Source organism: Thunnus maccoyii, chromosome 16 (genome assembly GCF_910596095.1).
Source record: "Thunnus maccoyii chromosome 16, fThuMac1.1, whole genome shotgun sequence".
NCBI lineage: Eukaryota > Metazoa > Chordata > Actinopteri > Scombriformes > Scombridae > Thunnus > Thunnus maccoyii.
In genome coordinates, this window is record NC_056548.1 from 28,919,289 (window position 1) to 29,030,637 (window position 111,349).

General features: G+C 38.8%; 4 protein-coding genes and 2 long non-coding RNA genes across 15 annotated transcripts; 3 read left to right on the top strand and 3 right to left on the bottom strand.

Annotated features, from left to right (window-relative positions):
- Positions 1–688: 688 nt before the first annotated feature.
- Positions 689–31,515, top strand: LOC121913922 (glutamyl aminopeptidase). The gene is made up of 20 exons (XM_042436761.1): positions 689–1,499; positions 4,504–4,645; positions 5,633–5,767; positions 5,922–6,042; positions 8,854–9,008; positions 11,182–11,295; positions 11,404–11,538; positions 11,737–11,802; positions 11,999–12,064; positions 12,177–12,337; positions 13,681–13,763; positions 14,053–14,189; positions 16,431–16,486; positions 16,577–16,727; positions 19,522–19,595; positions 19,864–19,962; positions 20,447–20,620; positions 21,603–21,743; positions 27,023–27,104; positions 30,723–31,515. The coding sequence occupies exons 1-20, from the start codon at positions 877–879 to the stop codon at positions 30,867–30,869; spliced, it is 2,862 nt and encodes a 953-aa protein (XP_042292695.1). The 5' UTR covers positions 689–876; the 3' UTR covers positions 30,870–31,515.
- On the bottom strand, positions 12,262–14,486 carry LOC121913923. The gene is made up of 3 exons (XR_006100402.1): positions 14,361–14,486; positions 14,077–14,195; positions 12,262–12,332 (listed from the first exon to the last, which is right to left on the bottom strand). It is a non-coding gene; the product is annotated as an uncharacterized LOC121913923 (long non-coding RNA).
- Positions 31,516–32,358: 843 nt separating the features above from the next.
- rrh (retinal pigment epithelium-derived rhodopsin homolog) lies at positions 32,359–46,711 on the bottom strand. 9 transcript variants are annotated; one of them, XM_042388112.1, is made up of 8 exons: positions 46,664–46,711; positions 45,816–45,930; positions 42,566–42,756; positions 38,771–38,870; positions 38,119–38,272; positions 34,426–34,594; positions 33,468–33,646; positions 32,359–33,342 (listed from the first exon to the last, which is right to left on the bottom strand). In XM_042388112.1, exons 2-8 carry the CDS (start codon positions 45,925–45,927, stop codon positions 33,237–33,239), a joined length of 1,011 nt encoding a protein of 336 aa, XP_042244046.1. In that variant the 5' UTR covers positions 45,928–45,930; positions 46,664–46,711; the 3' UTR covers positions 32,359–33,236. The 9 variants fall into 9 exon arrangements, with proteins under 9 accessions (XP_042244046.1, XP_042244051.1, XP_042244044.1 ...); XM_042388117.1 differs by lacking the exon at positions 46,664–46,711 and adding an exon at positions 43,580–43,675 and having other exon boundaries at positions 32,360–33,342; positions 45,816–45,896; XM_042388110.1 differs by lacking the exon at positions 46,664–46,711 and adding an exon at positions 43,242–43,675 and having other exon boundaries at positions 32,360–33,342; positions 45,816–45,896.
- Positions 46,712–50,024: 3,313 nt separating this feature from the next.
- On the top strand, positions 50,025–53,265 carry LOC121880680 (cytochrome c oxidase subunit 8A, mitochondrial). Its single transcript, XM_042388122.1, has 2 exons — positions 50,025–50,211; positions 52,905–53,265. Exons 1-2 carry the CDS (start codon positions 50,095–50,097, stop codon positions 52,998–53,000), a joined length of 213 nt encoding a protein of 70 aa, XP_042244056.1. The 5' UTR covers positions 50,025–50,094; the 3' UTR covers positions 53,001–53,265.
- LOC121880681 lies at positions 52,951–56,604 on the bottom strand. The gene is made up of 2 exons (XR_006091623.1): positions 56,567–56,604; positions 52,951–53,438 (listed from the first exon to the last, which is right to left on the bottom strand). It is a non-coding gene; the product is annotated as an uncharacterized LOC121880681 (long non-coding RNA).
- Positions 55,924–69,240, top strand: LOC121880679 (glucosamine-6-phosphate isomerase 2). Of its 2 annotated transcripts, none has more exons than XM_042388120.1 (7): positions 55,924–56,030; positions 57,380–57,515; positions 57,604–57,705; positions 59,249–59,431; positions 59,597–59,781; positions 61,357–61,531; positions 67,609–69,240. In XM_042388120.1, the coding sequence occupies exons 2-7, from the start codon at positions 57,392–57,394 to the stop codon at positions 67,665–67,667; spliced, it is 828 nt and encodes a 275-aa protein (XP_042244054.1). In that variant the 5' UTR covers positions 55,924–56,030; positions 57,380–57,391; the 3' UTR covers positions 67,668–69,240. The 2 variants fall into 2 exon arrangements, with proteins under 2 accessions (XP_042244054.1, XP_042244055.1); XM_042388121.1 differs by lacking the exon at positions 55,924–56,030 and adding an exon at positions 56,067–56,120.
- Positions 69,241–111,349: the final 42,109 nt, after the last annotated feature.

The window sequence follows — 111,349 nt, forward strand, 5'->3', positions numbered from 1 at the left end:
GACGGGGGCTAGATGAAAGGTCAGCGGGTCAATGAAGTTTAGGATTCTCCTCTGTGGATGAATATCCACATCAAGTTTCATGGTCATCTTACCAATAGATGTTGAATTATCTTGCTCTGGACTGATGTGTTGGACAAACAACTGATCACCTGAGTAGATGGCCAACATCATCATTCTCCTGCCACTGGAACATGAAGGAAAAAAGGATATTTCTGAATAGTTAATCCTGCCACTGTGGTGCAACACAGTACAGCCATTGTTTTCTTTTTCTTTTCACACAACTCTGTTGCAATCACTGTTATGTTGACCAAAGAGCAAATGCAAGAACAGGCGCAGGCATGTCTAAACAATAGACCCTTTCCTCTGTGTATCCACTGTCAGCAGGACAGATTCCCCAGTTTCCAACTCACTTTGAAATTTAAATGGCTGTGATAGACTCAAACCAAACACACACACACACACACACACACACACACACACACACACACACACACACAAAATGTTGCACTTATCACCATGTTTTACGTACTTTGCAATTTTTGCAACACAGCGTATAAAGTTTAGCTGTTGATTGACAGGCAGATAGTAGATGTTTAACAGGAGGAGGTGTGTTAGCAGCACTGAGGACAGAATAAATCTCTCGCTCAATGTGGGATTCTCTCCACTGTCTGACAGATTCCCTCTCCTCACTTCTCCTCCTCTTTCTTCTCTCCACCCCTCAGCACCACAGAGGCAAGCTTTGGATCAGCTCACACAGCTAATCTAAATACTGCAGGAGCCAAAGCCTGCAGCTCTGACTTCAGGTCAACATTAGAGGCTTTTACCTGGAGACAGTTGTATTTTAGTCCAGAGAAGTGTGGGGGCTTAGAAGTCGCCATGGTTGACAGCATGGACATGGAGAAGCAGCAGAAGCGCTGCTGCATCAGTGGCAAACAAGGAATTATCATCGGTGTGACGGTGTTGGTGTGCTCTTTGGCAGTGGGCCTTGGGGTGGGCCTCTCTTTGCCTGACACCACCACCACACCAGCCCCCACAGCAGAGCCTACACAGCCCCCCTCATCTGGCAGAGGGCCCTGTACGCCTTCCTCTGACTCCAGCGGGGACTGGAGGAATTTCCGTCTGCCCCGCTACGTGAACCCGATCCACTATGACCTGCACCTGGAGCCAGACCTGGTCGACGACACCTACACGGGCACTGTGGAAATCCACGTGGAAGTCAGCAAGCCTACCCGCCATCTGTGGCTCCACATCAGGGAGACATTTGTCAGTGCCATGCCCAGGCTGAGGATGCTGGACAGCCAGGGGGGGCAGAAGGAGGTGTCTGTAAAAAGCTGCTTTGAGTACAACCCTCAGCAGTATGTGGTGGTGGAGGCCACAGAGGAGCTGCCCATCACTGGCCCAGGAGAGGTGTACGTGCTCAGTCTGGACTTCCAGGGGTGGCTGAATGGCTCTGTTGTGGGATTCTACAGGGTCATCTACACTGAGCAGGGGGTCACCAAGTAAGTTGTTTGATTGGATTTGAATCTGTCATAACCAACACATATCACACATGCTTATTCACAAAAGCAAAAGAGCACTTTATTACACTCAACAGTATTTTGACTTACCCAATCCTATATAACAATATCTCTTCATGTTTTTGGAACAGATTAACAGTTTTAAACCCACCTGTAAATGATTTGTATAAACAGTTAATAATTGCCTTATAACACAAGGATTGTCTGTGTGTGTAAAGTAATATATTTATTCTTTTATACATTATAATAATGTTACCAGTGTATATAATTTGAAAATAACTAGAGAAAATAACAGACAAACAGAAAAGAAAAGAAAAATTACTAAAATTACTTTACTATTATTACTATTTCCAGCTATCTCCTGATGCTTTGGGATGATTATATTGGTTGATTAATCATTTATCATCTTCTGGCTGCGTCATGAAATAATAATTATATAATTTCATATACTGTATATTGTCCCCAAATTCAATCAGATTTATGGGTATCTCTGCCAGCATTTGAAATAACATTTTGGGGTTTCAAACTATGCTTGGCTATGCATCACTGTGACTGTCCTATAAAAACCACATATCTCCAAAATGTCAACTTTTCAAAAAATGTATGACAATGCACTTTTACAGATAATCGAATGGGTTTTGATTTCTTCATCAGCCTAAGAATGAATTTCATCTTATAAAGGAGCAAATGATTAGTGCGAGTTATCTGAAAATGTATAAAAATCACTATATTTTGAGATCCATGATTTTCACTCAACAGTGACAATATTGGATCAGCTGGTGGGAACAGCAAATTACCAGTCATTGTTAAGGATTCAGTACACCTCAAATGAAACAGTTTGTATGAAGTGTGTACCCTACCCCATACCTTTCCAAAGCCAGAATTGGACAGTCTGTGTCAGACTGTTTTTGTAACTTTCTGAAACCAACAACAAGCAGGCCTACCTCAGGCAGTAATTGGCCAGGTGTGTGCCAATCAATCAAACTCTTTTTTCATTCTTCACAGAACTACTTCTGTCACTATTCATGTAAACAACGAAGTGCAAGAATGTCTTAGAGGACAGACTGATCTGTTTGTGCCATTGTTCCCATTTTTGCTATTGATCACGTCTCCTTCCTCTCTATGACAGCAGGCTTTTCATCCTGCCTTTAAGTGTGGCCATATGGAACAGGTGTACTGTACACACTTGGTTTGATGAAAATTCAGACAAACTAGCTGCAAACTATTTCACTGGTTTCACTGATCCACTGGTCCCACAGGTTGGGTTCATCAACTGCAAAAGACCAGTCACCCTTAAACTGGCCAGACACCATACAGATTAGGCCTGATATTAATCCTGAACTGGTTGTCAAATTTTAGAAATGGGATGAATTTCAGCCAGATTGGTTGTGGTTTGATGTGCAGTTTGGGGTCACAATGCCTGAATGATCAAAGATCTGGCTGTTAGACTATTTGTTGGATTTCTGAGAAATTTCTCAGAACAGGAGGGTAACAGAGTAAATGAAGTAGAAATAAAAGCATGAATGACCTGTCCAAGAACTTAAAAAACCTCATGCACATTATTGAGTCAGACGTTCCATGGAATGCCCAGTTGTAATTGCATTGCATATTAATCAGATTTCAATTTATGATGATGTCTGCTGTACATCAAATTAATGGAAAACATTAGTGTGGCAGCACTTCAACGAAAAGAATGTTTTTGTGACTGTGTTTACCAAGGGTAGAGTTTTCATTCTCTATCTTCCTTTTGCCTCTCACTTTTCTTATTTCTATGATTGAAATAAAGATAAAACAAAACAAATTTCAGTTATTAAATTTCATAATAAGCAAAAATCAAATGCTAATGTTAACCTGATTAGAGGAGTCATTGGAAGCCATTTGGTAGGGTGCCTTGAAGACAAAAACGTGATTTTTTTTTGCTGTATAAAAAGACAACATAAATAACATAACTTACTCTGTAAGCTTTGTTGTAACAGAAAAAAGTTTCAAGACACCATACAGATAATCATTAAATCTTTGCTCAATTTCTTTGAGTAAATTGGTTGAAATGGTACACTGTCCAGAATTAATATTTTGAGTAACAAACACTCTTACCTCTGCTCTGTAAACACTGTGTGCTCCTTTACGGAGAGCAGCTGTGGTCAGCTTGGATTCATGTCAATGTTACAAAAGCTTCCAATGGTGACACATGTTTAGGTTGCAAGGAAAAAATGATCAAAACATACTTAGATTTTCTCAAACCACTCCAGAGACATAATCCACTTCTGATCTGCTGTGCTGGACTCTATGTATATATTCAAACAGTCATTGGCTAAATACATAATCTCATACACACTGAGCATGTGGATAGATATTAGAGATTACTTTGAGATTACAGAATTGTGTGTATTACAAACTGATGTCCAGTTTTGCGTGGGTATAGAAGTTTTTATGTTTTGATATCTTTTTGCTGACATGAAAAAAGTCCCTCTCCACTCAAAAATATGTTCTACTTTGCTTCTTGTACCCTCACTTGGATGTTGTTCTCTTCTCTGTACAGAATGATGTATGTGCAGACTTTGTTTTCACATTCATCGGCTGAAGGAGGAAAGTTTCTCTGTGTTCACCTTAAATCTCAGTTAAATACAAGCATGATTGTGACATCACAATTAGTTAGGAGCCAATCATGATGCAGTATGCAATTAACAAGCGTAATGTGGAAACTTGAAGGCTCCAGTGCACATACACTGAGAATGGACTTTTCAATGAAGCTGCCCTGGTTGAGTCCACTAAAAGATGCTTTTACTTTCACAAGTAGTTGAGAAGTTTCTCTGGGATCAGGCTCAGTCAGGGGAGCTAACTAATACAAAATAATATAGAGGACAGCTTTTGTTCTAAATTAAAGATGGCAAACAATTTTCTTTTGTACTTACAGAGTTTTTAAAAAAAATAAAGTTTCTGGTCTCAAACCCTTTCTGCAATAATCTGTCCTTTATTTGATCAACAGAAAGATTGCTGCAACTGATCATGAGCCAACGGATGCCCGCAAGTCATTTCCATGCTTCGATGAACCCAACAAGAAGGCTACTTACAAAATCTCCATCACGCATGATGCTAACTATAATGCTCTGTCCAACATGCCACCTGAGGTAGGACTTAAGTCAGAAATATAAGTTCTTCCACTCCTTTTTCTTCATGTCTCTGTACATTTGTAATGTCAGTAAGCTGATATTTTTTTTGCTGAAGTTGAAACATTTTCAGCTTGTACAGATGCATCATTGCCCAGTGAATGCTGCCCAGGACAAATTGACTTTTGCTAAATCCCTCCCCTGGTCTGTCAGGTTTTGGATTTGTCCGCATGCTCCTTAAGTGGTGTGCACGGAGCATTACCTAAGATAGTGCTAGATTTGCCAAACACATCAGTTAGTCCTCATCCCCAAATCCTTTCTCTTGCAATGGATCATGGATCATCAACTGGTGAGGTTGCTAATTTTTGCCTGAGTAGCTTTAACCACAGTATTTTAGAATTGCACCATATATGCCATCATGTTTAGCCTACATTTAAGACCATTAGACAGACTTCTATTAATCAGCTGGAAATATTAAAAAATCAGTTGGAGACAGAGTTTCCAACCAACCAAGTTTCCTATGAGTTAGTATTAAGCAGATAGCTAGCTACAGCTAATCAAATCTGCTAGTGACAACTGTCAATATTGCCAGTTTTTGTCTGTAAAAATGTCTGAAAAAGATCTATCACAGCTCAATAGCAGTGTTTTTTAGCTCTATTTTCTGCCCTTTTAATTTAATTTTAATTAAGTTCATTCTGGTAGTTTTGACTATTAAGTTTTTCATTCTAGAGAAAATCATACATCATCACTTTGCGAATAAAACTGTTCATAATCCTGTTGGACTCAGTATAGTTGCAGTAGGTGGAAGGAGCATAATTTCTAAAACTTTCCCATGGTTAAAGAAAAAAAACAAAACAAAGAAAGAGTAAGCTGGGCTTGTAGTGAATGCTTTGAATACTAAAAGCAGAGGAATCAATCTTGTGCCTCTGTTTTTGGACCAGGGGATCCACCCATCTCTACAGGCAGAGTGACAGCCACATTAACCCATTAGCCTTTTCCTCTCTCTAGGGAAACCCTCAACAACTGCTTGGCAATAAAGTGAGGACCTCCTTCCAGAAGTCCATTCCAATGAGTACCTATTTGGTATGTTTTGCTGTGCACCAGTTCAGCCATGTGGAAAGAACATCCGCCCGAGGAATTCCTGTGAGTTTACCACTATGTGTCACAATCAGTACCATTAATTTACAGCGAGAATTGTTGAAAAGATTTGAAATGAATATACTATAAGATTTATACTGTCAGACAAACAAACCCATACACACATACTTTTGAGTTTTGTCTTAATTTGTCTTTACAGTTGAGAATCTACGCCCAGCCAACTCAATTAGACACCGCAATCTATGCTGCCAACGTGACCAAGGTCATCTTTGATTACTTTGAGGAATACTTCAACATGTCATACTCCATCTCAAAACTGGGTACGTATAGAAATACTCTGTAGTAATCATCGTCAACCTCTTATCACTCCACATTAAACAGGGAAGTGGCTGACTCCCTCACCAAATCCTGTGATTTACATATTGCTATACTGTCACATACTATGTTAATCATTTCTGATTACACTACATGTAATTGATCTTTTTCTTTGTTCCACCTTTGTGATCATGGTGAGACCTACTTTGTTTAAGGGGTCACACTTTCCAAATAAGAATAACAAGTCTAAATGTCCCTGCTAGGGGCCCATAGAGGTTGCAGTATTATTCTCTTGGGAATATGTTCTCAAGTAAATTTTAATTGTGATCCTGTTCCTGAGAACAGCTGATCAATGGTATTAATAATAATTTAATACGTTCAGTAGATTTAAATAAACAGTAACACTAATACACACATAGTGTTCAGTCTAAACACTGCTACCTTTTCAAAGAGTAAAAGGCCTGTCTACTCTTAAACTGTTCCTGTAGGTCAAGCAACAGGTGTATAATCGCTGCAGGGGACTTGCCCCCTCAGATCAGTAACATTGACCATTATTGCTTTATTTTAATTTGCTGATGTCAATGCAATAAAAGTGAATATATCTGTGACTACTGACACAAGAGTGAGAATACAGGTGACCACTGAAACAAAAATGATTACAGCTGTGACTTCTAATTCAGACTAACTGCCTGATCAAGGTTATAAAAGAACTTGTGAACACAACAACTTTCTCAGTTTTGGCCTGGGTTGTGTCTAATGCAACATGGCTCCACGTGGTGAGGAATTGCCTGAACAGAAAGAAACCAGATTGTGAGACTTCATAAAGATGGGAGAGGGTAGAAGATCATCGACTACTGAACAGAAGCCAAAACACAGTTGCAGCAGTGGTTAGGAGGAACAGGAGTACCCATGCTACCAATAACAGAAGGCACAGTGGCTGTCCTCGGAAAATGACGGCACACACAATTCAGTAAAGGATTATCTGTGGAAACAGTGACTGTTCAGACAGTGTGAAGGACACTGCATGAAGTCAACCTCTACAGACGACATCCAAGAAGAAAACCATTGCTCACCAAATGACACAAAACTTCAAGGTAAAACTTTGCCAAAGACCATGAAAAGAAGCCTGATGAATACTGGCAGCACATTCTTTGGTCAGATGAAACCAAAATAAATTAGTTTGGATCAGATGGGGTCCAGCATGTTTGGCGTGGACCTGGCCAGGACTACCACAGTGACTATATAGTGCCGACAGTGAAACATGGAGGTGGGCAGGGGAGCCGGATTAATTTCAGAAGTGCGGGGGCCAAAAAGTGTGTGTGTGCGTGTGTGTGTGTGAAGGCCTTTTCATACTTTCCGCGTCAGCGGACAGCTGTGGACTTGCATACGGACCACGGACGCGGACACAGTTCCATTCATAGCTTACTTTTCGGGGGTCCGCGGACACAGACACATTCCACATGTGCGCACTAGTAAACAGGGTTACAGCATGATAACTTTTGAGAGTTGTAAGTATTACAAATTGTTGTGCAGCCTTTAAACACAGTAACCTGTTACTCCATGCTGGATCATATTTCATTGTTTCACCAGCACTTTAAACAACACGCCCACACCAACACAGCCTCTTGTATTGTTTTACTCAGGACTGTTTTCAGCAAGGGTGAAATCTTCACTTTTAGCCACTTAGAATAAAAATGTTCCACTCTGTCAAATTAAAATACCAGTTTTGATGAGCAGAAATATGCAGAGCTTGGCTAACACAATTCAGGACTGAAGTAGTGGCAGCCCACATGACCTACAGGACAGACCCAAAGCTTTGGCACTGCACTCACAGCAGCAGGGTTTCTGTGAATTACAGAAAACCTGCTGCGTCTTTTTACCGTAAATGTTGCAATATAGGGCAATTTGAAGGGATACAGTGATTTGCAACTTAAAAAGAATGTAGGAGGAGGGTAAAGTGGGGGGGGGCAATGGCACCTTGGCTCCCCTACTTCCAGCGCAAAAGGTGTAGGGGAAATGACATATATACATGGCAATGTGAATGCACATTTGCAAGCCCAAATACTGAATGAAAAGATGACTCCCAGTCTCAAGAAGCTTGGCAGTAGAGGAATTTTCTAACGTGACAATGATCCAAAACACACTGCAAAAATCACACAAGAGCTTTTAAATAAGAAAAAAGTGAAAACTTTGACTTGACCAGGTATTTCCCCTGACCTGAATCCAATAGAACACATTTAGAGTATTTTAGAAAGGAAAGTTGAGCAACCAAATCCCTCTAGCAAAGAGCAGCTGAAATAATCACCTTTGAAGAATGACAGAACATCTCCACAGATTTGGGCAAGACTGGTATCATCTCTGCCCAGAAGAATCAATCTGTTATCAGAAATAAAGGCGGGTAATCAAGCATACTAAATATTGACAAATAAAAGAATGCGTCTCACTAATGAAGGGTCTGCTGACTTTTGTTGCAGTTCATTCTTAAATATGGACCTTTCATTATAGTTTTATTAGTCAAAGCTGTTTAATTCTTCTTGGGTTTTGTCTAAAAACAAATAAAATTGTATTTAATAGACAGGATTTGTAATTACTTAACATTTTAGTGATATTGACCAGGGGTGTACTCAGTTTTGTTATATACTGTAGAAATTCTCTAGGAACCATTAATATCCATTCCAACTTTCATGGCCACTATTTTGTATGATATAATCTTACAGTCAGTCACTATCTCCCTGTTTGAATGACTAAAGCAGTAATGCAATAAAACATCTGATAAGCAGTTACTCTAATGCACTCTCTGTGTTGTTTTGATCCAGATAAGATAGCCATCCCTGACTTTGGTACTGGTGCAATGGAGAACTGGGGCCTCATCACCTACAGGGAGACCAACCTGCTGTATGATGAGAAGCAGTCATCCTCCTACAACAAGCAGCGAGTGGCCAGTGTTATCGCCCATGAGCTGGTTCACCAGGTACTACACCACCACCAAAAGCCATTTATGCCCATCTATATCGAATAAGCTTTTACAATATACTGTACATCTTTAAGTAATAAATCACAGATTTGTTTTATCTCAGAATATCAGAGACATAAAATTACCTCATTCAGAGGTGAAAAAGATCAGCTCATTTACAGGTCATTAAAATCCAGATAAACTTCTAAAGTTTATGAAGATCTGAAGAAGGGGCAGTAGAATGTCAGAAGCATTGCCAACATAAATTACATTGTCATCACATTACTCTCCGGAATATCAGCTATCTTACTGTGATAAGAGACCTTGAGGCAGTCAATAAAGTTTTATGTCAAAGTTACAGGAATGAGGCATCACATATAGCTGCAAGCTTTTATGAGGCTCTCTTTGCACAAGTACTGAACAATAAACTTTTACAGTGTAGAAGAAATACTGTACACACATACAGTATGCTAAATGGGATTATCAAAGTGGGCTGCTGCTGCGTCAGGGCACGAGACACTCAAAGGTCCCAGAGTAGGCCCCACGTTTGTGGTAATACGATTCATCTTCATTAATCTTCATGAAATAATTTAATTCATCTACAGCAGGGTGTTTAAAAGTGCTAATTTGTTTGATAATACACACAATATGAGATGAAATGACGAGGACTTGCAGTTCTACTTTATTTTGAGGCTCTGTCTTGTAGAGGAGGTCTGAGTCAATATATAGTTTTAATACCTTTATTACCATAAGTTAAACAAAAATCCAGAATTAAAAAAGTATTAATTATGACTGGTAGCCGGGGCAACATGTACAGGCCTGTTGCACTGAGGAGTAGTGGAATCACCTGTACTGTAGTAGATCACATAATGAATTCAACTGAATGTCCATTTCCACAACATACTGTTTTCATTCATTTAAATCATTTCTGTTCTGATGTTTGAATGCCATTAATCAAACTCATCACTCTATTTCAAATTAAAAGCTTTCTCCAGGACACCATGCTTTATTCACTTTATTTGCTTTCTTGTCTTTATCTGGTTAGATGAGGTTGTTCCAGTTTTGAGTTACTAATAATATAAATATTGTTCAATGTTTTTTTTCTAAACTTTTTTTTTACAGTGTTTTTTTTTTAAATAAAAAATCGTAAAATAAAAAGATAATGATCATGTTGTATACTTAGTAAATATGGTGTTTAATACTGTAAGTCTCATGATTAATCAATGGACTGTATGGAAAACAACCTCAGACACAACCAGGAAGAAGGCAAGAGAGCTGAAAATGTGTGGTGATTAAAGCATGGTGCAGAGCTGTGTGACATGATTTGTTGAACTTACATTGAAGCTCACAGTGGTATACACCTCACTGTGTGCGATTTTCAATATCAAACGTAGCATAAAAAAGCCCACCAGGAATGAAAGTGATTATACCTTTTAAACTGTAATGTAAAACATCTGTACAGGAAGGGTTGAGTTTTATTGCCATAGCTTAACAGTGATCCAGAAAATCAGTAAATGATTTATGAATAAAAACAGTATTACTGTCAGAGGAGAGACATTGATGTTGCATTGATGTACTGTGGAAAATGTAAATGCTTGAATGACGCATATTGCTAGTTAGACTTCTCTAAATTAGAAATTCTAATTTGGTTTCTCATTAGAATTTCCACAAAATAATGTACCCACAGCAAACATGAGGTAGTAGTATTCCAGTATAACAGTACTAACTGGCCTCTGGGGCTTTTGTCAAAATAAAAAGAAGGTACCACTCACTTATTGTCCGCAGTGTGCACTGCAGCCAATGACAACATTTTTTAATGTTTAGTGCCAACACTTTGAAAAAATATATTTATATCTGCAATATCTGTGCATGGTTAAGTTTAGGGAAAGACTGTCCATTCAAAACCCCAATCTTCACATCTACACTGTCTGCTTTGCCACACAAAGGGCATGCTGCTTCCTGCATTCACACTAAACGTTGGCACTGGAGGTAAACTGTCCAATATGAATGTTATTGCTAGGAATACAGGGCTGGATGGCAACAGGATAAATGCATAAAGCACAAGCAGAGATGTAAGAATGGGGAGTCAGAAGTGGTCCATATCAAATTTTTGTTTGCCCTTTACAAATCTCTATGTACTCCCTTTCCTTTGTTTGGCTCCTAGAAACTCATGGTAAATGTCTTTTTGCAGTGGTTTGGGAACATTGTGACTATGGATTGGTGGGATGACCTCTGGCTTAATGAGGGCTTTGCCAGTTTCTTTGAGTACATCGGTGTGGAGAAAGCTGAGCCCAACTGGGGCATGGTGAGTTCTCAAAGCTGCACTACACTATTAGTCACAATGACAGAAGACTGGTCACTTTGAGGACTTTAGTACCCTGAAACTTGTATTGTCTCCTCTTGTGGTGTGCAGCGAGACATCATGATAATCAGTGATGTGCTTCCTGTCATGGTGGATGACGCTCTCCTCTCCTCTCACCCAATAATTGTGAATGTGTCGACCCCAGCAGAGATCACCTCTGTGTTTGATGCCATATCATACAACAAGGTATGACCACTGGAAAACCCTTCATTGCATCATTGCAAATGAATACAGTAAAATGTTTGATCCTGTACTTAACCCAAATCTTAAAATTTTGCCTCCATGGAGACAATGACATGTCAATTACATTATCAACATAAAACAGCCAAAAAGTATCAAGCATCATGCAACAGAAAACAATGAATATACTTCAACATTTTCCAGGGAGCGTCCATTCTCAGGATGCTGGAGGACTGGATGGGTAAAGACGTGTTCAGAGACGGCTGTAGAGTAAGTCAGAGTCAATCCTTCTTATCCAAGATAATAAGCTGTCTAAGTGAAGTATGAATCTCAACATGGATCTTATTTACAAGATGTTTTGAAAATTTGGATCTAAAAGTGAATCTTTTTCCTAAATGTTCTATCAATAAAGCTTCAATGTCTCCAGCAGCTGACTGATAAAAGCCTGTCTTTCTTCTTCCAACAGAAATATTTAAAAGACTACCACTTTAAGAATGCCAAAACTGACAACTTCTGGGCATCTCTGGCTAGTGTATGTTTGAGCTTACATCCATTCAAAGCCTGACTGAAAACCACTTTATTAAGATGAACTGTTTTGTGTTTTGTTTTCTGATCTTTACCCATATTCTTCTCTCTCTGCTCAGGTGAGTGGGTTGCCAGTTGCAGAGGTTATGGACACATGGACCAAACAGATGGGTTATCCTCTTCTGAACCTGTCTGTCTCAGAGGGGACTGCCAAACTGAGCCAAAAGCGCTTCCTCCTCGATCCCAAAGCTGATGCCAGCCAGCCTCCTTCAGCTCTTGGGTCAGGGATACAAAGGAGATTAAAAACCCTCTTTCACTGGTTAAATTCTCAGAGCTTTCTGAAGTGGATAAAGATGGCATTGCCATAGTTTGGCTTAATTAAACAATCCAAAAAGTCCAAGGCCTGCCAAATACTGTACTTAGCAGCTTTGGACGTGGTTGCTTATTATTTTGATCTCAAGAATACAACCTTGTTATCAGGGCCCTTATCAAACCTATCTTCTCTGAGTGGGAGCAATGACACATTTATGAAGTGACTTTTTCCTACTTACAGCAAAGTGTAAAAGTAACTTTTAAGAGCAACTCGCAAGTGATCACATGATTAATCACATGAGGGAACAGCCAATCAGAGATATAAACTGACCCTACATCTGTCATATTGTACATTCTTTTAAAAGCTCCTCACAGATTGGTCAGTGGTATGTTATTCTATAAGAACATGTATAACTAGACTTTGTTTAAAAGTTAATTTTATTTGTGTGTAATCGTTAAATCTCCATGAATAATAAACATGCGACATGAACATCAATCTAATATAATTATAATAGATAAATATATAAATAGGGATGAAATAACAACAAGTTATCTTTGGGATGTTCTGCTGTTGGTAAACGAGGTGCATCACAGATATCATATAATAAGGAGAATTTAGTTCCACACTGACAACTGCAGACAATGAAGATGTTTAGAAAGTGGATAATAATCAAATCAATGCTGATTTATTCTTGTTGTCTGTTTGATCAAATCGATAGACATAAGAAAACAATAAAAAGTGGTGTAACATCCTATCAAATGTTCAAATACAAATAATAATAGACTGAAGTAAATTCTTTAACAACTCAATTCTACTGGAAAAATAAAAAACCAAGAATCTCACTTTCAACCTTACAGAGCACAAAACCACAGGGCGGCCTAGAAGCACTAAACTTCCTTTATTACTTCTTATCAAATCGACTACAATATTTATTCAAAGTGACTCCATTCTTAATGATGCTGCAATCAGACAGAGAACAGAGTTTCTGTACTGCAGTCATCCAGGATCTACTCTGAACCAACTCAACACACCTCTGCAGCATTTTACACTCAGAACTAGTTTGATAATAGTTTTTAATCTGATGTTTGTGAGTAAAAGTGAAGGATTTATATTTTTATCTTTCACTGAAGTCCTAAATTTTACTTTTAGAGGTGTGATAAATACAAGCCCAGATATTTTGAAAAAAAAAAAAAATTATATATAAGTGAGAATTTGTTTCTCAACGATGGCCTAAAAAGATTTCATGTTATATTTTCTAGGTTTTGTATGATAGTGCATTAATAACAATAATACATTTGTTTTTGTTACAGCTACAGCTGGACCATCCCAGTCAGATGGCACTCTGTGAAAAGCAACCAGAATATATTGACTATGTTTGACAAGAGCGACAAAGGTAGTATGCTCAACTTCAGAAGTGTGTAATCATCTTCAAAACATTCAAAATAATCAAAAATATTTATTCAAAGATAAAAGAAGAAAAGTAAGAATGAAATTAATATAAATAAGATATTAACAAGTATTTCCTTGTTAGTTTTACATTTTATTTTCATTGTTTTCATCTCATTTGTTTTCCAGTTAATATAGTCAGAAGGTTTAAATTGTATAGGAAAAACTGATTTAAACAAGCTTTCCATTGTCACTCACACACTTACAGAATCATAATGATCTGTGCTGTTTTTCAGAGCTTATTATCAAAAACTACTCACCTTCTGTGGATGGCCTGCTGAAGATCAACCATGATCACATTGGATTCTATAGAGTCAACCATGATGGCCACCAGTGGGATGCTATCAGCCAACAGTTTCAAAACAACCACTCGGTAGGGCTGTGTGATATGATGATATATATCGTGTGATGATAGAAAAACGTCTATTGTTTCATATTATACTCAATATTTTTTGTCATTTGGAGTCTGTCCATCTTTTGCTTGGATTACATTATAGAATTACTCTTCTTGGCTTTTTACTCGTGAAGCTTTTATTGCACTTACTCTCCAACTCTCCACCGCTGTCTGTCTGTCCTCCGCTTTGCTGAGCTCCGTGTGTGGAGCATGGATGTATTATAAGAGCTGGATACTGGACTAAAAAGGCGCCCATTCAGTCCGACTTTACATTGTGATCGCTTTTCTCGGCTCGAGGAAAGTTTTACAAACATAAAACCTTCATGGATTAAAAGTTCATAATAGAAAGAATCATAATTGACGTTTGCAGCTCGAGGCGTCCTGTCAACAGTTTTACAGGCGTCTCTTTAACAATGGTGGTCTATGGGGAAAATTTTTTGGGCCGCAGGGGGATTTTTTGCTGCAATACTGTGAGTGGCCACTGGGAAAAATTGGCTGAGTGGCAGCATCCTATCCAGCTCTTATTATACATCCATGGTGTGGTGGGGCTGAGGCCCTGTCCGCAGTGAAGCACATAGAGAAGGAGAGTAGCGTGACCATAAATGACAGCTAAATGCAGAACAGGCTATGTTTATTTATGTTATTTACCTCATTTATGTGCACTTGTTTCATTTCAGTTTCAGTTTTTCTGTCATTTATGGTCGCGCTACTCTCCTCTGCTTTCTATGGTTCATCGCAAGCTGAGCTGAACCCTCCGTGTGTGGAGCATAGACTGTAAAAAATAATAAAAACGTAGCCACTGAGACATCACTCATTGGTTTGTGGACCCTCATTTTGAAACGAGTTTGCATTATGACCATCGCCACCTTGAATTTTTGGAGCCAGAAGTGACCATATTTGGAAGAGAGGCTGGAGCTGACCCTAAAACTAGCTGCTAGCTTGGTTAGCACAGTGCATTTACAGTATATGGTTAACTGTGTTGATGCTAATGCTAATGCTAATTTTTGCTAGCAAAAAACAAGATTAAAACCATTAAAACAAAATGCACTTACTGGAAAAAACTGAACATCTGACTCCTTAGATGGTCTTTTAGTACAACCAAATGCTAAACAAGACTTTTTTAGTCGACCAAAATGTTATAATTAACTTATGAACTGAAAACACTTAAATAGAGACGGCTACACCCACACCTAAACTCTGTGAATCTGGGGTTACGTCATGGTTATGCTACCTAACCAGCGCCACGGTAGTGACTTGCCTGTAATGGCACCCACCTGTCACTCGAAGCGGCCATACCCTTAATTATGTATAACTTGAAGCCTTAATAAAATTTAATATGTAAATTATATAAAAATTCACCCCACAGTTGTCATGAATGAGGAAATTAACTATAGGGACCACAACTGTTTTTTGTACCAGGCTGTAAACATGTTTATTCATACTGTACAGTTGGGCATTTTAACATGGGGGTTTATGGGGAGTGACTGGCTTTTCAGAGGAGAGACAGTAAAGCAGGTGAAGTACGTGAGTTGACAACAACTACACTCATTATGTTACTGTAAGTGCAATAAAATCTTTGCGAGTAAAACGCCAAGAAATAGTAATTTCATTTTTAATTCGCACCAAAGATGGACAGACAACGGTCAGTGATTTTCAGCTGGGCTGAATACCATCACATGACAGGAGTATTATGAATTTTGAGAATTAAGTTGTAATGCTATGAGACTGAAGTAATTACAAGAAGAAAGTCATAATTTTAGTTTGAAAAAATTGCATAAAATACATTTTGTTGTTGTATGTAATATATTTATTATAATAACTGATATTATATGATATTGTAACTGTTGTATTTGTATTCAATGAATATCCAGTGACCCTAATTCTCTGTCATACCCTCAATACTGGCATACTGCAAGACCTCTTTGTTCCCAAAACATTTTCCTTATATTCCATATATTTTAAATACTTTTGCCTACATTTAACCAATTTTCGATTTAAAACTGCCAGATATACACATTATTTAAAATAAGTCAAAAGGTTTGGATCTTAGTCTTCTATACGATGCTTTGTACCTACAATGCTAATATCTTAGCATTGAAGCATTTGACTGTAGTTCATCATCATGGACTCACTTGCAGTGAGATTTACCAACAGGAAAATCTTCAGAGAACTGACTGTTGTTTTAATCTGCAGTTTGACACAGTTTTCTTGCTTAAACAGGAGTTTGATGCAGCTGATCGCACAAGCTACATTGATGATGTTTTTGCTCTTGCAAGGTAAGATTTCAACCAACACTACACTGTACAAATATTCACGTCAAGAATCATATACACTGACTTTGAATTCTGTTTCATTTCACTGTTCAGGGCAGACATCATAGATTATGGCAATGCCTTCAACCTTACCAAGTATCTAACAAATGAGACTGAGTACATAGTCTGGGACCGTGTGGCCTCTTCTATCGCCTATGTTCGGGACATGCTGTCAAACAATGCTGAACTCTACCCAAAGTTTCAGGTGAGCGAGCTGCTAAGCTTTCTATGTGCTGATGTATCAAATTTCAAACAGAAAAACCCCTTCATACATATGTTTATCTGTCACAAATTAATTAGAATTGTCAACCAACCACCTCAGCAAAATTAATTTAATTAATAATTAATTTTCTTTTCATAATGTTGTATGTACTTTATTGATGAATTACCTCGTCATTAGGGAACCTCCTTTTTGGTTAGGATTTGTTAGTGCCAGGAGGGAGCACTAACCCTTGTTCAATTTAATCAATGAATCAGTCTCATAATCGTGAGTTCTTGTCCCAAACAGTGACCTCTGTTTACTGCAGCTCAAAGAAACAACCAAACACTTTTAGGATAAATGAAGACATTTATTAATAGCTAAACGTCTTGAGGATACATGATAAAGCATAGATAATATAAAATATACAGATAATGGAAAATAATAAATAAAAAGAAAGTAAAATAAATAAATAAATAAAGAAGGCCAAAGAATGATAAAAAATTAATAAAGAAAATTATTCAGCAAGAGTGGCTCGAAGTGCGTGACTCGAGGCTTAACGTGATGTACTGGGGAATGCTAAAGGGAAAGCTAATTCAACTTCTCTAAATAAATTCTTGAATTTTAACGTTATTCGACATCAACCCTTGATCACAAAGCCATGTTATGCCCTACTGTTGAGGTGTGTCGTCGTGGTAGAGGTGTCATCTCGGCAGGTCCAGCGTTGTTTGACACAGCATCACCAGCGGTGTATCAGCTGTGGGCTGTGGTGCATCTTAGTGGATGCAGAGGCGTTGAATGTCGGTAAAGAATCAAGCCGTTTCAGGCTGCTCTGGCAGAGTCTTCAGGCCGGCTTCACTCCTGGGTTGCAGTCTTGCTCTCAGAGAGCAGTTTCAAGCGTTCTTCTTTTTCTTCTTCTTCTTCTTCTTCTTCTTCTTCTTCTTCTTCTCCTTCTCCTTCTCCTCATAAATAAACAAAACAAAACAAAACAAATTAACTAGTTGCAATAAAAGGTTAAACACGGATATATTTGGTTGAAAAACAAATAGAAGAGACGTCTTAAGAGTTTTCTTGAGTTCTTGGAGGCCAGCTCAAAGAGGAATCTCTTTGAGGCTGTTTTTATACGTTAGAATGAACGAGGGAGGAGTTTGGGTGTGTTCTAAACGGTTTCGCGCTGAATTATTGATGAATATTCAATTTCCTTGTAAACACATTCTTTTCATAATGTCCGAGCATTCATGATATTTCTGATTAATAACGGTCCTGTCAGATCGTATCATATTTGTGAAACCATTCAAAAACAGTTAAGCAATTTACATGATTCATGATAAGTCAGTTCTTCTAATAACAAACATTAACCTTCATATTAACACTTCACGATGTTTAAGCATACGACCTTCATTAGGTCAACTTTCTCAAACTATTTACACAACTTAAACCATCTACTGAAATAAAGTTTAATACTTCAGTGAAAGGAAATAAAGTTAGGCAACACTTACTTTTACAATTACTTTCAGAAACATATTTAAATATAAGTTGACATAGCTTACTTCATAATATAAAAGCATTCAACGTGAGTATTGTTTAACAATAAATGACACCCTTAAACTCTAACCTTAAACCCTTAAACTATAACTTTAAACTCAAATCCTTCAAATATTATCTTTACATTCCTATTATTTTAGAAACTTCATTCTTTCAACCAAACTACTTATCTAATTTAACTACTAAAATATGATTGTCTATGAGGTTAATAGATCACAAGTTAAACACTTAAAATACAAATACATGGTTATCAAACATTCATTAACTCTTCACATAAGGGAATTTAACTCTGTACAAGATGCATGCATCAGCGTTGTGTTACAATTGCTACAATGGCATCTACCAAAGAGTATACACCTACAAGATAATACATCGACGTTGTGGTTGTTCAACAGAAACCGTAATACATTGACTTTTATTCAGCTTTAAGCCACATTTTTATGATAAACTTTTTAGATCTTGGTCGTTCTTAACTATACCTTTTAACCAGATTAAGGATTTTAGTCATCAGATGTCTGGATCTTAAGTTATCAGAGAAACAAGCTGAACAAATGTTAGCAGCAGCTTGGCTAGCAGCCCCTCCCGGAAGTCCAGTGCTTGTCGAAAATTGTAGGAAAAACATTGATTTGTTACGTGAAACAGCTTTATTCAGTATTTTTATTGTTTTTTTAATCCATGTGTACGTTTGTTCCGGAGAGGAGGAGACCTCTGCAGATAATTCGGCTCCCTGTAAAAACATCCTGAATGATGAACAAAGGAGTAATCCTACTAGAAGCACAAGTAACATTGCTGGCTTGAATGTTTATGATAAAGTGGATCTATAATTAATGTTTGATATTAAGTGAAATTGAGTGTTCTAGAGGAATCATTACATAATCTGGCTTCAATTCACCACCTCACCATCTGCTTCGCCGATTTCCCCTGTCTCCAATATGTTCGTATGCATAGGTCAGAGTTTTCATACAGGTGTGCACATTCTCTCATCAAGTTTGTTTTTGCCTCCAGGGTTAAGCAAAAAAAAAAAACTGTCTGTGGAATTATTTCCAAAAATGAGAGCAAGCCAGAAAATATTTCCAGCTGCAAATAGAATCATTGGGCTATGTCATAGTTGATCAAAAGCACATCAGTTGTAAATGCATATTGTAGATTGCAGACTGTGTAATTGGACAGTACAAACTTGACAACCTGGGTCAGTAAAGTTTCATACAGTTTCCATGTGTTAATTAAGAACCCTGCTTTTGTTTCTTCTCTCTAGACACTGTTTCGTTACCACGTTAAAGCAATTTCAACTCAACTTGGGTGGAAAGATGAAGGAGAACAGACACAGAGGTACAGCAGGGACAAACACAATATACTGTAATCTAATCATCAGATTTTCATGTTTCAGAAAACACATCAAATCTTTCCTTAGTCTCCTTTTCAACATACAGTCAACATGTGTTCACAACATGTCAGTGAACTTGACAACAGTAACAATATTACTGCTCTTAAACAAAGTCTTCCTCATTCTTTTATGCTAACTTACGTATTAACTTAACACCTGATGCAGAGAAGTGGTCCATGATCCTGTCATGTGACTATTGGATGTGTTTGTCAGGTTACTGAGGGAGACTGTGCTCAGCATTGCCTGTCAGATGGGAGATAAGGAGGCCCTGAATGAAGCCTCTCGCATTTTTGACCAGTGGATCAATGGAAGGTACAGAACATAAAACCCAACTCAAACTAAACATGTTGGTGAATAATTTGAACCAATACAATAACATTATGTAGGTTTATAATGTGTTTAATGAGCTGATATTTGTGCTGTAAAGTGATAACTGTTATATCATAATCAATCAGTCCTTATCACACACTTAATTGCTTATTCAATTTTCATTATATGCAATTACTGTTAAAGCTATCCAAACTCACAAATAACATTTTCATTCTGTAAAGTAAAATTAAAAAAATATACAAGAAAAGCATGAGCAGAAAACAAACAAATTCAACATTAGAACCTTCATGAAGGTGGGTTTTATTGCAGGGCTGTTAGATTAGACTTTATTCATATATTTTTATCATGTAAGAGAGCTTATGTGTTTCACAGTAGATTATGCCAGTGGCTGGAGTAGGTCCAGGAGCTCTGCATGTAATGTAACTGGTAGCGTCACATTAAAATGTCTTGATCTTTTGGTCTCCAGAGACGTAGAGGTGAACCTAAGGCTACTGGTTTATCGATATGGCATGAAGAACTCAGGCACAAAGGCAAAATGGGACATAATGTTCCAGAGGTACAAAGACACTTCTCTGGCTCAAGAAAAGGACAAGTTGCTGTATGGACTGGCATCTGTGGAGAATGTGGAACTTCTGCACAGGTAATCTAAAAATCTTATCTTTACAGAATGGTTGAGTTTATAACCCAACAAATGTTTTATTACATCATTTTGGCTGTGATGAGATCACACATTTGGTTAGACTTGTACCGGGGTTGTAGTAAAGTGAAGCCATGATGTAATTATTTTTCTGGTGTACTGCAGCAATATGTGTCTTTGCTCAGTAACCACACCTCAAACACATATCTGTGTATTATTTGGCTTCACTCGGCTTAATCGCCCAGACTTCCTCTAGGGAGAGATCTACAAATGAATGTCTTCTTAGTTTGGGCTGGGTGTTGGTGTGGTAAAGAGTTGCAGCCATCATCAGGAGTCCTGTTTTTTTTTTTTAATGGAAAGACTGCTCCCATGTTGCTACTTAGAAGACACTTTTGGACTTTTCACTCTTAAAGGAACAGTCTCATATTTTGGGAAATACACTTTCCATCTCAGCCAGAGTCAGAAAAGGTCAAATTCAATTCAATAGAAAGAGATGAAACTGATATCTCATACATAAAGACATACAAATTTAGCATGCAGGTTCATTCTTGATAACCTTGGGCACACATATCTGTGATAAAATATTCACTCACTAGCTTTTTCTGGAGCTTTTGACCATATCACCTCAGCACATGGATCCTATGATATATGGAACTTCTACATCCTGATGATCTTTCCCTAATATACAATCACCTGTAATCATAAGACTAAAGTTCTGTGTTTGAGTCCCACATAAGTCTGTGAGATATGGTTGACAGCTCCACAAAAATGCAGAAAGTAAACCTTGAGTTTATATTATGTTATTACAGTGAGTTTACATTTAAGCAAGAGGAGAGGAGGTAGAGCACCTTGGAATTTAATAGAACCACTGTTTGTTTTTGTCTGGTAAGATGACTGCAATTTTTTAAAATCTTGCCTTGTGAAGTTTAAAAATCATAATGAGGAGTAGAGATGTTGAGGGAATAAACGTTTTTCTGTCCAACAGGCTGCTAGAGGCAACTAAAGATGAGAATGTGGTGAGGAGTCAGGATCTGTTCACTGTGGTGAGATATGTGTCCCTCAACCCACTGGGCCAGAGCATGGCCTGGGACTGGACCACACTCAATTGGGACTACCTGGTCAACAGGTCAGTGCATCAAGGTCTTTGAATTGACAGGGAGACTCAACAGGACTAGAAAAGGCTGACTCAGGCTGAGATATTTACCCAGCAAACATACTGCAAAATATACTTCTTCTTAAGCCTTAATGTCTCCTTAATGGAACCGTGAATCTCCAAATTGCCACCGCATTGACACGTTACAAGAGGTGAACTTAACTATAAAGAATCATGTCGTATGAATGTATTGGTCTTGTTTTTTAATGCATGACTTTCTAAACTTTACTACAGTTTTCTTGAATCTATTTAGTGGCTATAAAGAAACAGCTTAAAAACGCCTCCAGTGGTTCCATTTCAACTGTGATTTAAAATAAAGAGCCAGTTAGTTATAATGTTAAATTGTAGCTTGTCCATCATCAGAAAGCAGGGTGGTCATAGAGTAAAGCTTCTAGTGAGTGAGCAAGCAAAATACCTCCACAAGCCATATGAACTGTAACAAATGTGAAAAACCCAGCTGATTCATGAATGGACAGTTACAAGCAGCAACTCAGAAACTAAGAAGAAATTACCACTGTTGTACTGGTCTCCCTTACCTCAACCTGAACTAGATATCTTCTCAGTGACTAATCATAGAGTAATATTAAAGAAAAGAATGAATATGATTCAATCTCACACGCACTGCCCTGCTACCTGAGGTACTCAATGGATCACCAAATGTGGATTAATCCGCCACTGGAAATAGTCCCCAGTGAATATATTGTTTCCTCCTGTTTGAGTAATGTTTGTTAAAGTGGAAATAGACAACTTTTTTGTTTTAACTTATCATTATGAAGTAAATGTTGATTGTACAGTGTAATGGATATAGAATAATGACACCATTGGCATTTAGATTTGTTCCCTATAAGCTTCGCTTTCACTATGCAATTCTGTCTGCCATTGGTCATGAGCTCCAGAGAAAATGAAGGCTTGATTTACAGCACAAAGGAAGTGCGTCAACCATTGAGCAACTAAAAGAGGAAGAGGATAGCTCTTTTGTTTTCCTAGCTATCCGTAGCTATATATATATAATTTGTTAGGTGTCCAACCTCTTTCTATTGTCTTATTGCTATATGATAAATGTGAAGTATTGCACAGGCAAATCTGATGACACACTACTTATATGCATACACTATGGTGGGGGGGGGGGGCTTTAAAAACTACAGTGACCGGATGTTTTAGACATTTTTTAGAAAATTACAAAATTACAGAGCCTTAAAGCTATATATTTGTGAGCTGTTTTAAAGATGTACCTCTTCAGTGGGAACCAATGGGCATGTCCTGGACCGATTTCTCCACTGAATGCAGAGATTATTATCATTCGCACATCCAGTGCTTGTCAAAGTAGGCTTCATTGACAATTTTAATTTGTTTTGGGAACGCTTTTCCTTTTTACAGATAGACTGTATCCATCCTAAGAAGCTGGGTAGCAGCAGGCTGACTGTTTACTCCATAACCCCCCACCTGTACCTCTTCCATTATGGTGCCACCTCAGAGAGCTGTTTATTGTGAGAACTCTCCCTGCTGGCCCAACCTGTCATTAACCCCTTAAGCTGCTGATCGCCCCATTCAGACTATTATGGCAGACAGGTTTTCCCGTCCACATCACAGTGTCAAAGCTGTAAACAAAAACATGTTCTCTTACATAAAACATAGTGTCCATGCTTCCTCTTCACCTGCCACCCTGTATAATCTGGCTCTTCTAAATGTGAGGTTTCTCTTGGATAAGTCTTTCATTGTACATGATTTTATCTCCCACCTGGTGGATATGATTTTATCCACCCACCTAGATTTCCTATTTTTGACTGAAACATGGCTGAAACCTGGTAAACACAGTCAGCTCTTGGAAGTATGTCCCCCTGAGTATGACTTTTACAGCCCAGTGGCTGTGGGGGAGGCTTAGCTCTCATTTTCAGAAACTGCCATAAATGCACTCCCATTGGTACTAATGATTATTCCAGCTTTGAAATCTTGATGTTTAAAACCGGTGGTTCATGTCCAGTACTGTGTGTAGTTGTGTATCGCCCTAGGCTGGATGCCATTTTCCTCACTGAGTTCTTAGTTTTTATCTTCAGTTGTTGTGAATCATGACAAAATTTTAAACTCTGGTGATTTTAATTTTCATGTTGACCTCTCATCAAATGTTAGAGCCACTGAGTTTCTGGGTATAATGGACCCTTTTAACTTTGTGCAACTTGTTTCCAGCCCAACCCATAGGCGTGGCCACATATTAGATTTAGTTTTCATGCTTGGTCTCACTATTGCCTCTCTGACTGTGGAGGAGATGGGGATCTCAGATCATCTGTGCGTCAGGTTTTCCACCATGTTCCATACTGTTCCCAAACCTCAATTACCTGCTTCTTACTCCCACACGATAAACTCTTCCACTGCCAGCAAATTCTCTGATGCTTATATAGCTTATTCCATATTCTGCAACAGAGCACAGAGAAGTTAATTATCTGGTTAAACTCAACTTGTGTATACATCTTAGACTTTGTTGCCCACTCAAAATCAGAAAACCTAAAACTTAAACTCAACCCTGGCTCAACGATGACACCCACGCTTTTAGGCAATTATGTAGGAAAGCAGAGAGAAAATGGAAAAAAAGACAGACTTCAAGTCTCATATGTCATGATGAGAAGCTGTCTTGTCAATTATCAGCAATCCGTTAAAGCAGCGAGGGCAAAATACTTTGCTGACATTATTTCCAGAAATTCCCACTCTCCTACAGTATTATTTGACACAGTTAATACAGTCCTAAAACCTGCTGCTACTGCCTGCCCTGTGCCAACCCGTCACTTGTGATGAATTTCTAAACTTTTTCACAAGTAAAATTGATAACATCAGATCTGCTATTACACCTCCTGCCTATGAGCCCTCCGTCCTCCCTCCTTGCTCTGCTGTTCTAAATAAGTTTAAGCCTGTGTCCCTTGCTCATATTAAAGACATAGTGTCTAACAGTAAACCGACTACTTGTTCCCTGGACATTATTCCCACATGCCTGTTGAAGGAAGTGTTCAACACCATAGGTCCTACAATTTCACTCATCCTAAACAGTAGTCTAGCTAATGTTTCTGTTCCGTCTTGCTTTAACATGTGGTATACAATACTAACCTTGATGCAACTGTTCTAAATAATTTCTAAGTTGCCATTTTTATTTAAAGTCATGGAAAAATTGTCTATTTTCAGCTCTTATCCTTTTTAGAAAATAACATTATTGAGAAATTTCAGTCAGGCTTCAGGGCACGTCACAGCACGGAGTCAGCTCTACTTAAAGTCTCCAACAATCTACTGCTATCTCTTGACTCTGGTAAATGTGCCATACTCATTCTTCTAGACCTTAGCTCTGCCTTTGATACAGTTAACCATAATATTCTCCTGAACCATCTCAAGCACCAGGTTGGTATCCAGGGTAGCGCCCTCCAGTGGCTTGCTTCTTACCTAACAGATAGATCTTTTTATGTCAAAACTGGAAACCTCTTCTCCTTGTCTGCTCCCATCACCTGTGGAGTACCTCAAGGCTCCATTTTAGGGTCTATATTATGCACCTTATACATGCTCCCTTTAGGCTCTATCTTCAAAAAATACAATACCTCCTACCATTGCTATGCAGATGACACCCAGCTATACCTCCCATTAGAACCTGGTGATAATAATAATAACCCAGTTAGGTCCCTCCATGACTGCTTCCAGCATGTGAGATATTGGATGGCAAAGAACTGTCTTTAATTAAATGATAGTAAGACTGTAGTGGTCTTATTTGGTCCTTCAAATTCCATCAGGGGTATAACCAATCACTTAGGGCACCTGGTCCCAAACCTTTATGCCAATGCCAGAAATCTTGGTGTCATCTTCGATCTAGCATTAAAATTTGACAAACATATTAACACTGTTTTGAAAGGTTGTTTTTCCAGCTTATAAATACCGCCAAACTCAAACCGTTCCTCTCATTCAATGACCTGATGATTGTCACAAATGCCTTAATTTCCTCTCAGCTAGACTAATACAATGCTCTTTATTTGGGTATTAGCCAGTCATCCCTGTCTCAATTACAGCTGGTGCAGAATGCTGCTGGTAGACTACTAACTGGCAACCTGTATTGGCGTCCCTGCATTGGCTACCGGTCAAGTATAGGACTGAGTTCAAGGTTCTATTATTTGTTTTCAAAGCTTTACACAGCCAGGCCCCCAGTACATCTCTGAGCTCCTCTGCCCCCTTTCTCACCCCAGATCTCTCAGATCCTCAGACCAGCTGCTCCTGGCTGTCCCTCAATTGAGGCTAAGGGGTAGGGGCGATTGTGCATTTGCAATAGCCACCCCAAAGATTTGGAACAGTTTACCATTTTCAGTTAAGTGTTCCCCCTGTGTAGATACTTTCAAGGCTAAACTTAAGACTCATGTGTTCTCAGTCCTTTGAGTGTCCTTAAGGTTTTATGTTTCACTTTTTACTCTTCCATTTTTTCCAATTGTTCCTTTATGGTTTTTTGTTTTTTTTGTATGCTCATGGAATAGTATTGTTATGTTTTCTCTACTGCTTTTTTGCTGTCTCCATGTTTTTTTGTATGCTCATGGAATAGTATTGTAATGTTTTCTCTACTGCTTTTTTGCTGTCTCCATGTTTTTTTAATTTTTGTTTTTAATTTGTTATTTTAGTGTACAGCACTTTGGTCAACTGTTTTTTTTTTTTTTTAATGTGCTTAAAACGTGATTGTTCCTCCTTTAGACTTTGACAGCAAGCTAACAAGTGTCATATGAACATTATATGGTGTGTTTAGTGGATAACTACCTTCTGTGCAGAATATGTTGGGTTAAACAGTAACATGTACACTACAGCACCATGTGATACTATGTCGATAGGTTTGAGGTCATTGCTGATAAGGACAAAAGGCAGAACAGCGTGTCTCATAAACATTGTTGTTCAGTAGACATGGATAAAGCCATTTCTTCATACAGTAGAATCGTCCATAAAAAGTTAGATGGTGTTGTTATGAACAAGGAAGCTCTGACCTAATGTTACCTCTCAGTTGCTGCTTTACACAGAGACATTCCAAAGTCCAGAGCATGTTGTAGTGTGAACAGCTGTTCTCACTTTACTGAAAATGAACACACACAAAAAAATATACTGCTTGTATTTTCTCACAGTGCAGAATACGCTGAATTTCAAACAGCGTTCTGATTTATTGGACAGACAATGACGCCTTCAGAAAGATGATAGTGATGCTGTTGTTCTTGCTGTATTTTGCTGATCATGGTAATGCATTTTCTTTTTAACAGATACACCATCAATGATAGGAACCTTGGCCGCCTACTGAGTCGAATCACAACCACCTACAACACAGAGCTCCAGCTGTGGAAGGTTAGGACTGGTCTTTTTTGGAATACAGTTAGACTATTTGAATTAAACTCATTAATTTTTATGAGTGTTTTTGAATCAGTTTGGGGCTGAAAAGTTGGAAGTGGTAACTTTGTCTTCACCATAACTTGCACAGTCGTACCAAACAAAAAATATGAATACTGATCAGCTCAGGCTACATCTGTTACAGTGGATTCCAACACGCAGGAAAATTATTTTAAAATATGGTTAAATATGTTGCTCTCTGCTGTGCTATCACCTGCATCAAAGCTTCAAAGATCTGCCAGAAGGTGTGTGTTTAGCTATATTTTGGTAAAACAATCATTCTAGTAAGTGTACTAATGGACAGTAGAGAATTGAATCTGCCACAGGGGGAGGTTGAGAAGTTTCTATGGACAATTTTCACATTGAGAAACCTTGGCAAATGTGTTTTTAGCACTGGTGAGCTAGGCGGTCACCCATAGAGTGCCATAAGATTGAGGGACAAATGTTTGTGATGTATTTAAGACTCTCAAACTACTTTTAGAAGTCTATCCCACTCATCCCTATGCCAATATTTAATTATTAATCCAGTGGTCGCACTGCAATTTAGACCTGAGGACATTCTAGAGCGGGGGTTCTCAACCTTTTGTAACTTAAGGCTCATTTCTGATTGCTAAAAAAATTCCAAGGACCACCTTCCCAAATAAATGAGAAAAAAACATAACATGACAAAAAAGGAGAAAAAAATAAACTGGGCTGTAAATATGTGTTATGCCACTGTCAGCTGTAATGACCAAAATATATATTCTGTTTACCCTCAGTGAGACACTTGGGCTTGCTTCTGGGAAACAATAACATCAGGTTGTTGTGGGATGAGTGAGAGGCTGACACGCAGAGTAGCATTCCAAGTTGCTTTCAGTTTGTTCCTTGTCTTTGATTTTGTGACAGTCACAATGGAAACCCCTGACTCACATGAATAGGTGGTGGTGAAAAGCAACAGAAATTTGGTTGCCTGTTTTGACAGAGAGGGATACTGACTGGCAGCCAGTATCCAGAATGAAGCAAGAGCAACTTGTGTGAGCTGAAGCTTCAAACTGCTGTCTGCTGATAGTACACCAGTTCATTCGGGTATATTAGGCTGCTTATGTTCAAACATCATTATACTCATGCAAACATCATATTCTGAATATGGATAACAGGAATACTGTGCATGTATGTGTGCAGGCATGGCATCAACTTGAGTCATGTAGGTAATCAGTGCTTGCTCATGGGGGAACTGTTGGGTCTCTGTAAATTAAAGAGTACGGTCTTGACCTGCTCTATGTGAAAAGTGCCTTGAGATGACTTCTGTTGTGATATGGCGCTATATAAATAAAGATTGATTGATTGATTGATTGAATAAAAGATATAATGATATAAGTTGTAGAGACTTTCACCCTGACATTAAAAGGACACTAAGGATGTCTCCAGATTGGGATCAGTTCAGCCACTTAAGATGAATATAGTGTAGGCATCAGCTACACCAGATGTTTGCTCTGTGAAAGTAAACACAGGAACTAGCTGCCTGTAGCAGCATTATGCAACTGCATAGTGAACTACATCCCTGGCAGTTTGCATGCCGGTATGTTTACGTCTGAAGCTGTGGATAGCTCAGCGTCTGTTCCTGTGAGAAAAATATTAACTAACTAGATGAAATAAAATGGTTCATGTGTAATTAGGAGGAAAATTAATTACACCAAATGAATCAGTCTTATATCAAAAAGTCATGAACTCTGAATATAGTGACCTCCATCTCTGTTGTAAAGGAACAGACAAATACAATGACTTGGCGATAAATCAAGCTATTTATTGAACTACTAAGGAATAGGCAGGAATAGGGAAAGTGAATGAATGAATGAATGAATGAATTAATGAATGAATGAATGGGTAAATTAAATGAACAGGTTATTGCCGATGGAATGAATGATTTAATGAATGACTGTCAAAACGAGTCAAAAGCACAATGAGGGACAAATACAGTAACTAACTAAAACCAATTTAATAATGTATTTAGAATTAGCTCTTTGCATCAACTCACAGACAAAAGCATGACAGATGATTTCTTACTATTTCGGTGGGTGATAAAGGGCTGATGATGAGGAGCTTCCTGGAAAGAGCCGAACAAGGTGAAGCAGAATCAGTGTGATCCTCGGGTCGCCAGGGTAACAGCCAGATGAGAAATGCTGCAGTTTCAGTGAAGCGCTCTGGTTCAGGATTTCTTCAGGAGAGTGAATCCAAAGCTGGGGAGGGCTCAGCATCGCTGAAGCCACATAGTAGACTAAACACGCTGTAGGGTTGTGTGCTTTGGTCTTGATGCATTCAGAGGCAGGCTGGAGAGTTGAGGCTGAGCTCTGACTACCAAAAGGGTCCTTGGAAAAGTCTTTTAGTTTAACTACGCAATAAAAATGGGGGATTACAACTTTAATAGATACTCAAATATCAAACAGCATGGCTTGGCTCATGGCTTAGGCATCTTTGCAGTCTTTTGCTTCTTAGTTGAGTCTCTTTCTGGAGCTCTCAGCTCTCAGCCATAGAAAAAAAGGACAATGGCCGAAATGCCAGGCCATCCCAGCTGGCAGGGCCGAGAAGAACACAGAAGAAGCAGCAGTGGTCAGCAAGCCAAAGAAAAAAAAAGAAAAAAGAAAAAAAAACAAAAGAAGAGCACCAGACAAAGAATTATAAGACCTCTCATAGTCTAGGAGGTGTGTTTTGGAAGAAATAGGATCCTTGGCGCTCTTTTATGATAATAATAATAATAATATTCTAATAATAGTTTCTTTGTTAATATCAAATAAATCAAATACAATAATATGTGTAACTTATAATTAACAGTTTCAAAGCAGTTTGAATTTCCATAATATCAAATTAATTAAATTGTTCTGAAACACAATAAAAGTTAACATTGGTTACATAAGTCAAGATACATATATATTTACACATTCCTGTGGCATCAGACCATTTCAGACAGTTATTGTGCATAAAAAGGGAGCAACTCAAAGGAATGTGGCTTCTCCCAAAATTTACGACTTAAGAGATAGTTGGCTAGCAGAAGAAAGGAGGATGGCCCATCCAGGTTGGTACAGTCATTAATTTCCAAAACTGTCAATTTTCTCTCCATGACTGCTAATGAGAAGGCTGGGTTTTTAGTTCTGTCCAATGTTTCCTTGACATCCTAATGCCTTGAGGTCAGAGGTCATTGTGTGTGTGTAAGCTCTTGCATCCATGCAGACAGGCTGTTAAATTAAAATATCATAATGTTTCTGAAAGAATTAAACTTTTCCTTTGTTCCTGTCTTTGTTCTCCTATACTTATGACATGACACAGATAAAAGGTTGACTGAATTAAAATATCATAAAAATATTTAGAAATAAAAAGACCAAACCAGAGACAGACTTGCTAATTGGTGTATATGGCACTGATATGCTCCAGTATTTTAAAGATTTTTACAGTATTTTGAAAACTACTGCTGGTAAGAACATTTCTTGCACCTTCTGATGGCCAGAAGGGGGGCAAATGTTTTAATGTAGTGTTGTTGCAGGTAGAGGTTGACAGTTCATATTCATGCTTCTTGTAACATATTTCTACCCCCTGGTCTTGTAGATGGAAAATTTCTTCAGACTGACTCCAGATGCTGGTGCTGGGGAGATGCCAAGGCAGCAGGCGCTGGAGACTGTGAGGAACAACATTGAATGGATCAAGAGGAATGAGGACGAGATCAAAGGGTGGCTGCACAGCAATGTTGCTTAAGACTGCACTGATGCAGAGCAGGAGCATTCACAACCCCCTGTAGATACTCCCATTCAGTACACAGGGTGAGGTTGAGTTTGTATTCTTTTTAAGGGCCACAGGAGGGGGCTGCTGATCTGAATCAACATTGGAAAAGAGAACAATCAGAACAAATCAAACACAAAACAAATGGTGACAGTGATGGCCTTTTCTTTTGCTCTACTAACTAATTTTCTGTTCATTTCTGCAGTCATGCTCATGACTAGGATATTTATATATTATTCAGCCCCTACTTCTCCATGTACTTTACACATTTTATTATTGTTTCGTCAATATATTTTTGTAAAATTTTAACTTATAAAGGAAATCTGAATTATTTTGTTATCAACAGGTCACGAATGCAAATATTTGTATGATACACTCTTTTGAATTGAATTAAATTGACTTTAAATCTCCGGTGTTTGAATCCTCATGAGCAGCTGTGGACTGTATCATGGTGCAGGTATATTATGCACTTTGGAAGTGACATTTTGTTCAGTGAGGATTTTCCTTCACCTGGGCAGCCGACATGATCATAAAATGAGAGCCCTGTATTTTTTTAATTTGCACACAATGTCTCAACAAAATGCAAATGTTGGATGTTGGAAATGAGAAGTTGAATGAATACATTTTTACTAAAATTACTTTGTGTCATTGCCTTTTCATTTTATTCTTGCCTCACTAGTAGTAAAACCTAAAGTAAGACTCACTGGCCTGTAGTTTCACAGCAGTACAGCTGATAACACTGCAGCATGGTGTGTTTTCCCATTGCTGTGGGTGTTTTATAAATACTCTGCCTACATTCCCACACCATCTGGAGAGCTTCTGGACAGGATACACTGAGGAACACAACCTATACTATACTGATACTCTGGCTGAAGTAAACTCAACAGAAGATATGCTACTACATTATATATTAAAGTCCCCCTTCACTCAGACGTGTGTATTTCTTCTTGTTCCTTCAGTTGGATGTTGTTCTCTTCTCTGTGCAGAATGATGTATGCACAGAGTTTGTTTCACATTCATCTACTGAAAGAGGAAAGTTTATCTGAGCTCAACTTAGATCTCAGTTTAACACATGTACCTATGAACATGATTTGTGACATCAACTAGTTTGGAGCCAATCGTAGTCCATATGCAACTTACACATGTGTGATGTGGAAACTAGAAGCCTCCAGTGCACAAACACTGAGCATGGAGTGAGGTAGGAGACATCTTGTGTCCAGAAGTTCAACTTTTGAAATGAAAAATATTTAGATATTCATAGATTCTGCACTCTTCAAGGGAGAGGAGACACAAATTATTATTTAAAGAGTATTTTTATATATCTTAAAAAAGGAGGGGATCTATATAATAAATGTATAATAACAGAGTACATAAACAGTACTGATGACAATAAACATTTTAAGGTTTAGTAACTTAAAAGTCATCCAATATGAGTATTATAGAAATATTATACGCCTGAAATGATAAAGTGAACTAATGCTTTGGAATTTTTTTCATCATTTTGCTGGACAAAATATGAACATACAGAATCACCGACCAGATACCTGACTATTACAAACCCAACATTTCAGTCTCTATATTGTTAGTTAGATTTGTTTATTGTCCTTTGGGAGATTCCTTTTGTATGTGTGTGTGTGGCAACTGTCAGACAAATAAAACAACAACACAAGACATTACAGGTAAAGACAGACATCCAACAGCAGAGTGCTCTATAGTGTCAGGCAGTGTAAAGCCCCACCAATAATCAAAAATCAAGTACAACAACATTCAAGTGACAACTATCATATCACAATGATTTGTTTAACAGAGCTGTACTGGAAGATTAATCTAACTAGTCTTATAATATTCATGTTGTAGCCTGTAGGTTGTTGCAAAACCCATTGTTAATTAAAACAGATCATGATAGGTAAAACATTTTGAATGCAGGACTTTTATTTGCAATGGAGAAATCCTCCATTGCAAATAAAAGTCAAGTTTACACTGTGGTATTGATACTTTCACTTAAGTAAAAAGGATCTTAGTAGAGTTATTCCTTCTTATCTATTCTTGCCTGGCCTTCCTCAAGATCAGGAGATGACTGTAAAGCAGTTTTTAGCATGTAGACCACACACAAAGTTTTTCATTATCAGTTCGTTATTGACATGACTTGGGCACAAAATATGGCTACAGCAAGTGGAATTTACACAGTAAACACCACAGTGCATTAGTTTATTCAAAAGAAAATAAGCTACAATAGAAAGAAAAACTCTGATAGTGATTCATGTTGTGCCATCATAGCACTTTTCTATACATGCTTTTAATGCAGGATATATTAATACAATCTGATACTGAAGCAGTTTCATCTCACTCGGTCAGAGGTTGTTGAGAGGTTGTCATGGGAACCTGGGTATTGATGGTGATCCGCTGCCTTGTTTGACATCGAATCATCCCTATGATGGCTCTTCTGAACCTGCAGCAAAAGATCGATCAAGTTACTGAACGCACCATCCACTCACTACTTACAGCAGAGTGCAGCACAGCATTAAAGCATTACAATAACAAAACCAGATAGAGAAAAGAGAAAAATAAACTGACTTTTTGTTGGCAATGACATAAATGCAGGGGTTGTAAAAGGTGGAGGACTTGGCAAAGAGTGGAGCGATGATAGCCATGGGGGCAGGGATCGTCTTGGGGTCACCAAATGATGCCCAGAGACACACCATGGAGTATGGAGACCAGGCCACCAGGAACATGATAATCATCACTATGGACATCTGCCGGCCCCAAACAAAGCAATACAGTTTTCACATGATACAGGAACAATTCCTTATCTAATATACAGCTGAATGTGTGCTTTTACTTGTATCAGATTTGAGGAATGACACAGCCTCAGAGCTGAAGTTCAATTAAGCAAATACACATTAAGGTGAAAAATAGGCATGTTCAAACTGTTAGGAACCATGGGGGAAAGGTTCAGTCATCTCTCTCTTTTGGTTGGTTTGGTCAGTTCCTGGTCAAGTCAACCCACATCAGGTTTATTAGACAAGCTCACTGCACTGATGTCCTCTCAGAAGCTCACAGCATCTAGTGGGCACTAGATGCAGCAACATTACATTCCAGGTGCAATAAGACTGTCACATCTCTGCTGTGGTTACAAAGTGCATTGGGAGTGTTTCCCAAGTAGCACATCTTCATGCAACCTGAGCAATCAGCAGCTAGATTTTGCATTATTTTTGTCATTCTTGTATAGGCTTCAAATGTGCCCATTAGTAACTTTACTCACCTCATCAGAAAAGGTCTGGTAATCAAAAAAGGCCATTGGTCTTGCTCAATATCACATACAATGTCTCACTGGGCTTTACAGACCAACAATAAAGCACAAGCTCAAGAGAAAATACTGAAAATGGACTGAGAAATGAAGTCACAGCACTAACTGATTTGTTAATGTTTTCCATAGCCAATCAAGATGTTAGCCAACTTTGTCTAACCACTAAAGCTGCGTGGCAAGCTTACTCAGTGACAGCCTGAAAATGGTTCTGTTTGGCTCTTTCACCTTAGTTACATCCATCTGGTCCGACCAGTCGACGTTGATGCTGTCCAGGCAGTTGCTAGCTTTATATCTCCTCACAGTGGCTGACACATTGTAGTAGCAGTAAAACATGACGGTCAGAGGCAACACAAAGTTCACAGCAATCACTGCCATGGTGTAAGAAATAAAGGAACTGTGAAGGAAAAGCAGAGTTAGTTACAATTAACAATATACTGACCAATGTCTTATGATATGGCTGGCCAACAGGTATTAGTATTAGTACTAGTATTAAGATTTGTATTATATGTGCATTTATGGTATTTTGGCAGTTACCCAGAACAATACTCATTAAACAAAAATCAGTTTTCAATGTTTAAAACAGTGCTATGAATCCTAATTATTCCATACTGTATGCTAACTGGGGAATTCAGTAGCTTTGCTAATTGTGGTAGCAGTAGAAAGTAGTAGTAGTAACAGTATTGGCTGTAGTTGTGATAACATGAGTATTACTTATGGTACTATTCAAGGAAAATATTTCTTTATTTCAGCCTGATATACTTCCCATAAATGGGGCCATTGTGGCTCTATGTTTCATGCTAACTTTGCTCTCTCCGGCTCTGTTATAGAGATTCTGGCGAAACAATGATCATCAGGGCAAGCTGCTGAGACTTCTACATCTTTCCAAATAAACATGATTTTTACATGAATCGCTTCAAAAGTTTGTTTCTGAGTCTGATTGAAAGTAAACACAGGAACTAGCCACCTGTAGCAGCCATTATGGCTAATTGTATCGAGATCTATATCCAGGGCAGTTTGCTGGCTAACGTAACTAGACAACCTGTGCACGGCGTTTGTAAACTTTGTTTACATGTATGAGGTTGACTTTCACCATGGTTAGACTGTAAGGAAACGAAAAAAACAAAGTGCAATGCAATATCCCGTGGACTTTTATGAGAATGATTGTGAGTCATTTCACTTTAAATGGCCAACCGTATTTATTTGAGCTGGAGTAACTTACACAGAGAGGAGAAAAAAGAGGAAAGAGGAAAAACAAAGAATGGAGGCAGAAAGGCAAACGTACAGTAACGGTTACCTCAGAGAAAGTGCTGGTGTTGCAGTCACTGCTGCTGCTACCAGACTCGATAATAGAGGTGTCCACGGATGAGATTAAACCCAGCTGTGTAACTACTACACATGGTTTTAAAGTGTTTATCAACATTGCCGTCCTAGAGGCTGTTCCACCTCCTCCAAATCAACTGGGTGAAAAGAGCAAGGCCGGCTGGCCCACACGTTCAGCTCCACATGGTAAGAAAATGTGATTACAACACGTAACTCTGTGAGGAATTACAGCAAGTCTCTATCATCCAGCGGTATAGCCTATGAAAACTTCACAGTGTATCATGTAAGTTTATCCTTGATACTTGGAAACTTGCAGACATGAACCATTTTACAGAATTTATCTACTAAGTTTCTACTTCTATTGCAGGAACTGACATTGAGCTATCCACAGCCTTATGCATGTAAGCAAACAGCTAGTTTTTGTATTTACTTTCAGTTAGACTCAGAAACAAACGTTTGAAGTGATTCATGTAAAAATTACGTTTATTTGGAAAGATATAGGAGTCTCAGCAGCTTGCCCCAATGATCATTGTTGTGTGCAATAAACATCTTTATGTGAATTGTCACAATCTCTATAAAGGAGCTGGAGAGAGCAATAAAAATAAAGAGAAATAAATTTAGCACAAAAAGTAAGGAAATTTGTGTTTGGTAGATTATTTCATTGTTGTAACAATGCTTCTTGGCAATACATCTTTGGAAAGCCTGTTTATTTCCCTTTTAAATGGTGCCACATTTGTAAGGAGCATGCATTTGTGGGATGAGCAGCAGAACTGTGTATAAAGTATAAAAATTTGCCAAATCTTCTCTGCCAATGCCAAACAGTTTATTTTGCTGTTGCTATTAACTCTTATTTTGAGCTTCTGGTACTCCCAGGTGCTGCCAATTGGCACCTTTGGTGCCTGATTGGCACCTGATTGGCAAGTTGTGGCATTATTTGGAGTGCGCCCAAGTACCATCTCTAAAGTGAAGGCCAAGTTCCATATAACTGGGGATGTCAGAGACAGGCCGCGAAGTGGTGATGATGTTCAGTGATGAGTCCAGATTCTGCCTAAGGCAGTTGGATCGTAGGGTCAAAGTGTGGAGAAGACGCAGAAAACGCTGTGCGGATTGCTGCACCTATAGAGTAACATCTTTTGGTGGAGGCAGTGTGATGGTGTGGGGCTGCATCTCCCTCACTGGAAAAATGACACTTGTCATCATTGGAGGCAATCTTAATGCAGAGAGATATCGAGATGAGATTCTGCAACCAGTGGCAATCCCATATCTCCACAGTCTGGGACCAAACTCTATCCTCCAAGATGAAAACGCTCGCCCCCACAGAGTGGGGTTTATCAGAGACAACCTCCAGAATTTGGGAGTGGAGAGGATGGAATGGCCTGCCAGCAGTCCTGACCTCAACCCCATTGAACACTTTTGGGATCAACTTTGGCATGCTGTTCGTGCCAGAGTGACCAACACAACCACGTTGGCTGACTTGCAACAAATGCTGGTTGAAGAATGGGATGCCATCCCACAGCAGTGTGTGACCAAGTTGGTGACCAGCATGAGGAGGAGGTGCCAGGCTATTGTGGCTGTGTGTGGTTCTTCCACACATGCCTGAGGCTCCTGTTTGTTAAATGAATAAATTGTTAAATTGACAATATGTCTTGTTTCTTCAAACTTCAATCATCCAATCAACCAAACACCAAAGAAGAGTAGGGCAGAATAAGCTGTTTGGCATTGGCAGAGAAGATTTGGCAAATTTTTCATGGGCGCAACCCACATACTCAGCTCTGCTGCTCATCTCACAAATGCATGTTCCTTACAAATGTGGCACCATTTAAAAGGGAAATAAACAGGCTTTCTAACAGTATAAGATTTATTGCCAAGAAGCATTGTTACAACAAAGAAATAATCTACCAAAAACAAATTTCCTTACTTTTTGTGCTAAGTTTACATCAGGTTGAAATAAACCAGAATTTTCCTTTAATAGTAGGTGTATTTCTAAGTAATGTAATCCTTAGCGTTTGACCAAAAGATTTCAACTCAAGGTCTACTTACAAGCTTGTTTCGGAGCTTTTAAGTGTATCACACAGTCTTCCTCAGCAGATGGAGTTTGCTCAGTTGTCATGGAAATATAGATGTTCAAACTTAATATTTTTCTGAGCATTTTTAAGACTTGTCCATCCTTGATGGCTTCAAAGTCGAGCTTGAAGGTTGATCTTAACCTTGGAAACAACAGTCTGCTGATGAAGACGTGAGATACAGTTGAAAGTTCTGGATCAAGCTAGTAAGTGGACTTTGAGTTGAAATTGGTGTGCCAAATGGGTGTTTCTGAAGTCAAGAATGAACTTTTCAAGCTCAACTTTTAAGCCTCAAAAGTGCTCAAAAAGTGGAATACAGCCAGTTTACTAACTTGTGGTTATTGAAAAGGTAATGACTAACAGACATACTTAGACATCAATACACTGCATTAACTATAATCCAATCATGGTAGCAGCAGTATTAAGTAATGACAGCAATCACAGTTTTGTTAGTTATAGTTACTGTCAAGCATGCTAAAACCTGGGACAAAGGGTAATGCAATGGCATATGCAGTCTATCCACAACATAACTCACGCATCATTCTTCCTCCAGTTGATGGTGCATGTAGCTCCAGTGGGGTCAGGGGCATATCCTGCCCAGCCCACTATCGGCATGCAAGACCAAAACACAGCATTAAGCCATGCTGCCAGAATAAGAAGGTTGTATGATCGCACTGTCATCTTCTGTCCTGTAGAGATTAATGACATATGCAGTGCATGCACAATGAAAGTCAAGAAATTGTAAATATCGAGCCAGGTCTGTAGATACTGCTATTACAAATTATTTGATAGAGTTGATCACATGTTCTCATTAGTTTTCCAATTGTTGTAACACTTACATAACATCCAGACAGGCTTGCACTATTTTTTTCTGCTGTGAACACTTTAAAATACACTGCTTAAGAAAATAGATGTATTGGTGTAGTTTCTGCATAAATCAACTAACTCTAATTCTTATAAATTCGCTAACTCTAACCCTTTTTAATGAAAGTGTTGGATGAACATACTGTATTTATAATTTTGCTATTTTTACAGCCAAGTGGGCCTGAAAATAAAGTGTCCTGAAGGTGGTGCTAGAAACATGAAAGTGTTTGATATTACATTGTATCTGTCCATCATAATTTAGGACTTGCCACCAAGGTGATACTAAGAGCAGATAGAATGTCAGAGGAGCAGTAAGTAGATACCTATGTCTGGTCTGCATATGGTGAGGTAGCGGTCAATGGCCACCACGGTCAGCAGGCCGATACTGGCCATGCCAAAGAAGATGTTGAGAGCTGCATAGATCTGGAGAAAAAACCACAAAAATCAAAACACAAGTTAAATTAAAGGACCAGTCCAATGTTTTTGCAGGATCTGGCCTATTGAAGTACATTTACATTACTGCTAATCATTTTCTAAAGCAGTGTTTTGATTTTTAATGTGTCTTAAAAATACCATACTGCACAAGGAATGATCTAAATCTTTGGAGCAGAAGCAGAGATATCCTGACTTACAGCATGCCACTTGTGGCAGATTACTATGTGTTGAAATTTTAAAAACTTGTGAGTTGTATATTAATATATTGAATCATTCAGTAAAATTTCTGGTTACACAATATTTTGGGCTAAAAGTGAACTTATGTCTATTGGAGAAAATACAATTTTACAGGATTGCCCTGCTAAGGTTGTTCAGTATTATATTTAATATTTAGGACTCAAAATTTATAAAAATCCTAAACTTTTTATCAAAATAAACTTGTTAGAAGGTATGGATACATTAAAACACAGCAAAGAATACTGGAGGACTTTGTCCTATGATTGGCCGCGTAAATGCCATTAAGATGGTATCTCTCTATTTTTATATCTCTTTCAAAATTTTCTATAATTTGATATTGATCTTGGCTGACTTTTTTAAGAGGAGCGAGACAATTATTATAGAATTCATTTGGGGATATAAAAAATACAGATTATCAAAAAAACCCCCATCTATTTAGACCCACTCTAGATGGAGGTCTGGGTCTTACAGTATTTGAAGATTACTATTGGGCAGCTAATGACAGGGCATTGGCATACCAGTAATGTTGTTCTCCAGACCTCGAATCACTCAATTCTGCCACCTGTGGCTAAAATTAGAGCTCATGTCATTAATAAAACCATATACCTAACTGTCCTCCTTACTTTTTACAAATCATGAATCTGATAATAAATTGGTAAGTCACAGTTTTGTTGTCAGAAATTCACTGAAGATTCTTACTCAAATTAAACATATTTACAAATTTTCTAGTATTTCAATAAATACACCATTTTGCCACAACCACTCCTTTATTCCAGCATTGCTGGATAACACATTTGCGACATGGTGTGGAAATGGGCTTAAGTCTATAAAAGACTTCTATTTAGACAACAAGTTTTCATCCTTTGGTCAAAATACCTGGGAAATACCTGATAAGAATAGGTCATAGTTTAGCTCCAGGAAATTGTCCCCAAGAAGACTGAGAACATTATACATCATGGATACATGATAATTTCCATGTTTTTTGTGTTGGAGGATATCCTTGAAAAAGAGATGATGCATCACTAGGGGCTTATCCTCAAATAAAAAAAAAATTGAAAATGAATGCTATGTTACATTTTGTTGAGTTCCTGCAGTGGAAAATTGTGGTTCTGAAATGAACTGAAACCATACTACCTGGCCACTGCATACATGGTCAATGTTTAGTAGTAGAGTAGATGGACTTCAATGTACAAAAAGTTGCATAGATAAAATTTGAATAGATAATGACAGACTTTCCCTAGACACTTACAAAGTGTCACCTTCTTAAAATAATAGCCCGAGTCATTTTTTGACAAAAATGTTTTTTTTTGCCTAAATTATCTCCTCATGATGCTGGCCACCTCTGGTAAAATCGCTTACATCCTCAGTTGAACAGATCATGTGATTCTACCCCTGTAGTATAATGGCCTATGTCAAGAGTGTGACCAAATTGTCATATTGCGTAGTTATTTAGTCTTTTTATTCAGTCTTTTTAGTTAGCATTTTAGTCAGCAAAATAGCTAAGCCCATGAAGCTAGCATTTAGCAAAGACTGGAAAGGCTTCAGAATCTGTGGCTGTTACAAGTGATAGGCTTTCTGTTAACTCTTCTCTGCCTTTTAAACAATATTTCATCTACAGTTTTTGTCTCATTTTTTCCACATTACATGATCTAATTAAGAAAGATTTGAATACCGTATTGTAATCTAGCAGCTAGAAATTATGTGTATGACTAAAAAATTACAAAGGATCCTCTTCACTTTTGTGTTTTTATTTAATGAAACTTGAACATAATATTAGTAATCATAACATCATTTGACCGGTATTATAGTATGCTTGTTGTGCAGTGTCTAGAGGCAGCTTGTGCACCCTAGGGTTGTATGCACACCATGATGATTTTTTTGTGTTTTCTGAGAAACCTGAAAAAAATGACTTGGGCCATTATTTTAGGAAGGTGACAAAAGGACACATAATGCACATTTCCAGGTCTATATTTATATTCTGGGGCTCTACTGGAAAACCTTTGCATGATTTACAGTTAAAAAATCCTTATTTATCTTATACTGGCCCTTTATGCAGCCCCTCAGTTCGGCCTTTAAGGGACCCTTCCTGATATACCCACCCTGTTCTGATTGGTTAGCTTTAGGAAGCTGACCCTTGCCAGCGCTGGAGGCTATGTATACAAACTATAGTAGTCAGATTTCACTTCTTTTTCTTGTTCTTTACTCAAAATGTAAACTTCTCAAATACATCCATACATGTTTGACCCCCAAATCAGATCTGAAATATGAGAGTGGACAACATGAACAACACATCAAAAAACCTCACTAACAACCTTAGCAAAAAAGGCTACAGAGTGGTTTGTGAGCATGCGCAAATGATCTGACACCAGTTTGATGGGCAAGTAGAGGTAACTTTGCAAACAGAGCATTCAGAGTAGGTTGAAGCCCTTGCTTCAAAATCACAAAAAGCATAATATGTCCCCTTTAAGATGCCATACTGCGTACAGTGTAACTGAGAAAACAAAGGGGGGAGCATATGTTAAAACGCTTGAGTGTAGCAGATGCTCTGGGTTTCCAAGCTCTGCTTCTTATTCTAGATTAGCATCACATGGCCCAGTATTACTGTGCAATAACAAGAACTGAGGAAAAAACTTATAATCTACCAAAAGAATCTGAACACGCGGCCCGCTGCACTGCAGCAGCTGAATGTGAACGTGAGTCTGCCTGCTCGCAGGTTTAGTCTCATGAGCAGTTCAGGTTAGTCACATTAGTTACACACTTTTGTAGGTTTTAGCAAACATTATGACATGTTGAGCTACAGTAAAAGGCTGAGTTCTAACTTGGTTTTATGAATAATTTACATATATTTACATACATCTGGGAGGAATTATATCAATAAAATTCTTCCTCATAGGTTTACATGACACTGTGGTTCAGTTTCAGGACCAACAAATTCACATTTTACAAAATGATGAAGGTATTTCAGATAATACAGACCTTGTTGGGCAGTGTATGTTCTGTCAACTGGTTTTTAGTATATTTGAAATAATAAGAATAAGGAGTACATTTTCATTCATTTTCATTTCAATATCAGTAATAGAATTGCTAAAAACACCCTGATATTCCATTTTTAACGCCGCTAAAGCAGCTCACGTAGGAGGGGTCCATAGAACGTGCTAATGTTTTACACAATAAACCGGTCTGCAAATGTTAGCTATGCATTGTGCAAAGCAAACTCAAATTCCTGGTGCAAGTTCAGAGGAAAGACATTTTTGCATTTTGCATTCATTTAATTAATTTTGGTGTGGTCCATGTCAAAAAACACACACACACACAAAAAGACCAAACCTACACTGTCGTTCATCTCAGCTTTAAATTTGGTACCATTTACATGAGTTTCCAATGTAGATGTAGGTTGTTTTATCAATGAAATAATGTAAATGGGAAGGTGCTCACATATCACCCACCTGACAACCAGTGTAGCCAAATTTCCAGCTGCCGTGGATGTCCGAGGCAGCGGACATGGGATAGCCAATACCAGCCACTCCGATGTCAGTAAAAGCCAGGTTGATTATAATGAAGTTGGTGGCAGTGCGGAGCTCCTTAAACTTCACAAACATCAGCAGAACCACAATGTTGCTCATTAAACTGATGACACCTGTAAAGATAAAAAGCACAATGTCCAAATGTTGAAGGTAAAATTCAAAATTTCAACACTTAATCATATACTTACTCACACCTGAAGCCACAGTGGACGTGTGGCAAAGTGAATGCAGAAGCTGCAGATTCTCTGATAACTCAAAAAAAATTACTGCATTGGATTGAATGCAAAATTATCTTTTTCTAATAAGCTTCTGGTGATTTTGAGAATAATTGTTGAGGTTGGTAAACAGGAGCATGCTGTACTATTTACAGTACATATTCAAGTCTCAGCTGACAATGTGAAGTTTCCTGGTGCTTCTTTATGTTGAGAGACATAAATTGACAGGTCTATGATACACTGAACCAGACATTAACAGAGATGTGGGTCAACTGTGAGGATCCAGAGGGAATGTGGCCTGAAATATGGAGTAAAACTAATAACTGAAAAGCAGACATTAATTGCATTACATTAATTGTTGAATCGTACGTAATTAGCTACACCTGTGCACTTCCTGCTATGACGAGTCAAAATGTCTGCTGTGAAAAAGGACCAAGAATCTGATTCATCTGGAAAGAATAGACATAGTGTTGTGACAGTAGCAAGACAGTCAAGGTTCAGGTTAGCTGTAAAGCAACATGATGTAAAACAAGTAGTACAGAACAAGATGGACAGATTTTCATCAGGCAAACATGTCGGGCAAATCAACAGTACTGTATAAAGAAGTATCTTTCTCTCTGTGAATTTCTGTGAATGCAGGGGACATGAAAACATTTGGGAACCATTTGACTCAAGGGCAACACATAGCTACTGATGGTGTCTTTGCGTTCAGTGGACAGACTCTTTTATTCCCAGGATGGCGAAGTCATGACCCGCCCTACTCTGCCTCTGACTGGCTAGTACTCGGTGCCTTCGCTGGTTGGGTTGTGCGGTTAGCCTACACCAAAAGAGGAGAAACGCAACTCCAGATTACTTCAAAGTTGTATTCTTCTGTGTTCTTGTATTCTTAGCTGGCTTGCTAACGTTAACCACTGGTAAGGCTACATTCAGGAATTAGATGGTTTAGTTCAGAGTTGGAAGCTGTGGGAGGACAGGACTTCGTTAGCTAACGTTAGCGGTTGATGGTCAATAAATACCCTCAAACTGTCAGCTGCTGCTTGTTGAACCATGATGTCTCCTTTTCTTCAACATGTGTCGAACACAGAATTTGTGGCTTTGGAGGCTTTGAAGTTGTTTAAAGGCAACTTAGATGGAGTTAACAGAGTAACAAAGTAAGCAAAGTAAAAGTAAACAAAGTAAAATAACAAGCCTAATGTAACTAATTACTTTTGCTGTTGAGTAATTAGTACAGTAATGCAATTACTTTTAAAATTAGTAATATGTAATGTGTAAGTAATTACATTTTTCAACTTGCCTGACACTGTTCATTAACTCTTGAGAAAAGCAGCAATTTTATGACATTTGGCGCATCCCAGCCACTGCACCTGTAGTTGTTCTCTCAGTATGGTGGGGTCAGTTTGTGTTAACAGTTACCAGTGTGTTGCCTTTCAGACTCACTCAGATGAACAAACCGAATTGAAACCAGGGTTAAGATCTTTTTTAGTGATAAAAGCTTGATACACAAGATCTATTTATCTTCATAAAATTGACAGATCAGAAATGAAACTAGGCATTCAGAAACTAATTTGAAAGCTATTTGGTATAAGTGGAGAACAGGATCTTTACATTTAACATGCTTTTATATTAGCCAGTCCTGTTAAAATTCCAACATTGGATACAGTGCCAAGATACGGATAAGTTACATAATGCTATCAGAATAGCTTTTCACATGATAATAATAAACTCATTATGCTTTTCTTTTCACCATTAATGGCCATGGGAAGTATAAACTCACCCATTTATTTGATACAGTCACAACTGTAAGTATTTTACTGCATTTTTCCTTACACTCAAAGTATTCAAAACATCATCTAACAACAACATACATAAACATACTGCAAATACAAATACTTTACAGAACTGTAAATTGACACTAAATATCAAAATGTAAACTCAAGGCTTCAAAACGGGCATCCACAAACCAATGAGTGATGTCACGGTGGCTTCTACCATTATTTTTTACAGTCTATGGTCATGGCCTACAAAGTTCTTGCACTCCAGAAGTCGATCAATTTCATCAGGAAAAATTCATACATTTTCAAGATATGAATGGGTGTATACTGTAGAATCTAAGAGACACTAAGCTGGATTTAAAGTGATTTCCAGTCAACTGTCTTAAAGTTTGAACAACCTGCTTTTGTTCAGTGTTTAAACTGTTTTTGATGTTATTTCATATGCAGAGTCCAACAAGGTTGCAACATACAGACCACTGTTCAGTGAATAAAATTTAAGGTGATCATAGTGTGAAGAAGTCATTTAACTATATTTTAGCACTAATGGTAGGTTTTCAGGAAACTTTTTTTGAATATCATGATAATACCATTTACCATAATATTTTTACCTATGATAATCATAGTGTTCACCCAAATTAAAAATATAATAATAATGATAATAATAATAATAATAATAATAGTAGTAGTAATTGATTACCCTGCAGTGGTATCTCTCTATGCTGATAGATTTTGTCATCCTATAACCATCATTAAAGCTGCATTAGGCTAATTGATTTTTGGCCACTAAGCATAACATTGACTTATCACTTCATAAAGTTGATTTGGTGAACTTGCTGGCAAACAGTTACTTATTTATGCATTCTGCAAAGCAACATTTATTTGGAGTTGCGTTTGTGTCCACAGGACACATGTAAGTCTGATATCCACTTTGCTTTTAGCTCTGGTTTGGTCTCCACCAACTCCTGAGGGAAATATCTCTGCTCTTTATGTTCTAAATGCTTCACTCTGTTCACCAGCTAGTCACTAACTTTGTCTGTCTGCTGTTTTGTGCAGAATAGGTAGTGTGCAGTGGATTCATCAGCTGAAAACAGCCCAGTCCAGAAATCACACTGAACCAAGACAACACTCACAATATTGAACAAATCACACTGTAATACATCCATTTCAAATTGTCATCTCTGTTACCTGCAGTGATAAGATATCCAGCCACTATGTTGTGCTCCAGTTGGGTAAAGGCACTTTCTCCCCCATAAGGTGAAACATCATCTGAAACATTGACTCCAGAGTCAATCCCCATCTTCTGAGGTGTTCAAAAAAACAAGAAGAATGACACCTGACTGAAGTAAACAGCCTTCACATTAACAGTGTTGGGGGAAAAAATACACAAATCCTGCAGAATGAAGCAGAATGAAAAATATGTACAAAAGAGATGTAGAGAGTCAGTATTGCAAAATGCTGCTTCTACCTAAAATCTGTAGGATATTGTTGTGGAGAGGAAGGGGAGGTACATGTGCAGGGATGGGGTGAAGAGGATTATTACATACCACTGCTCCCCTGTTACCAGTTAGCAGGAGGCTGTCTGTGTGTAACATGGGCAACAGGGCTACACAAGAGAGGATTACCACTCACGTGGAATTGCTTGCAAGCTGGGCTCTGGCCAATAAGCTTTGACATTACAAAAGTTGAGCCTGAACTAACTCAGACTGAGGACAATTCACTTCACAGAGGGCAAATACTGCAGGTACAATTAAATCTGGATTACCAGCTGGCACCTGCTCCAGAGCCCCAGACCCTCAGGATCCACAAAGGCACCAAGTTCAATGTGTGGCAATTAGTTTGATTAGTCAATTAATAACTGTAATGCAAAGGGCTTTTAGGTGACTCTGCTCCTGTCTTGTAGAGGGGCTTTCTAAGGTTTTAGTAGTAAACGTAGTACTAGTGCTACTACGGCTACTGTACTACTAACTACATATTACTCATCACACTACAGTAAACCAATATTTTTGTCAACAGTTGAGCATATAATGTCAAACCCTCAAAATCTTGAAAAACCAGAAGGAGTTCTCTCTGACACATTATCAAACGTTATGTATTGGAACTTCCCACACACACACACACACACACACACACACACACAATCTTGTCAAGGACTGCCTCCCAGCTACATTTGCAATCGGAAATATTCAACCCCTTCATCTCAAAAGACGTTATAGTGATGTGAAGAGGATAATGAAAATATATGACAAAAAACCTCATTAAACAACAAAAAATACTTATTGATACATATTTGGGTTATTTTGAGGACATAAATTGACTTAACTTTGAGTTCAAATGAAAAATGTAACTCTTTTCACAAATGTGCATATGCACTATTATTAAACCTCCAGTTTCAGTACTTTGTGGAGAGTCCTTTAGCCTTTATGACTTCTAACAAGCATTTTCGGTAAGTGCTGACAAGCTTCCTACACCTCTCTATTGGAATCTTTGCCCATTCTTCACTTGCGAAAGCCTCTAGCTCATTGATGTTTGATGGCTTCTGTGCTGCAACTGCCTTCTTTAAATTCCACCAAAGATTTTGAGAAGGCCAACCAAGCTTTGGTTGACTTGAAGGTGTGCTTGGAATCACTGTCTTGCTGGAGAGTCCAATGATCACCAAGGTTCAATTTCCCACCAGAAGGCATCAAGTTCCTCTTTAAAATGGCCTGGTATTTCTGGGAATACATGATGCCAGGTACACGGTCAAGATTGCCAGTTCCTGCAGCAGAAAAACATCCCCACATCATCAATGACCAACCTCCATGCTTGACCGTGGGGATGGTATTCTTCTGGTCATAAGCCTTACCTTTCTCATGCCAGACATACTGCTGGTCCATGTGTCCAAACAGTCCAAATCAGTCCGCAGAACTTTCTCCCAAAACTCTGTCCAAATTCCTCCTAGCATATTCTAGTCGACTTTTGATGTTCCTCATGGTCAAGAGTGGAGTGCATCTTGGAGTCCAGCCACGAAGTCCTTATTTATTCAGTGTTTGCCTTATAGTTGCCACTGAAGCACTTGTCCCGGCCTTCATCAAGTCATCCTGTAGGCATTTTGCAGTAACACGGGGGTTTTTCTTAGTTGTCCTGATTCAGTTTCTAAGGGCTCGTGATGAAATTTTGGGCTTTCTCCCACAGCCAGGCAGATTTGCAGCTGCGCCATAAGTTTTAAACTTCTTTATAATGCTCCCAGCGGTGTCTCTTGGAATGTTAAATGTTTGGGAAATCTTCTTACGCCCAATGCCCTTCAGGTGCAATAAAAGAATTTCCTCTCTCAGCTTTTGTGGAAGCTCCTCAGTCTTACCCATGATTGCAACTCACCTTGAACACCTTCATGGGTGGGGTTTATATATGCATCACAGATGGAGCAAATTAAGGATCATTATAGAGTTCACAAAGGCTTGATTATGTTTTAACTCCACTTTAGGCCATAAAAACTAGCAGAAGGTTTTAAAAACAGTAATATTATATAGGGGTTGGATAATTGTGACATGGCTATATTAACAAAATATACTGTTACTACTACATCAGGCATTTTCTTTGTTGATTTTACGTATCACTCAACTGATAAAGAAGTCATCCAAATCAAAATCTAGCTCTTTGAAAAAACTTAAATTGGTAAATCAATTAAAATAGTAAATTACAATCTTTGGGGGGGTTGAATATTTCCGATTGCAACTGTATCTCCTCACTCCTTGCTAACTCCTCCTTCAGCGTTGGTTTAGTCCCCCAAACACTCAAACAGGCTACTGTCACCTCCATCCTCAAAAAACCTAGACTCAACCCTAATATCCTGAGCAATTTCCGGTCCATCTCCAATCTCTCCATTCTGTCAAAAATACTGGAATGTGTTGTCACCTTCCAACTCACATTACCCTGACCAACTGCCTCACAGAAGTTAAATCATGGATGCAAGCCAACTTCCTAAACTGTGATAAATCAGATTCGGTCCCAAATCCCTCACCAAAACCACTCACAACTTCTGCCTCACCATTGATAATTCCACTTGGTCTCCCTCCCCACACATCTGCAACCTCGGAGTCGTTTTCGACAGCAACCTCTCCTTTGAACACCACGTCAAACAAATCACCAGAACTGCCTTTTTCCACCTAAAAAACATAGCTTGTCTCCACCCATCACTCTCCTTCTCTGTTGCTGAATATCTGATCCATGCTTTCATAACATCCAGAATTGACTACTGCAACAGCATTCTTTATGGTACATCATCCAAAGTCTGAAATAAACTCCAGTACACCCAGAATTCTGCTGCTCGCCTGCTCACCCTCTCCCATGACCACATCACCCCTGTCCCCTGGAACCTCCAATGGCTCCCTGTCCCACAACGGATTGAATTCAAAGTCCTTCTCCTCACTCACAAAGCCCTCCATAAGCAGGCCCCCTCCTATCTCACCAATCTGCTCCATCACCACACTCCCTCCCGCAGCCTCCGCTCCTCTGATGCCAACGTTCTTTCTCCACCATTCAAGACCAAGCACTGGACCTGGGGTGACAGGGCTTTTTCCATAGTTGCTCCCTCCCTCTGGAACTCTCTCAACCAAATACATCCGAGATCACCAATTTATCAATATTCAAATCACTAATCAAAACTCACCTTTTTAGAACTGCTATTAATGTGTGATTAATATGATTAATATGTGTTATGTTTTTTAGGCCGTATTCAGACCAAATCAGGCGGTGAGGTGAAAACGCCAGTTCTCCCATTCATTTGAATGGGAGTAGTGTGTTTTGTCTGCGGGCGCTTTGGCTGCTGCAGCACTGCACCGGACTGTGGTTGGAAAGTTGAGCCAGAGTCAACGTTTGGAGAAACGCAACCTGACGCCACTGCAGCTGAAGGCTGCGGTGGCCAATCACAGCCAGAGATCAGATAGATCAGAGCAGTAAACTCTGCCATGAGGGAGCACAAAGACGGTACCAAGTGAGGGGAGGACATTTCTCTTCGTTTGATAACGTTAAAAGTAAAATTAGGCTTTGCTGTCTGCTTCTTGACGAGAGAAAGAGAGAGAGAGAGCTGAAAGCAGCAGCAAGAGAGAGAGAGAGTGAGGGAGACTCCAGTTTAGTGTGTAGTTACACAGAACAACAACACATCAATCTTCAGAAATATACACAAGGAATGACTATATACAGGTGAAACTGTTTCTTTGAACTGTAAACAGCAAAGCAAAGAGCAAGTGTGCAAGAAGTGATGAGAAAAAATGACATTACTTTATATACATATAGTAGGTAATTGATATTGTTTATGGAAAAACCTTGCCTCAGGAGGACTTCTGTACGTCACCATCCAGGACAGCAGGTGGCACTGTGAGGCACAGTGAGGAGGTGACCTCGGCACTGAAGCCGCGCTTCCACTTCCTTTTCATACCACAATCGGATCTTCAGACGAGAAGACGTCCCTTCATTACAGCAGACAAACATGTCGGGTCTTCTGAGGACTGTCGCTAGCCGTGCTGCCCCTGTCCTGCGGGGACACACCGTCACTCAGCGGGCTAATGTCTACACTAGACCCGCCAAGGAGAAGATCGGGGCTGTTGTAAGTCTAGTTCGCTGTCATGCTAATGCTAACTGAATGGCTAGCTAGCAGCTAAGCTGTCCTTGGCTGACGAGGTCAAACCGCCGTCTGTAAAGTTACTGTTAAACACTGATAAACGCTGTTATGTACTTATACGAGCTAACTTATGTAATCACGTAACTGTGTTTAAATCACCGTATATCAGAGTAAAGGTTACGTTGCAGCTTTTAAGTGAAATTTTCATATTAGTGTGAAAGCACCCATTCCTTCAACACGGTGGCCCTAAGCTAACTGTACCGAGCTGTATATAACTGAAACTTATCTCTCGTAACGTTACCGCTTTCCCCAGTGTATGTTTAATGATGAACCAAAATGTGTCAAGATGCCATTTTAAAGGACAGTTGCACATATGTGAGTTATACAATGTAGTTATTTAAGATGTGACCCCAGCAATGCTATTTTGCCATAATGTCTGCCTCAGTGCCGCAGGACGTGGTGATAACGTTACCCAATGCAGGAACTGGTGATCCTGTTGTAATAGACGTGAACTGAGTATAATGGGCGATCCTCATTTTGGTATTTGATACTGATAAAAGTGTTAGGGTCTCACATTTCACACTTTTTCCTTTACAGATAGTTGAACACGTCAACAATCAGTAATTGGCCAATCACTGGTGATTAATAAGATACAAAACCCATGTTTTTCTCAGTTTAAGTTTTATTTAAACAATTCCAGCGGGAAATCCTAGCTAATAGATTGTGTGAAACATTAATTAGTGGAGCACAAATCATTGAAATGAACATAATATTAAAACAACCAACCTGTTGCTCGAAACACCTTTCCTTACTCAACAAATGGTGCTGCTAAAGAAAACAAAGCAGACCATACCTATCCCAATTTCTAAATATCAAACATCCCGCAGAACAAGTTCCATCTTGTTTTGCTGGCCTGAATTAGTTGGTGAGCTGGTAGCTTCAGTTATCGCTGCTTGCTGTCCAGTGCTTTAGAAGCTTTTATAGGCCTCAGGTCTTTTTCAACCATAAAGCAAAGCCTCTGAGTTTTTGTCTCTGCATGCACATCATACAGCGTCTTGTAGCTAACACCGACATTACAGTTTATTACTGTGTTATATTCTGGTGTTGGACTACATTTTGCCCTCTTCATCTGCCTCACCAGTTCCCTCTCCCCCACCCCACTGCTTCTTCCTTTGTTGCACCAGTAGCTTTCCTGAGCTGCAAAGGTGAAGTATGCCCTCTTGTGGTATAAAAGTAAACATATGTGAGCTCCGGAGAAATGGTAAACAAAACATACATTGTCAGTTAATACATTTTTATTTGGTGAAATTCTCAACAGCGATTGATTGATTGATCATTAACATTAACAAGTATTTTATATGACAGTACAGAAGATCTTTATACTGAATTTCATAGACAGACAATTTCTAGTGTATTATCTCGTCCAGGTCACTCGATTTAATGACATAATTTCCTACATTAGATAGGGATAGTGGAGAGATGACAGGAAATAAGGGAGACAAAGTGGTGGTCAACACTTGAGTCAGCATTGCTTCAATAATTAATAAATTCATCAGTTTCATATCTTTTGGCTTGGTAGAAGTATCTTAGACCTATGGGTAAAAAAGGCCTCAACCATAACTGGGTAATTTGTGGGAATTACCCAGTTATGGTTGAGGGGAATTGTTAAGATTTTATTGATACCACTGCCATTATGGATTCTGCTTATCGGTCTGATTCTTTATCGATTCCTGATCAATTTTCTGTGTGGGGGGAAAAAAAGTAGGTCTGCGCAGGGTTTCAGTATCAATGCAACTGTTTTATCAGTGACCTTGCATGTTGATGAATATATGAAACATAACTGGTATATAACATATATGTATATACAGTGTCAGCAGTGCTCTCTGGTAGACAAACTATTTAATGAAGACACTATTTCTAAATGACCTCGAACATATCTTTGGTATTTCTGTACTGACATTTGTCACCTATCAGCGGAGCCGCACCGATGCTGATATCGGATATCAGTCTGATACTGACTCAAATCAGTCAATTTATATCTTATGTAGTTGTTACATTTTGTTTTATAAAGTTAGGAAATCAATGTTTAAGTCAAGCCTGATGTTGCCTTACACATTAAGAATGATCCCAGTCTCTTCCACACAGTGAGGCATACAGCTTATTAATTAAACCCAAAGCACCAGGTATCAGGACTAAAAAGTTGGATCGGTGCATCCCTACCTATCAGCTGCATTAATGCCAATATCAATGTATGTACAATAACTAATAAAAGCCCGTTTTTGGGATTGGCTCTAGATGACACACCTGGAAGTTTCAAGGAAGTAGAGAATTTTTTATGTTGTAGTTGATCTGGGTGGGTCAACTTACAATTATTTCAATTTTCCAAACTACAATAAAAAGATTTTGGGTGGGCTGTATAGAAAAAAAAATAATACTAGATGCGTGAGAAGCAGAGGGAGAACCTATTAAGAAATTGTTTCACGAAAAATCCTGATATGAGCGTTTATTTCAAATGTGGAGCAGCAGTGTAAACACAGCCTTTGATACACAGTCTTGAGTGCTGTCACATGTAGGCCTACAGCACACTGTGCTCAGATAAACTGGCTTCATGTAGCAGTGAAGGTGCTGATTGAATCAGCTGACTGAACGCTCCGTCTCTCTCTCTATGTGATATCCAGGAATCGGTCGTTGGATTGGGCATGTTTTCTCTAGCGATCCTGGGACCATCTGGATGGATCCTGTGCCACCTGGAGGACTACAAGAAGAAAGAATAAAAGTGGACATTTTAACAGTCTAATACCTGGTGAATCCAGCTTCCTGTCTCCAGAGATAACCTGGGACCATCATCATCATCGTCATATTCCACACCTGAGAAGAACGTGGAACAAGTTTTACCTTTCACTCTTCTACCTCTGCGACAATTCCACTCCACATCCCAACAACCAACTGTTTCCAACACATTGACTCTTAAGCAATGAAAATTGTATTGTACATCTTCCTTTAGAAGGAGTATGTTACAACATTAAATTTTAAACACAACTATGTTGCTCGTTATGTGTATATTTTGTCTCCTTAAAATAAGGCTTACAGATAATTTTTTGAAGAATGGTTTAAAGTTGACTTTTCTGCTGGATGCTCCTTAAGGTTTCATGGTGCCAGAGAGCACTGTTAAACTGGGTCCTCTGGTTGTCTGGTGTGCTCAGAGTAAACTACTGTTGATAGAAAGGAAACAAAAAGGAGAATAAAGAGCAAATATCTGCTGATAATGCTGCAGGTAAACCACACCCTCTGGATGAGACTGAAGACAGCAGCAGTGGAAGACGATCCTTAAGTAAAAGTAGTAATGACAAAACATGAAGATATTCCATTACAAGTAAAAGTCCTGCATTCAAAACCACAGTACAGAGGATTAACAGCAAAATTGTAGCCAGGCACTTTAAGAACTTTGTGACTTTCCATCACTGCTCATCAGTAAAAGATAGAACATTTATGTTAAGGTACTAAGAGCTATATTTTAGTTACAGTTGTAATTGAGGTTGTAATTTTCAAGTTGAGTCAGGATGAGCTGTACTTTGAGATGATAGAATGAGTCAGAGGTCAGACATAAAGGTACTCGTCTCTTTATTATCTCTAGGTTGGCCATTATGGGCAATCTAGCAAATCAGTGAGCAGAATTGCTTTAATGAAATATTAGGTTCTCCACTCCTGTTGATGTTATTGCGGTACCCTGAAAGTCTGAACAAGACAGTCAACAATTACACCGAAACCTTATCAATTAAGATTTGACTGCATGCAACTGCACACTGAGGTTTTCAGTTAGCCTGAGTGATTAGACCAATGCTGAGGTTGAAGGTGGATGGAGCCATGCAGGGAATTATATGAGGTCAGCCAATGAATAAATAAATGAGTAAAAACACCAGTGTTCTCTAGTGGGTACTGCTTCTCCACCGCATGGTGCAGCTCGACTCCACTCACTTGGAACTGTTCTTTTTTGGTTTTTCATAGGCAAAAGTTGTGGATACTACCTAGTATCTGGTACTTTTTTTTAGTATCACCTCCATCACATTTCCAAGTGAGCTGAGCTGATACTAACAGGTGACGTTACACTGCAGACCAAACTACCATAGCAGCCTCAATTTTTTTTAATTGACTGGACTACTCAAAACACGAAAGGCTCCTGTTTTTTTTTTCTCAACAGTCTTTTGTCTTGCTGCCCTCAGCATCTTCTGAAACATAATTTGTCTCCTTGCTCTGACAAACAGACACATACTGAGAATCAAGAACACCATCCCTTGGATATCCTCCATTGTTCCTGTGTGTGTCGCATTGAAGATGACATCATGGCAGTTTCATGCAGCGTCGCTATGATGATCAGCTACATTGAGGGGGCACTATCCGCAGTGGAAAATGAAATCTAGAAAAGTGTCTGGTAAAAAAAAAAAGCAAGTAGAGTTGAGCCGGTACCATGTGGTGGAAACATGGCTCAAGTTTGCAGAGCCTTAAAAGAACAGGTTCATATTTTTTCAAATCTATCTTAAGACAACAGTCAGGTGTCCATATGAACAGTGAAAGAGGTTTTCCTCGCTGTAATCATTCCTCCTGCTCATACTGGCTATTAAAATATCCCCTTCAAATGTGCTTTCAATGTTAGTGACGGGGGCCAAAATCCACAGTGTGTCCACACAGACTTGAAAAACATGAACATGTCCTTTAATATATTGATACAGTGGCTAGCATCACCCATTGTGGTATCTACGTGTATATCTGTGGATTCAATCATAAATATAGACGTAGATACCATTGAAAAGATTTTTTGCACTTAAAATGTATTTAAACTTAGAAATTCAACCCTCTTAAAGGTATACTATGCAGGATTTTCCTAAAAAAAAACAATGTATACACTCACAAAAGAAATCCCTCTCAATCATAACTTTTGACCCACTAGAAGTGTGTGGTGGTGTATTTATCTGCAGAGACCTTTCCCTCTTTCTGTATTTGCTTATTTTCTTATTTTGCTGTGTTTGGGATGCTTCTGGGCATCAACCTTGGGGCAGTGGGTGTGTAGCCCCCAGCCAATAACAGCGCACAGGGTGTGGGTCCTTCAGTCATATGGAACCATAACAGTCAGGACTTGAAGCATAGGTTACATTGCTGTTTTTTTTTATGTGCTTCAGTGTTTGCCCTGCTTCTCCATCTCTCTGTTGTGTGCAGCGTGCTACTCCTCTGCTGTCTGTGTGTCTGTTTGACTGAAGGCAGGGCTGAGCCACACACATACACACACACATGCAGAGCAGAGAGACCACAGTGCACAGGATAGGCATGCACTTCAGCTGCATTCCCACAAAATCCGGCAATGCTGCAACTTCCCACAGGGTTGTGCAGAAATGTGGGCGTGCCTTTGAATCAAGTTGTGGGGACAGATGGGTTGAAATTGTATGTTCTATGTGGATTATGTGTTCAAATTGTGTTTCATAGATGATTAGGCAACTTGGATAAGTCTGACAAACATACAAAACTTTTGGATCCGGTAGTGTTGGCAGGTGTGGGAAATGGTGACAATGACACTGTCATGAAAAGTGATGAGATTAGTTTTCTCTCTACTTAGTATATATACATAGTCATACTGTTATTATAAATTGTATTAAATGTGTTAATTAAAACTTTCAATTATCATTACTATTATTTTATTTTACTTTGGCCTACACGGACTTCCATACATGGGCATTGTTAATCACCTGACCGGTGGAGGATCATGTGACTGAAGTGTTGCAACATCTCGTCGGACAAATAGCGTACTTTAACAGGTGAAAAACACGTTATTGTCATATTTGTTCGTGTTAACTACCAACTGTTAGTTTCAGATTAGCGGATGGACATTAGTCGACTAGTTAACAGTAAATATACATTTAACTAAACTTGCAATAATCCTCTACTGCTCACGTTGCTTCGCTTGCTAACGTTAGCCACTGCCCACCACACTCAATTGAAAAATCCGACAATTGAGTATGGTCTTATTTACGAACATGGGGCGGCATGCAAGAAGTACTCGTACGAACAGATTCATTCTGAAATGCACGTACGATAATATAATATAATAATAACAATATCTGCGGCATTCATCCATTTTTTTGTACCTAAAGTTTTCTCTGAGGTACGAACGAAATGTACGAGTGATCCAGACCTGTGGTACGAGTGATGAAAAGAGAAAGGGGGAGAAACACTTCGACTTGCAATTATAATGTCCTGACCGGGATTAATTTTGAGTTTAAATATGATACCGGAAGTGACAAAAACATGTATAAGTAAAACAAATTTAATGCAAAATATATATTCAGTTTACCATTTTAGCTCTCTGTCCAGTATCATGTTGTGTTGTAGCTGACAGTGTAACATCACCTACTGTAGGCTGTAATATTCTCTCTTCTAACGTCTCTGTGACTGTCACATGACCGCCTCTCACCACGAGCACTTTGCTTTAGAAAGATTTTTTTATCATCTGACTTCATGTCAAATCATTCCATCTTTATTTCTGTCACAGTGCAGAGCTGCTCGGATGATGTTAGCTTGATTCATATTTTCTAATTATTTCAGGTCTCTTAATTTCACTCCTAAATGTATGTGTTTGTCTTCTGATTTCTGAAAGCAGGACTCGAAGCTGCGCAATGTTTTTATTCCTGGGGATTTATGTGAATGAAACTCACCCACAAACAGAGCGGAACATGGAGCTTTATATGGCAATTAGTAGGGGCTTGGATTATGTTAATAATCATCTCTCATGAACAGGTGGCAGTCATCAGGCTGAAACCAGCGATTTACTACAAGTCAGGCAGTTAAGAGAGTTTGTTGACTCCCATGTAGGATTTTCTTATTTTCCTCTTATTGCTTTGTGCAAGAACAAATATAAGAGAAAAATAAGAAAACATTCATGCATGATGGCCAATGGGTACTGCTATGGACCATAACAGGTGACCTGTTTGTGCAGCAATAGTCACCTAGTCTTTATTGAGATAAACATATGATGAAAAAGTTGTTTGATTTTTTTGAATGGAGTATAGTGCTGTGGTGCTATGCGATGTAATTTCTCACATTTCTATCCAATTAAATCTCTTGCTGTTTTTCAAACTGAAACATCACATTCCTTGTGTTTCTTTAGTAAACCGACAAAATGAGGCTGGTCATTCTGGACGACTATGAGTTGGCCAGTGAGTGGGCAGCAAAATACATCCGCAACAGAATCATCCAGTTCAAGCCCTCTGCTGACAGATACTTCACTCTGGGGCTTCCAACAGGTGAGGTGGCAACGTTAGCGGTCGAACAATTCATGTCACTTTTCCAACTTTGAGTTTAATGTATGTTAAAGTGTCTCATCTCTTTTAGGGAGTACTCCATATGGCTGTTACCAGAAGTTAATTGAATACTACAAAAATGGAGATATTTCATTCAAGTATGTGAAAACCTTCAACATGGATGAATATGTAGGTGAGTTAAAGGCTGATAAATTAACCTCTTGACTTTTCTAAATAGAGTGACCTCTAACAAGGTTATAAAAGAACCTGTGAACACAACAACTTTCTCAATTTTGACCTGGGTTGTGTCTAATGCAACATGGCTTCACATGGTGAGGAATTGCCTGAACAAGTAAGAAACCAGATTGTGAGACTTCATAGAGATGGGAGAGTAGTTGCAGCAGTGGTTAGGAGGTACAGGAGGACCCATGCTACCAAAAACAGAAGGCGCAGAGGCTGTCCTCGAAAAATGACGGCACACACAATTCACTATTTAAGCAACCTTGCATTGAAAAACAGACAGGCAAGTGCGTCTGACTTGGCACAAACCATTGCTCACAAAATGGCACAAAACTGCAAGATTAAACTTTGTCAAAGACCATGAAAAGAAGCCTGATGAATACTGACAGCACATTCTTTGGTCAGATGAAACCAAAATAAATTAGTTTGGATCAGATGGGGTCCAGGATGTTTGGCGTGGACTTGGCCAGGACTACCACAGTGACTGTATAGTGGCGACAGTGAAACATGGAGGTGTTAGTGTGCTGATATGGGGCTGCATGAGTGCAAAAGGTTATAGATGGCACTATGAATGAATGAAAAGATGACTCCCAGTCTCAAATAGCTTGGCAGTAGAGGAATTTTCCAACATGACAATGATCCAAAACACACTGTAAAAATCACAAGAGTTTTTAGTGAAAAAAAAGTGAAAAGCATGACTTGGCCAAGTATGACCCCTGACCTGAATCCAATAGAACACATTTAGGGTATTTTAGAAAGGAAAGTTGAGCAACCAAATCCCTCTAGCAAAGAGCAGCTGAAATAATCACCTTTGAAGAATGACAGAACATCTCCACAGATTTGGGCAAGACTGGTATCATCTCTGCCCAGAAGAATCAATCTGTTATCAGAAATAAAGGCGGGTAATCAAGCATACTAAATATTGACAAATAAAAGAATGCGTCTCACTAATGAAGGGTCTGCTGACTTTGGTTGCAGTTTGTTCTTAAATATGGACCTTTCATTATAGTTTTTAAATTAATTGGCTTAATTCTTCTTGGGTTTTGTCTAAAACAAATAAATTTGTATTTAATAGACAGGATTTGTAATTACTTAACATTTTAGTGATATTGACCAGGGGTGTACTCAGTTTTGTTATACTGTATACTGTACATATCTATGGTGCCTACCATCCATATATACATGCAAAGCAAAATGGCCACAGAAAACATTTTTGAAAATTGTTGCAAAATAAAAGTCTATAAAATAATAAAGAAAGACTGAGCATCACATTTATTCAGAAAGTACTCTTTGTATTGTGGAATCAGCCAGGAATCATTTAAGATGACATTAACAGCAGTGCTGCAGAGGTTCATCCAGTTACAGAGAGTTTACTTCTATCAGTTGTGGACTGTTTTACCTTCAGCCTGAGAATAAGACAGGACAGAATACTGCAGTCCTCTCAGCACTTTGGAGGCTGGATTCATGGCACTGCAGGTAATTATCTTGTTCTGCAGGTCTACCTCGAGCGCACCCAGAGAGCTACCACTCCTACATGTGGAACAATTTCTTCAAGCAGATTGACATTGATCCAGCCAACGCTCACATCCTGGATGGAAATGCAGAGGACCTGGAAGCAGAGTGTCAAGCCTACGAGCAGAAGATCTCAGAGGCTGGAGGGATCCAGTTGTTCGTAGGAGGTCAGGAACAAGCGGTTGATTGTTTGTATTGTTTTGTCTGCCAGATCTCGTCAGTCACACGCAGTCTGCTGCAGATGTCTCAGGGATCGTTTTGTCCCATGTGTGATATAAAGCTTCCTCTTTAGCTCACTCTTTGTCCTGTTCCTACTCATTGTCTGTCTGCAGGTATCGGCCCTGATGGTCACATAGCGTTCAATGAGCCAGGTTCCAGCCTTGTTTCCAGGACTAGAGTGAAGACCCTGGCTAAGGACACCATTGTAGCCAATGCTCGATTCTTTGGCAACGACCTCTCCAAGGTTCCTACCATGGCTCTGACTGTGGGAGTAGGAACTGTCATGGATGCCAAAGAGGTCAGAGGGGGGGACAGTTATTTCATTCCTCCATTGTCCTTCCATAAGATAATCTTACCTCAAGTATTTCAGAATCACGGGCGTAGATTTGGGTATGGACGTTGATTGATTGTCCCTACCAGTATTTGCACCGATCTCAAACAATCTAGCACTAACTCCATCCAATCTAACTCCATGTAATGTTAACTGTAAGATCTCTGCCAAGTTGGCAGGTTTGTGTGTTTTCTGCAAAAGAGTGTGCTATTATGATAAGGAGTGAAAGAGCAGGATACGGGGGATACTTGATCTGATGATCTGGCAACCTTTAACTTCAAGCTGTAGACATTGTTGACTAGCAGCAGTCCAGCAGCAGTAGTGGAGTCAGTGAAGTGGAGAATCTGAAGAGATCAGTATTTATAGTTTAAACATTCCAAACGTCACAGCATTGAAAACTGGACAAAACTAAGACCGTTTGATATTATATTTAATTTCAGGTGTTAAGTGTTGTTCGCCAATTTGTGATTGTTTCTCAAAAATGCTGTTTAATTAAACAACTTCATTACTGTTGGTGAAAATCCCTCCGAAAAGCAAATAAGGACATCTGGTCCTTTTTAAAAGAAGAATCAAAGTGTCAGTAACAGTTGAACTTACTTAATAAGAATGTTCTGTAATCAATCCAAACATTAATTTTTGAGGTTAGTGGGAGAAATATTTACTATTTAATGCCATCTCTCCCCTTTATCATGAGTGGATCAACAGCAGAGTTATTATTGCATATGTGTCATTAAGATATGAACATTATTTATAAGCTAAATTATGAAAATCCTGTCAGCAGCAGCCTGAGCAGCACAGAGACACACAGACAGGTGAGCTGCAGCCTCTCAGCTGAGCTCTGATGTCATAGTGAAAGATCTGACCAGAAGTTCAGGAGTTGAATGAAAAATAATACAAACAGATGTTTTTGAGATGATTTAAAGGTAGGTTTGAGCACCAGTGTGGTTGTCATGAACTCTTGAGTTGTGTCGCCCAAATCCACAAACTGAAATGACAGAATCTCAGGTGAGATTTGGAAACCTTTGCAGCAGTGAGTTACAGAGCAGCACATTACCTACAGGTTTCTATACATTTATTTTATTGTAACATTTATTGTGACAGTCTATGATCTGTTATTTTTAAATATTAATTTTGGGTCTCAGAATTATAGTTAAGTAGTCAATCAATACAATAAAATGTAAAAATCACAGAAAAAAATCAGATGCATGTCCGGTTTCAGGCAAGTCAGCAAATGTATATTCTGTAAAGTAAAAGTTTTGCAGAGTCAGGCTCTTTATGTGTGTATGTGTGTGTGCACATGTGCTTATGAAAGAGAAAAGAGTGACAGAGAGCAAGTACACGTACACAAAAAAAATGTCCCTATCAAAGTTAAAACCAAACTTACACTACTTGTTCAGAATTACTTTTTAAGTCTAGAGAAGGGGACTTTAAACCTATGGCAGTTTCATATATATTTGAAGAATATATGTTGCCTGACTAGTCTTTTCCTACTTTCCTGGATAAACACCAAGCAGTATCATACTGTCCCTCTTCTCTGCTCAGGTGATGATCCTGATCACTGGAGCACACAAAGCCTTTGCTCTGTATAAAGCCATAGAGGAGGGAGTGAACCACATGTGGACAGTATCAGCCTTCCAGCAGCACCCACGCACCATCTTTGTCTGCGACGAGGATGCTACCCTGGAGCTACGTGTCAAAACTGTCAAATACTTTAAAGGTACCAATAACGGCAGCACTGTGGCTGGCTTATGGAAATACTGCTTGTCCACACTGTGAGCAGCTGTTTAGAGGGCTAGAAGTTCAAACCAGGTCCAAAAACACATTTCTAGATTTAATGATATTCTGTACAATCACTTATAACAAATAACAATAATTTGTGCAGCTTGCTGTGTCTGTGTTGACGCTTGTGTATCAGCAGTAGTGGCAACTGGACAGAAGATCAGAATTCACAACTCCAGTCTGTTGTTCTTGTGATTAAGGATGGGGTTTGATAGCATTTTAGCTAATTCTAATCAAGAATGGAATTCAATTTGATTTAAAGATTTGCAAGTTACTAAAGGCTGAAATATATAACTCAAAGATGTCTAATCAGCTTTTGTTGGCTGAGGGGACAGAGAACTTTTTACTGGCACATAACTAATGTTTATAACCTGAAAATGAGATGAGCAGCATAATACCATATTGGTCCAAATGAAAGACAGGCTTTTTTTCCTGGAGATAAGTCTGAAAAAAGTGAGGTCATCTTATATTCAGGGTCTATACTTTTAAATGTCAATATACATTCACAACAACAGATGGTGCTAAAAATCTGTAAAACAAGCGCTCCCCTCCTGACTGAAGCGAGCCACCATCTGTCACAGATAGCCTACAGAGCCAGGGGCCTGAAAGATGGAGAGACACAGTGATCGTCTCGAACAAAGTGCCTCAAAAGTAGCTCAATCACTCAAAAACTGAGTAACACTAACATAACGAGTGTTGTCGTCAACCCGACTGCTTCACTGTCTCTCCTCTACTGTGTTGAGCTCCGTGTGTATGTGGAGCGGCAGCTCCGCCCACAGTGAAACATAGGAGAGAAACTCAGTGCAACTATAACTGACAGCAAAACAGCAGCAGTAGAGAGCCTCACACTGTGCTGAAATGAAACGAGTGCACATAAATTAGATAAATAACATGAATGAACATAGTTTGTACTGGGTTTTTCTGTCATTTATGGTTGCGCTGAGGCTCTCTTCTCTACTCTGTTTCACTGTGGGCGAGGCTGAGCTCTCCACACACGGTGCTCAGCGTGGTAGAGGAGAGACAGTGAACCAGGTGAAATACTCGAGTTGACAACTACATCCATTACATTACTGTGAGTGCAATAAAAGTTTTTTGAATAAAAAGCAAATAAGACTAATTTAATCCAAGTTGTAAGTCTTTTTCCAAAAATGAGTCTTGAAAAAGGAGGGGGTCGTCTTATAATCAGGATTGTCTTGTATACGGGCCAATACAGTATACGAAATGTTGATTAAAAGCTGCAGTCTGCTGTACTTCACCAGGTACTGATTCCAAATATTGAAGCTCCTGAATGACAACTATGAAGCTGATCAGATTCATATGTTGATCTGATCTGAATCAAAGTTTAACTGGAGGATTCTTAAAGTGACATGAGATCATCAGCTGATCATTTCTCTGGAGAAGTGTCTCCATTCTGAAATTATAAAAACACACAGTCCACTAGCAGTACAGTGGTTTTACAGAGTGGTGAGTCTTTTCACTCATAATCTTTTGAATCTTTTGGTGTTTGGGGTCGTTGCACCGAGCCATGCTGGGAGCACTTGATCCAAGCTGGCACGCTGCCAGTGTTGTCCCATCACAGCACAGCACAGCAAGGTAAAAGAAGTTGTTTACCTGTTGGAGCTGTGCTGGTTTGCAGAAAATGCAGTAAGAGCCTGTCTACAGCTCTTCATCAAACATCTCAGTGTGGCTGTTTCTGCTTGTACTATTCCTCCGAGCGTTATTTCTAACTTTCTAACCTATTACTTCTAAACTGAGCAGAAGTCACTTCCCCAAAATCCAACGGTTTCAGTCATCTGTCAACTTTAAAATCTTCAAGCTGACAGAGCTCCTTCAGCCAATTTGCCCAGATCAGAATTAGCTATAACCTAGCTTTGGTACAGTACATCAGATGGTAACATTTATTTTTAACACTGTACATGGTCCCAATAAATAAATAAGATGTAAGACACTCTTGTGCAGCTGAGGCTGGTATAGCATTGTCCCAACCAAGTTCCTTTCTGCACAAGTCTTGAAGGACCTTTTTGGCAGATAGGACCACAAGTGCCAAGATTCCTAAGGGCTCATACATTGAACTGACCGTGGAGAGGATCCCTCTTCTGGTTAAGGGGCTGTCTTTGATCATGATCTTGAACTTAAAGATGTCAGACTGAACACAATGTCTGTTGCTAATCTTCTTTGTGAGATGAAAGCCCCCTTTAGCACAAAGGGCACGAAGGTCTTGATAGAGTGCTACTGCCTCTTCCTCAGAAGCCACTGATGCAAGGTAGTCATCAACATAGAAATCGTGCAGAACTGAACTGCTCCTGATTATCCGCTGCACACTTCCTAAGAGCAAAACTTGGACAACTTGGTGAGAATGTAGCTCCAAACAGATGTGCAACCATTCTGTGCCAGGTTCTGATCTTGGTCTCCATCTGGCTACCAGAGAAACCTCAACAGATCTGAATCCTCAGCTGGTACTCTAACCTGATGAAGCATGGCCTCAATGTCTGCCATGAGTACAACAGGCTCCTTTCTGAATCTGGTCATGACTCCAATCAGTGTGCTAGTAAGATCTGGTCCCTGTAGGTCCCCTGCACATTCAATGATGTTCCCTAGAATGTAACTACACAGTTGAATACGTACAAACCTGATCTTTCTCTTCTTCGGTTGGTATGCACCATGGTGTGGTATATACCATATCCTACCATCACTGCGTTCCAGATCCTCAGCTAGCACTTTCTCTGCATAGCCTTTGGAGATTATGTCATTCATGAAAGTAGTGTAATCAACATGAGATGAAGCTTCTTTATCAGATCTCCTCTTGAGGGTCAGAGCACGCTGTTCTGAAACTCTCCTGTTGTTAGGCATATTTACATCCCTTTTCCTCAAAGTTAAGCCAATACTGTAATGGCCATCCATCAACTTAGCAGACTTTGTGACGTATTCCTCCTGACTGCATTCAGGAAAATAGACCTTCAGCTGCTGCTTCCACAGATCATCAAGGCTTGCAACAGAGATCCTATTGACTGCGACATCTGGCTGTCCACAAATAGTTTCACTACTACCGTCTCCTCTGAGAGGTCCATTCACAGTCCAACCAAGCGTAGTTTTGACTGCGTATGGGCCCCTGTCTACATTCCGAACAACTTGCCATGGCTCAGTGCCTTGGGAATATTGTTTCCAATCAACAGGTCAACCCCTGAATCAAGGCATAAGTAATCAATGTCTCATGCCCCTTCTTAGGTTAGACTTGAACTGGTACTATAGAGAGTGTACAGTCATGTTCACTGGCCCTTGTGAGACCACTAGATTTAACAGAGATCAGACGCTGCCTGTTGCTAACTCAGATTCTCCTTTGGCTTGCATTGAGTCCGTTTCTTTTTCTTTGGGGTTAACATGAAGTATGCTAATGTGCTTCAAACTGCATACTTTAAATGAGAGGCGCTTCCTACAGTCTTTATTCATGTGCCCAATACACAAGCAGCCAAAACACACACCATTTTCTTTTAAGAAAGCAATTTTCTTGCTATGCACCCTCTTCTCCAATTGAAGGCACAGATCCAATGTATGTCCACCTCTACAAAACAGGCAAATCCTCATACCAGATGAGCTTCTCGCCTTAATTTTTGTTCCAGTTTCAACTTTAAATTCCACTGTTGTAATGGTGGTAGCAAAGCTACTCCCCTTTGCCCTAGAACTATGTTGAAACTTTAATTTCTTCACATCCTTGGCTGCTGCCATTGATGAGTGTCCTGTATACCTCTAAACAGTGGATCACTTGGAATCTTCACTTGTCTTCCAATGATGTCAACAATATCAGTAAACATAGCTTTCTGGCTGTGATTTTCCTGCAGACCACAATTCTCCATCTGTCCCTGTGTTTGTAGGGCAACTTTTTTATGTTATTTAGCATATTGGCAGGTGTGTTCATCTCATACCTGTATTCAACATCTTCCATGGCGTTGCAACATACTCTCAGAAAGAGATTGTATGCCTGCAGAGCTCTCACATCTTCTGATTTTATTGGTGGCCATGAAATAGCCTTTTCCATGTAGGCAGAAGCAATTTTCTGTGAATCACCAAAATGCTCTTGTAGGAAAGCCTTAGCCTTGGCATATCCTCTATCATGGGCCAAATGCTGACAGCTTCTGACAAGCTCCCTAGGCTACCCCCTGGTGTACTGTTTTAGGAAGTATAAGCAGTCTTTAGGGTTGTCAGTCTTCTCTTCAGTGCTGTGCTCAAAAGCCCTTATGACTGTGTGATATTGCACAGGGTCACTGTGGAAAATCTGAATGTCTTTTCCGGGCAAAAATGAAAGAGACTGTAGCTGAACTAACAAGGCTGTTATTTCATTTTGTTTTTCCAAGAGTAATTATGTGACTCTGATTACTGCTGCTTGGCACCAGTGCTGCAGGGTGATTGCTTTGGTGCTCAAACTGCAGATGTGATTGAGCGGTTTTTATTGCACTTTGATGTCTCTTGGACTCTTAGCGTCTTGACAATGTGAGTTGAGGTTGTAGATCCTGAGCTACATTTTCCACTTAAGGTCTTGTGCCTGGAAAAATGTGAATCGGGCTGGCCACCTGTTGGAATGTTTGTATCAGGCACAAATGGTTCTGCATCAGCACTGAGTGTTTGAACTTTCCTTTGTCCCCTCTCAAAATAAGAGTTCATACCAGTGGAATTCACAGATGTATTACTTAGCATGTTCACTTCAGCCAATTATTCGGCTATTGTCACTTCAAGTTCAAGTTGCTCCTTTCTTTTCCTTGCTGCTCATCTTGTTCTTCTAATGCATGCTTGTCCTTTTAGTAGCCTTTGTCATGCAATGAGAGCGGCCATGTCAGCCTCAGCTTTAATGCGTGCTGATGATGATGTTGAGACACTGGACCTAGTTCCAGCAGAGCTCCACTTGCTAGACCCTCTGCTTCCTGTGTTTGACACACTGTCGCTTGGTTTAATCTCATTTTGTGACAGATGCTTCAACATTTTGCCAAGAGTGTTTTGAAACACAAGACTCATTCTCATCATGGTGTACATCAGATATCGCAATGTGAGTTGACTCCCGTTGTCTTACACATATGGGTTTCAGAAAACCATTGCTTTACATCCTCGATAAATCTGTTGTTGCATTTGAGTACATTCGCAAACCATTCATTTTGTTTTTCTGGTTCCTCATTAGGGAGTAAAGGAATCAGAATCATGTAACAGGGTGGTTTTTTTTCAATCATTTGAATCATATTCTCAAGTTGAGGTCGCACTTGTGGGGCATTATCATCCTTTTGCATGAGATCCTTCATTGCCTTTATTAGACCTTTAATTTTGTGAACTTTTGCTTAATGCTCTTTCTGGAGCCTTTAAATTTATTCACCAAAGCATTGGTAGTGAGTTTGATTTCTCTCTTGTGTTCATCCATTTTCGAGCCACTGACATCTGAACTTGACTTTGATCCACCTGTTGCCATTTCCTACGTACAACAAATCATCCAAGAATCCAAGCAGTCCAATCAACGATCAGTCAATTTACTACTGCCTTATAAACAACATCCAACATCATAAACACGTGAAAACACGACTGGTACCAATGACTGAATCATAAATTAGCGTACGTGAGTGCGGTCAACTGAAAATATTCACTCCCAGGCTCACCCCCTCTCTATGTCAATACCAAAAAAGGGGAACGGGTGGCAGGATCTGACTAAAAAATCAGAATTGATCATGAAAGGCCTGTGATGTGAGAGTAGCCAAAATCATGTGTGTACTCATGGTGTTGCAGGTCATGTTGGACAAAAGTGGGACATTAACCAGCTTGTTTTTATCATCTGTGTTCATTTTCAAAAAAAGAATGCATGACTTCCTTAGAGGCACTGCAATTTGATTTGACTGCTAGCTAACAGACAGGCTCATAAACAATACAGATTTGTTAGATCTCACAAATACACACAATGAAGTAACCATTTCAGTAATTTTCTGTTTTGCAAAAGTGTGTTTCTTTATCTAATATGCTGTTTTACTCTTGTCTTTATCATTGTAGGTTTAATGCACGTTCATAATAAACTGGTGGACCCAGTGCTCAGCATCAAGGACCAGTAACACAGAGAAGACCACCAAGGACCACAGACTTCGACATGATTCCTGATCCTCAGTCCCTGGTTTGAAAAAGGCCTTACTACTCTGGTTTTGAGGAACTGTTTGTCATGGCCACAGACTGCCTGTTGGCATTGTGGCATCAGACTGTTACAGTTAATTAATGAGAGATAAATGAGCAGGCATCTTGCATTTTAGATGTAATCATGAAACAGCTGCACTCATCAGTTGCACTGTGGAGGTTGAGGGTCTTTGTTTAGCTCTTTAAAGGGATAGTACCTGTTTACTTTTTGTAATCACTGCTGGAGGTCTCGGTCGGCCCTCTTCATTTTTTTTCAGTATGAGAACTTTGAAGGCTAGATTTAAAGTCATGATGGTAAACATAAAGCCTTCATGGTTTGTTCAGAGTGAAGACTGAAGCCAAAGTGACTTTTCTGTGAGTGAAACAATACAATATATACTTAATTACTTTTCTTTATGTTAGCTTTGTTCATTCACCAGTGATTCAGTGATTGGCCAGAAGAAACAAATACTACATGTATGTGTAATAACTTTCAAATGAAATGTGTAAATGTGAAACTTTCCTTAATACAATCAAATGATGTTGAAAGTCAACTTTGACTTCCACTCTGTTGCCTTTGTACAGTTTTTGCATTTTTGTGTCCCTGGAATGTGAAGTCTCAGCAGCCTCTTGCTTCTGCTGGCACACTTCCAGCCTTCATCTTCCACTGCTGGACACAAAACCACATCCAAACCACTGAGCCTTCACTGAATTTAACTTGAATTTTCAAAACAACAACCCGTTTTATGTGAGACACACCAGTCTCAACTCCAGGTCTTATTAGCTTTGTCAAAGCTTTCATTGACAAATGGAGTTTGCTAAGTTGTCATCATGTGAATGAAGTTCAATACTTGGTAACATGATAACAGGTGGTTGTAGCTGCTGGTGTTTGCAGTGTTCATCCAGTCCCTGAAGACTGTGAGATGTGGTTGAAAGCTGGGAACAAGCTGGTCAGTGAACCTTGAGTTGAGATTATTTTGTCACATCCTGAAGTCAAGAATGATCTTCAATGCTAAAACAGCCCATTTAGTTTAGTTTTGGACTGTTGCATCAAGTCAATTCAAAGCAGCTGAGCTTTACAAAATAAAACATACTAAACATATTTGTTTTGATTTTATTTTAAATGGGATTCAATGACAGTTGCTGCTGTTTCTGCGTCACTGCAGCAGATGCCTATCCCACCTCCACATTCCTGTTCTGTGGAAATTGAAGGGTTAACTATTGTCAGTGTAAAGACGACCTTGATAACTAAATTTACAGTGACTGCAGCACCTGGATTCATGATGCATCTATTCAGCATTTCACTTGTATAATCAGTTTCATTTTGCAGCTGTTAAATATCTCCAGTGTAAAGATCAGATTAATTTCCATATTTTGTGTTCGGTTACAACATTCCTCCTGATTACAGTTGTAACTGTAACAGGCTGTTACAGTTACAACTTCTAGTCAGTGGTTTTGCACATGTACTGTAGTTTCTAACTCTTTATTTTCTAATGACAATAAAAACTTTGCTAAGAATCTTTTGCTCCGTTCTTGTCTTTTATGAACTAAGTATTAGAAGGTGAAGGGGATAATGACATCCTTTTTTCTGAAAGATTACGCTGTCAGAAACCCCTCTTATCCATCTGTGTTGTAATGCAGTTCCATTGTTTTCCACTGTGTGGCAGTCATTCCTCAGCTCTCAATGGAAACCCACAGTATGTGTGCTCATGAAATGGATTGAACAGAAATGGTGTATATAGACAAACACTGGATCACAGAAGCACCTTGGTCTTATTTGTCAGTGAATTTTCATCTTTAGTGCAAACACAACATCATTGACTCAATCAGAAGTTGATTTAAGTTAAATAAAGAGATGTTATAATGACACATGAATTCAGAAGAGTTTCACTGTCAGACTGTATTGCTCCAGAGCAGGGAAGTTAGTGTCACAGCAGCTAAAGGAAGTATAACAACAAATTCATAGAATAAATCAGTAACTTTTAATATCTAGTACATTATGTGTACCTACTACATACAATATTAACACTGAAAAAGTAAAAAGGTACTGAATAGTATATCAACTCAAATACATAGAAGAAGTTCAGGGAACAGAATGGAGTGGTGAGTGACGTGTGAGTGTGTTGTGTGTGCAGATAGCAGTGTTAGCAGCATGAACAAAAGTTTGATTTATTTCTCCCAAACTCATCTGGTACAAGGATTTATATTGTGACCAGTTTCATTGAGAGGCTTTTCAATTGATTCTATTTGATTAAAGGAATAGGTTGACATTTTGGTAAATAGATTTATTCACTTTGCTGTAGAGTTAGATGAGAAAATCAATATCTACCTCTTTCTATCTGCCCATTAAACAAGAAGCCACAGCCAGCAGCTGGTTAGCCTAGCTTAGCATAAAGACTGGAAACAGTATTTGAATGCTTTTTTTTGTGAACTTGAGTACAATCTTTATTGTGTGAAAGTGGTTCAGCCATAAAGTGTGCAATGAAAAAGTGAATTTGGGTAGAGGTTTGACTGTTCCACCTGGTGGATTCTGGACTTTAGGAAACATATAAAGTGAGGGGAGGTGTAGATGTAGTCATGTGATGTAGCAGGTTCATTTTCATTCACTTCAAAAGATTTGCCAGGGACATGAGGTAGTATTTGGTAATATTCAGGGTTGTATGATAGAATCAATATATCAACTATCTGTGACTGGCTCAATCTACAGCCAATTAACTCATCCTTGACTGATTAAAATCTCCAAAGTAAGTGTCTTTACATCTTTGGCTCATCAGCATTGAGTGCATCATGAGTGCCACAGATAATTTACCTCTAACAGCACAATGTGTTCACCATCAGTAGTTGCAAGCAGTAATATATGGCTTCATTCATTGATAACCTGAGCCTGCACAATGTCCTACACAGCATGAAACGGTACTGTGTGGTCAACAGTGTCAAAGTTCACACATCATTCGTTCACAATATCATTCAAAACCTTAAAGGGTAAGTTCACAATTTTTCAAGTCTGTCTTAAACAGTCAGGAGCCCAAATGATCAGTGAAACATGTTTTTTAATCATTTGTCCTGTTCATACTGACCATTAGAAGATCCCTTCATAATGCACTTACAATGGAAGTGATGGAGGACAAAATTCACAGTCCTCCCTCTGAGCAAAAATGTATTTTAGTTTAAAGTTTATGTGAAGCTAATATGGAGCTTCAGCGTCCTCTTTTTGTTACTACACTTCCACCACAGCTCAACAGGGCAACACTGTCTGAAGAAACACAAAGAGGGAATTTGATGCTAAAAAGACAGTAAATGTGTCAGATATCCACTATAAGCAACTTTTAAATATTCTTTTGCTCAAAACAAGGACTGTGGATTTTGGTCCCCATCACTTACATTGTAAGTGCATCACAATAGCACATATCAATAGCATCGATCAATAGCATCAATAGCAATTGCACACATCATAGAGAGGTTTCATTTACTGTTACAATTACCTCACAATTTGTTGCAATGGATGAATGAAATGTTAAATATGAATGTAACATAACACCAGGTTGTACTTTTGGTTTAATTGTATGCAAGTTTGGAAGTTATACACATTTCACTTCATATTTACCTCTGAGTATGCTTTCAGTGGGGACTGTTGCCTGCATTCAAACAGCACGATACACTGTGGTGCTGCCTGCTTGAATCAGGTACAGGTTCAGTGTGGCTCACAGTAGCTGTTTGACACAGTGAACAGTGATGTGTCTGCATTTCAGCACCTCTGAAATTCATGCTGGTGATTAAATATGACATCTATAAGAAGTGAGTAATTACTTTATTATAATGCAGCGAGACCTGATTAAACAGCCAGCAGGATGACAGCAGCACACCAGCCTCTGTGTTTTCCTCTCTGATGAAACAATCTGACAGTTGCTTTTTGCTTCTCTAATTTGAATGTGTGATAAAGCAAACACAATACAGGTCCTTGTGGTGATGTGGTAGGAAATTAAATTTTTGATGTACAACAATGGCCTGGCTAAAAACTAGAAGATATAGTGAGTAGGAGGGGTATTGGGGCAGTACGGAGCCCCTAAAATCACAAAAGGTGGTATTTTTTTTATCTTGTGCGCACAAGATAATAACTTGTTCCCACATGATATTAACTTGTGCGCACAAGATAAAAAATATACCACCTTTTGGGACGTTAGGGGCTCTGTAAAAAACATAGTATGACTATTCAAATAAAGCAATGAACACCGCCATGTTTCTAACACACTTGAGAAATCAACAAAATATTGACAGCTATAAATGCAACTTACCTCCATGATCTTCAAAGCATAGGCCTATCATGCCTTTACTGTACAGGTATTAACCTGTTCCCACAAGATAATCATCTTGTATGCAACAAGATAAAAAAAAATACCACCTTTTGGGACTTTGGGGGCTCCGTAGGGCAGTGGAAGCTTTTGTCAAAAACAATCTTTGATTGAAATATAAATAAAATAATCACTCCACTACTAGTTTCAGACCACAAGATTGAAGACTTCAGCCTTCACAGAGCAACTGACGGGTGTTTTAATACAGACTAATAAAAGACATCTGAATCTAGTTAATCATGTTTACTGATGTCATCAAAAGAACACTCCAACAATTTGGTGTTGCACTTTCATAAAGTTGTGGGACAAAAATGGGCAAAGTTTCCCATAATGCAATAAAATAAAGTCGTTTTATTAGAGCATTCATGCCTGGCAAATGTCTCTAAACCTGAGCCCAGACTTAACAAAGCTCCTCCAGAGCCACAGAACACATTATACAGCTATTTGAGTAGTACACCACTAACCAACATTTTGACTGATTTCCATTTAGCATACCCATTTCAACCCTTCTTACATCTTCAATCATGTCTGCAGATATATCTGCAATTTACAGGGTCAAAAATGACCTATTTGGCCTTTAAAGGGGAATGACATTCAGTGTGTTGTTATATGTTTCAGTTGAGCCAATAACCTACTTGTGGAAATGCAGCACCATTTTCTAAAGCTGAAAATTTTACAAATATCAATAAACCCTAAGAAGAGACCCAAACCAACAATGTATTAGTGCATCAGTACTTTCTGGTTTCCTTACCCTGTCTGTGGCTCACAGCCCTAACACCAGTGGTGCCTCCTGACGATGTAAAACTTTAAAATGACTCACAAATTGGAGGCGGAAATCACAAATCACTTTGCTCAGTTCACAGTCATTGACTATGTAGTTTGTTCACTTTTTTCCTAAATTAAGCAGTCACATCACTGTTAAAATGTACTTCACTATGTACAACAGTAAGTGATTGCATCACCAGTCTATGGCCTGACAATCAGAGCTGATTTTGACTGTCTTCATTTCAGTAGTACATTCAGTCCATTGCTAGTCCAAGCTGTTTATTATGACAGAGTTATCACATCATGGTTGTTTCTGTAGCTTTCAAGCTTTAATGAGGAGGTAATGTACTGTGAATCACGGCTGAGCTGACAGTATAGTCAGTTCACTTCCAAATTCACTGATAAAGATGTGTTCGTACATGTACAATACACATTTATCAAAGAAAATAAAATAAAATAAAATTAAAAAAGATTCATGAGTTTCAAAAAACAGCTGATCACTGTAGTTTTTAACATTTCTCATACAGGAGGAAATAATGCATTTGTTGAGGACTATTTTAAGTGTTCTAGTGAGTATTTCTAGCAGCAGGACGGTGTGTGTGGGACTGAGTCAAAATAAACTACAGTGTGTGTGTTCATGGTAATGAAGGGACATGTCACTCAGTGCACTAGTGTGGCTCAGTGATGTGTTTTTAATAATTTTGAAAAATACTATTTAAATCTGTTGTTTTTTAGATTTTTCTTCTAAACTTGAGAGCTATTCTGTGTGGACTTTGGGAAGCTCATAAAATGAGGAGAGGTGCAGATATGCATCCAGAAAACAGTCATGTACTGTAGTGATTATTCAGTCCTTATATTGAGCCATAGTTAACGTGTCAGGGATTCTCTCCAAAGGTTTTGACAGGGGCATGGAGTAATATCCAGTGTTTTTTCATGGTCATGTAGCATCTAGAGTTGGGTGATAGAATTAATATATCAGTCAATTTGACTGATTAAAATCTCTAAAAGAAAGTGTCTTTACATCTTTGGCTCATCAGCATTGAGTGCATCATGAGTGCCACAAATAATTTACCTCTAATAGCACAATGTGTTCACCATCAGTAGTTGCAATCAGGAATATATGACTTAATTCGTTGATAGCCTGAGCCTGCACAGTGTCCTACACAGCATGAAACAGCTCACCTGCAGCTCCACTGTGGCTCTTCAGAGAGATCACATGGGTGTATGTTCTATTTAAAGGCTGTATAATCCATCGGTATATAGCAGGTCTGTAGGTGTGACACCCAGTCAGGACCACATACTCACCTCACCCCTTACATCCTGTGGCTGTAGACATGCTGTACTGAATCAAATGTCAATGTCCCTGATTATAGCCCAGTTTTTGATGAAGACCTTTTGAAGATTAGGAGAATTAACCAAGGTATACAAATTAATAAATGGTAGAACTTTACATTACAGCTCAATACTACCGGGGGTTTAATAGCTTAGAACAACAGCAATTGTAGTAATGACTAATACTACTATTAGTAATACTTAATACCTTAATACTGAAAGGTAATAACTTGTAAATATCTTGGCAATAATAACAACAAGAGGTCCAGATTAATATCTGTAATAGTGTAATAATGGGGCAGAACATTTCAATAATAACATGGTAATAATGGGGTAACAACAGGCTCATCTTCGTACAATAATTAAGTTATATTATATATAATATCGTTATATATAGGTAATAGTTTAATTATAATATTTTCCCAGTGATGATGGGAAAAAATATCAGTGAAAAAATATCTAATGACAGTAATAACAATGAAAACTGATGAACTGATAACAATAGGGTAATATGCTACATTAATGTGGTAATATTTGAAGTGTCATATGTGTTTCAGCCATAAAGTCAAAGTAATATAACTGTAAAATGAAGTAGAAACAGGTGTTCACAGGCTGCCTATGTTTCCAGGTAGTGACTTTGGCCTTAGTATTGAGTTTAAAGTAATATATCAATGCAACTGAAGAACTATGTTGTTTATCATTTTCTAGCTCTGATACATGGCAGTTAGCAATACACATGGTGAAATGTGCCAAAAATTGGGTGAGCATTTCTACCTGGAAGCTCAGTCCTGATGTTAAATGATGTTTTAACTATCATGAGTGGGTATCAGGCAGTCATAAATTGTCATAAATCTATTGAGCCCTCTGACACGTGACACCATTGTTGCACCTGGACCTAACCCACCAGACTAAACACTTGGTTTATGGTAATTACACTAAAACTACCATCTGTGTTTCCTGGAAAAAAAAGTGTTTTATGTAGAATTGTACAGTTGTTTTCTTGTAATTGTGAAGGTATTACACTAATATTTCCATATAGGTATTGTGAAAACATTATTGTTAGCACATTACATCATCATTACTCCTCTATTTTTGTCTTTTCATAAAAGTACTTTATCATTGCCTCCATTAATACTCTTAAAACCTCTGGGGTCTGAGCCATTTTTTCTTATTACTGGTGCTATGACTCTCTTAATATATAAACATTTGTATAAATTCAGTACTGTATGTTACAAGCAAGTAACTGATATCATTTTTTCATCAACATCAACATGGGCTATTTGAATATGTATGCTGCAGTGATATCACATGACATGATAAAAAGTTATAAGTTATAAGTCAAAATATTTTTTCAACATTTTATCCATTTTCCACAAAAAACAACTATGTGCAAATGATTACTATGTTCACATTTGTAGCTGAAGGGCTCAGGTAAAATATATACCGATGGTGTTCATCCCTCCAGAAGAGTTCCGTACACTTGTAGAATCAATGCCAAGGAACACTGTTCTTCCAAAAGATATTCCCTCATCTGGTGTTTTGATGATGGTGGTGGAGAGCACTGTCTAACATGTCAGTCCAAAATCTTCCATAGGTATTCAACTGGGTTGAGATCTGGTGACTGTGAAGGCCATAACATATGATTCACATCATTTTCATACTCATCAAAGCATTCAGTGACCCCTCGTGCACTGTGAATTGGGGCATTGTCATCCTGGAGGAGACCACTCCCATCAGGATAGAAATGTGTCATCATAGGATAAAGGTAATCACTCAGAACAACTTTGTACTGATTTGCAGTGACTCTTCCCTCTAAGGGGACAAGAGGACCCAAACCATGCCAGCAAAATGCCCCCTCAAAGCATAACAGAGCCACCAGATCCCCACACTGTAGGGGTCAAGCATGCAGACCTGGACCAGTTTTTCCTTTCATTTGTCATCCATCTATATATCCAGAGAGATAAAGAGGGATTTGTAATAAGACGGTGCACTCGTATCACACCCTGCCATCACTTTTATTAAACAGCTGGGACATGATTTACATGATGAGGACATTGATTAGCACATAGATTAATAAAGCCTTGTTCATTAGTATGTAAAATATGTAGACACACTTTCACACAATCAGAAGTAACTTCTTTTTGAGAAGTTACTTCTGATGTCTCATCTGTATACTGTGGGCTGGGTTATGTAAGAAATGTACTGGTTCTTATGATGTGTTGTCCGACCATGTTGAAAATGGAAATCTGTATTGAAAGGCCACACTCAAGGAGAGGTGAAATCCAGCTGTCACAAAATGGGGAGAGACACGTTAATGAATAATAGAATAACAGCGGTCTCCATTGGCAGTCATTCAGTGTTATGCTTGATTGTGACAGAAGTAGAGGAAAATTACATTTCACAAAACACAACATTTCACAAAACACAACGACATTTCAGATTACAGAAAGGGTTGGACAACACTTCTGTTTTGTGATTGGACAGAACCAGTGTGTCTGCTATGAGTGAAAGGTGGGTCAGGTTCCTCTGGCTGGCCAGTCTACAGTCTAACACACAACAAGTCGTCTTATTTGTAGTCTGATACTGGAATCAAAAGTCACCAAAAGCATCAGGAACAGCAACTGCAGCCAGAGCTCTGGTTCATCGCTCTGTTAGCTTAAGTGCACAGCTAGCCAGCCAATGGATGTATAAAGAGAACTGGAGACAGCGTTGGAGGCGGGGCCCCGTTCATTCCTATGAAAGTTGGTCAGTGGTGCATGAAGCCAAAACTTCCCTGTAAAGAAATTACCCGGATGAAAACATACTGTGCACACTCTATGGGCTGTATGCACCCATGGAGCATGCCCACTAGAGACTTCTGCCGGCTGAGACGGCTAACTTCTAGTTTAGCCCTCCGGCTAACTTGAATGGGGATAAAATAATTCAATTGTGTGGCTCTTCTAGACTTTCAAAATGTGATTGGACCGAATGAATCAAATTCTGATAGTGAAATGAGTCATTTTGCGGGGGTTGTGGCGCTCAAAAAAATGTATCCACTGATTTACAGACATCTCTTTCACAATGTAAGTCTATAGGAAAAAATCTTTTTGGGCCAGTGTGCATCACATGACGTTGTAATTACATGGTTTGGGTTAGCCCAGCACTGTTCCTGTATTAAGTTCTCTTTATACATCCAAGAGGATATATAAAGGAAACTGGTCCACTTGTCACTCAAAGCAGACATACCATTTCTATCCAATCACAAACAAGAAGTGTTGTCCAACCCTTTCCGTAATCTGAAATGTTGTTGTGTTTTGTGAAATGTTGTGTTTTGTGAAATGTTGTTGTGTTTTGACCCTCAGGGCCTCTGTACTTTTTCCTCTACTTCTGTCACAACCAAGCATAACACTGAATGACTGCCAATAGAGACCACTGTTATTCTATTATTTGTTATCGTGTCTCCCCCCTCTTTGTGACAGCTGGATTTCACCTCTCCTTGAATGTGGCCATTCGATACAGATTTTGATTTTCAACATGGTCGGACAACACATCATAAGAACCAGTACTTTTCTTACATAACCCAGCCCACAGTATACAGATTAGACATGAGAGAGAAGACAGAAGGCAATTCTTTCTTTTTTTTTCTCGAAAAGAAGTTACTTCTGATTGTTTGAAAGTGCGCTTACATATTTTACATACTAATGAACAAGGCTTTATTAGTCTATGTGCTAATCAATGTCCTCATCATGTAAATCATGTCCCAGCTGTTTATAAAAGTAATGGCAGGGTGTGATACGAGTGCTCCATCTTATTACAAATCCCTCTTTATCCCTCTGGATATATGTGAAATATCACATTATTAACAGATATTTATCCATAGTTTGATATGGGTTTGTTGGCAATCATATAGCCCAGTTACTGTCACTGCCCATCATATTCAAACTCTGAACAAATAGTTTAGCTCCTCTGAAGTATGTTATTTTGAACTGACAATGTGCAGAGACCCTGATGAAAGCTATCAAATTGGGCATAACAAAAGGTATCAGGTATTACATTTCTCTAGTTTGTAATTCTGAAGACTGCTTAGTATTTGCCTTTTGGGTTTAATTTGTACAATAGCGCATGACTTTTAGCAACTGATTAGGAAGTCCCAGATAAAATTTCTCCTGTAAGGTAAAAATTCACCATAGAAGTGAATGGTGTACTTTGGAAAACAGTCCAATAGTGTATTTTGTGAAATGTGTTTTCTGAAATATTGTTGTGTTTTCCGAAATGTTGTTGTGTTTTGACCCTCAGGGCCACCGTAAAAAAGGGAGCTTGAGAGTGTTCAAAGTTCAAACCCTGCTTACTTTCTCACCTCCACAAGCCTGGTCTACCACTGTGTGGAGTGGGTGTTAATATCAAATAAATTTGGAAAGTTACAGAAATGAATGACACAGCCCATTCAATTCCCATGTCAGAAAGGTGTGTGAGGAAAGGCTTTCCAAAGCTATCTGACCTTTCAACCAGCAGTTGCAGAGTGTACACTCACCTGAAGGTCAGGCATACTGTGTTCACACTTCCCCATACAGAACCCACCACCAAAATTGTAACGTTACCATACCTTTCTCTCAGAGTCTGACCTTAGTCAAATCAGAACTCAGAAACATCATAATTGGTCCAGTCTCTACTTGTGCTAATATAAAATTGCTAACTTGAGAAAATAAGTTAAATCTAAGATAATAAGAATGTATTTCAAATTTGCTTAATTCCAGTGACAGAGAATCCTCCAACAGTGGTGTCCCACCATTGTCTCAAGTCTCGACTATGAAGTGTGTCAAGTCAAGACCAACAATCCTCAAGTTATGTCTGATTGATTCTAGGTATATTTGTTGTAGGAAAATAAAGAGTTGATTCACTGCACCTTTTTATAAGATAATCTTTTATCTTTGAGCTTGGGAAGTCATTCTAAGTCAAAAAGTGAAAGTCCAGGTGAAATCACGAGATATACAGTATGGTGTTAAAGTCGAGTCAAGTCTAAAGTCAAATGATTGATTGCAGTCTGAGTCCAAGTCTTGTGACTTGAGTCCACACCTCTGCTCTCCAGGGCTGTTAATCATCACACTACCTACAAATTACAGCTTTTACTGGATGGAAAATTTGCAGATTTGCACACACTTACTGTTGCTGACACATTGCCATTGTTTTCAGCAGAAAGACCTGTGCCACATACATTAACAAATCATGTCATTTTCATCCAAATTCACCTAAATACATTGTAACACAGTATCAGCTAACACTCTGTGAGCAGAAACAGAAATAATGCCTACACTGCTGGACTGAAGCCCAGTTGCCTTATTGCTGCTCACAGCTATCACTACAGTCAACTCCTGTAGACTGTAGTTCCTTTTGATTGCAAAACTCTCTTGCAGAATCAAATTAAAAACAGCCTATTGTTTGCTCAGGTCATCCTTACAAAGATATACTTCAGTGTATCTGCTGCACTTTTCCTTGATATGTGGTATTGAATTCAGTCTGATTATTTATTGTTCAGTGAAAGCCTGGTTTTCCATCTATTCTTATGAGATGATTGAGTGTTTTGTGATTTGCCACTGCAGTATTCTACAGCCCTTTGTGTGTGTGCACTGAGTATGAACACAGTCCCTGTGTTCAGCTGGACTGGGATGGAGCAGTGTCTTCCTGCATCAGTGATCAGGGCAGATGCTGACAGTATCTGACATTCCGATAAAACTCCTCCGACGATGCTCTTCACCTGCTGCTTCCCACTGCTTCTGCAAATCAATTTCTATGACAAGCCAGACCTTTGAGACTCCCCATCCACATAGTGAGTAAATATTCACTTTTCCAGGTTCGGTCAAGTGACCAGCTTTCTGGAAATTAACTGAGGCTCATTCTCAAATGAACATTCCCTACAGAGATCTGTTTTGATAGTCATCTTCCATGACTGTGACTTCACATGAATAAGAGTAAACTTATGAAGGCCATTTTGTGACATCATTGGCTACAATAGATGTCACACTCCATTATTCTTATTTTCTTTCTTATTATTCAAATTTTGGGGCCGATTTTTCTCAAATGTGCTGATCCAACTGCTGGCAAAGATGAAACTACAGCAACTGAAAATCTTGTTTTCCAGCAGTTAAACTTTTTAAGTGTTGCAGTGATGTGGAAGTGTACGCAGGGGTTTGGTCTGTACAGGTTTTCTGGTATTCCTCTCTTGCTGATTGAAACAACATGGCTAATCCACTCGTTATTTCAGCTTAAAAGTCCACTTGCTGTCACAGTGATGAATGACAAATGCAACTCATTAAGAATCAGCTTTGACTGTCTGCCCTTTTGAACTATAGTAACGATTTCTCAGTCATTGCCACAGCTGCTAATGTAAGCATTGCTAATTTATTATCATCTGTGCTCTCCGAGATGAGTCTGACCTCTGCTCCTCTGACCCTTCACCTCCTGAGCAGGGGCACTCGCTCGTGCATGTCATTTGGTACCACCTTTAGGCCACAGATGCACTTTGCAGTTTGCTTGCTGTTGCACTACACAACCACACACACAGCACTTCCATCATGATCAGCACTGTCTGATCTCGGTATTACACTTAAAGTTAAACAGACCTGAGACCTGCGGGAATAGAATGGGACCCGACCTGGACCTGATTGACCACATAAAACGTGGATCCGAATCCGTACGTGTCCCAGGTCGGGTCTCAGATCCTAGGGTTTTGTTGGACCTGTGAAGACCTCTACTGGCATGGAGTTTTCATCATATGACGAAGTATGAAAGTGAGAGACAGAAGTTAACATCTCCCCCTATATACACCACATGATACAAGTTCTCACACACTCACACTCAGGTCATGTGATTACTGAACTCCTTTTGCCAATGAAGGCCATGAGATGTGGTTGAAAGCTAATGAGTGGGCCTTGAGTCAATATTATTTTGGTAAACTATTTTATTCATTTTTTCTGATGTTTTAACAGTTGTTTTTATCAGTAATTATTTGTAAATAGAGTAATTAAACATGCTGATGAATTATGATATGCTTTATTAACTGGTTGGATCTATGATGATGTGGCACCAGCAGAAGAAAGTCAGTTGGCAATAGGCTCTTCTGCTTGATAAAGGGATTTCCTCTCTACATTTAGCCCAAGGCTTACAGTCCTATTTAGCCATATCAGTAATTTCACACTCTCAGCTTGGAATGTGGGATCCCCCCACACTTAGCCATTAAACTAGCTGAACCCCAAACTAGAGCAAAATTTCCTCAATTTCCTATCCCCAAACACAGGGCTAATGTCACTAGTGTGAACTAGAGTTAAAGTCCCAGTCCAATCAAAAATCTGTCTTGCTTTTTACTCCTTCAGTGGGATGTTGTTCTCTTCTCTGTGCAGTATGATGTATGTGCAGAGTTCTGTTTTCACATTCATCTGCTGAAGGAGGAAATTTTCTCTGTGCTCATCTTAAATGCCAGTTTAAGACGTGCACCTACGAGCATGATTTGTGACATCACAAATAATTTGGAGCCAATCACTGTCTAGTATGCAACTTAAACAAGTGTGATATGGAAACTTGAAGCCTCCAGTGCACTTGAGAATGGACTTTACAGAGTAGTAGGAGTAGGTGACATCTTGTGTCTAGCAGGTAAACTTTTGAAATGAGCAATTCATAGATTTGGGATTTTTCAATCTGGAGAAGGAGGAGATGTCATTTTAAGAATGTCTAACGAGGCAATTAAACCTTTTTCATGGAAAGTTTGTATCAGACGCAAATTATTATTCCAAACAGATTTTTTTAATATGTCCTAAATCATGTCTGGATCTTGAAAACTAAAAATTGGAATGTTTTTGTTTGATCTAATCTCAACAAGGTGCCTGCTGTAACATTTCTGAAGATGTTAACACTGGCATGTCATTGCAAATCTTCAACTCTGGACTTACTGTAAGCCTTGGGTGAATAATCACTGTGTTACACATGTAAAACTGAATATACTGTATTGATTAAAATAGAAACATATCTGTTCCATCAGGTGATTACAAACATGCCCTCCAAAGATTAAGACTTTGGTAAATAAAACCAAAATTATCTCCATGGGTAGATACCACTGGAGTTACGTTGAATTTGGGAGACCAGGCACATGAGAAAATGAGAAATCTCAACTTAGATAGGCTTCGGTGTTGTGTGAGTAAATCTTCTGATTATGAAAATTCCTTTCAGATAACGCTGTTTGTGTGTCAAATTTCATAAATGTGCAAAGGCTCTGAGAAACATTGCCTATTGGATATATTGTTTGAACTTTCTTTACTCCTGTGTTTTGAATATAGAATTAGATCTGAAATTCATCACTGCCCTCATCCCTCAAAGTGTGTCATATGTATGCAGTAATGTTAAGCAAATAATTTAATGGGCATTACCACCAGAGCTTGGTACCTGTACCTCTTTGGTACAGAATGTCATACAATGGAGCCTGCTGTCTCCCTCTCATCCTCTTTCATGTTTGTCATGTAATTCCAGGCTCTTGTAATATCACGCATTACCATGAGTCACGCGATACCAAAGAGTCCATCTCAATCTTTAAGGAAAGACTAAAGCTTGGTTTATGGTCAGTGCAGTGTCTCTGGCACGAGGGTGCATGCGGCAACAACAATGTCTTTTACGTTGAGCGTGAAGGCTCCTCAAGTTGTTGCGATGCTTGGTTGTGCACCTCTGAATTTTTGTAACTGGGCACCTGCTGCGCTTTTCATTTAAAGATGGATGCCTTCAAAGGTAGACTGGCCGAACAGGTTCACCTCTACAGACACCTCTACCCTGCCCTCAACCCTCAGCATCTCCCTGCACTCCAGCATGTTCAGCATCTCCCTGCACCCCAGCTCAGAAGAAGAGGTGCACAGAAGATTTTCTTCTGAAGAGACTGGTATACCTGGGCCAACTGAGGGAGAAAATTGGCTGAACAGGACAATGCAGTCAGTTTGCCAACATCATCAGGGACATGCTGGCAAATGTCCATCCAGCACATAAGTGGGATGTGAAATTTAAAGTCTACCAGGTGCTCTTCGAAGCAAAGAGGGACTTCCCAAAAGAATAATCACATACACATACAAGGACCATGGACATGCTTTATATATATATATATAGTTTTGTTTTTAATTTTGATTTAAATGTGTGTAAACAACATAAAATGTGTTTTTAAGTAAAAGTTTTTGTATTTACAGTGTTTGGGTGTGTGGCTTATTTCACACAAAAATTTTCAAGCTATCAGGCACCTTACGGGTGTGGTAAATTATATACTATATATATAATTATTTAACTTCATCACATTAAATCAGGTGTTATTGTGCTATAAACAACCAAACAGCCTGAGAAGTGCTTGAATTTGATTTAAGAAAGAGTGTAGGCCCCCTGTATCTTACTTTTTTTCTTGTCAATATAAGTTCTCCAAATATTAATGACCATTTGAATGCGGAATTATGCTAATGAGTTGATATGTTTATGTTTCAAATGTTTTTATTGTGAAGCATCATTTTCAAAGATAACAGAACATGGTGTTGCCAAGCTTCTTTTCCATATAAACAATCATAATGTCAAAAGGATACAGGAAAAAACATGAGTTGACATATTAAAACAGCACAATATTTTTATATCAAAGTTACAAGTCACATTTTGAAGCTCATAATCTATGAACTGTACTCAGATGGGACCTTGAAGATCCTGAGTCGTCTGGTTGGTAAAAAACAAAAACACATCACTAGTTCAAACAGCCTCTCCTAATAACTGTGTCCTGCCAGGGCACAAGACCCTGTGGTGTCTGGAAGTACAAATTCCGGTCGTTTCTGACTGCAATTGCAGCCAACGATGCAAGGATCCTCAAAGTTACAGCCAGTCTCTCCTGCAAACTGACTGGGCTACTGTGGGTCCTACCATGTTGTATGTATGGCTCAATGCAATGAATTAGTTGAAGTGCATTTCCTTGTCTATAGCACGCATCGGCCTCACAATACTGTTATATTCCCCATCGAGACGTCTCTCTGCATGTAAGGGATGAACAGACCATCTCCTCTTGCACTGCCTTTGAGTTTTTAAAAGCCATAAGCATATAATTTCTTTCACAGCAACAACAACCTCCAGGGCAGCACGTGCAGCCATGTTGGATAATAACGTTCTTCCGGTAACACTCATTGACTTCCTACTTATTCACAGAATATTTTGTTGGTATGCCCTCTGGCGTTTCAGAGAATACCGCAACGAACGATGCACTGAGCATAAATGCTTCTGTGCATACTCGCAGTTTGCGTGCCATATCATCATATAATTCTTCATCAAAGTAACTTTAAGATTTGGAAAAGAAAAGAAAACAAATGACACATTTCACCACAGTAACGGAAATAGACACATAAGTGACAAACATCAACAATAACCCAGCACTATAAGATTAAATCTTTCAATTTAATCATGTTTGTTTTGGTGCTTCAGGAAGACTTAGATTTGCTCTAGTTGTTGCACTAGTTCAACTCTGCATTGTTTTTTCTCTTTTGTATTTGTGCAATGAACTAGGCTTTAAGTTGTATAGGTTGCATAGTTGCATTTTTCTCATTTGTTGTAAATGTTGGTCATACAACATTTTCCTACATATTTTTGTTTTGTTCATCACATATTACTTTTTAAAAAATTTTTATGCTTTTACCAACTATCATACATGTATATCACAGGATTAGTTAACTCATCCTCTGACCCTCTACTAAAACTTCTCATTATCTTTCTGTTATAATTACTCAATCTAGGATCCAAAATCCAGGACACAGACTCGTAGATAGAAGCAGTTTAGAAAAGAGTTTATTGTAAAACAGTTTGGTTGGATATCATCAGAGTCCAATGTAGGAGTGAGGCAGAGAGTGGCAGACGGAGCAGGTGAAGCAGAGCAGGTGAAGGTTCTGCATTGTTTAAGCAGGTTGAGGAATAGGGTTTGCAGCAGAGTTGGGCAGGCAGTGAGTTAAGGATCCAAACCAGACACAGGTGACAAGGACAAAGCTGGTCATGGCAGGCAACTGTGTGGTGTGAATGTGCAAACTGAACAACATATTAGAACAGGCCTTGATGTTTGTATTGTGTGGTAGAGAGAATGATCTGGCAGAGTCTGGATGAATGAGCCAAGGTTTTATGTTGCAGTGGTTTGTTGAGTTGAATAGGTGATCAGCTGCGGGTGCACTGGTTTAACAGTGGGAGCAGGAAACCAGGATGCTATGTCCAGCATACACACACACACACACACACACACACACACACACACAAACACAAAGAGAGACAAACTGAGGACAAACCCATACACAAGGGAGGCAAAAACAGAGGAGAACACAGGGAATATGGGAGACCTAATCCACTCTTAACACTTTCTGTAAAATCCCTTCAATAAAACTTTCATTTACACTTACTTTTACAATTCACTTTCTAATCCTTCCAATCAACATTCTACTCAGAAGATACAAGTCATTCCCATTTGTGTAAGGAGAATTAATCAGATCCCTACAAAAATTAAATATATCCCTAAGTCCCTACTTCTGCCTCCCAATCCTGCATTGGCCTATTTCTCACTCAGTGTTCCAAACACTGTGGACTGGTCTTTTCTATTTCTCATTGGCCATTTTCTATTCCCTATCTCTGTTACCTGAAATATTAAAACCTTGAGAAGAGTGAGTCAGATTCTAAGCTACGAAGAGGCAAGCAAACTTTACAACCAAGTCAGATTGTGAGGTTATAAAAAATGTAAACATTCCTATACATCTCTGCAGAGTAACCCTAACCCTCTACAGAGTAAACCTCTTAACCTTTTCATCAACCCCCTTTCACAACTATACAACAAAATTTCGGGATGGCGTCAACTTCTTTGGGACTCCAGCTTCACAGACTTCCAAAACCACACAACAACAATAATTGGGTATTCAAAAGGACCCCTTACCTCTAGTGTAATTTGGATTCTCATGTCACTGGTGTGTCCTTGGTCTGGAAAAAAGAGTCTCCTGTGATGCTGCTGCAGATAGATTTGACATTTCTCAAGCTAAAGAATTACCCAGACAGGTGACAAATTAAAGGAAAAAACTGTATAAAGTGTCTTCAGTGCACTTTGGCATTGATTCTACAGTCTCTGAACTCTTCTGGAGAGATGAAAATCATTCTTCCAAAAGATATTCCTTCATTTGATGTTTTGATGATGGTTGTGGAGAGTACAGTTGTGCAACAAAAATTTAAATCAATCAGTGTTCATTTTATCGATGAAAACTTTTTTTTGACACAACAAAAATGAGACTAAAACTAAATAAAAAATAACTTTTGAAAATGAAAGCTATGGTCAAATGTATTATATTTTTCATCAATGAATAAAAACTAAACAATGATGTGAGAGATAGACAAATGGACAAATGAATTAATTACTGTTTTAATGCAAAGTCTCATTAAAGGCCAGCAGCCAATTATATCTCATTGATATAGCTGTTTGACCTGTAGCACTAATGTTAATAAGAAGCATCTTGCATTCAGTAACATCCTGTCTCTGTCAGTAATGTTATCTGACGTTAGCGCCTCTTGGAAGAAAAGATTTATGGACTAAATTCATCTACAATCTACCGAGAATTAGATAAGAAACAGCTGGACAAACACAGTCACATGGACACTGTGTGTGTTAACAAGTGCCACACTGCCTTGTCTACTAACCTGTAGCAACACTTGAAACCATGGTAACTGCACACAACAAAGATGGTGACAGTTGTAGCCCCAAATGCTTCGAAGACATAAAAATTAAAAATGCGACAAAAATGAGATTATAAATGTCACTGAAATTTGACTAAAACTTGTACACATTTTCATCAAAAGACTAAAACCAAATCAAAACCAGGTGTCAAAATGTTATCATTTTAAACTGATAAATGCTTGTTGGTTCAACCAACCAAAAATTTATTTTAATACTTCAGAAAAAATGTTGGTATTCCAAATGACTTGTTTTTGTTAGTGCTATAGCAGAGTAGCATTGTAAATATGATGGTACATTAAACATGATCAGATGTGTGTGATATAAATGAACAGAGAGACATCAGCAGCCCCTTCATTCCTCACCTTCATCCTCCCTCGCCCCTCACTCTGCATCTCACTGAATGATTGGGAATGATTAGGATTCCCTTCAGATGGGGGGTTGGACATCCCCCTTTGGCAGAGTGTGGGCACTGTCACCATGGCAACTGCCAGCCTTACTGATCGGGTAAGCCTCTGCCAGCCAGTGGTTTCTCATGATGCTCTGCAGTGTGAAACAGCCCTGGGGTCTGTGGAATCCCTCTGTGCAGCAGCTGAACATCGCATATCTGATGGAGGACGTTCACATCATGCTGGTTCCTAATTATACTATAGATATGTGACTGAATGTCACAAGAAAGCATTGCCTTAGTGTGTACGCTATCAACAGAAATATCTGTTAATTTCATTACAATCCCTTTAAACCGTTCACAACAAGATTAAGATGACTTTGATTTTCAATACTGACTCTTCTCACGTTGTGCTGTCTAACTCCACATTATTTAATATTTTTGTAATATCTTTTGGTGTTGCACTTTTTAGACGATCCCTGCGCACTTTTCTCACAGTCGGCTGTACATAGAGATCAGTGTTATTAGTCCAGCTTGGAGGATGGCTTGTTTGGGTGAAAATTAGGTTGTAGTTTTGTCTACCTTGCTATGGTTGGAAAGAGGCGTTGTTTGTGTTTTGTGTGTGAGTTTTGCTTATGAGTTATTGATCTGAGAATTTCAGTTCTGTAAACATATTTCCAACCTTACCGAGGTGCTGTTTGGTGCCCTCTCTGGCACTTGGTGTCCTACGCACAACGTGTGATGCAAGTGTACGCAATGGCGGCGCTATTCACCACAACCTACCATGTGGTCACTTCTTATCATGTTTGTACTATTTGGCCAGCAGAGGATGTCTTTGACCACAGGCATGTAATGGGCTAAAATTTTGCTGTGTATTTCTGGTGATTTATCACAGATAATATACACCTGTGCTGCCTTTTCCATCCATGCCCAAGCAATCATTAGAGATTTTATATTTAACTCTGTGCCTCACTCTTTGTCCATAGAGATGCTATCAGCTCTATCACAACACAATCTCAAATATCTTTGTTGAAGACTGTTTGATACAGCTGAAAGCTCCAGATAAAGCTAGTAAGTAAAGCTTGGGATTGTTTAGTCAAACTAGTGTGACAGCATCCAATCTCCATAGTATGGAAGACGCAAGTTTATATTTACAAATCAACAAGCTTGCAGTCTGTTTTCTTGCATTGCAATTGGATTAAATACATCATTTAATAAAAATCTGAAACATTCATCTTTATTTTTTTTCTAGGATTTTTTTTTTTTTTTACAACATAAGAGGAGTTTTCCATCTACAGTTAAATATGCACACATGGTGGGTATTTACTAGCTGATTCATGTATGATGATACTTGATATGCATAAAGTAGGACTTGGTATTATTATAATTATCAGTGCTTATACAATGCACTTAGTTTGTGGAATATAAATGTTTAAGCTTGTAACAAAATATATCTATATATATATTTCACATATAGCTCAATGCCTATGTGTGAAATATATAACTTCGCAATGTTTGTTTGTTTCCAGATAATGTTTCCAGGAAATATTTGAACAAAGAAAAAAAGCTTATGAATCAGACCAAACAAGGCCAACTTTTGATTCTTTTTGATACTTAACTCAACTATTGAGGTTTGATACCCAGGTGAGGACATGAACTTTATTTATGGAAGTGTAAAGAAGGCTTTAAAACAGCATTTATTCATAATGGGAAATACATTTTACTGATTATACAATGAAACTGTTAACTTAATAAGTAATATGTGAAAAATCCAAATAATTAAACCTTTGCATTTAGGGGACATGGACTGATGTTCTCATTGTTCCTAAAAACCGGGCTACAGTTCTGCATGGAGCTTAGGTATGGGAATTTGCCCTCTGTATTCTTTCAAAAGTTCAAATTTATTGTTGGAACAGCTGATTACAGCACAGCCAAGTAAATGTGGTTTTCAGGTGAAAAGATGTCAAGCTGTCTATTAAAACTGGACTAAATTTTATTGGAAGTTGTGCAAAAGCAGTTAAAATGTAAATAATTATCATACATTGCAGTGTTATTGTTCAGATTTATAAGTGAGATGCCACTGTCGTAATGACAGTGAGGCTGTGTCCAAAATCATTACTACTCCCTATATAATACACACTCAATAGTCTACTCTATAGTGAGCAGCGAATCGAGATTTCAGACACTCACTGTTCATCCTCATGTGGTCACTTGGGATTGTTAGCAGAAAGTAGTTTATATGCCATGGACACTACTCTTTTAATTCCATTGTGGATTTTTTTTTAATATAGCGGATATATTTACACACTCAGAATTCAGACTCTCTAATAAAAAGGTGGGGGGTAAATATAGTGGACTATATGGAAATAGGGAGTGATTGCAGATACAGTCAGATCACTTCCACCTACATCCTCATAAGACAGTCTTTACCCTTACACTTAAACATTAAGGGCTGTGTTCATATCATAGGAGACATTTAGCCATTTCAACCATTTTTGGGGAAGCTGTTATTTTTGCTCACTTTATTTTGCACTCTTATGTTTGCTTTTCACTGATGTCAAACACAAATAGTGCTTTTCAATAATGGATTTTTCCATTACCCAAATCAAACCCAAGATTTAGATTTCACTGCACATTTATACTAACAGACACACCCCAGTGTCTCAGGTGGATTGCTCCATTGGTCAAACCTATTTGGTGCTGAGTGAGACACATTAATCCCAGCATCCCAGCAAATATTTTCTTACTTTGCGTCACCCTGCTCATGATTCATCTCTACCACTCTTATACCTCCCCTCATGGTGCATGTGTGCAGGCTCTGACCTGACGCTCAGCACACTAGTATGCTATTCATGGTCATGACTCGTCTGCTTCCATGGAAACTGAGCTGCTGTGATGAGGAATGGAGAGTGAACGTGACAAGAAGTAATCCAGCACATCCAGCAACACAGGACAACAACACACAGACACAGACAACAATAGGACAGACAAGCATCACTGTATCCACAGCACTTTGTTCACCTAAGACCCTATTGCTTGCTTTTATTGACTTATTCAACACAGGTACTATATCGTAGTATTTCTCACTCTATAGCACATCTTTGAATGTGTCTTTTCCCATCAAAAAGGTAACATGGTGCAGTCACACTTTATTATACAGTACAATAATAAAACACAATAAGCTGTATTTTGTGTTAAGTTAGACAAAAACTAGAAATAATATGTTCTTCATTAGACAATAACAAACAGAGTTATAACCTAATAACTCCATTCATCTAAATTATGCTGTAATTAGAAACGGCATACAATGCCGTATTAGACCCAAAATACTATTATACCAAATAATATTCTAATTTGAAACCAAATATCAATAATTATACGTTTTTAACAGTTTAGCAATGATATGAGCTTTATCTGGGTAAATAAATGTTATGACGGGTTTATTATCACATATAGTAACATATCTTCATGGATGTATTATCTTCATATTCATATGATATCATTTGTGTTTGATGAAGCAGAGACAGACCCTGTCTTGCGAGAATACACGCAGTTCACCATGAGAGTTGAGAGATGATGATGCAGAATGATGCATATGTCTTGTATTAACTAACATACTTAATATGTTTGCTGTGTGTTAAGTTATATATCATTGATCATTTATCACGATTATCTTGAAAATGTTGTTAAGACGTTTAACAGATGACCGGGTCTGACAGGACGTTGGTTAGACAATTTCAGACTGTAAAGTATGTTATGTTACTGGGACACCCAGGAAGGACATTCAGCATGGGTGGAGGTGTAGAGGGTGTAGGTATGTCTCAAGTCGCAGATATGTGATTTCACTTTAGTTTATGGTACAGTTCTGTTGTAATGTGTCACAAATTACCCCCTAAGAAAGTCTAATAAGGGTCAAACAGTGGAAAATGAAGATACAATGTCGTGGCAGCTTCCATAGTCTAATGTTACTGGGGTTGGATAGTGACATGGCATTAAATGGTCTGATGGCTTAACTGGTTTTGGAGCAGAGTGTCAAGGAAGCAACCCCACGGGACTCCAGAGAACATCCAGGCTATAAGGGACTTGTGAAGTAGTGACCAGATGTGACCTGATGTGGTTTGACTTTAGTTTACAGTAACGTTTTCTTCTAATGAGTAAGTAATGACCCTGTAAGAAAGTGAAACAGTGTTAAATAAAGGCCAGTATTTTGTCTGACTATTTTAAAGGCTATGCCTGATATAATATGGCATTAAATTTGGTGTCTAATTACAACATAAATTGGTAGTAAGGGTAGAATAGTGTATAACTGTCGCATATTTTGGATCTGATATGGCATTGTATTTGATTTCTAATCAGACTATGTATATGAACGAGTGTATCTTTATGTGGTTTCTAATTAGAGTATAATTTGATACAATAGTGTCTAAATATATAGTATATTTTGGGTCTAATACAGCATTATATGCGATTTCTAGTTTCAGCATAATTTAGGTGTATGGTGTCTAATTAGGGATTAACCATGTTTGTTTACTGTCTAATAAAGAACATTATTTCTAGTATTTGTCTAATTTGATAAAAGTATGGCTTATTACATCTTATTAATGTATTGAAAAATAAAGTGCAACTGACTGAGCCCTCTACCCTTTTGGGAAATATGCTTATTTGCTTATTTTCCAAGAGTGAGATGAAAAGATCAATTTCATGTGTGCATTAAGTGTGGAGCTGGAGTCAGGACATGGTTAGCCTAGCTTAGCATAAAGACAGGGGGAGTAATATGCTGGAACTAATTTCTTGAACAACAGTGTATCCATCCACTCATACCTCTGTGTCAGTAAGCACAGGTTTTGGACTCTTCAGACATAATGATACCAAACCTGGTAACCTCAAGAAACGAGACAAACAAATGTGATATGATGTATCTAGTATGTAGTGAGCTTTAGAGGTGAGATTGGTATCAGTCTTTTCATCTCACAAATCAAATTAGTGTATTTCCCAAAATTTTGAACTATTCCACATCAACGCTATCCTATTCAAATTAATAGATAGATAAAAGTATCTGAGTTAAAGCAACTATATCTGCGAGCTATTCATGTGAGCCTTCAACCATATCCAATGGCCTTCTTTAGCTAATGGAATTTAGTTATCATCTTGTGGCCTAAGTACCATATAATTCTTGGTCATGTGTCTTGAACTTATTCAGTTCACTTAGTATTTTCACGTCAGAAACTTGTAATTACCATAATTAAGAAGAAGAAGGCTCTGGGAAATGGTAAAAAGTGCCAGGATTTACCAGAGATACAGTATGTTTTACCAAAGTCCAGAATGAATCTCCACTCTCTAAGAGGAGAATCTGAAAATTCAGCCCCCATGTATCCAATCTGTGGGCACAGGTGTTGTTCTTTTTTTCCTCAAACAAAAACATTTTTTTGAAAATGCTATAATCATGTAAAATCATTCACATTTATGTAAAATATACTTGATTGCTGTCCTACCTAAAGTCAGATGAGAGAATTGATTATTCTATGTGCAGACAAATCAGGTAGACTATAAGATAAATATTGTATCTTGTTATTGAGCAAGCTAGGCTTTAGCTGGGTTTTGTTCAGAATTAGGACAGAGCTCAAACTGGACAACCCCACTATGAAGACAGGCTGTTTTAGATACTGTAGTCACTGAACCATATTGTCAAAAATCAGTCCAGTGTTGACTGATCTGAAGCCATACTTTGACTCCTACATGTGTGAAATAAACAGGTCACATTGTGTAAATAAGTCATCTGTCCAACAGGGATGTGCAGAAAGCCCAGTATTTGTATTTGTATCTGTATTTGTTGAGGCAGCAAAATTATTTGTATTTGTATTTGTACTTGTATTTGAATTTAAAAAAAAGAGGTGGAAAGAGGCTTAAAAACCTGTTTTTGTTTTTACGCTTTTAATTTTAGAAAATTAAAGTGTTACAAAAAGTGTTCATGAATTAACTACCGTACGAAGGAAGTCCCCACACCAGGTCTTGAACTCAGTCTCCCAGATCATAGATGACTGCATTGACTACTGAGTTAATTGCAAATATGCAAACAGGTCTTTACTTATTTATACACCCATAACACAGAGATAGCACAGCATGTAACGTGCAGGCAATTCTTGCTTTGCACTTATCTGTTGCCTATTTTTCACAACCTAACTTTGTGGAAAGGAGAAAGGGAACAACAGGTTATGGAGAGTCCCTTGGGAGCACTTCATGTGTGTCAGTAGCTCAGTTTTATCTCTGAGAGTGATGTCCAAATTAGGAAATGTGCGTCATGTAGCAGGTGGATGTGACTCTCCTTATTGAGACCGGCTGATAGACATAACGGGAGCAGAGGAGAGAGACTGAGATAGCGATGTAACCGACCGGCCCGCTGGTATTTGACATGGTTTTTTGTTCTTCCCAAAAACAAATAATTTGTATGAAACAAATACTCATAAAAAAACAACTATTTGTGCTTTGCCAAATAATGTATTTGTATTCGGGCCCACCCCTACTGTCCAAGCAGAACCTATGTCTCTACTGAACATACAGAGATGAAATCGATATTGATTTTCACTTCAGTTGAAGGTGGCAAACATGCCTATTGTATTCACCGTAATGTCAGTTCCTTCAACACAGTTCCTTTGAGGTAAACCTACTACCAACATGTGAAAAAAACAAAAACAAAACACATCACAGTCATCACAGCTTTGAACTCCAGTACCACTTGCAGTTGTATAATTACTTTTATTAGCAGTTGTTTCAGTAGTAAGTTTGTGTAAAGAGTTCCATAGGTATGCAATGTGACATCTGTCCTCACATGATCTTGACTGTCAGTGACACTTTGAGCAGAGTGCACGCAGAGACATCAGAGAAAGAAGTCTGACACATCAGGGGTTAGAGTGGCACTGAGGAGACAAACCAACAGGGACTACATAATCACGCATTGAGAGGAGTAAGGCAGGACGGCACAGCTGAGGTCCTCCAGCAGCACAGAGACCATAACACAGTGTGCCTGACCCACTGGGGCCTGTTTACCTCCCCTGACATCTGGACAGCACACTGACACCAACACAGGATGATGAGGAGCCACATTCACCCTGTCAGGGGGACATTATAATACTGTATGGAATTTGTTTTGATGGCATTCATATACCCTGTGCTGTGCAAAAGTTTTAGGCACTTTAGATTTTTAGATTATTATCCATAATGCAATACCATCAGGGAGGCATCTGATCTGTCCCAGATTTATTCTGCAGCATGACAAAAAGCCCAAACATCCGGCCAGAGTCATAAAGAACTATCTGCAGCAAAAAGAAGAACAAGGAGTCCTGCAACAGATGGTTTGGCCTCCACAGAGCCCTGATCTCAACATCATGGAGTCAGTCTGGGATTACATGAAGAGACAGAAGCAGCTGAGATGCCTAAATCCACAGAAGAACTGTGGCAACTTCTCCAAGATGCAGGAACAACTGACCTGCCAAGTACCTGAAAAACTGTGTGCAGGTGTACCGAGGAGAACTGCGGCTGTTTTAAAGGCAAAGCTACTCACGCCAAATATTGAAAGACATTACATCATTACACAGGACAGAGAGAGAGACATATCAATAGCTAGTAAAGGTTGAAGGGTTTTGGAGTTCTGAAGAGTAGAGTTTGGCAGCATTCACTCTTGTGCAACATTAAATCGATAGCATGTGTACTCAAAAGCATTTATTTAAAAGATAACCAGGGTAAAAACACACAATATGTAATCTAACTCATTGTACTTAACTAAAGAACAAAACAGAGTGTCTGTGTGTGCGCATATGTGAGAGACAGTGTGTGTATGTGAATGGGCATGGTTGAGTGTGCACATGTTGGGTGTGCACCAGAAGCAATGTGTGTATGTTTCTTTAAAAACAACTTTAAAAATCAATCTGTAATGTGTGACGTGTCTGTCCTGCCATAGTTATTTTTGGTTGTCATGGATGCTTTGGTATTGGTCTTTTTCACAATATAATGTCAACTTACAACAACCTTCACTGCTGCGTCAATCTCATCTGTGCTTGTCACCATTTTGTTGTCATTTTTCTGTCATTATTTTCAGTTGATGTAGCTATTCTTTCTGCCTCAGACACAGTAACATGATGTCCTTGTTTGTTATCCTTCCTACAAACTTGTTGGATTGCTTCTCAAACACACCCTCAGGGGCCAGATGCATAAAACTCATTATGAACCATCACAATGACAGAAATATGCATTTTTGTCAGCTTTATAAAGCCATACATACTCATAGTTGTTTTTTATAAACTGGGTGCATGTGCATGAGCCTGATTTCCACTCCCACAGTGAGACATAATTGGATGTAGACACAGCGTTAATAATCTATGTATATCAACACTCCTGTCTGCTCCATCACTTTTTAGACCTGTCAGTGAAAATGAAGGTAAGATTTCATAGATAGTGTCACATTGATGTTCTCCGACACTGGCAGAGCAGCTGTCATTACATGCGGCTATCATGCATGGCTGTGACTGTTTATAGTGCTTGTATCATGAATCCATCACTGTAAACCATCATCAGTATGATGGTTTTGGTTCTAATTGCTCATCAAATCTGCAGGTGTAGCCAGAGATTTGGGATATTATCTCACTTCAGATCACAACACAGTGACATCATAAACACAATCATCATCAACATCATAATGATCCAAACCAAATGTTTATATCATATTCTATATTATTCTCTGCACTTGATGTGCTTCACTTGAATTCTTGCTATGTCCATGACTATGGTATTATGGAGTATTATTCTAATTTCAATTTTATTCTAATTCTGTTGACCTGTTGTTAACTACCTCCTGTTCAGATCAGTATTGATCTGTGTCCTCTGTGACCTTTGTTCTGTCCTGCTGCTCAAACTGAATTCTCTTTCTCAGGGATCAATGAAGTCTCATCTCATGGCAGGCCTATGTGTTCACAGCAAGAGGCAGGACTGGACTGAAAAGCAACACTCATTTGACATCAGTTAAACTGTCAGCCGTTCAGCATTACTGGATGAAATGGGAGGTAGAAAGTGCAGATTTAACATTAAACAGCCAGGGGTTGGGAGGGTTGTTTTTACCCCCTGCTGCAGCAATCGCAAAGATGTTATTTCTTGAAGCAGTTAAGTTTTCATTTTCATCTATTTTTTTAATAAGTAAGACTTGACAAAATAACTATTTAAAATTCAGTTTATGGGGTTTATTATTTTTACAATTGCTTTAGGCTATTTCATTACAGATCGACAAGGTCAAATACATTTTAAAATTCATCAATAAACTGTAGGCTACAAGAAATAAACAACAAAATAATTAACACATTTAAGTAATTTAATTATTGTAGAAGAGGACAGATTTTGGATAATAATGTGTTGTTTTATACTGTGAATAAAGAAACAGCTTACTCTCTCTCTCTCCTACACACACACACACACAGTGCTTTGGCAGCACTCTTCATCTGTTCACCCATGGATCATATACAGTAGCGCTAAATTATCTGTGTGCTTAAAAATAACTGCTAATAAGTAGGGTTGGGAGCTATTACAATATATACATTGAGACAAAATGAACCTGAACTGAACATGGTTTTCAATTTCCATTCTCACTTGTTATTGCAACAAGAGACAGCAAACTGCAAGGAGATGATGAGGGAATGTAAAGTCTTGCTATATGCAGCAACAGACTTACAGGCATTTTCTTTATCAAGTCAAAGAATTGTGCCTTGCCCACCGTTTCAACAAGAAAGATACAGTACGCACGCACACACGGACACCACTCACAATCAGCACACGTCATAGACTCCCACGGTGCACTTAGGCACTTCATGCACATTTTTGTTGCTTTGTTTTTTGCGCACTTGCGTTTTACACTGTAATTCTTCCTCAATCAAATCTAGCTAGCGCTAGCTCGTGATATGGCAGCCTGCTTATCAAAAGACATTTTAGCAATGGGTGTTGCTAAGCAACCGGACTTGGCGCAAACGTTGAGCAAGGCATTATACAGCAGTTTCTATGGGGGGTAAAAATGATTTCTAGGTGGTTCGAAGTACAAATTTACATACTTTTCTTCTTTTATCCCACACCCCCCATAATTCACTAGATGATTAATAAATGCATTTTAGGAGAACTGAGAGATTTATGAGTTTTATTTTAACATGTATTTGCATGTTTAGCGGTTCTAATGTTAAGAGCCATTAAATGTTCACTGTCAGCAATTACTACTTACTGGGGGAAATTTCTATCAATACCAGTGTCTTTAAAATCAGTAGAGGGTTTTGTTAAGTGTATATGTTACTCTCTGAAGACACATCAATCCCCCATCCTTCTCGTGATCCAATGTGACATCATTCCTAAAGGTTATTTATGATGCCAAAGCCCATCAGCCTCAGCTTCCATTATATCAAGACTGAAGGGGGGGAGCACTTTCACATTGTGTTCTTTAAATAATGAACCCATATGCCTTGTTGCATTAATAAGTCATGCACCAGCTGCCTGTGAAAGTGGGGTAGTGGGAATTTATATGCCATTTGTGCAGCTGCAGGATGATGTGTTACTTGATCATTGTAACCATATATCAGCTGTTCTTTCACCTAAAAAAAGAGGTCCAAGAGCATCTCTGGAACCGCTGTATTCTGATGAGAATGGCTACAATAATGAAGCCATGTCCTCATTAACCCGTACATGCACAGGCACCCATGCAGACCATAATCTACATTAATTTTTGAAGGTAAACATGCAAATAATCAATTAACTTTTGCTCCACCTGACTGAAATGTTAGTATTGATTACAGCAACACAAGTTCTGAAGGGTCAAAAGAAAGCAGAGCTCCCAGGCTTCAATCTCAGTCCACCATGCAGCGTAAACACTGCAAACAACTAATTGGAGTTTGCTGTCTGAGCTGATGCTCACATTAATTTATATGTTGCAAGCAATTCATGTTCGCGGGTGAGGGGCGGGGTGGTGGGGTGAAGGAACAGTTTGTAAAATAAACTTAATTGCTTTCTTTCTAAGAGTTTGATGAGAAGATGAATACCACTCTCATGGCTGTACGGTAAATATGAAGCTAATGCCATTATACCATTAGCTTAGCTTAGCATAAAGGATGGAAACAGGGGAAGCAGCTCGCCTGGCTCTGTCCAAAGGCAGCCCCATTGCAACCACCTACTGTCTCAAAGCACCTTTTAGGACAAGCTTGGGCACAGATGTCCCTTCCCTTTCTGTCTTTAAACAATATAGTAACTATCGGACACACACTACAGATATTAAGCAAGCACACCAAGGTAAAGCCACTGTACACTACCTGCTCAGCACCAAAGAGCAAACAGACACAGTTAGCTGTAGACTAGGTGGTGAACATAGTGGAGCATTTAGCAGCTAAAGAGCCAGATATTTCCCTCAGGAGTTGGTAGAGAGCAAAAACAAGGTTAAAAGAGAGTGAATATTGGATTTACATTCACCAGGTGGACAGAAACATGACTCTGAATGAATGATAATGTTGCTTAGTAACTGTTAGATGTGGAAATAAGCAACTATTTGCTGACAAGTACAACATATCAACTTAAAAGGTGATAATATGTCAATTGTCATGTTCACAGCTTGTTTTGCTGCCCCCAAGTGGCCAAAAAACAGTTATTGTAAGTTTAAATAATTAAAAATAAACGGATTATCCACAAAATGTATATGTTTATAGTGAAACCCACCATTCAAAAATGTTGTTACATCTCTGCTCTCTGAAACATTAATCAGGGGTTTATTACCCATTTATAAGGACTGATAAGGTATTTATCAATGCAAAATAGATTTGTGGTTCAAAATTTGGTATAGAGACTAATTATAGAGACTAATTATTATTATGGGATGCATGGTCAAAAATGACTGTGAAGGGTCACAATATGAAGTGTATGTAAGGGTTAGTATCAAAAGTAAAAGTCATCATTCTTGAAAATAGGCCCCTGTGGCTGATATCATTATAACATTATTAGCAAACATAAGTAAGCCACAGTTTACCGTTGTAGCTGATTTAAGTGAGCTTGAACTACTTCATATACTGTTAAGTCTAGATGTTCAATTTAGGGTGACAAGCTAAATCTGAGGGGTCATAGGATGATTAATGGGAGAGGAAAGAAGGATATTCTCCACTCCTTGCTTTTTTGTAGTTCTATATAGTTTTACCTTTTTCAGCTTTGAACCATTATTTAAATGAAACCAACTGAAAAGTGAAATGTTTCTTTTCAAGAAAGGCTAACAACTTACAGATATCTAAAATGTGACAAGGGGCCCCAACCACTGCTTTTTTAACAGGGCCACAAACAAAAAAGGTTGTGAAGCAATAGCTTAATCTGTAACAAAGCATTGCATTTTATAAGCTTATATGTTTTTATGTAAAATCTTACTCTTAAAAGTAACTAGTAACTACAGCTGTCAGATTGATTTCTCCTGTCCATTTCTCCTGTATGATACCATTATTTCACTGTGGGGCTGCAGGTGGTAGTTTAATGAAGAATAGATTTTGTCAAAAATCAAAGCACCATGTTTTATTCAGGCTGTCCCTGATCTGTAATGTATGTACTAAAAACATGTTTGTAATAGTGCTCAACCATTATATATGACCTCTCCCCAGCCCTCCTATTTCCATATAATCCATTTCCGGCACAGTGTTGGGTCTAAATGCACCAAAGCTTTTGGTAGAAGATGGGATAGATGGGACATTTCTCTGTCATGCTTTAAAATAGGAAAGGCCATCTCAGAGAGTACTTCCACTGACATATACGTGTCATACATTGTTTATGAGGCATTTCACTAAGAGAAAGGCTTGCTATACTTTTCCTCTGGGCCGCACATGGATCAGGACTGGAAGAGTGAGATTTCTGTTCGAATCCTCAGATGGCTGCTAAGATTAGCTTTATTATTTATTAAAGCTGATAGATTCTAAATGTCTTCATGAAAATGCTCAGAATCTATCTTTATCTGTGTGTGCGTGCGTGCGTGTGTGTGTGTGTGTATGGTCTTGTACTGCTGGCCTTGTGAGAAACAGATTGAGATTTAGACCTTGTTTGCAAAGAAAAGTCCTTTCTACAATGGCCTGAGGTGCAAAGCGCACTGGAAAAAACAATTCAACAAATCAGATAACACAATGATGTTTCAAAAAACAGATAACACACCACCTCAGAAAACAGAACATAAATTTAGGAAACACAACAGCATTACAAAAAAAACATATTTGACAAACTGTAAAAAATTAGAGAAATAAATGTCACAAACAAATTATGTGGTGGCAGTTCTTACTAGCTTGAAACAGGGACCAGGCTGCTGCAGACATTATTTGAATGTTAAATCATGGATAAATATTTAAGCTTGTGCAGTGTTTCACTACTGTTTCAGCTACACACTCACAACAAATTGATTTGAAAACTCCAGCAGTAAAACAAAATTCTGTACTCTTTTTTGTAGAGCATCTCATAAAGCATGCATATGATTTTTGATCATTTTTGAATTTTTGGAATAAAACGGTCATTCAGAACACCAAAATTAGATTTTGCAATCGTTTTTCAGGTATGGCAATACTATTATGCCAGAAACTATAAAAAGTAAAGGGAAACCACATTTTACATGGCAGTAAAAGATACTCAATACAATTTCAGCATTTTATGGTAACTATTCAATTCTATTTTTTTTGTAAATTTGATCTTTATACATTAGGGTCTGATGCCAGATATGTCATTATTGTAGAGATTTACAGTTTGTTTGGTTTTTAAACTAAAAATAGTCTAAAAAATAGCAGAATATAAAGTCCTTTTCATGTCAATCTTCTTTTTTTGGCTGTTCCCATTAGGGGTCGCCTTCAACACCCTAACCTGTTGCACATCCTTCCCAGTTGGTCCTTCTGTCTGTCCAATCACTACAAGTCCTTTTCTCCTTCCTTAGTGTCCAACCTCTCATCCAACTCACCATATGCCTTTTCCTTAGATTTCGTAGTCTCCACTCATTTTCAGATTGCACCTTCTGCATAAGACATAGTCCACCTGTATGCACTTTGTTTTGCTCACCACAGCCATTTCCATCCTTTTTGCAAAATCCACCACCGTCTGTCCTTCCACATTCCTCTCCTTGACACAATACGTGCCCATCACCTCCACATCACCTCACCAACATTGAAGTTTGCTCCAATTACCACTCTCTCCTCCTTGGGCACACCCATTTCTCCTCCCATCCACACCATGGTAGAACAGTTTGAACCCACCTCTGATGCCCCTGGCCTTACTCCCCTTCCACCTGGTCATTTGCACCACTGTATATCTACCTAACTTCTCCCTCATATCCGCCAGCTTTCTGCCTTCACCAGTCATAGTGCCGACATTCAAAGTTCGGACTCTCACCTTCACACTCCTACCCTTCCTCCTTTCCTGATGCCTCCGGACATGCCTTCCCCCTCTCCTTTTCCTTCACCCAACAGTAGCATAGTTTTAACCAACATCCTGCTGGTCAACAGTACTGGTGGTGGCCGTTGATAACCCGGGCCTCGTATGGAAATCTGATTCATATATATTATATATTTGATTTGGCATAGGTTTATGCTGGATGCCACTGGCTTGTGCATCCCCAGTGGCTGGGTTAAAGTCCTTTTCATGTTAATATAACCTCAGAACTTGAGGAATTGCTGCAATCTGCAATGCTTTCCAGAGACTTGAAACTTGCTTGAGTTATAATCCATCACAGTGAATATATGCATCATAATGCTTTTATTGTTCCATTATTGTTGTTGACAATGTAGGCTTGTGAATTCAATCCTGTCTTACAAAAACTATTACCATTCACTATTTACTCTTCTGTGTAACCACTGTCAACTTCAAACTATTATCTTTTAAATCCCTCTCCTGCTCATGTTCTCACTTAATTTTTCTAAAGATGTACAAATTTGCCTTCCTGTATGTGATTCTCCTTGTATTAATGATTGACATCACATCTAATTGTGTAGAATTACTGAACCATTTAATGATCCTTTCCCTGTGGGATCTCACTGACACAGTGTCTCCTATAAGACACATCTAGTGTACATACTATATATGTAGATTTCATTTTGTTTATTCACTATCGGGGCTGCCACATGACACTTGTGAAAACACATCTATTGTCAAATGAGCTTGTGTCTCATCGACAGAGTCTCTGGAGATTCTTTTACTCAGATCCACATGAGAGCTTGTCCTGCTATGTCCAGATGGCTCGCTCCCCTTGATAAATCAGGCTGCTGCAGTTTGTGCTTCAGTGAGCTGTTGCAGAAAAGCTGATGTGGTGTCTAATAAGTGGCACATCAGTGCAAAGAAGTGCACCTTTAGGGTTAAAGAATAGCTCGATTAGAAGAACAGTTGGATATTTGGGGGAAAATGCTTGTTTGCTAACTGTCTTGCTGACAGTCAGCCTTTCAGACATGACTCTCCATTGTGATTTCACACATGACTGGTTATAGCTGTGTTAAATATGTAACACCTCATTAATATGATCATTTTCACTGGCTTTTACCGAGGACACAGCTGACAATAACACAAATTACCGAGCTGCAGGAATCATCCTACCGTGCACAGTTTTGTAATTAAGGGCTAACGTGGCTTTTTGGCTGCAGTGTATTTTGGCTTATTGAGGCTCTTGTTAGTGGAAACAATTCTTATCTTCTGAAAGCTGACAATTTTCATTTTTTGCTGTCAAATTCTATTGTTGCTGTTATTTGCAAAGAAATATGGATACACTTGATATAACAGTAAACTTCATGGAAATTCCTTAATGATTCTACATGAAGTGTTGTGCATCTGTCTGAAACTGGAAGAAAATGCGTCATGACAATCCTCCACTGGAAGTCTGCAGTAAGTGTGAAGAAGCACCACTGTGTGACAATGTTCTTTTCTGAAACTACATGTAAAAAATACCCACCCAAATCCTTTCAGCCCAGTAGTGTTGACTCAGTGTGTCAGATGGTGAGCAAGTTTTGTTGGCTCTGCAAAAGCAGATTTAGTTATTTTGCTGTGGTGCAGGGTCACTTTGCCCTTAAGCTGATGACCGTTACTATTCTAGGATGTCAGAAAATACTATGCTGCTTTCTACTAAACAGCATATTTACTCCAACTGTTCTTTTGTCTTCCATGCAAGACCTGAGAACAGAATGATGGCTTAGCTGAGCTAAAAGTAGCACACATACTCCTGTTTCTAAATCAGGATGATATATATAGTAAGTCAGTATATACTTACATTATCTGCCATTGGCTCTGAGACTTACATCTTATTAGCTGGCAAGCAAGTTAGTGAGGACTTTTAAGATGCTGCAGTTACTGTACCAGCAGTTGTTTGTTGGAAAATAGCTCAAACACTAACTACTGTTAAAATCAGTGTCTTATATTTGGTCAGCTAGAATTCATGTCAGTAACACAAACAAATAATTTATTCTGCTTTCACATACGTAGCTTGCTGACCAAGTTAATTCAATCTGGAAACGCAAAAAGAACTCTGATGGAGCAAGAAACATTATCAGACAGACCATCCGACAGATTGTAAACCACCAACAGCCAAACTTATTTTACTTCATGTCTATTATAAACATCCATCACAGTTTACTTCCTGCTTCAACTTTGACCTAGTTACTCTAGTTGTGGGCACACAGTATCCTGTGTAATGAAGGACTATCAGTAACATTTCAGGTGAGCTGTCTTTCAGTTTGACTACCAAATAAATACATACATAATCTGGATAAAATTGGTTTGTTTCCAACTTGTCTGACTGCTTGTGTGTGTTGACCCATCAGACTTCGTTGTAGTGATGTTACAATGTTCTTAGATTTCAGATGTGAACTTGATGAGTACACTGTTATCATAACAGGACATGGAAGTCACTAAAATAAATAAAATACCCTTGCTGTAATAAACCTGAATTTTATATATACTGTATATATATATATATATATATATATATATATATATATATATATATATATTTAATGATCTAGCAATATTGTATCAAGAGGAATCGTGAAACTGAGCTGAAGCTGAGCAGCTTTAATAGTCATGGTTCCAGTTAAGTTGCCTCTTAGGGGTGAAATCTAACAGCTAGTATCAGATACAGCCCTCAGTGCAGAGTGCAGCCAGGCAGGTGCTAATAGAGATCTCTCTTCCTGTCAGTCAGGATCTGTCCATTTGTCTGGTCCAGAAAGTGTGATGATCAGTTTTTCAAAATAAGATACAACATGAAGGACCGCTATGCAGAGCTACAAGGGATTAAGAGACTTTCCTGTACAGCAGTTGTCCTGCACAGCACTGGCCAAAAAGATTTAGGCACTTTAGATGTTTAGATTCTTATCCATGATGCAATACCATCAGGGAGGCATCTGATCAGGCCCAGATTTATTCTACAGCATGACAATGACCCCAAACACACAGCCAGAGTCATAAAGAACTATCTTCATCAACAAGAACAAGGAGTCCTGCAACAGATGGTATGACCCCCGCAGAGCCCTGATCTTAACATCATGGAATCAGTCTGGGATTATATGAAGAGACAGAAGCAGCCGAGACACCTAAATCCACAGAAGAACTGCGGCAACTTCTCCAAGACGCAGGAACAACTGACCTGCCAAGTACCTGAAAAACTGTGTGCAGGTGTACTGAGGAGAACTGCTGCTGTTTTAAAGGCAAAGCTGCTCACAACAAATAACAATTTCATTTAGGTTTCTTCTGTTTATTTAACTTTGTTTGAAGTTAATTGATAAATTCCTCTTCACTTTACTTTAAGTGCCTAAAACTTTTGCACATAGATTTATTTCAACACATGGTGGACTACATGGTGTCCTGCACTATTCCACCTTGTCTTCATTTTCTTTCTCAGGTGAGGTTTAAACCACTTTTCTGCTTGCTTGCAGGACACAATGTGTTAAAGTATCAACCATTCATAAAAATTCAATACTGAAGTGATTTTTTTTCATAACAGTATGGAATCAGTATTCTTTTTTTTGTTATATATTAGATTACCCTAATAACAACCGTAATGCTGAAAACAGGAATAAATACAAATATAGGAAATGCTTTGCTGTAGAGGCTGTGTAGTAGGTCTGACGCCAGAGTATTTCGTACAGAACATTTGTTCAGACCGTCTGAATACTAATCCAATTCAGGAGAGACTAGTTCAAATTCAAAGCTCCACAGACTCCATTTCAGGCTAATGAGCCCTTCATCACACAGCAACAGATTCCTGCCAGCCATCATCATTTTGTTTCCAGAGAGTCCTGATGCTGGTGGTGTTGGCGGGGGGAAGGCAGATGAACACAATGCACTGTGGGCTGGAGAGGGAAATAGTGATGATTGGATGATTCACTCTATGAGGGAGTGGGCTGTAGAATTTCAATTGAGAGTGGGGAAAAGGTGAGGTGCATAATAGAAGTGGTGAATACAAGAGTAGAGGAATAAATGAGAGTGAAGTAGACTTCTGTTAAGCTTCATTTGTTTTGTAATCATACAAGTCATTACATAATGCCATCATCCTAATAGGTTCAATTAATTTAATTTTCCACTCACAAGAGAAAATAGAGCCCATTGTCTATTAAAACCCAGACAAGCTGTGCATTAGCTTACACTGACAATTATTTTAGTGTGAAATATTGCAGTCAATGTACGGCTGATACTAGTGTGACATACAAGATTTATTAAGTACCTGTTGTAGTAAAAAAAAAAAAACTTCATTGCCTGGAACACAAACACATTGCAGAAGTATAGTGAACAATAAAATAAAACTGTCTAAAACAACCTACATTTACTTGTTCTGTCTCTTGAAGTTGTGCACATAATGACTGTAATCTCTAAATGGCACCAGTGGACGTAACATGATGCTAAAATGCTGCAAAAGCTGAGGGATGCCAGATTTTGACACAGGAGATCATGGTTCATGTTGCATCTCCTTCACACAGGTAGGAAGATAATCTTTCCCTGACTATAGCGAAGAAGTTTTAACTGGAGTTATTATTATAACAAGGTTCAGGAACAAGACCACGCCCCTCTCTTTCACTAAATTCAATCACCTGTGCCTCACTAATTCAATCATCCGTGCATATCTATATAAGTGTGTCTAACCCCTTTCTCTCCCGTACGTCTCAGTTCTCACGGCCCTCCCCCCCAAACTCCATTCTTCTCTTCTCTCCCCTCTCAATGGGCGTCACGGTCGCTCACAGTGGTCAGCACTTGTGCCTCACAGCAAGAAGGTCCTGGGTTCGAACACTGGCCGTCCCAGGTCCTTTCTGTGTGGAGTTTGCATGTTCTCCCCGTGTTCGCGTGGGTTTCTGCCGGGTACTCCGGTTTCCTCCCACCATCAAAGACATGCTCGTTAGGGTTAATACTTCTACATAAGTGATTCTTCTCGTCCTATTCTAGGAACCTCTTGACCCCCGGGTTTCTAGACGCTCCAGCCTCTTTGTGATTCCATTTGGTGCCCAGTCGTCCCAACGCCATCGAACCCCTTCATCCCTCTCCTCGACCCCATCATCCCACTGTACACGACCCGGACCAACCTTCAGCTCCCATTCATCCCCTGGCAATCGGCCCCTTCGTCCCTCTCCTCGATCCGCATCCAGCCCACCTTACACTCTCCTCATCAATCCTGAATCCTCTCGGCAATCCAAATAAATCTACTTTTATACCATTCAAATGGCGTGGTCTTTGTTAGTGAATCTCCTAAACTTAACCAAACTTTGAATATGAGTTGTATTTTTAAGAGTAACATGAATGGTTGGGTTCTGATTCCCTCTTAGTTCGATTTTGGATTTGGATCCTTTAGGCAAAATCCCCAGGGTTCAAATCCCCTGTCAAACCTCTTCTCATTACTTTTGATTAGTAAAGAGCAATGTACTGTAGAAAGTATTCAGGTAGCAATGTCCTCATTGACTGCTGCTTTCACTGGTTAAAATGACACCAGCAGAAGATTATATCAGCTCTAATTAACGTAAATCCTTTATCGGCTATTATGAAACTTGGCTGTTCTCTGGTTAATGTGCTCTCTGCAAGTTAGGATCTCTCTAGAACTATAGACCAGTTGTGATTGAAAAGACACATAACTCTGTAACACCACTGTATCCCTATCAACAGAGTGGCAAATCTTCTCTGCAAAAATGATGAGTTGATGACGTCACATGACTTTCAGAAAAACATCCTAGTTCATGTGCATCATCAATATTTTAAGCAAATAATTTACTAGATGTCCTCCTGTATTAGGATCAACAAGCCCCATTGCAGTGTCAGATTTTCTTTTAGTGAGGGCAGTCATGCCATGAGCAATATAGGAATATCTCCCGATGGAGTCTTAACACTGCTGGTGGTGGTGATGGAGTGAAGAGCATGTAGCTGAAGATCTGGATGGATGTGATGTGTAGCAGGACAGATGAGCTCAGTTGAAGGGCCCATGGACAGCTGGTTCTGATGACTGATAACATTGGGATCCAGGACCTAGTGAAAAGGAAGAGCACAAACCTTTTCACATGATGACCTCCAGTGTTTTAACTTCTCACTCTGCTAGGCTGAAGTGTGCTCCAGGGTGTTACTGTGCACCATGACATAACAGCAACATGTCCATCAGCAGTGTTGGTGAGTACCAGCGCTACATGTAGTGAAGCTACAGAACTAATTTAACAACATTTCCCAATAACAGACAGGTAAGTGAGGTGGAGCTGCAACTTAGTCTTGCTGCCAATATGTCCCAGTGGCCACTCACGGTACTGCAACAAAAAAGCCTAAATAGGCCTAAAAAGAACTTTTCCCCATAGATCTCCATTATAAAAGAGATGTCTGTGAAACTTATTACAGGACACACTATGTACTATGAATTTTTAAATGATGAAATTTTTATATTTTTTAAACTTTCCCAGAGCCTAGAAAAGAGAAGGAGAAACACTAATGAGCCAGTGCAGTGGGCTGAACAACGCAGAGCTAAATCTGGAAATTAGAAAACTTTTTGGCTTATGCACTTGTTGAGCAATTTTCAGTGAAGGGGCTCCATTTTCAACTCTGGAATTCAATCCTTATAATGTATCTATAGTGCAGGAAAGAAGTATAGTAGAAGTATGTAGAAGAGTATGGAACTAGACTGCAAAGTGGAATCTCTGACAACCAATGAATGAATCACACCACAAAATAATGGGCATTTGTTTGTTACTTACCAGTAATGTTTCTTGACCCTGTAGTGTAGCTTGTTCCTTTCAACTTAAGTGCTGTAACTGAACTACTTCCAATGAAGGGTAGCCTCAGGAGCTACAGTTTCAAAGTAGCTTCTCCAACACTGTCCATCAGTGATGATGGGTAGGGTCATAGGTGCAACAGACTATAGCGCTGTGTATACTCTCAGTTTTGGTCAGGATAATGGAGATTTACTTAACCCTTCTAATGTGTTAGAAAAGGGTTTACACCTTTAGTTGTGTTTGAATTCATCAACAAGCACTGAAAAAAAACCTAATTATCATCCAGAAACATGTTTTATCTGCTAAGTGACTTGTTATTCAACCATAACCATAATATATATATATATATATATACTTACTTTGATATTTTATGTACCTTAGACCACATTTAACTTACAATGTACAAATCATTTTTAGTTTAAAATAAGCAAAATTTATCTATTTTATTGCTTGTGATGAACAGAATAGGCAAATACATTATAAGACCATGAGAGGCTAATGGCAAAATAACAAAATAATTCCCAAAATAACTTGTTTATATTTTTTTATATGCTAAAATGAGCAATTATTGTTGCATCTGTTGTGTTATGGCCCAAAACTGATTGCATGTGCTTGGGATCATATTTGCTGCGTGCCACTCTACAACTGAATTCAAGTCAATACGCTTTCTTGGCATGAAACATAATTTTTATGTTATTAAATAATGTTATTACACTATTTTTATAGGATTTTATTACTATTATTTTTGTTTTGTTGTGTTTTTTGTTATTCATGATGGTTTGGCATCATTTAATATGTATTTCTCTGCATAAACAACCCATAATTACAACTGGGTCAAATTTGACCTGTTTTTTTAATGGGCATTTAAAAAAAGAATAAAGATCAAAATGTGTTTTTATCATATTCCGTAGGCCATGGTAGAGGATGATATGAAGCCTTGTTTTGATCAGAGAAAATTAAAAGTATGTTTCACACATCTAAACTTGAAAACAGGTCAAATTTGACCCTAACACAATAGAAGGGTTAATTAGAGAGTCAGTATGTATAAACGTTTATTTAATCAATGAAATGATTGATTTGATCGAGCATCTTCATAAAATCTCTTTCACCCTGCCATGTACTATAGATCTGCTCCTCCGCCTTACACAGCAACTTTACAATGTTATTAAAGATGAGTCGGTTTTTAATGTTGACTCAATATGAGAGACATACATTCTTGAGGAAACAGTATTTCTAACTTTTTGGTCTGGAATATACTGAGTATTTGTACAGATAGTGAGAATTGGCAACTCGAATGTTTTTCTAAAAGGTTCATCCATGTAGTCGGACCTGGATCTGAGTTTCTCAGATGTCCCTCTGCCAAATAATTAACACTAACAGTTGGAGTGTCTCCATCCAGCTCACTCCACTTCAGTCACATTGGAGACAGATGTGACTAATCTACAGAGTGTCAGAGGTGGCCATGGCTCTGCCTGCCTCTGGAAGGTTTTGTCTTCACACCTGCCTGAATGAGATGAGGTCACTGTGTGTGGGGGAGGCTGCCATTCCCTGTATTCATCTCAATTCTGTGAAAATCAGTTAGTTTCGGGTGACATATTGTGAGAGCGGCTGTAGAAATTGATTGTTTTTCTTTGGTACAGCACACCTGGAATGCACTCCTCATTTCTGACACAATTTAGCATTTTCTGGATTTTTTTAACCGTGTGTAACAGTTAAAATGTGAACATTTCAACCATGAGATTTTGGGAAAGCACTTGATTAAGTTTGTCCTCAACCCACTGATGAGCTGCAGTACATGGCTGATTAGCTGAGCAGCACATAACTTGATGTTGGATCATGTAATGTCTTCAGTCTTCCTCGTTCCCTCCTTCTCTCCTCTGATGCGTACCAAAACACACTGTCAAATACTGAAGGAATGCACTGAAGCCTACAGGCTGCACAGCATGACTGACTCATTGATCTTGTGCCTGGATGGTTTGGTCTCTCATGACTGGCCAAGGTGCTTTCAGTGTGGATTATGCATGTTTGTGGCTTTCCTCCTGCCTGTTGTGGGCTGAGATCGTATGATAGTGAATATGACCAATGATCGACTGGTGACCTGTTTGACATTGTCTCTCCTTTCCTGCTACCCAGTGCATGGTAAGATATGCTGAAGGGCAAAGACAACAAACAAGTAATAAAAATACAAATGAACATAGCACAAAAAGTAAGGAAATTTGTGTTTGATAGATTATTTCTTTGTTGTAACAATGCTTCTTGGCAATAAATCTTATACTGTTGGAAAGCCTGTTTATTTCCCCTTTAAATGGTGTCACATTTGTAATTAACATGCATTTGTGGGATGAGCAGCAGAGCTGAGTTTGTGGGTTGCGCCCCTGAAAAATTTGCCAAATCTTCTCTGCCAATGCCAAACAGCTTATTTTGCTGTTGCTATTGACTCTTGTTTTGAGCTTCTAGTACCCCCAGGTGCTGCCAATCAGGTGCCTGATTGGCACCTGATTGCAGCATAGGGCTGCCAGGAGGCCTGCCATAACTGCCCTTCACCGTCAGGCCCGTTTGCGCTGGTGTCGGCAACAGGCGCACTGGAACCTGAGAATGTGGAGGAACGTTATGTTCAGCGATGAGCCCAGATTCTGCCTACGACAGTTGGATCATAGGGTCAAAGTGTGGAGAAGATGAGGAGAATGCTATGCTGATTGCTGCACCGATAGAGTAACATCTTTTGGTGGAGGCAGTGTGATGGTGTGGGGCAGCATCTCCCTCAATGGAAAAACAAGGCTTGTCATCATTGGAGGCAATCTCAATGCAGAGAGATATCGAGATAAGATTCTGCAACCAGTGGCAATCCCATATCTCCACA

What these genes read in the sequence shown, in the direction of transcription:
- LOC121913922 (XM_042436761.1), top strand. Translation starts at nt 877, where the DNA reads ATGGTTGACAGCATGGACATGGAGAAGCAGCAGAAGCGCTGCTGCATC. An exon ending in AACTCTACCCAAAGTTTCAG is followed by an intron (nt 16,728 to 19,521) that starts GTGAGCGAGCTG and finishes TCTTCTCTCTAG; the next exon opens with ACACTGTTTCGTTACCACGT. An exon ending in GAAGGAGAACAGACACAGAG is followed by an intron (nt 19,596 to 19,863) that starts GTACAGCAGGGA and finishes TGTGTTTGTCAG; the next exon opens with GTTACTGAGGGAGACTGTGC.
- rrh (XM_042388110.1), bottom strand. Translation starts at nt 43,512, where the DNA reads ATGTTTTCATGTCCCCTGCATTCACAGAAATTCACAGAGAGAAAGATA. An exon ending in TTGGCTACACTGGTTGTCAG is followed by an intron (nt 38,871 to 42,565) that starts GTGGGTGATATG and finishes TTTTTTCTCCAG; the next exon opens with ATCTATGCAGCTCTCAACAT. An exon ending in ACCAGATGGATGTAACTAAG is followed by an intron (nt 33,647 to 34,425) that starts GTGAAAGAGCCA and finishes TGGGGCCGGCAG; the next exon opens with ATGTCCATAGTGATGATTAT.
- LOC121880680 (XM_042388122.1), top strand. Translation starts at nt 50,095, where the DNA reads ATGTCGGGTCTTCTGAGGACTGTCGCTAGCCGTGCTGCCCCTGTCCTG. An exon ending in AGGAGAAGATCGGGGCTGTT is followed by an intron (nt 50,212 to 52,904) that starts GTAAGTCTAGTT and finishes TGTGATATCCAG; the next exon opens with GAATCGGTCGTTGGATTGGG.
- LOC121880679 (XM_042388120.1), top strand. Translation starts at nt 57,392, where the DNA reads ATGAGGCTGGTCATTCTGGACGACTATGAGTTGGCCAGTGAGTGGGCA. An exon ending in CAACATGGATGAATATGTAG is followed by an intron (nt 57,706 to 59,248) that starts GTGAGTTAAAGG and finishes CTTGTTCTGCAG; the next exon opens with GTCTACCTCGAGCGCACCCA. An exon ending in CTGTCATGGATGCCAAAGAG is followed by an intron (nt 59,782 to 61,356) that starts GTCAGAGGGGGG and finishes TTCTCTGCTCAG; the next exon opens with GTGATGATCCTGATCACTGG.